The sequence below is a fragment of the Poromitra crassiceps genome (genome assembly GCF_964638095.1).
Source record: "Poromitra crassiceps genome assembly, chromosome: 3".
NCBI lineage: Eukaryota > Metazoa > Chordata > Actinopteri > Beryciformes > Melamphaidae > Poromitra > Poromitra crassiceps.
This window is the reverse complement of record NC_139625.1, coordinates 55,150,355-55,294,533: the sequence shown is the minus strand read 5'-3', so window position 1 is coordinate 55,294,533 and position 144,179 is coordinate 55,150,355. Positions and strand designations below refer to the sequence as shown.

At 43.5% G+C, this 144,179-nt stretch overlaps 1 protein-coding gene across 1 annotated transcript; it reads right to left on the bottom strand.

The window, feature by feature from the left end:
• Positions 1-33,958: 33,958 nt before the first annotated feature.
• LOC310773165 (1-phosphatidylinositol 4,5-bisphosphate phosphodiesterase gamma-2-like) lies at positions 33,959-132,709 on the bottom strand (the record flags this gene model as incomplete). Its single annotated transcript, XM_083633075.1, has 22 exons — positions 33,959-35,252; positions 36,378-36,548; positions 38,706-38,883; positions 41,909-42,045; positions 49,070-49,288; positions 61,675-61,831; positions 64,824-64,969; positions 65,612-65,669; positions 72,617-72,710; positions 87,291-87,418; positions 87,877-87,963; positions 99,653-99,708; positions 103,242-103,681; positions 104,001-104,017; positions 108,842-108,895; positions 111,850-112,016; positions 119,744-119,801; positions 120,019-120,112; positions 126,690-126,817; positions 127,788-127,874; positions 131,156-131,209; positions 132,623-132,709. 22 exons carry the CDS (start codon positions 132,707-132,709, stop codon positions 35,170-35,172), a joined length of 2,700 nt encoding a protein of 899 aa, XP_083489201.1. The 3' UTR covers positions 33,959-35,169.
• Positions 132,710-144,179: the final 11,470 nt, after the last annotated feature.

The window sequence follows — 144,179 nt, the reverse complement described above, 5'->3', positions numbered from 1 at the left end:
AAGACCAAGGAAGATTCACAGTTTGCTACTTGCATATATGCTAGTATAAGATGAGTTCAATCAAACTGAACATCATCATCATAAAGGCCTTACCTTCTAGTCTCGCAAACATTTAGTGCTTTAATGGAAACAGGCACAAATTAATTTTTGTACCTGTTTTTCCTAGCTAGGGGACACGGAGCCGGAGGCCGGATGGGAGTGGCTCATACTCTGAGCTCAGCGGATGGATGTCGTCTGAGCAGATGGCGCTAGCTTTTTTCAGCACCTGCTTGTTAAAAATATGGTCAAGGCCTACTTAGGTGAGGTCAGAAATGGGTAACTCGTAATTTGTAATTTGTATATTGCTGCACACATGTTTTACATAGCTTGAAAGCACTATGTTGTAATGTTTTTGTTTTTGTTTTTGTTTTTTTGGTCTCCTATTTTTTTTCTTTTCTTTTTTTCTTCTCTTCTCTGTCTCAGTTTGAATTCATTTACTTGCTTTTGTTTGGTTTTGTTTTGGTCTTTTGTTGTTTTGTTTTGTTTTTAATCATTTAAAACAAATATGTATCATAAACTGGATCTGTTGCATCTTGCATGCCTCTTTTCGCTCAATAAGCAAACTGAAAGGGCTCGAGCAGGCTTTCCGTTTTTATTAAGAGTTCTGCTTTTACCAACTTCTCAAACGGCTTCATAACCAGTGAGGTTAGGACAACTGGCCTGAAATCATTCAAGAGTCTTGGGGTTGATGCCCTTTGCAAAAGGAACCACAGTGGACTGTTTCCATAAAGATGGCACCCTCTGCTGGCGTAGTGATACATAACAAATTTAATAAAAAATTAATTGGTCAGCACAGACCTTTAGAAGGCGCCCACTTACATTGTCCGAGCCAGGACTTTTTTTGGGGGTTTGCACCCTTTGAAACCCAACAGAAAGCACTGTACAAGAATCAATGGTCATACTTCCTCACGTTTAGATTGCTCTACGGGGGTTCCCCAGGGTTCGGTCCTGGGTCCTGTCTTCTTCGGTATGTACATAAATGACCTCCCCCCCATCTGCGCAGATGTGAGAGTCCAAATGTACGCGGACGACACGGTCATATATGTACATGCTGACTCCAAGCAGGAAGCTGCATCTGTGCTCACAGTCGCTATGGAAAAGCTAGCTATGTGGCTGAATGACTCCTGCCTGACCTTGAATGTCGCTAAAACCGTGAACATAAGGCGTAATAACAACGCCCCCCCCCCCTCCCCCCCCCCCCCCCATGCATTCACAGTCAAAGCGGGCGGGCTGTGGAACACCCTGCCAGCAGTCATTAAAGGCTGCAGTACTTTCAAAGGTTTTAAGTCCTCTGTCAAGAAGTGGCTGAGAGAGGGTCAGTCCTGTGGCCACCTATAGGCATTAGTGTGGTCTCATGTTGTTGTGTTCTGACATTGTGTATTTATTTCTGATCATCTCCTCATTTACCACTATGTGATCTTAGGGGATTGCTATCTACCTATGTGTTATAGTTTACTGTGTTATATATTACTAATAGTAAGTATTATCATTTTTTGTACCATGTATATTGATTGTTTAGATACCAGGATTTTGTTTTATTTCTGTATTTTGAATGTACTGTGTGCACACAGGACTCTGTGCGCCCAGGGACTACAGATGCAAATGAGCTCTTAGCTATCTCTGGTGCAATATGTTTATTGTGTACTGTCCCTGCTTCAATAAACAATAAAGATAAAGATAAAGATAAACACTTCACAACGTCGTGCTCATCGAAGAAGGGATCCAGAGGGGGGGCCAGAAGAAGGCTGTCTCTGATCTCAGTGTTTCTCACTAAAATCGTGAACATCAAATCTGGCATAAAAATCATTGATCATCTCTGAGCCAACTGAACATCATTAAATCCATTCGACTGAATGTTACTCCTGTCACCCCCTTGACCCCAGTGATTATTTTCATGCTGTCCCAAGCAGATCCGAGCTGGGACTCAATTTTCTCCTTATATTTCTTTTTACCGTCCCAGATCTCATGTTTAATCTCCTTCTGCAGTCAACGCATGTCTAAAAGGTTACCTTCTCTAAAGGCTTTTTTCTTCCTGCTCAGGAGCAATTTGAGGGACTTAGACACCCAGGGTTTACTATTCGGAAACACTTGAACAGTTTTCACTGGGATTACAATACTTTCACAGTAAGATGACCAGCTACTAACAACATCAGTCAGTTCATCAATATCCGAGGAGGTTTCTTTAAAAATCTCCCAGTCTGTGGAATCTAAGCAGCCTTGGAGGGCCAGGCAGGCATCATCATTCCAGTCTTTAACTGAGATTTGCTGCACTTTTCCTCGTTTAAGTGCAGTACGATAAACAGGAATCAGATGTATGCAGTTGTGATCTGACATACCCAAGGGCGGGAGGGGAATGGATTTGTATGCACCTTTAATGGTGCCGTAGCATAAGTCCAGAATTTTGTTGTGCCTGGTTGGACATGTAATATATTGTTGAAAATCGCTCAATGTTGGGTTAGGGCGTACAGTGATTCATATCGCCTAGAATTATGTTTGGTGCATCTGGAAATATGGTTTGGAGCCTCTGTACAACTTGATGGATGTGCCCACAGGCGTTCCTCTCATTTGCCTTCGGGTGGATGTAAACAAAAGTCACGAATAACTGGGGAAACTCACGAGGCAAATATGGGGGGCGTAATGAGACAGATAGTAACTCAACATCAGCAGTACAGTCTTTCACGGACAATGCCAGATTTACACCACCGTTTGTTAATATACTGTACAAGCATACCCCACCGCCCGCTGACTTGCCTGTTATTTTGGCGTCTCTATCCAGCCGGATAGGCACCCCGAAACCCTCCATCTCCAGGTCCTTGTCTGAGTCCCTGTCTGACAACCATGTCTCAGTGAAAGCTAAAACACAGGCATCCCTAATGTCATGATTGTAGCAGGCTTGTGCTTGAAGTTCGTCAGTTTTGTTTCGAAGGGACTGGACGTAAGTAAGTAAAACTTTATTTATATAGCGCCCTTCACAGCACAAATGCACAGAGTGCTTTACATTGGTAAGAAAAGCAATACAATGCAATAAAACAATGTATTAAAAAACCAACAAAGTAAAATAAAAGCATGGGATAAAACAACAAATATGACAAGTAAAAAGTAAAAGCAGTGATTGTTTAACGATTGCCAAAGGCCTGTCTGTAAAAATGTGTTTTGAGCTGTTTTTTAAAATGGCTTTCTGATGGGACGGTTCGCAGGGCCAGGGGGAGGGCATTCCAGACCCTGGGGGCCGTTACCCCAAAAGCTCGGTCCCCTTTTATTTTTAGTTTGGTCCTGGGGACCGCCAGGAGCACCTGGTCAGATGACCTCAGTGACCGGCTGGAGGAGTATGGGAGGATGAGGTCTGAGATGTAGGAGGGGGCGTGACCGTGGAGGGCTCTGTGAGTGAAAATAAGGACTTTGAAGTCTATTCTGACAGGGAGCCAGTGCAGGGCGGCAAGGATGGGGGTAATGTGGCATGATTTTTTTTGACTTAGTGAGCAGTCTAGCAGCGGCGTTTTGGATTAACTGGAGTTGGTTGACAGATGATTTGTTGAGGCAGGTGAACAGTGAGTTACAGTAATTGAGTCTGGATGAGATGAAGGCATGTACAGACATTTCCAGTTCGGTATGTGATATGATGGACCAGAGTTTTGCAATATTTCGGAGGTGAAAGAAACAGGTGTGGGTGAGGGATTTGACATGCTTGTCCAGGTGCATTGATTGGTCACGTTTTCCTTAAAAGCCCCCAGGGGACGTTGGACAGAATGATAGACGGCAGCGGGATGCGAGAGAGCGGCTGGTTTTTCAACTTCAAACGTGCGCCGCCTCTTCTTCCCCGCTTTCTAATCCCGCCACCATGTCGTCCCCTGGGAAGGTCCCGATGGCCAGTTGTCTGAAATCCATCGAGGTTGGGGGGAATGAGATCAGTTGGTGGATCATCTTGTGTGTTCCACTGTAGAAGTAGCTCCCTGCTGTACTGCAGTCGCACGGGTCGGTCGGTAGGAGCGTGTGGCCCAGACTCCAGGCCAGATGGAACGCCATCCACGCTAGCCACGTAGCACAAAGATCCATGGTTGCCCAGCGTGTATCAGCACAAGAGGGTTCTCCGGGTCCAGGCTCTTTAGAGGAGGGTTCCTGAATCACAGAAGCTCTGTGGAGAGTTCAGCGACCCGCTGGGCACCTCGGTGCAGGAGTGAGGCCTTGAGGATTGGCTGCTAGTGTCGCTAGCATCAGCATGAAGATAGCTTGTATGCTAACTTGGGACACCAAGCACAGCCAGAGGTTTCTCAGATCAGCAGGCTCTTAAAAGAGGGTTCCTGGATAGCTGAGCTCTGTACAGGGGGGTATCGTTAGCCGGAAAGTAATCACAGAGGAATCCTTGGCTAATCTGTGCGGCGAGGAAGCCGTGGCTATGGCTAACTAGCACAGGCTAGCATGGGATACAGGATACCAAGAACCTCGAAATGAGCGTCGCAGCTCGATCTGACGACTCGTAGCCTAAGCCAGTTGTAAAAGAAAACACTTATAAAAGCACTTATGCTCGCAGCGAATAAATAAACTGCCAATAAAAACAAAAACAGTAAAGGACGTAAAAACATCAGACGGACGGACACCGTTTACGTTTGCTGCTGGTCGCTGTACGAGCATGCGCCCTCTGTCTGTATCTCCGCAGGCAGGCAGGCAGCAGCAGCTCCTTCTCTGACTGAAGGAATCTCAACTGATTAGTGCTGCTCCATGAGCCTCCTCTCTGTATGGCTTGGGGGCGTGGCTGAGACAGCCAGCCAGGCAGGGAGAAACTAGTGTCCTCTAGAGAGAGAGTGGCGTCAGCGGAGGACCAAAATGCGAGACTCATTAGCCAATGAACAGCCAGGAATGGGTCTCGCGCTACTTTTGCTTGAGAGCACGTATCACATTAGTTGGGTTTCCGCTGAAAAACCGACCCGAGTCATAGAAATGAGCCCACACACAGGTCTCTCTTTTTTTTGTTACAGTACATCCATTCACTCATTGGCATAATAGAAAACTGCATAATACATGTAAATTGCTTCGCAATCCATACAGGTATCTCTAAGTGTTCCTAGGTGGATTTTGCTTTAAGAATCAGCAGTACAAGTCTTTCCCTTTCACATCCAAGCTTTGACCTTGGCGGTTTGACTGTTTACCTTGATGTTAATGAGCAGCTCCTGCAGCTCTGTGGGTGGCATGAGTGGGGTGATGTAGCATTTGTCCAGGGTTAAATCCAGGTAGGCAGTCAGGCTCTGGGGTTAAAACACAAGTGAAGTTAAAAACATCTAGGTTTTTAACTAGCTGTAGTGTTGGAACAAGCAGATACAGATTATGGATGTGAGGTCATACAGAATGGGAATTTAAGGAGAAAATCAGGTTAATGAGAGCATCCCAACATTGAGCCAATTAGTGGCATCTGCTCCCCTCACCTTGTTGAAGTCGTGGACGATGTTGGCGGGGTCGCTGTCCGAGGAGTCGGGAATGCGCTCCACGTCCTCTTCAGCGGTCAGATCGGCGAGGATGTGCACAACCACTTTGGCCTGTAAATTGCAATGAACGATTAGTCATTTAGTTGATTAGTCCAGTGTTTCTCAACCCAGTCCTGTTTTTTGCTCCAGTTCTACTCTTGCATGTCTGAAGCACTTAGAGTAAGGGGGAATTTAAGGGTAAAGTCAGGGTGCAAGAGGTTAAGGTGTCATGTGTTCCCCGGATCTGGATCGACAAACACTGGATTAGTCAATGATAAAAGATTTATAGATTATAATTTTGATAATCCATTAATCACTTGTCACTTGCCATCCATCCATCCATCTTCAACCGATCAGGTTGTGGAGGTACCAGTTCCAGCAGGGGAAGCCAAACTTCCCTTTCCCTGGCCACATTAGCCAGCTCTGACTGGACAATCCTGAGGCATTCACAGGCCAGTGTGGAGATCCTATCTTTGTACGGCGCTATCGTTTGCGCTGCCGTTTGCGTGCCTCTTATTGCTATCTTCCCTGCATCTTAAAGGATGGCTTTCCCGTGGGGAATATGAATATATATTAAATCTCACGCCCCTAAGGTTTTCGAATCCGTTGAAATTTTTGAAATTGGTTGTTTACAGCCAGAGATATCAATCAAAATCCACTCTTTGTGGGGGGGGGGGGGGGGGGGGGGGGGGGCCTGGTGGGGGGGAAGGGCGGGTGCGGGGAGCCGAAATCCTACAGTTCCCACAATGCACTGGGTTCGCGTGGCCTTAGATTCCACGCCCACCCCTCAGGCATTTGGCTGATATCAAACTCCAGTAGGTGGCGGTAATGCACATATATGTTTGCCAACCGCCATAAAACTCAAAGAAGAAGAAGAAGAAGGCTTCGACATAAAAAAATTATGAGAAGAAGAAAAAATCAAAAATAAAATTGCCTCCAAATTGCACCAACTTTAAACCGAAGTATATATGTCGGGAGATGTCTTCATAATTTTTTTTTCATGCATTTTAAGGCATTTTCCAAGGAGTTACGCGCATCTGATGTTGTAACTATTTAATGTAAAAATGTGTAAAAACGGGTACATTGCTCAGTGTTGATTTCGTTACTTCAACGCTGATACAACCGAGATATGGTCTCTTTGCAAGGAGCTATGGAAAGCTAACATTAGCTACCGTAGGCTAGGTGGTTGAAAAAGATGGCTGCCTTTTGTTTTTCTTCAGACCTCTGAAGGGGCGTGGAGGACCTCTAGAGGTGGGACCATGGCCCACAGGCCCACAAGTAGTGTAGTTCATAGGTGCTCGACTTCCGCAAGGCTGGACATGTCGCCCCGACGCGTTTTGCGTCAGAGTGTCATGGAAATAATGTGAGAGATGGTTGATATCTCTGGCTGTAAACAACCAATTTCAAAAATTTCAACGGATTCGAAAACCTTAGGGGCGTGAGATTTAATATATATTCATATTCCCCACAGGAAAGCCATCCTTTAAGCTATCGTCTGCCCCCACCATCCAGTTTTGAGCTGGGATCTAAGCGCAGACAGAGGTGTAGGCGTGTCCGTGGGCCTCTAGCCTATCATCTGTCATTTCAAATGTAGACAACTATAGTGATTGTTGTCTACATTTGAATAGTCTATTTTCCTGTCATACCATCCAATTAATAGAACCTTTTGTATTTACCAATTATTTTCTAGTTCTTAATTGATGGGATAGCCTATTTTTTAACTTTTATGGCATTTCTTCTTTTGTGTGCCTATTTGATGTATGTGCATGTTCCTGCCCTGTGTCCTTGTTTGGTACTGCATATGGGCTGAGCCCTCTGATTAGCTGACTACACACAGTCTGGGGGAGTGTTTTGCCTGACAGCTCAATGTCTCTGATTGGCCTCATCTGACAAGGTGTAGGCTATAAGACCTGTGGTGTTCCCTTGCTCTGTATTTTAACCTGATGAAGGTCGATAGACCGAAACGTTGTTAATTAAAGTTTGTTGCAAGTAATTGACAGTGTGCGGGAATCCTCTTTATTTCTCTCATATGTACTGCATCTCCGACGCACCTGCCTTTAAGAGACTGAAGGTGTGTATCAGCTCCTTCTGATGTTTTGTTATTAACAATTTGTTTTTAATTACATATGGGGACCACTATGGAAATAAGCCCTAGGGCTTTATTGTGTTTTTATCCTCAGTGATGTCCTGTGATGTTTGTTCTTAACTTATGTTTGATATTTGGTGCTTGTCCTCTTCTTTGTTCTTTTTATCTTATCATCAAATAAATTCATTCATTCATTCATTCAAGCATAATGTTAGATTTCTGGCTCTGAGCCAAATGGTTCTTAGGCTATAGGTTGAGGCGATGTCTCGTCATAGACGCTGGGTTAGCTGGCTCAGCCTGGCTGGGGCATGGTCAGAGTGGGGTAAATCCCCCGTTCTATCCATTCAGCAAAGTTAGAATTTAGCTGCTAGCCCAGCCCAGGCAGACATGATCAGGGACTTAACCACCGCAGTAAACGCACATCTGAACAGACGTCTTGTGTTGTGCTCTAGAATCCCCAAGCCTGTAGTTTAGAGCCGCAGCACCAACCTTTGGTGAGTCAGCCCATTGAGATATATGGGCGGTTTTACCCCACTCGCGCCGCCAGCCGTATAAGATTTTGTGGGCATTCCCCCACATGCCGACTGTCTCTATTAGTCCAGGCATGTCCAAAGTCTGGCCCGGGGGCCAATTGAGGCCCGCGGACCGATTTTAAGTGGCCCTTGGCTTGTCTCTCAAAATATCCTATATGTGGCCCTCCACACTGAATCTCATGATGTACAGACAGACTGACTCATGAGATGCACAGACACACTGACTCTCATGATGTACAGACAGACTGACTCTCATGATGTACAGACAGACTGACTCTCATGATGTACAGACAGACTGACTCTCATGATGTACAGACAGACTGACTCTCATGATGTACAGCCAGACTGACTCTCATGATGTACAGACAGACTGACTCTCATGATGTACAGACAGACTGACTCTCATGATGTACAGACAGACTGACTCTCATGATGTACAGACAGACTGACTCTCATGATGTACAGACTGAATCTCATGATGTACAAACTCTCATGAGATGTACAGACAGACTTGACTCTCATGATGTACAGACAGACTGACTCTCATGATGTAACAGACTGAATCTCATGATGTACAGACAGACTGACTCATGATGTAGAGACAGACACTCATGATGTACAGACAGACTGACTCTCATGATGTACAGACAGACCGACTCTCATGATGTACAGACAGACTGACTCATGATGTACAGACAGACACTCTCATGAAGTACAGACATACTGACTCTCATGATGTACAGACAGACTCCGCTCACCACCACCAGCATCAGGACGACCAGCAGACACACATGCCGCCATCGACACCACGACCTGCACGGCCGCCTCCCAGTCTCCTGATCCTGGTCCTGCAAAACACAGACACACACGCACCCACACACACACACACACACACACACACACACACACACACACACACACACACACACACACACACACACACACACACACACACACACACACACACACACACACACACACACACACACACACACACACACACACAGGTGTGAAACAATGCACATACCCGGTATTACAGGCAGTGGCTTTCTCACACCTTGTCAGACACTTTCAAAGGCTTTGACGCTTTCAGATTCACTTTCATTATTGCCCGAAAACAGGAACTGGAACTGATGACAGTTCCTAGTAAGTCTTTGAGAAAACTGGCCAGGATGAGGATAAGGGCATCATCCTCCACTGCATTAACTCAGGAGAACAAAATTACATCTGGGAAGTGACAAATCCACACAAAAGGAGGGGAGTGAGATCACCGTTACGTCTGAGCTTTTCAACAGAAAAACAAACTAAATGAAAATGCCTGCACAATATTTCGCAATCAATAGTAGAAACAAAAGTAACAGAGGGAACTCTACTGACAAGGTGATCAATAGTGGAGATTATACAACAGGTAGTTCCAACCAAGAAATCTGATTGGTCAACTAGATATTTAGAACATGATCAAATCAGTGGCTGTCGTGCAGAATGTGTAAAAATATATATATATATAAATAAATACAAATACAAAATAAGGGGAAATTCAATGAGAACATCAGGGAGCTAAGGGGTTAATGAGAGTGCCCCAAAACATTTTTTATCAAGTTTTTTCACCGGATTTCACACAAGTTTTCTCCCCAAGTGTACTGGCCCCTGCTAGGCTGTCCCGTTGCTCCACCCCCTCTGCCGATCTGGGGAGAGTCGTGCTTCCTCTGATACATGTGCAGTCGCCAGCCGCTTCTTTTGACCTGGCAGCGAGAAGTTTCACTGGCAGGACGTAGCGTGTGGGAGGATCACGCTATTCCCCCCAGTTCAAACATGTGGCCCTCATGTTGGTAGGCAGGGAATTATACCGCTGCACTACCCGTATGCCCAGAGCACCCAACATTGAGCCAATCAGTGCCATGTGCTCCACTCACCTTGTTGAGGTCATGGTCGATGTTGGCGGAGGGGTAGCTGTCGGAGAACTCAGGCACATTGATGGCCACCCCCTCCTCCTCCACCACCGGGATGCTCTCCTGGCCGAGCCGCATGGCAGCCTCCTCCTCCAACCTGTAGTGGTCCAGGTTGCCCACTCCGCTGAACGCCACTCTGGCCTGTAAATTGCACTGAAACTATTAGTCATCATCTAATTGATTAGTCCAGTGTTTTTCAACCTATTCCAGTTTTTGCTCCAGCTCTAGTCTTCGCACACATGATTAACACAGCAGCTAACCCATACAGTCTGTGGTGGTGAAGTTGAGCATAGTGTATGTGATGGAGTTGACAGTTCAGCATGCCAAGAAGCCACCAGAAGCTATACTACACAAAAAGGTATCAAATGAAGTAAGCTACTCTATTGGTATATTGATGAGTTTAAGGGTACTGTTAGGTATCGTAATTTTTTTAAACGATACCCAGCCCTAGGCATCATGCAGTTAAGGGGAAATGTAAGGGTAAGTGAGGGTGAAAGGGGTTTAAGGTGTCATGATGAGCCCAAACACATGGATCCCCGGGCGATTCACTGCAGCTGCCCAACGCACCTGCAGCCCGTGGAGAAGGATGAGGATGGGGAAAATGACAAATTTTACAGTGGCTCTAAGCGTGTGTGTGTGTGTGTGTGTGTGTAATGCATGCACTGATGCATTGTGACAAATAAAGACAGGGTTTGTCCATCCTGTACCTCAACCTTTATCTACACTATAATGACAGGAGTGTCTGTCTCGTCTCTCTCTCTGTCCTTCGCGTATCTCAAGAACCGTTGGTTGAATTGACTTCAAACTTTGGGAGTGCGCTAAGGGGTACCTGGCGGAGTGCAGTGCCCTATTTACGTGCAATTCGGCATAGCACCACCTACTGGCAACAAAAAATGCGGTTTATCTCAAGAACCGTTCGTCCGATCGACTTCAAATTTGAGGACTGAGCTGATGGGAACTCGACAGTGCAGTGCCGAATTTCGTGAAATTTGGCACAGTGCCACCTACTGGCAACACAAAAAGTTGTTTATCTTGAGAACCGTTCATCTGATCGACTTCAAACTCGGGGAGTACGCTTAGGGGGACACAACGGAGTGCAGGGAGCTGAATTCCATGCAATTCGGCATAGCGCCACCTACTGGCAACACAAAAAGCGGTTTATCTAGATAGCCATTCATCTGATCGAAGTCAAACTTGGGGAGTGCGCTGCTGGGAACCCGACAGAGCAGTGCTGAATTTTGTGCAATTCACCACAGCACCACCAACTGGCAACAGAAAAAGCAGGTTTATCTTGAGAACCGTTCATCCGATTGACTTCAAACTTGGGGAGTGTGCTGCTGGGAACTCGGTGTAGTGCATTGCTGAATTTTTTGCAATTGTACATAGCGCCACCTACTGGCAATACAAAAAACAGTTTATCTCGAGAAACATTTGTCCGATTGACTGGAGTGCGGTGCCGCATTTCATGCAATTTGGACTTATGCATAGTCATAGTGCCACCTACTGGCAACAAAAAACTGTTTATCTCGAGAACCATTTGTCCGATCGACTTGGCGGGTGCGTTGCTGGGAAGTGGGAACCCAAGAAATTCCAGTCATAAACTTTGTGCAATTAAACCAATAAGATCACAGCTTTCACGTATCTCCAGGGCTGTCCGTCCGATCTACTTCTGTATGTCTGTCCTTCGCATATCTCGAGAACCATTTGTTGGATCGACTTCAAACTTGGGGAGTGTGCTTAGGGGGACCTGACGGAGTGCCCTGTGGTGGGAAGCGTCCACAGGGTGGTGCCTGGGGGGAACGGGCACTGCACTAGTTAGTCAAATGACAGAAAATGGTAACACTTTATAATAACGTTCAGTAGTAAGTCATTTATAAGCCGTTAGTTAATGATGAACTAACCATTTACAAAACATGAATACACATTTGTAGATTATTAATACATATTATGTTAACAAGTCATCTACAAACTTTTAGTAAATTAAGTGTTCCTCACCTATTATAAATAATGTGTAAATCATTTATAATTCATTTACAAGGCTTTCTGCATCCCCTAATCTAAAGTGTAAACCATTCATCACACATAAATGTGTTGCATACGCATTTGTGATATGTTAACATGTTAGCATGTATGTTAGCATTTATTAATAATCTACAAATGTATATTCATGTTTTGTAAGTGATTAGTTCATCATTAACTAAGGCTTATAAATGACTTATGAGTGAACATTATTATAAAGTGTTACCCAGAAAATGTATTGCTTATAATTTTGATAATGCATGCTATAGAATACATTTTGATTATATATCTTTATTTTGTTGATAACCATTCTATCATTTAGATTACACGAGAGGGTGAGCTTTACCATCATTGGCACTTCAGTGATGATTATATGGTCCCCAGCGCAAAACCTTGAAGTAATACTGTAAGCCACTCTCACAGGCTTGATCGTATAAAGAACTTTACAAATCTTTCATATGCAGAACATGAAACTGCAGCCGAGACTGTCCACCTGCACTCAGCCTTATATACTGTATATTTTCCTTTCAATTTGGGAATTTCCTAATTTCTAGAGATTTACAGATTTACGAAAGTGATAGTAGGCCTGATCTTAATGGGAGCAATATTGTCCAAGGTGGCTGAACATAAATTGTTAAAAACAGCTTGCCAAATCATTTACATGAGTGTGTGAGGTTTACAGTACACTCACCTTGAAGAGGGTGGTGCTCTGCAGGACGCTGGAGGTGCAGCACATTTCCCTGATGGAGTGAATGGAGAGCTGAGGAGCTCCGACATCCAGGATCGGGATTCCCAGCCGGGCCGCCAGGATCGGGTCGATGGCGTTTCCACAGGGGCTGTCGTTACGCACCATCACATCCTGGAGGGGCATGGGGTCAGACTTACTGAAAAACTATTTTGGTCTATACTCAAACTTTGCATTACACTTACATCTCACCTCTCCATTGACTTTAGTGATTTCATTCCTGAATTACGAACATGATTAAGGATATTGACATGTGTCAAAAAGCCAAATTAAAGATAGAAAAGGTTGTAACCAAGTCAGAACAAATCAAGGGTCCAGTATCAATTTAATATCGTAAAGAAAACAAAATAATATGTAGGACTTTTCAAAGCAATATTATGGTTTTAATGGAATACAAAATTAGTGAGAGCCTCATGAGTTTGATTTCTCCAGGCTTCAAATTAATCAACTCAACTAATCATAATTCAACTTCAATAAATTCAATCATTCCATACAAATTCAGATAACATAATTTAAATTCAGTGGTATGCTGGAAAAAAATCTCACCACTTTGAATCTGTCATTTACAAAAACAAGCACAAGATCTCAAGTCAAGACTTTAGAAAGCTTTTCAAGCCATCAAAGTAAGTCAAAGTTGAGTGAGTCCCAAGAAGTCTCCAGTCAAGTCAAATATTCTCTTCATGCATTAAGTCAAGTCTCAAGTGTTTAGAATTGGGCCTCAAGTCTGATCATGCCCAAAACATGAAAAAACGACAAGTAGCCAGTAACCTAATAGGCTATACTGACTGTTTGCTACAGTTTTCTTCTCATCAGTTTTTCTTCTCTGAAACATATTCCATAAAACTCTCAATTGAAACTGACTGACCGAAATTCTTACTCTCAATGGCTGATACAGTATATTACACATAGATATTTATACACTTTAATATTGTTGTTGTTATTATATTATTATTATAAGTTTATTAAACAGGTTTTAATGAACTCACCGTCTCTTCTGGAGCCTCATCTGTATGGGGTTTGTTGGGCTCCTTTAGGGCCAAAGCGGAGTTGTATGTGATTTTAACCATGTTATAGCCAACGCCTGCCTCGTTGCCTCGCCCGTTCCCTCTCTGTTCTCAAGGAAACTTGATTTGGTTTTCAGCTTCATTTAATTCATTCATTTATAGGTTTCCTTGCCAGTCCTGCTCGTGTCTCACTCTTCCCAGTGGTGATTCTAGAGTCTGTTGGGGCCCTAGGCAAACATTCCAAGGAACCCCTTCCAACCAGCATTCTTTCATTTTCAATTCAAGAGAAAGTACAGTACATGAAACATGCAAGTTTGACAGGAATGATTCACATACAGTATGTTCTCTTGAATTGAAAGTGAAAGTGAATGACTGAATCATTCCCGTCAAACAGGCATGATTCACATACATTCTCTTGAATGTATGTTTCACTTTCAATTCAAGAGAATGTACATGAATCATACGAGTATGACGGGAATGACATGGGGCCTCTTTAGGGAGGTTTCAATAGGCTCGTCGTTTGAGTTGACTGCCGCCTCGCCTGGAAAGCAGGCGAGTGCAGTCAGGCGAGGCATCAACAAGTCGAACACCGCCGACGGCATACTCACTGCTGCGTTTCTTTTTCTACAGTTTTGTTTAACAGCGGTTTGTAAACAAATTAAAACATGCATTAGCGCCACCCACACTCACTGCTCAAATGACACAGCCCTTCAGATTCCTTATTTTTTATTTTTATGTAGGCATTACAGGTGGTATTTATGTAAAATATGGAGTGACAGCTTGGAATAGATATAAAATTGAAGTTTCTACACTTCACTGTGGGTTTGTGATGCACCTGTGTTGAACCAATGGGCGCTCAGCTTGATGCGTTTCGGGCAGGCGGAGCAAGTCGGACAACTTTTCTAACCATCATGCAACGGGGCAAGCAAGGCGCTGGTCGAATCTGCGCAGAATTTGCTCATCTCAAACGAGCCTAATGTCATTGCAAATTGTCCATTGGTTGTTTATGGGGAGGGAGTTGCGGTCACTGCTGTGGAGTAAAGTTTCTCAGCCATCGGGGGCCCCCTAATGGGCTGGGGCCCCAAGCAATTGCCTGCATTGCCTGTTCACCAGCTGCGCCTCTGTCTCTTCCACCAACCAGACTAGACTGGTGTTGGTGACGTGACGCACACACGTAAACAACAAAGGCCATGTGCTGAGTGTTGCTTTCAGGAGCTGTCAGAAATGTAAGAATTATATTACTATAACGCACACGAACGCACAGTCGCACATGCTTAACTTCGTGATAAATGTGGGGAAAGGCTGAAAGACTAAAAGGCTAAATAAGGACGCAGGAAAATGCAATTTCATGTTGAGTTGCATACCATTAGGCTACTATTATCATTAAATGGGTAAAACATGTTTACAGTTCAACCTCAGATGCAGGAGCATCTGATCTGAGGCAAAACAGGACACTCTGCGTCTATCCGGGAGATTTCTCAGTAGAAAATTAGTGCAGTGAAGAAAAACTGAAAAAGCAACATTATGTGTAGGTATATATATACTTCAATCATGAGAGACTCTTAATATAATTTTAACAAACTTTATTGAATCAGAATAGACGGTTTGAGTATGGCGTATGACTCCATGATGTGACGCTCCTCTTGCTTATGAGAGAGGGCGTCGGTGCTGTATGAGATAGGACATCCCCCCTAGGTATATATATACATGTATATATAGTTACGGTCTCCACACTCAAAAATCAAACAAGGCTCAAATGAAGACCATAACATAAGAAAAAGACGCCACACAGAAAGTCAAAATGATGGGGTTTCATTTATTTTACCCAAAATATAAAAACTGCCCGAAATCATAAAACAAAATGACCTGACAGCTTGGCCAAAATAAGCAAAAGGGAGAGGGGTCTGGGCTGACCCCTATAGGATCGTCGAAGCCAGCCCCTCTCCTTAAACTAACAATTGAAAAGTTCAAAGCATAAATTTAGGAAACTAAACTAAACGGAAGAAAGAACGGAAAAAGTAGCTACCATAGCTGCCAGGTCAAACTAAAACAATAAAGCTTGGCACCTATTGTGCCAGGGCCTAACAAAGGAAAGAATGGGCAAAAGTTCAAACCAAAGTTGCAGGTGCTGATGGGCTGGTGTCAGATGAGTGAACTCGGGCTGCGTTCCAATCTGCTAGTAGTTCCCCTTCGAAGTGGACTGCACAGGGTATTCAGCCATGTTAAGTAATATGGCTGAATACCCTGTGCAGTCCACTTCACAGGGAACTACTAGCAGATCGGAACGCAGCTATGTCTGCCAGCAGCAAACCAGCTTTAAGCTCAGGCAGAGCTGCAGCAGCACATCTGCAGGTGTGTCAGCCTGAGACAATGAGGAGCAGAGAAAATCAATTAAGAAAAGCAGCACAAGCATATGTAAACGCACTGAATGTGCAAAATGAAACATAGCATGTGTGAAGTGTGTATGTCCATGGCCACACGCAACACCCCCACCCTATGATGGCGAATACCGGGAGTGCAACGTGAGGTCAATTAAATCAACCGAAGTTAACTGAATGTCGACCAGAAGTCAACCGAATGTCGAACAAAGTCAACCAAAGTTCACTAAATGTCGACCAAAGTCAACCAAATGTTGAACAACGTGAACCAAAGTGTTAAACAAAGTTAACAGACATTTTTAACCCAGGGGTGGGCAATTATTTTTCATGGGGGGCCACATGAGAAACCCAGATTGTTGCCGGGGGCCGAACAAATATTGTCATGCCATAACCCAGGAACTTTGATGATAGAGAGGGCCACACAAAAATGTCCTCGCTACCAGAGGGCCAGATTTTGCTGAGGGCTGGGGGCCAAACAGCGCCGGTGCGAAAAAATTTGGGGCATTTGAAGTCTGGTTTAGAGGAATAACTCATTTTAAATTAACAGTTGTGATGTCATTATTCAGTCTTAAACACCATAAACACCAATATTTGAAACTTTTCTCACTCACCTTACCTTCTATGTCACCACTTGCTCTCCCTGCAAGGCTTGAAGTTAACTTTTTTGACCACCTGCCAATATGGCTGCTAGATTTTAAAGGTCCCATTCCGTGCAAAAGCTGTTTTTACTTGTAAATGCATATATACTGCTGTCAGCCCCCCCTATAATGAGTGGTCACAAGCTCAGAACTGCCACAGTTGGATTTGTCCCTATCCACCTTCCCCCTGCAGTCTCCTCCAAGCCACACCCCCAAACGCTTCGTTTGCCCAGAGGGGGATTGGGACGTCACAAGCTTCCTCACGCATACTGCGCGGGTCTCTCTCACACAAGCTACCTGCACCATTTTGTCTATAGCCACAAAATTAACACTTCTAGCTGGAGCTACGCCAACTGTACGTGATCCAGCAACTGCAGAGGTGCATTCGGTAAGTCTAGGCATTTTGAGATGTCCTCTTTAGTGTAGCAACGTTAAGTTAGCGATAGCGTTAGTTGTGGACACCACCTAGGTGCTGGTCCACAGACGCTAATCTGATTGGCCGCTGGGAGCCTGGGGCGGGCTCTCCCTCAGCGGCCAATGGGAACTGTTAGTTCTGAATATATTATAGAAACAGACCATTCTTGGGACGCAACGAGATGAGGAAGTGACAACAAACGGGGTTGCTATATTTTTGACAAATTAATCCAGAATCATGTTTTATGGACCAGAGACACACGTTTTTAAAAGGTTACAGCTGCACAAATTGGGACCTTTAAAGTTACCAGCTAATTAGAATTTCCACTAGCCAAGATGTTTTTCTTGAAATAAACCAGAATATGAGTGGGTTAATTTAAGCACAAGTATCAGTAAGTGGCCCGGGATTCTCAAAGTCTGTGTTGAGGGTTACACACAAATGCAATTGTAACCCACATTAGTTTTACCACTTAAACTAACTTGCATTACACTACACTTACAACCTGAGCGTTCCCATTCTCACCAGTAGAGGTGCTATGCGCGCCGCAGCTTCTTTAGACGCCCATTCTTCTTCTCTCGCATTCCAGAGAACATTCCAGAATGCAGAGACGCGCTGAATTTAACGTCACGCAGCTGAAAGATATATCCTCTATCTAAACTCCTAACTTTCTTTAAGTGGATCAGAAAGCATAATCCTTTGGATCTTTTTGTTTTAAGGACGATTCAGACTCCCACCAGCATTTTCTTTTCACTAGTGAGCGATTCTTCGGTTGGTTTTTTTGATTGCCTTAAAAGACCAGAGCCATAGATGGCGAGCCAAATCCCAGCAAGCATCGTGGAGTGGAGTGTGGGCCAGCACTCGTGGAGGGTGTGACGTCCTGCTGCTTCTTTCTCCATCGTGTCCAGTGAAAGGGAGCAACTCAACTGTCCATCATCTGTTCTCTCACACAGCTAAGATCTTCTCCCCCCCCCTTTCCAAAGACACAAAATCATACTACCCGGGTAGATGGACACTGACTAAAACAAAACACTGAACACTGACTGGAAACAAAGACAGACAAACTTTATATTTTCTTATTGGCCAAAGTTTATTTTGTTATTTACATGTTACAAGTGCACTTTACTTTATTCTAAGGAAAAATATGTTTACCTGAATACTTACCTGAATACTTACCTGAATACTTACCTGTTGGGAAAATAATAATCCTATGCACTGAAAATAATTCTATACCTTGAAGAGTTCTACATTTATTACATTTATTATGTAATAAACCTGTGTTTACATTTTTTCTTAAACCTTTGTCCTTGTTCATTCAATTTATCCTCCCTGAGCGTACCTAACGTTACCATTGCCAATAGATATAGCCTAATCAGAATTTGCATTTCTTGATATTATATTGTGCTATCCTAAGCTACAGTATAACGGCCCATAAGTGTTACATCCTATTTTGTGGCGAGCCCAGCCAGGAGGATTTAAAGTGACCACGGACAAGGTTTTAAATCAATTTTTTTGATGTTTACAAACAGAAACTGTAATTTTGCATCTTTTCTTGTATTCCAGTCAAAGTGAAACTCTTCTTATATTCCGGTCAAATTGAAACCCTGAAACAGAAAAAAATACAGATTATTACAGATAATAATAATAAAAAAACAACAAATAGATTATTATTACATATAGTTCAAATAAATCCAGAACACCATACAAAATACAATATGGATTACATTGAACAGACGTACGGTATTAATGCAAAGCGGTCCATTTGCGTAGCCGGTTTGACAAAAACAGATACTAATGACGATATCATAGCTTCTCTACAGTCGTATGGAATTGTAGCTAAAGTAGTGCGGCTTCCAAGCACAGAACAAGAGGATGACAGTACAGTCATCGTAGAGTTTGCTTCAGAAATGCCGTTGGAAGTGCTTGAGTTAAACCTTCCCTTTGAGCTCCCAAACACAAACGATACCACAGTCACATGGTACGTAGACAGTCTTAAAGTACTTGCACATACTTTAGCTCGTCCCCAAGATAATTCCTCTGACTCAAGCAATAGCAGTGACTCCTCTGATGACAGTGCTGCTCACTCTGACCATAGCACTACGCCTCTCATACGAAGTTCCAAGAATAAGAAGCTTGACCTAGCGAAGCCCATCCCACTTCAGCTAAGTCCTGAAACAGACAACAGGGCTCAAGTACCAAACAAGAAAAAGGGCCAATCCGCAGTACGGAGGAAAACGATCAAAGCTAAAACATTGAAACTGGGAAATGATTACTTGAACCCACCTGAAGTGCAACGCATTGTGGTTGAGCACATCATCAAAAATGACACCTCCACGTCCCAAAGCCAATCCAAATGGCTACGCTCCTTCTCCGGCAAGATGCCAAAACCTCCAGGTGAGGCTGACTTTGAAACATGGTGCCTCCATGTTGACCTGATGTTTCAAGATGGAGTCCCAGTGGATGTTCAGCGTAGGAAAATATTGGAGAGTCTGCTTCCTCCAGCTTCGGACGTCGTCAAGCAGCTAGGCTTTTCCGCCCACCCCAGAGCATATGTGAAGCTGTTGGATTCCGCTTATGGTCTCGTGGAGGATGGTGATGAAATCTTCGCAAGGTTCCTGAACACCAATCAAAACTCAGGAGAGAGGGCATCGGATTTTCTACAGAGGCTCCAGGTGCTGTTGAGCATTGCTGTGAAGAGGAATGGAGTCAGTCAGTCTGCTGCAAGCAATCACCTACTAAAACAGTTCAAACGCGGCTGTTGGGACCACACACTCATACTGCAGTTGGAGCTGAAACATGAGGCATCTCTTGACTTTGCAGAACTGCTGTTACAATTGCGGACAGAAGAGGATAGGAGGGCGACTAAACTGGATCGGATGCACCGCCATTTTGGAACCTCCAAACCAAAGGCTGCTATGAATGTGCACTCTGTACCTGACATGTCTCCTTACACTGATCCCAATGCAAGTGTGTTACAGGCATATATCTCCGAGACAGAGACCTTGAAGAAGCAGCTCGCCGAATTGCAGCTGCAACTTAACACCAAGACGTCTAAGAAACTGAGAAAACGCGAGACCGAGGCAGCAGAAGGCCAAGAACCGCCCACACATCGAGCCGAGGCACAAGCTCACCAGGTGCCACCCAAACCTCAACCTAGGGCTTGGTTCTGCTTCAGGTGTGGTGATGATGGCCACATAGCTAGGACATGTGAGAACCCTATCAACAAAGCAGCTGTTGACCAAAAGTACAAAGAATTAAAAGCAAAACAAGATGAATGGAAAGCCAAACAAAGTCTGCCTTTAAACTGGACCGGCTTCCACTAGAGGGACATATTGGAGCCACAAACAGAAATGAGAGTCCCAAGATAAAACAGAAACAAAGAAAAGCCAAATGTGCACAGATAGAGTCCACTGAAGACAAGCTCCTCAGCAGCTTAGTTGGCCCAAAAACCACTGCTGTCGTCACCATTGAAGGAATCCAGTGTAATTCACTTCTTGATTCAGGCTCACAAGTCACTACAATTTCCAAGTCATTTCATGATACTCACCTGTCCACTCTGCCGATCCTGCCTCTCAATGACATCCTTGAAGTGGAGGGCGCTGGAGGTCAAGTTGTGCCATACCTAGGCTACGTCGAGGTCAACATGCTGTTCCCAGAGAACATTGCAGGCAAATCTGAGCTTGTCAGCACCTTAGCCCTCATCGTTCCAGATTGCAGGTCCAACACAGAGGTTCCTGTCCTCATAGGCACCAATGTACCCCTTGTCCGAAACCTGTGCAACATAAATAACATCGAACAAAACAAAGGCAAGGTGAGGAAAGTCAAGCTGCAATGCAAGAAAGCCATCGTAATCCCAGCTGGTGAGAAGATGGTGTTGAATGGCTACACCAGAAAGGTGCCCACGGGTACAGGAGTCCCTCTCTTAGTGGAGCCTCCCACTCAATCAAGGCTACCCAGTGGTCTGTTCTTCTGTAGCTACGTCATGTCAAGCCCTCGACAGACATCCTTCAAAGTCCCTGTCCTGCTCAAGAATGAAACCACACATAACATAACGGTGCCAGCGAACCGCAGTATAGCAGAGCTCTCCATTCCACTCACTCTCTCCCCACTGCCGACCTCATCAAACAAAGCCAATGAACAAAAAGTGTCACAACCGCCTGCTGAATGTATGGCTACCAGCACAACAAGCCATGAAAACGCAATCACTTTTGACTTCAGTGATTCCCCTCTCCCAGAGGAGTGGAAAGAGCGGATCACAACAAAGCTGAATTCCATCCCTGAAGTATTTGCAATGGGTGACCTCGACTACGGTCACACAACTGCAGTCAAGCATAAGATCCGCCTCTCTGATCCAACACCTTTCAAGCAGAGGGCGAGGCCCATTCACCCATCAGATTATGAAGCTGTAAGACTCCACCTGAAAGAGCTGTTGGATGCTGACATCATAAGAGAATCAGAAAGTCCCTTCGCTTCACCGATAGTGGTCGTCAAGAAGAAGAACGGCGCCATCCGCCTATGTATCGACTACAGGAAGTTGAACAACCAGACCATAAAGGATGCGTACGCTTTACCCAACATCGAGGAAACATTTGCTTCTCTCACAGGATCCAAGTGGTTCTCCGTCATGGATTTAAAGTCAGGCTACTACCAGGTGGAAATGGCTGAAGAGGACAAACACAAAACAGCTTTCGTCACACCCATGGGGTTCTGGGAATTCAACAGGATGCCCCAGGGGGTCACAAACGCTCCATCAACCTTCCAGCGAGTCATGGAGAAATGCATGGGCTCTCTCAACCTCAAAGAAGTCCTTGTGTTCCTCGATGATCTCATCGTATTTTCCGACACACTTGAAGAACATGAACAGCGCCTTATGCATGTTCTCGACAGGCTTAAGGAGTTCGGTCTCAAGTTATCACCTGAAAAATGTCACTTCTTCAAGAAGTCAGTCAAATACTTGGGCCATATAGTCTCGGAGAACGGAGTGGAAACGGACCCTGAGAAAATCACCCCTCTGACAACCTGGCCCAGGCCAAACAACATCAGTGAGCTGAAATCCTTCTTAGGATTCACCGGATATTACAGGAGGTTCGTCAAGGATTACTCAAAAATTGCCAAACCTCTCAACGCTCTAACCGCTGGTTACCTTCCACCCCGGAAGAAGTCAAAAACTTCCAAATTCTTCTCAAACTCTGACCTGAAACGGCCATTTGATGGAAAATGGACTTCAGAATGTGAACACTCATTCAAAACACTCATAGAGAAGTTGACAACCGCTCCAGTCCTTGGCTTTGCCAACCCCAGGCAGCCATATGTCTTACATACTGATGCCAGTCTGCATGGGCTCGGGGCAGCTCTCTATCAAGAACAAGACGGCGAAATGAGAGTCATCGCCTATGCGAGTAGAGGCCTCTCCAACTGTGAGCGACGTTACCCCACCCACAAGCTTGAATTCCTAGCGCTCAAGTGGGCTGTAACAGACAAATTCCTCGATTACCTCTACGGCGCTGAGTTCACCATCATGACGGACAACAATCCACTGACTTACGTCTTGACGTCTGCCAAGCTCGACGCTGCAGGGCACCGGTGGCTTGCTGCCCTGTCAACCTTCAACTTCAACATACAGTACAGAGCTGGCAAGAGAAATGCTGATGCCGATGGGTTATCCAGACGTCCCCATGATAGGGCTGAACCTGATCAGAGCACCCAAGTCGAAGACGACAGAGTGAAACAATTCATTTCAAAGTTCATGAATGAAGGAGGTGAACCCATTTTCCCTAAAGAGGCTGTCAAAGCGGTTTGCCAAAGACATGAGCTAGACATAGCTCCAGACACTGAAGAGGGCAGCCACTCGCCTGTCATCATCGAGTGTCTTGCCATTGATGTGAGTGCTATCCCAGCAGAGTTCTCTCAAGCTGACCTACTGCCTGGATCCAGCACCCTGCCTAGGATGTCGCAGCAAGACTGGGCTGCAGAGCAACAAAACGATCCCCTGATCAGCAGAGTCATGGACATTGTCAACACGGGGAGACGTCTCACCTACCGTGTTCGCCAACAGGAAGCCAGAGAAGTCCAACTCATGCTTCGAGTGATGGATCAGCTTGTACTAAACAATGGCGTTCTGTACAGGAAACGCATGAACAGAGGAGAGCCTTTCTACCAGCTCGTTCTTCCCTCGAAGTACAGAGAAATGGCACTTGAAGGTCTTCACGACACAGTCGGTCACATGGGAATGGACAGAACATTGGATCTTGTTCGCACCCGCTTCTATTGGCCAAGGATGTTCATGGATGTTGAAAAGAAAGTCAGAACCTGTGAGAGATGTATCCGCCGTAAGGCCAAAGCTGAGAAAACTGCCCGTCTTGTGAACATCCAGACCAGTCGACCACTCGAGTTAGTCTGCATAGACTACTTGTCTTTGGAACCTGATGGACGTGGAACGAAAAACATCTTGGTCATAACCGACCATTTCACCAAGTATGCCGTCGCTGTCCCCACCGCTGATCAGAAGGCAAAGACAGTAGCCAAGACCCTGTGGAACAATTTCTTTGTCCACTACGGCCTGCCTGAACGACTTCACAGCGATCAGGGTCGTGATTTTGAGTCCACCCTCATCAAAGACCTTTGCCAGCTGTTGGGGATAAAGAAAACAAGGACAACCCCCTACCACCCACGTGGTAACCCCGTTGAAAGGTTCAACCGGACACTTCTGGAGATGCTGGGGACTCTCCAGGAGGAAGACAAGGTCAAGTGGCGTGATTTCGTGCAGCCGTTAGTTCACTCATACAACTGCACTAAAAATGACACGACTGGATTCTCTCCTTACCAGTTAATGTTTGGGAGACAGCCAAACCTCCCCATTGACGTGGCGTTTGGACTCAATCCAGAAGGGCAGAAGAAAGTCACTCACACCGACTATGTGAAGAAACTGAGAGAAAATCTGCAAGAAAACTACAGGCTTGCAATTGAACACAGTGAAAAGTCTGCTCAACGCAACAAGCAGAGGTATGACCTCAAAGTCAGAGAGTCTATCCTTGAAGAAGGAGACTGTGTCCTCGTCAAAAATGTCTCAATACGAGGTAAACACAAGATCGCAGACAGATGGAGCAGTACTGTGTACAAAGTTGTAAAGCACATAGCAGATTCCCCAGTCTACGTTGTAGCTCCAGTAAAGTCAGACGGTCCAGAGAGGACACTGCACCGAGACTTGCTGTTGCCCTGCGGGTTTCTATCTCCCTCCATTCAAGATGAAGTGGAACAAGTAAAGGAAAAGAGAGGAAAAGCTCAAACTCCTCAGGAAAGCAAATCACCTCAAGAGGAAGGGGAACCAGAGCAACAGTGTGAAACTGAAGCGGAAGTGGAGCACTACTATCCACACACCACTCAGGAGAATATCACAATTCCAACAGTAACCATTGTCCATGAAATCCCTCAAGCACAAGTAAACTCAAATAGAGGGGATAACCAAGATGGAATGAGCATTGAAAAGTCAAATCTGAACCCAGAGGCCGATGCATTCCAGCCCATGGGAAACCTGGAAAGGGAAAATCTGGAAGAGGAAAAAGACATAGCTGTTGAAAAAAACTCACCTGTTGAAAGAAACTCACCTGTTGAAAGAAGCTCATCTGTTGAAGATGGTCCAGGAGTCAAAGGTGACATAGTCCAAGATGAATCTGAAAGAGAAAACACGGTTGACACAAATGAAGGAAATATCGAGGAAAATGATGATATGGGAGAAGTGGAACTTGAAGAGGAATCTGGAATGGAGGAACGGGATGCAAATCAGTCTTCAGCTGTCGAAGAGGATCCTGTTCGGGAAGAAACAGAAAATTCAGAGGTCAGAAGATCAACAAGACAAAGAGCAGAGCCTAACAGACTAAAATACACCACACTAGGCAATCCCTTCGTCTTAGTTATGCACTCTCTTCTTAACAGCCTAGACCAAGTCTTTACACAAGCTCTGGATTTTACTCCTACCCCTGACATTAGTCAACTTACGCCTATGTAAATGTCAACATGCAGAGACGCATGTAGATTCAGGAGGGGAGGATGTAACCCACATTAGTTTTACCACTTAAACTAACTTGCATTACACTACACTTACAACCTGAGCGTTCCCATTCTCACCAGTAGAGGTGCTATGCGCGCCGCAGCTTCTTTAGACGCCCATTCTTCTTCTCTCGCATTCCAGAGAACATTCCAGAATGCAGAGACGCGCTGAATTTAACGTCACGCAGCTGAAAGATATATCCTCTATCTAAACTCCTAACTTTCTTTAAGTGGATCAGAAAGCATAATCCTTTGGATCTTTTTGTTTTAAGGACGATTCAGACTCCCACCAGCATTTTCTTTTCACTAGTGAGCGATTCTTCGGTTGGTTTTTTTGATTGCCTTAAAAGACCAGAGCCATAGATGGCGAGCCAAATCCCAGCAAGCATCGTGGAGTGGAGTGTGGGCCAGCACTCGTGGAGGGTGTGACGTCCTGCTGCTTCTTTCTCCATCGTGTCCAGTGAAAGGGAGCAACTCAACTGTCCATCATCTGTTCTCTCACACAGCTAAGATCTTCTCCCCCCCCCTTTCCAAAGACACAAAATCATACTACCCGGGTAGATGGACACTGACTAAAACAAAACACTGAACACTGACTGGAAACAAAGACAGACAAACTTTATATTTTCTTATTGGCCAAAGTTTATTTTGTTATTTACATGTTACAAGTGCACTTTACTTTATTCTAAGGAAAAATATGTTTACCTGAATACTTACCTGAATACTTACCTGAATACTTACCTGTTGGGAAAATAATAATCCTATGCACTGAAAATAATTCTATACCTTGAAGAGTTCTACATTTATTACATTTATTATGTACCGTAAATTCCGGACTATAAGCCGCGGCTTTTTTCCCGTTTTTTGGCCCCTGCGGCTTATATAACGGTGCGTCTTATCTATGGATTTTTTCAGAAAAAAAAAAAAAAAAAAAAAAAAAATCTCTCTTTTTTAGCACTCTTTCTAACTATAAATCCACTTCTGTTTTAATTTCCTCTCTTGCCCTCTTTTCACCACACCGCGGACACTGTGTGCACTGTAAAAATAAACAACGGTGGTGTTGTGTTATGTTGTTTTGTTGAAATGTTACGGTAATACGGTAAATGGGAGCTTCCTCAAACAGCCATCTCTTTCCCGACAATCCCCTCTGTGCGTGACCACTTACATATGGTAATTACGGTAAGCAAACGGCCACAAGCCCATCAACTCCCTCCCCCGACTACCAGGAGAAAATCACAAACTTCGGCGAATTCACACAAAGGAAGATCAAGGAATATTCCATCGAACCGGAGCAGATCATAAATATGGATGAAGTGCCTTTGACGTTCGACCTGCCACTCACTCGGACTGTTAACAAGAAGCGCCCTGGAGGATTCTTTCACCAAAAAAAAGCTTTGCTCGTTCTCGACAGCATGAGAACGAGCAGTAGATGATCATGAGGTGGTTTTTCAGACGTGTCGATATAGCAGTTTATCGCAAAAGTGTAATGGAAACACATTTTTCGCATTTGCACGTCATGTGACCCATATTATCCCTTGGAAAAGGAGCGGAAAATAAGTTTGGTAAGTAAGGTTCGATAGCCGTGTCAAAACCTCCGCAGCAAGTGGAAAACTTTGAAGCAACGCTACCTAGCAGAAAGACGAGTGTTGCGCAAAAGCGTAGCCGGGCAAATTAGATAATGTTTAATGGCAGAAATCGGTCCATGGTGACAGCAGGCTGCCTGTGTGCGCGCATTTGGCACAGCGGCGAGATGAGAGGATGAAAAGCACACACTGGTGCTGTCTGAAGTGAATACAGTGACTGTGAGTAGGCTAATACATTGCACACGTTTCAGGTGCAATTATAGAACCAAATCAGCCTTTTCCCCCCTCCATCTCTAAATCGGACCAGTTGTAGGCTATTAGGCTACCTTTTTTCCTCTGCCTGTCGCGCTGACTGCATTCACGCAGCCAGCAACATTTTGCGACTCATTTTCTTTTGAATTGATAATCAGGCTCGTTTATATGCATTGTAACTTCATGTTGGGATTTCCATTGACCATTGGTTGGATTTGAGCATGCAGGGGACGGGATATGGGGCAGATCCCCGTGCGTAATCACTGTGGCAGCTGCTGCAACGGGGAATCACTCAAACGCAACTTCAATGGAAACGCCTACAAGTCGCAATTGTACATTGTCGAAGTTGTAGAAATATCGCAATTCTTTTGCGAAAAACTGTAATGGAAACACAGCTATAGATGAAGAGGAGTTCGTTGGTTTTGAGTGACAATGAAGGAGAGAGGAGAGTGGTTGACGAAGCCACCCTGAACCTGTTCGTTTCCGACACTGAAGATGAGGACTTTGGTGGTTTCAGTACGCAGGAAGAAGAGGAAGACGAGGATTAGTGACTTGACTTCTCTGGTTACAGGTTTGCTGCACATATAGCCTATTGTTGTGTGATTTTGTCTGGGGATTAGTGACCTGACTTTTGTTTTGTTTTGTTGAAATGTTAATAAATGGGAGCTTCCCCAAACAGCCATCGCTTTCCCGACATTCCTCTCTGTGCACGAACCCTTTCATATGGTAATTAAACATCAAAACACCCGCGGCTTATAGACCGGTGCGGCTTATAGAAGAAAAAAATAGTCAATTTTGGTCCCGCGGCTTATACACCGGTGCGTCTTATAGTCCGGAATTTACGGTAATAAACCTGTGTTTACATTTTTTCTTAAACCTTTGTCCTTGTTCATTCAATTTATCCTCCCTGAGCGTACCTAACGTTACCATTGCCAATAGATATAGCCTAATCAGAATTTGCATTTCTTGATATTATATTGTGCTATCCTAAGCTACAGTATAACGGCCCATAAGTGTTACACACTCTTGAAGCTAAATAAATCCAAAACCAACAAGTTAATTATTTAAATTTTTACTTCAATGTAGAACAGTCATTTCTTACACACGAGATTACTTTTATCCTTTTATCCATTAAGATTATTGAAAGATATTCCATATATTCCAGACTGAAATGTTATAACAGAAGTGGAGTATTGGCCAGAATGATATGAACATTTGGACACTTATTCAGTGGGTATCTTGCATGTTGCGTTCAGGTGCACTGTTAATTATTTTTATTTTTTTCAATTCCAGCGTGGGCCACACAGGAGGCGCTCGCGCGCCGCATGTGGTCCGCGGGCCGCCAGTTGCCCAGGTCTGTTTTAACCCAACCTAAACCATCCTAATGTTAGCCACTGCTAACCTTTCAATGTTAACCACTGTTAACCCATCATGTGGAAAAACCCACTCCTAACGTCAACCAGAGTTAACCTCTTCCTAATGTCAAAATGTCAAAAGAGTAACATCAAGGCCATCCAATGTTTACTGCACAGGTAACTGAATGACAGGACTCACTCAAGAGAACTTAATACAGGTATAGAAAGGGTGTTGCAACCACATAAAAGTTGCTGCAAACATTCCTGTAATCTCCATCAAACGTCTGAGCCCACGGCGACTGACAGGAGTGGGAAACGACAGGACAGCTTCTACTTTAGAATTTTTCAGCTGCCCTAAAGCAGCAAGCTTCTGGTACAATGCCAAAGTGGAAACAATGAGAGCTGTAGTAATCATATTCTGAGGTAATGCAGCTATATGGTAAAACAGGCGTGATCATCAAAATATCTTTGTTTCTCTTTCGGTTCACACCAAATAACATGAATTCTGAGGAACAAAATGCTCCCATGCATGCATAACATAAATACTGCTTCTCTTGTGATACGAAATTGAAATTAATTGTATTCAATTAAATAACATTTACTGAATGGAGGGGGGGGGGGGGGGGGGGGGGCATGTGAAGCAGTGATGTTTTTGATGATGCTTTGGTTGGTGGGATGAAGGATGAACAGAACTTAAGAAAACAACAAATGCAAATATTGCTGTTATATTGAATAGAAACACGAGAAAGTCTTGCTTCTTCATCTGCCCATTCATCCAGAGAGGCTTATGTAAGGCATTTTGCAAGCAATTTGTTTTAGTTAATGAAAGGCTATATATCAGGGTGACCAGGGTCAGAAATTAGCGGGGGCTCGGGGCATTTTGCCCTTAAAACCCCCGAAATTGCCCTTGGAATTGGGATGACAGGCGCTTTCCCCCCCCCCCCCCGTAAAATAAAGTTGAAATGGCCAAACCATCATGTAAATGCTTAAAGGGGGACTGACCCCCCCCAGTTTTCTTGCAAAACGGTATTCTACTTGATTTGAAAACTCTGCAGACAAGATGGCCGCCTATAGACCCCTTATACAGCTTGTCAACATGGAGCTGCGCGCGCATCGTGTAGGCAAAAAGCCCGGAGCCGCTCATTGACACAGACAGAGCTGTGTGAAAGACGTCGCTGTCAGGACTGCTCTGTGCTCATCTGCGACACACAGTTAGATTTTAGTTTTAAAATGCAGTTCTCGGCTTACTACCACAGCTTATCGCCTAGTGATAAGCAATGTTATGCATCGAAATTAACGTTGGTTAATGGGATACGTCTTACAGACCCATACCATACGCACTGGCGCTGTCAATTCGCCAAGCCTAGAGTGGCCAGCAATACATATATCGTGCATTCCTTTATAACTGGGGATAGCGTAGATAATTATTCTGTAACTTGCAAAGATATATTGTTATGTTGATAATGCACACAACTCAATAATGACATTATGTAACGTTACTTGGTCGTTCTGACCGAGTGATGTGGCTGAGCAGCCTACAGTTTCAGGCAGCTTACCTGATTATTTAGAGCACTACATTTCGTGCATTTTTAATGATGTCCTCGTTCCAATCAGTTCAACTCAATAATGACATTTGATTTAACGTTACTTGGTTGTTAACTAACCGAGCGATGTGGCTGTCACTAGCAGCCTACTACAGCATACCTGATATGAAATGAGCGAGCACTGCAAAGTCGGGCATTTTTAACGATTTCCTCTTTGGGCTTGCAACCAAAGACACCTACGGTTAGCATTAAAAGCAGTATGAGTTGACGGGATTCAGTAAAACTTTAGTCCTTGCTTTGTTGATAGTGTAACAGACTGTTCAGTGTTGTGTTGTGTTCTATTGCGTGTGTGCGAGGCTGTGTATGTTCCCTCCGGTTGCCGTAGAACAGGATATGTGGGGAGAATAAAGGTGAAGCTGGTTATAACGTTACAGCCTGGCTCTATCGTTTATTATTTTATTAACCAAGTGTGAATAGGCGGACCCGAATACTCTGCTACAATAGCTTTCCGATTCTGGCATCCCACTGTACAACACGAAGACATGTCTTGCTCGAATAGTTTTCGGACCACTGGAAAACTACTTGACAGGGCTGCGCGGAGTCTGTCTTTCTGCCTCCGTCTTGCGCATCTGACGCTGTTTGTTGTCATTGTGACGTAGGCGTATAATTGGTCTATACTCCCTTCTGTACCCTGGCAGAATAAACTATCATAACTTGGCCAATAAGTATGTAAGATACAAAATAAAACAAATTGTAATGTCTTTATGTAACCTGTAGGTTAGGTCACGCCCTGGCACGCCCATAGGTTATTACCCTTGCGACACAACCAATCCAGTTAGATCCCACATCAGCCCCCGGAAATAAATACCGGTAACGTAGGTGCCTCCACCTTTCATTCCCCCGGTTGGAGCGTTGCTGTCTGGGCTGCTGAGCGTGTCCTCACACTCCCTGGTTGAGGTAGGCTGAAGTGATTGCTTGTGTGTGCGCACATTTGGCCACTTGTTCAAATGGCTCGCTAAAGCCGTAACTGTCTTTTAGACGTATCCGTGTGCGGCTGCTGCTGGTCTGGAGACTTGTGTCCCGTCCGACGGGTTGGTACAGCAAGCAAGGGAGGGAATGCACCGACGCCACGCCCCCTCCCGAACACGCCCCCTCAGCCGGACTGAGCAGCACTGAGTGTCAAATTTCCAAAACAAACGTGGCTTCTGCCAGGGGTAGTAGCGAAACCACGGCTAATATAAACGATTATCTGCTTAAAATAAAGGCAGTTGGACTCGAATGTGACCCTTACAGCTTGCCAAAGAACCAGTGGTCCATGGACGTAGACATGTGGCCAGGAATAGGGTTTCCTGACATTTATATGTAGGCTACTTAATATCGACGCCGGGGAAATACACAAACCAAAGCATGAAAGCATACAAGAGCCTGGACGCGTGGTCATACTTCAAGGCTGGATTTGTTGGCGACATTAAAGTAACGAGGACAGCAATGGATATTCTGGTTGTATGTGGAGAGGTACATATTTATTTTATTACAACTTTTATTAAGAAAAATATAGCATACGCTGTCCCTAGCTTTGTTCATAGTGAACACTATCACTCATGTAACGTTATATCTGTGCAGGTAGAACACAGCCAGAGAATGAATGAGCCCTCATTGAAACCCTGGATAGCTGCAGAGAAGACCGGGGCCGTTTCATTAGCTTTCGGCACCCTGTAAAAAGATACCTCCGACGCCTTGTTTAATCTATTTTTACAGTCAATGGCACAACAGCACTTTACCATTTTCGTTGTTTTCTCGCGGAAGCTGAACGCTAAACACCCTGACCCGGCGGCGCCACCTGGCTTGTTTAGACGTTTTGACACTCACTGCAGCTGAGTGGGCGTACCCGCACTGACTGTCGCGTCCGTGAGGTCACGTGCATTCCCTCTATTGACACTGATCTTCTACCTCACTTGTAACCAATTGATATCCAAACTAATGCATGCGTGTATCCTTGTGCTCTGTGATCAGAAGACGGCGTGTGAAACCCAGCGTGTGTGTGGCCACAAAACGGCATGTGAAACCCAGCGTGTGTGTGTGTCCAGCGTGTGGTATCATTCACAGCCAATTAAGGTACAATGTTTGGTAATGGTTACTGTAGTGCATTCGAGGTGTAATTATCATTCATGTATTAATGCTTGTTTTTGTATTTCCTTGTACAGCAGAGACTGCCGCTGCTGTTTTGCCTATAGCAAAGCCTTTGTAAAACAAGCCACTTGAGGTGTCCTTTTATTTCTTGTTTTTATTCTCCCAGCGTTTTAAATAGAAAGGTAATTTAATTTAACTTCTTACCAAACCTTGTTGAGGATAGATACATTCTATCGAGGTGCCCGGCCACCTTTATAGGAGGGCAGCATAGTGGTCCTTTTGGTTTTCAATGTGCATTTGTTTGACAGTGTGCTTTTGTCATATTTTATTGTAGTGTTTGGTGTGGTTTAAACCACGACTGCGACTCCTCTTATACTGTAGGTGGGTTAAGTTCCCTCGTAGTATCATCGATATATCCTCCATTCCTAATAACTTGTGTTTGGTTAGTTAGTATTGGTCATTCTACCTACTGAACATTTCTTATGCTGTTCACATCTTTTTATCAGATTTATTTTATTGCGTAAAATAAATCTATTTTGTATCTGGTATCTCTCTCACGTCTCTGATTTAATTTGTGGATTCCTGTGTGGGGTGAAACCATATTTGTGGTTACTCTGGTCTGATACCAGTCTCGATTTCATACAAGGTATTCTTTGGGTGAAAGTCCTAAGGTGGCGTTGTCGAAATTTTAATACAATTGGCCGAGTTACACTCTGGCTCGGTTACATTTATTTGCTGTAGAATGCAGAGGACATGTAACTGTTTAGTTGAACTCGCATTCCAGGAATATTGTATTTACTGCGCTGCTCTAAAGATAACGTAAGTGGCTCGAGACTGTTTCGTCCTGAAACCCACTCACTTTGCGCTGGAACACAATCGATTTGGGGGATTGGCCAACGCCAACGCCAGTGCCCAGAACTGTCAAATCAAATCATCGACAGAGACGCTATGGCCCGCCTCCCAGTATTTTCAGTGATAAATAATACGATAAATGATCAATACAGCCACGTTATAAACAACTAACCGACGCTGATGGATCCGTATGGAAACGGTTTTGCCCGAAATGGTTAAAAGTTACATCAATTTGGTCATTCAGTGGCGTTTTACTGCCATGTAACATAACTAACTAGCAGCTAACATTAGCCACAGTAGGCGATTCCCCATGATGCATCGCGCTGTTAAAGGGCTTGCGCTAAAAATGGGTCCATTGGAGTGAATGGAGATGTTGCAACTCTCCTGGCATGAGTGGGAAAGGGGGGAGTACGCCGTGACGTCAGGTTGGACCGTTTTGGAGGGCAAAAAAAGCTGGTTTGAAGGACACTTATGCTGTTGAAAATGATAAAGATTGTAGAATATTATAAATTTGGTCTCAAATGTGGAAATTCTGACCAGAATTCTTTACACACCACCCCAAAAGCCATAATTGGAAGGTGGAAAAAAAGTGTTTTGGGGTAAGTTCTGCCTAAAGGCATGTTTCAAGATGTGTTTAAAATATTATATTTTAAATAATAATTTGTGTCTGATTTTCCCCACAAAAAAGGTTAAATTATGTTGTTAAAATCCTTAAAATGACTTCCCCTTGTTCTCCCTCATTAAAAAATCAAAAGCAACCAAATGGGATGAATTTCGTTTGAGGCTTTTGTTCAAAGCACAGCAGAAAGATGTAAACGATGATAGTATCAAAGAGAGGAAATATCTGCACAACCGTGTGCGTCAGGTGCGTCGGAGAAGCAGGATCAGTTGAAGAGGAAGACTCCCGCACACTGACTTCACTTAGAGAAGACTTTTATTCAGTACAATGCAATGTTTCAGTCATGCGACCTTCATCTGGCATATGGTATGACAAAGACTGGAACCTGTTTAAATAGGAACCAGGAAAACAGCCAAAGTCAGCCAATGGGGGCAAGGCAATTATGTAGTAGGCGCATGGTGCAAATCAGTGCAAATCACACAATTACAATTACAATAAATTGACAAAAATATCCAAACATGTAAACGATGATAGAAAAAAGACATCCAGGAGTGTGACTTTTACCGCTTCAAGAACATTTCAACCTTGCTTCTGATTCTCGCTGGTGCCGAACTACGATGAGGGCTGGTGTACCAGGCTACTACATTTGAGCCATTGGTTTGCAGCATTTACTTCACTTGTGGTCAAATGATAATTTCTGTGCATACAATTGATCATTTTACGAGATCTGACTGACAGTGAACCCACCCTCAAGATAAATATAATTTATTTTATCTTTAAAAAAAAGGAAAAGGAAAAAATGGCTTTGAACTCAAACCTCCTCCATTGCCATGTGCACAATACTCTATATCGGCAAGATGGTTCTTTGTCACCTTTATGATAATGACTTTAACAGGCCTGGTTCAGAAAATTTTAGACAATTTGAATATAAAAATGTATATAAAAAATATATACAATAATAATATATAATTTATATAAAAAAGATTTCTACAAATTTGAATATAAAAATGATCCAGAAATGTACACTGTGTACAACACTATAGTTTTTTTTAAAGTCAAAATTTTCAATGGTCCAATCAGACTCCTCAAACCTCTGTGTTCCACCTCTCCAGCCTGTTGTCCAATCAAATTTGACATGGGAGCTTCAGTGCCCAGGGGCCACTGTGGGTGCTAATCTGGCCTTGAGAATAGTATACTTCATAACTTGCTGCATACAACCATTGCTGGGATGTGCCGGTAATGCTGGCTGGATGGGAACCGTTGTTAAACAAAAAGAAGAAGAAGACGAAGAAGAAGACGAAGATGAGGAAGAAGATGAAGACGAAGACATGCTGGGATGAATTTCATCATCAAACAGGGAGGCAGGACGCGGCGAAGCGAGGCTCCAGTGAGTGAGTGAGAACTTGCTGCTGTTTATTTTCTTCTCTTTTGTTCTAAAGCACAGCAGAAAGATGGCGTGTAGCCTAAATGATGAGAGATTAAAGACGTCCAGGAGTGTAACATTGACCGCTTCAAGAACACGTTTTCGGTCACTTCTTCTTGATGTGGACCAACAGAGAGGCTAGTTCTAAGTTTTCACTGTAGCAGTTCATAAGGGGTACTGAGCGGTAACCTGTCAAAACACAAAAAACATGCATCCTCCTTAGTGACTGTGTTAAACAATAATATTACTTGTCCTAGTGACGGAGTAACAAATTACCATTTTAATTGCAGTAAAAATATGTTTTATATTTTTCCTTAGTATTGTGATGTCAAAGAGCATAATATAGTAATTATTTTTTATTTGAGAAATGCATATTGTATCTCTGGATTCTGAGACTATATGCACAGTGGGAGTTTATTTTTATAAGTAATATAACGAGTAGTGTAATGAATTGAACTCCAAACCCATCCAAATTCCAAAATGAGCTGTCTGCCATTTGGAAAAATTGACAATCTTACAAAATGACTACAAATGATACTTTTTAGCAAACAGAAGGTAGGGTGCTTGGTAGGGGTGTCACGATACACTCAGTTCACGATACGATACGTATCACGATAACGATACGATACGATACGATTTTAACAATATTTTTTTAAACTTGAATAATGACAATATATGACTGGAAAAGTAGTATTTTATTTGAAATGCACAAATACAAAACATGCTATTGTGGGAAATTGTTATTACAATAACAACTAGAAAAAACATGAGATTGGAGATAAGGCTTATCTTGAAATAGAATGAGTTACACCGTCACTTAGATTTACTTTGAACTAAAAGGTTTCTCAGCAGTATAAATTCTCATTATGCATCTTCAGTTTTTCTTCAAACTCAAACAACAAGACTTTTCTTAATCTATTTTTTATGCATCTTCAGTTTTTCCTGTCAAGTAAACAGTTTTGCCAGAAACTCAATTGAATGGTTTCTCTCCTGTATAACTTCTCATGTGTCTCTTCAGAGACTTGTCCAACTGAACTACTTTCCACACATTGAACTTCAACAAACAAAGACGTTTCTTAGTCTATTTTTTGGAGAAAAAAAAGAAAGAAAAAAAAAAGATTTTTTTCGCGATGAGATTTCATCTCAACGATACATATCGTGACGTTTTACCATCGCGAAATTTCGTGGGACGATATATTGTGACACCCCTAGTGCTTGGATGACAAAATGGCAGCACTACAGACTGACTCTATACAGACTGATACACTATCAACACTGGTGTACTGGACGTGTTGTACATGGGCGTGTTCCCACCTGAGCGGATGCCTCTGACAGGAAATGTGGCCTGAGCTACGAAGTTGGGGTCTGAGAACATGTCCTCCTCGTTGACCACGAAGCGCAGGAAGGTGAGCTCTGGCTCGTACACCTTGAACACCATTGGTGTTGGTGCTTGGTCATTCCACACCGGGTTCAGACCGTTATCACCTAGGGAGACAAGCCACCAACCAAGGTTGAATTAACATGGGCAAGCAGCCAACCAAGGTTGAATTAACATGGGCAAGCTGCCAACCAAGGTTGGATTAAAGTAACATGGGCAAGCAGCCAACCAAGGTCAGATTAAAGTCACATGGGCAAGCCCCCAACCACGGTCAGATTAAAGTAACATGGGCAAGCCGCCAACCAAGGTCAGATTAAAGTAACATGGGCAAGCTGCCAACCAAGGTCAGATTAAAGTCACATGGGCAAGCCCCCAACCAAGGTCAGATTAAAGTAACATGGGCAAGCTGCCAACCAAGGTCAGATTAAAGTCACATGGGCAAGCCCCCAACCAAGGTCAGATTAAAGTAACATGGGCAAGCCCCCAACCAAGGTCAGATTAAAGTAACATGGGCAAGCCGCCAACCAAGGTCAGATTAAAGTAACATGGGCAAGCCGCCAACCAAGGTCAGATTAAAGTAACAAAGTAACATGGGCAAGCCGCCAACCAAGGTCAGATTAAAGTAACATGGGCAAGCCGCCAACCAAGGTCAGATTAACTCATTGAGTGCCAATGACGTCTAAAGACGTCAATTCAAATAGTAACGTAGAGTGCCAATGACGTCTAAAGACGTCAATTGCGTTTTTTGACGGTGGGACGTGGATCAAAGCCTGATGCATCTCCTGTAAAAATATGGGGGATGTTGAACGTGTATAAGCTATTTTACGGACCCATTAGTGGCGACAGTGCTCTCCAGATTAGAGAAAGGTGAGGAAAAAAACAGAGAAGAAGCCGTGGGCACTGGGCACACGGAAACCGATGCATGCTGTAACGTTAGCTGTGCCAATCTGCTCCCACACGCGATAGCCCCTCCACATGATTAGTTGCCAGAAAAGGAGCACCCGACACGAGCGTCTTTCTGAAAAGATTAATTATTCTCAGCTGGAAGCGCTGGGAGCCGGCGACAAAAACGGCGGAGTGCTGTGAAAATAGGCTGGGTGCAGCGCACTTTGAAACGTGCAGTGGAAAATTCAGAGCAGAGAGCCACCAGAGACACTCCCACGGAGGAGGAGTGTGCAGTTGAGGGGGGTGGGGCACACAGGGCACCATACAACACCGACCCAGACAGCAGGCTTGATGGACAGACAGATTGGCAAACACAAGCTAGAATATCTGATGCCCACCAGCAGTAAATCAAGACCACACAGGGGCCAGCGCTGCTGGTTGCAGCTAAAAAATATTATTTTGCCATCAAAATTCCTTTGTTTTTGCTCTTTTATTGAAGGAAATTATTTTTGAGGTGTCACTACATCAGAAAATATTAGCTTCAGAGTCAGTGATGTGCTTGAAATGCTTCATTTCACAAAAGGCTCATTATCTCAGCTTCTAGTTTGAAACGTCTGTTTTTGGTGAAATCAACCTATCTTCTCCGGCTGATAACTAAAGAACGGAAAATGATATCAATAAACCTTTTTTTGCTGATGATACAAGAGAGTCTCATCGTTCTTTGGGCATGTTCGGTGTTTACATAGTAATATCACACAATATTCTGTGGGTCTTCAGTTATCACTGAAAACGCTCTGAAAGGGCTGGCACTGGGAGCATCCGTTTTCCAAAAGTGGCTGGCACTCAATGAGTTATAGTAACATGGGCATGGTGGTGCAGGGGTAGAGTCTTGAAGAATTATACTCAAGTAAAAGTACAATTACTCCCATAAAAAAATGACTCAGGTAAAAGTGAAAATTGACGATTGAGAAACCTACTCAAGTAAAAAAAAAAAAAATCTGACTCAGTGTGCAAGGTTCCTGTGCATAACGATTATTGGATGACTAATTAAAAAACACATACTAAACAAACAGACTGTGTGTGCAAAGACCTTTACTCATGTGTATTGTAATGCGTTCTACCTACTACTAAGTTGGCATGTTGGCTGGCCCAAAGACCAGCCAATAGCAGATGGTCAGTTCAGTACCCTACTTTTCACCACTAGATGTCAGTTTTCCTCACATATCTGGGGTTTAGTTACTCTTTAATCAATTTTGGGGCAGTGGTTGTCTGTCACATCGACAGGATCCTCCACTCTCATTCCTCCCTTCCCCCTCTTTCCTTGCCCATACCTTTAACTTTGTCTTCTCCCTCCACTAGCCCCCTCAGCCCCTCCTTACGTTGGACACTGGTCTTGAATTTGCGGGATTTGCTCTTCTCCTCGTTGTCGGGGGATCCACTGGTCTTGGATTTGCGGGATTTGCTCTTCTCCTCGTTGTCGGGGTATCCACACAGCTCGACCTCTACAAACGGACTGACGATGCGGTTGAGCTTAGGGAGGTGCCTGGCGGCGATCACCTGCATGGGGTCCAACACAGACATGGATATGATGCAGTTTTATGGATTTCTTTTATTGATGGATTACATAATGTATGTATTGTACAATTTATTGTATGTATGCATTAATATTTTATTATCATAGGTTTCAACGGCAAGTTTTAATGTCCCATGATCTGATGATCAATTTGCCGGAAACAAATGCTTTTGGGGTTGATTTGTGGAAATCCCATTAGTCATAATGACGCAACTGATCCCTAGTCACTGAAGTCATGCCAGGTGAAATGGGAAAATGTCAGGATGCAGCAGTATTTTTTCTTGTTTTCTCTATCCTCTTGTGTCCCCCATTCCCTGTGTGTGTGTGTGTGCATGTGTCTGTCTGTCTGTCTGTCTGTCTGTCTGCCTGTCTGTATCTGTGTGTCTGCTTTCACACCGGCCTTGAAAGCGGTAAATGTTACGGAATATGTAATCCGCATCTCCGATGTGAAAGTGATGAAAGTGGAGTCATGGATAATTGTGTTACGCCTTTCGTTCCGCCAGTGGAGGTAGTCATAGCGCCGGATCAGGCTCCATCCCGCCTCCACCTGGGAGCGGCGTCACGGAACGGTGCGAATGGTCAGCTCATTTATAAAAAAAAATACAGGGAAACCACCTCACACAGCAAGAAAGGCTGCCCTCCAGGCTGGTAAGCAAGCTCAAGGATCTGGGACTAAACACAGCAATGTGTGACTGGATCCTGGACTTCCTGACAGACCGCCGCCAGGTTGTGAGAGTGGGCAACCTCACCTCCTCCCCACTGACCATCAGCATAGGAGCGCCCCAGCGATGCGTCTCCAGCCCCTTCTGGTACGACCTCTACACCCACGACTGCGTGGCGACTCAAACCTCGAACACCATTATGAAGTTTGCAGACGACACAGCGGTCGTGGGGCTGATCTCCAGGAGCGATGAGACGGCCTACAGAGAGGAGGTGGAGGCCCTGGAACAATGGTGCCAGGACAACCACCTCTCTCTAAACGTCTCCAAGACCAAGGAGATAATTGTAGACTACAGGAAAGGGGGAGGGGCACACACCCCCCAATCACCATCAATGGCACAGTGGTGGAAAGGGTGGACAGCTTCAAGTACCTGGGAGTCAACATCCACCAGGACCTGACATGGGCCAGCCACACTGCCACTGTTGTCAAAAAGGCCCAACAGCGACTACACGGACTCAGACGCCTGAAGAAATTTGGGCTAAGGCCAAAAATCCTCAGGGACTTCTACAGAGGCACCATTGAAAGCCTGCTGACTGGCTGCTTCACCACCTGGTATGGGAACTGTACCACCATGGACCGCAGGGCGCTAAGAAGAGTGAGGCGCGTGGCCCAGCACGTAACAGGATGTGAGCTACCAGAACTGCAGGAACTGTACAACCAGCGGTGCCTCAGGAGGTCCCTGAAGATCATCAAGGACACAAACCACCCCCACAACAGCATGTTCTCCCCGTTACCCTCAGGGAGGAGATACAGGGTCCCAAAAGCCTGTACAGGGGGCTGCGTGAGATGAGTGCACTTCAGACGTTCCTAGCTCACGCAAGCAACGACCAATCTTAACTTGCAGCATATCAAAATGACGGGGAGAAACTCAGCTAAAATAATCTATCAAGCATTGCCACCCAAACAAAACACAATTCAACCCCCAAGAGATTATATTGCCATGTAACAAAAACACGAAATCAGAGTATGTCCACTTTAGTGCTTCTGCTAATTTCACCACTTCAAGCAACCCACACAAACAAGTGGTAATTTGAAAGCAGAGACTCCGCTGATTTCAGATATGTCTGCCTCATCTCTGTGCAAAGAAAACTCAGCGAACTAGCAGCCAAAACGTAGCAAATATAAAACTTATCAAAATCATATAAAGTATGTCTTACCTTTGCTGTTTTGTGGTCAAAAGTTATATTCCAGCTCGAAAGCACGCTGCATAGTATACTTCAATGACTCTGTGTTAGTTTGATATGAGTCACGGAGGTCCTGGTTGTTGACATAATGATAAAAGGGTTTTTAGAGTGGAGTGTGCTATCTTGCTACAATATACTATCTTTGGGGTTACTTCTTTTGCTTCGTTCTGGATCGTCATTGGTGTTTCTAGGGTGAATTTGGGTGCCACCCCTCAATTCTCCTGACTCTGACTGGTCGATAGAGGTTTCGATCATAACATTCGGCCAATGGGTTGCCGAGTTATCCATGTGCGTAACGCGTCAGTCTCAGCTGCGGTGAATTCACCATAGACCCATTTCACGGGGGCCATTTTGTGCCGAAAAGGCAGGGTAAACACAGGTGCAAGCAACACCACATTCTAATCATTGGAAGTTGGAAACCCTCATTAGTGTTTTGCTTGCACCTGTGTTTTTTCGGCACAAAATGGCCCCCGTGAAATGGGTCTATTGGGAACAATGGGACATTTGGTGAGTCTGCCTGGACATGCCTGTGGTAAAACATCTGTACAAACTGCTCAGGTTCACTTTTTTAGCATCTACTTTTGCACAGTTACTCATCAGATATTACTTTACTAATTCCTATATGAATTGGGCTACTATCCCATGATTCAAAGGTGGTTTTCACTCAAAATAATGTGTTTTTTTTAGGCGGAGATAAAAAATAATTTTCTGCTGTGTTCCAGATGAATTGACTCTGACACAGTAACACATATCTTGATTCTGACACTTATGTAGTAATCTCATGGGTCTTGGCTTTCTTTTGAGGGCAAGATTATTCATACAGCCCTTGTAGTTGTGAAGATATACTCTATTTTGGGTAAGTCATTTCGGATAGGAGGCAGAAGAAATAGGCCTTGTGATGAATACTGGCAACTTTTGCTCTGCCTCCGACTCTGCTTCTGGGTTAAAACTCTTCAACTGTGACAAAAAAAGAAGGGGAAAAAAGATGATGATGATGATGGTGTGTGTGTGTGTGTGTGTGTGTGTGTGTGTGTGTGTGTGTGTGTGTGTGTGCGTGCATGTGCGTGCGTGCGTGCGTGCGTGTGTGCGCACACATAAACGTACCTTGATCTCAAGGGTGTACTTTTCTTTCTTCTTCTGGTGAGGGTTGTAGCCGTCAGTGAGCATCATGTCTGGCTTCAGCACGTAACCCGTGCGTCCGTTCAGACTGAAGAGGGAGCTGTTCAGCTGGGTGTATCTATCTGTGTGGGCACACAAACACTATGGCTGCGTTCCAATACCCATACTTGTACTTCTTTCTTGTAGTATGTACTGCCGCTGCCCTCACAAAGTATGGATTGTAGTGTGTAGCATGCATGCAAAATGCATACTATTGGGACACACTACATCTGTCGTCACATGAGCTTCCTGAACCCCGACCTCTTGCTCACTTCCGCCGACGTCCGCAGCGCCACATTTTTTTTTTTTTTTTTAAATTCAATAAACAAAGTCTGGCAATAACAAACAGTACATTATACAAAAAATTCAGACTAAGCATTTACAAAATTGGAACAATCAAATAAACAAATTGCTGTTATGTTGTAATGTATGTTGTTGTTTCTAATAAACTGATGTGATGATACTTACATGCAGTCTCATTCTTAACAGTATAATAACGTGCATATTTCTGTCAGTGTTTTTATCATAGTTATTGACGTGTTCACGGCGTCATGGAGGTGAGCGTGGATTATACACGCAGCTCAGTCAGTGCGACGTAACTCCAGTAGGTGGCGGTAATGCACAAAAAGTTGTTTGCCAATCGCCATAAAACATTAGAAGAAGAAGAACTTCCGCTGCGCAATGGATTGTGGGGAAGTTTGGCTGACGCAGCATGCATCGATGCATACTCCGAAATAGGAGCTGATGTAGTACAACATCCTGGTACTCTTGGCATACTGCATCTGACATACTATGTATTGGGACATACTAATTCTTTTTTTGCCTACTAAATAGTATGGAAGTATGGGTATTGGAACGGGGCCTATGCTTCTTAGAACAAAAAGGGGATATGCGCGGATTCCCCGCTTCAGCTGACAAACCTTGGAAAACCGGTGCCTCTCAGAAAAGGGACCAAATAATCAAAAATCTAAAATGATTTCTAGAGCACACACGGTCAATTTGAGCAATTTAATGCGCAAACAGACTGACTTCGACAAAACCAAATCTTCGTCAGAGACTTCCTCATTGACTCCGAGGAAGAAATGTGTTTGTTGAAACATCGGTCTGTTTGCACAATAAATTGCTAAAATCCACCATGTCCTCCAGAATTCATCTTTTATTTTTGATCACTTGTTACAGTTTGTATGTAGCCTACACACAGCAACACACAGCTCTGTGTTAGCCCAATTCACAAAGTAACAGCTAGTGCAACTTAAAATTGTATATTAAAGTCCCTGGAAAACAAAATCCACAAAAACGTTCTAACTATGTTATTTAGGGTGTTATGTTAGTAATTTTGTGCCTCCGAAATTATTATACATTACTTTCAACCCAAAGCCTTAAAATCGACACTTTTCTACAAGATTCTACAAAGTACTTTCTCATTGAAGACAGCAGTGCGCGAGGTGCTAAAACGCAGGAGCTTATGACGTCATAAGCTCTATATAACCTTTGTACACGCGCGCAATCCGCACCCCCCCTCCTTTTGTCCGTTCTTTGCCCCCAGTGACAGCGCTCCCTCGCTGTCCGTCTCCCTCCCACTCTGTGTGCCGTCGTGCCAAGCGCTATGCTTCTCTCTCTCTCTCTCTCTCTCTCTCTCTCTCTCTCTCTCTCTCTCTCTCTCTCTCTCTCTCTCTCTCTCTCTCTCTCTCTCTCTCTCTCGGGACTAGTGAGAGAGAGAGCACAGAGAGAGACACACAGGCTGGTGACGCGAGGTTACTCTCTCTCACACATTTTAAATACTTTATTTGGTTCCACAAATTACATTTCATAAACAGGGAAACAAATATATCAGGGTCAATTAATACTGAGCACTTATGGATACACATAGCACCTCCTTCTCCACACTGCTAGACTGCCAATAATTGCTGCGACAGAGCAATATTTGACAGTTTGTTTGGCTCTTGCTTTTGTCAGGCCAGCAATCTGCAGGCCTCTCATGGTGCATTTTTGTACATGTCCCAGGCTTCCAAATATAACCACACTGTATCTACAGGTATAACCTAGGCTCGTGATGGTCTCGAGTAGTGGTTGGTATTTTATATATTTGTCTTGGAATGCCTGGTCCATGTACAGGTCAAAGACACAGCCTACCTCTAGCATCAGCACCTGCTTATGGCTGGTGTCAACAAAAACAGCGTCGGGTGTATTGGGGATATTAGCAAAGACATCACAGGCAGACCCAAACCACTCTGGTACCACTCTACTGTGCTTATACAGTACTGCACTAGCAGGCATGATGTTATGGACTGCATCAGACACAATATTTACAATACGGTCATGGCGAGCTATGTACAGTTGTTTGTATGCATGACATCCATTCTTTATGTGTGCTGTGGATTCTAGATGGTACTGTGAATCTGGATGGTTCAAACAAAATGGATTGTGAGTGTGGGGGTACCAGGTAGACAGATTATATTTCGTGGGTAGCACTTGCAGTCTCGCTTTGATGGCAAACTTTAGAATGTCCTCACCAACCGCAGCGTTCTTAAGAACTGAGTGTGAGACTGAATGGTCAGCAAATCCTAGACACGCTAGTTTCCCCTGCAGTCTAAGTCCACACCAGTGCTGCCTGACCTCAGCCTGCTTTGCATTAATCAGGACTCTCCTAGCTGACTCTGTGGTCAGTCTGCTGTGACCAGTTCATCGGAGACAGGGACTTCAGTTGCTCATTCATTCCCTGTCTACTGATGTAGGCCTTCTGGTGGGGGGAGATAATTCCTGTGTCCACCAGCCAGGGCAGGATGCGGCTGAGAAGGCACTTCATAAAAACTTCATAAATAGTGGGGAGTAATGAGATGTCACGCCAAGTGGAAGGGTCATCAGGAATATTGTCTTTTTTTGGTATTCTGTGAATGAGGGCACCTTTCCAGGAGTCAGGCACTTTCTCATTGATCAGGCAGGCATTGAAAATATCAGTAAGAGTTTGTGTTGACCATAGGTGTAGTGCTAATGTAACGCGGGGGAACGGCGTTCCCACACTTCTCCAAGGGGTGTTTTGTGCATTATTATTTACGACAGCATGAAGAAGAGTGCTACTGCGATGCGTTATTATGGGACCCACCACGGTTCTTCCCAAGGAAGAAAAACAACAAACACCTGAATAATGTCATGGGCAAACTGGAGGAGTGCAGAAACGCCCGTTGAGCCGTGGGTGGCGGCAGTACAAATCAATTGGCAACTTTGATGATATTTCATCTGCGCATTGAAACCGTGGTCTCCCCCTGTGCGTAATTGGGCAGTGCCAGCTCACCTGATCCAGCCGCTTTGATCTCTGTTACAGCTCCCGATTCGTAGCTACAAGCTGATATGAACTTATATTGCTACAATTAACGCATTAACAGTGTGTAACAGAATACATTCAGTGTGCAACAGAATAGCCTACATTCTGACTGTGTGTTATGGAACGCATCTACCAGCGCCCACAACGCCAACTGGGCCAATTTAGAGAAAGCGTGTTAAAGCAGAATACGGGACTATCTGGAGAAAACAAAACAAATGAACAATCTGAGCTGGCAATGTTCTTTTGTTGTGGAATGCGCAGTGCATGGAGACTTGCACGGCTGCCTTAATCGAATAGAGGTGAGCATTGCTTCTTTGTGAAGAAGGAATGGAAAATGATCTCAATTTGGCCATACCAGTGATAATTATAATAATTTTGAGCATATTATGCATCATAATGTATTATTTTATTTCATGGCCAGATGTGGCCTTTCTTATCTCATATAGCCTATAGTGCAAGTCGAGCTGTTTATGTGCTTTTGTCCCATGCGTGATGCCCTCACGCTGCCTATGATTTTGACACTGAACATTTGTTTCACAAGCGAAAATAATTTTTTTCGGGGCACCGTTAATGAAATCGCCGGGCTGGGCGCAGTGTTTGTGATGTGGGAGATCCGAGCTGTCAAGAGGCAGAGCTGTCAAAAGGGAATAAAATACTCGCTCCTGGCCAATCCCGGAGCTTGACTGCCACGTAGGCGGGCACAGGGCATGGTTTTGCCGGAACCGCGGTGTGGGTTCCATAATAACGCGTATTTGCGTGCGGGGGGGGAGGGGGGGGGGGGTTGTTGGGACCTGTGCGTGTGCCAGGGGAGGGGAGTGTTCCCCATAGTGCGTTCCCCCACTTCTCCAGATAGCACTACACCTCTGGTGTTGACGTGGGCCTGGTGGCTCTCAACGTCTCATAAATTACTCCATCAGATCCACTTGCCTTGTTATTGGGTAGGGAGGACAGAATTGAATCCACCTCATCTGTTGTAAACGGATGGGTGTTTGGGAAATAGCCTGGCTCTATTTTGTCAATGAAGTTGTACCAGGGGGGCGTGGCCAGATTTGGAGTGGCAGCTCTCGGTACACTTTGACATTTAGCTTTGTAATAGTTATACACTTTGGATGTGTCACTAACCGTGGGGGGAGTTTCAGGAAAGCAGCTATTGTTCAGAATGATATCGATTGCCTTTGATTTGTGATGTTGCCAGAGGTATGTCAGCTTATTCCTGGAAACTTTCTTTTCTTGTCGAGTTGTCTCAGTTCCAGAGGAGCGCAGCGCCGGTTGTATTCTCTCTCGGATGAAGCAGAGTTGTGTTTCTATCCAAGTGGTCACCGAGTCAGATGTAATCTTCTCCGGAAAATCGACAAGGATGGGAAACTTCTTCAAGATCCTGGCGACATATTTCAGCATCTGGAATCCATACAGACGTCCATTGCGCTGAGTCGCGGAAAATATTCCATTCTTGAAGAACGCGCTGATCAGAATGGACACCAGCCTGCCCCACTTCTCTGCGCCACCGGGGGTGACAGCAAAGGTAGATCTTGCTTGGAGCAGTTTTGTATCCAGTGTCTTTCTGTACGCTCTCTCATCGCTTTGGAAAGTAATCCATTCATAATCCGACATGGGCCGCACATACTGCTGGAAGTCGACAGTTGCGCCTCCCGTCTCAGCCACTGGGGCTGGATCGTGGACGTTCAGCTGTTGTCTGTAGACTCTGCCGGTAGTCAGGGCTTGTTTAAAAGCCAATCTTAGCGTGGTAACAAGGCACATATTGCACCAGAAGCACCCAGTACATCTTAGGGCGGGTTCACACCAGCCTTGTTTAGTCCGGTCTATCGGACCTTTCCCCTTTAGTACGGTCCATAGGGTCGGTGTGAACGCTCCTACTCGAACTCTGGTGCAGACTAAAAACCGCGCTCTGGTTCGCCTGTGAGAGGTGGTCTCGGTCCGCTCTCAAGCGAACTCTGGAGCGGCCCATTTCTGGTGTGAACCCCACCCAGACTAGTCGGAGGAAGCACGTGGTTTTTTGTGTTGATTTTTTTGGTTATTTCCTGTTTTGGAAGCTCCCACTGAAGAAGAAGCTGCTTGCTAGCTGTAGCAGTTAGCTAGCTTATCTCGTCTCGTTACCAGCGACATCACAAACAGACACAAATGACTAGTGGCAGGGTTTGTTTACTTTTGCCCAGACAAATTGTATGGCCAATCCACCTTATTTTTGGCGGCCATGATGCACCATGATGCTTCCTTCTGCTGTCCTCTTCCCCCGTTACGTCTAGCTTGACACAACCATAGACTGTAAAAAGGGACACAACACAGCGCGTCTATGTACCCATCTGTAAACGTTGCAGCTGAGCTGATAAATGCCGACTTGTTCAACGAGCAACAGGTTAGCGGATGTGATAGAAAACATTATTAGGCTACATTCCCAAAACTAGTGTTATTTTGTAACGAGCAAACTTTTAACGTCGGAGTTCAACAAGGAAATGCGATGCGAGGAGGCACCGGGAGGCACGCGCTGCAGTGCAGATTACCCCGCTAGCCAGGTGCTTCTCGCTCATACAGTGCAGAGTACTATCCAGGCAGCGTCAAGCCAACAAGCGTAAACACACAGCTGCTCACGTTCTAGTCCAGATATTGCTTCCAGAATTATTTTACAGCGGAGCCTCACAAAAATAGTGTGGATAATAGAACGAGATTTCTGCCCACGTGACTTTGGTTCGTGTGGGCAGAACTAGTGGATTTTGGCCTTGTGAACGCAAACCGAACCAGCTGAAAAACGAAACAATGTATCATCCTCTTCTCTGGCCCGAACCAAGGACCCAGACTTTCTGGTGTGAACCCGACCTTAGATCCCTACTACATTAACGATGGCAGTTACAACGGGCGTGTGTGTGCTTAAATGTTAGAAATGATGAGCGCCGGCGTCTCACCCCTCACTGACAGCGGCCATGCACACACACACACACACACAGACACAGTAGCGATGTGCAGTCGCAGCAAGTCTCTCTCTCTCCCTCTCCGAGCAACGAACACACACACACACACACACACACACACACACTCGTGCACGAGTGCTGTGTTCGACACACAGCACTCGATCTCTTTCTCCGTTTCCCTCCCCCCCTCTGTCTCGCGCTCTCTCTCTCTCTCGGAAAACCTGCTGCAGACGGGACACGCCCACACAGTCCGCGGGAGAAAATACACTCTAAAAAATAATTGATTCTCATGAGTTTTGCCATGACTGTCAAACCTAAACTTTGCGACGTTCATCATCGTTCAAATTTGGCTGGTGGCTTATTAACATAGGGTCCTGTGATGTGATGAACTCAAAATGCTAAATAATAAAGAAATATTTCTGGTTTCCAGGGACTTTAAGTAATTATTTAGCACTAGTCTTTATGTGAATTGTGCTAAATACTGGTGTAAATAGAGGTCTTTTGGGCTGAAAGGGCTTCAGAACATTATGCTCCCCAATCTGTTTGGAGTCATTTTATGGTACTTCTGCCCCTCCACACACACGTTTGGGAACTCTAAAGAATAATTTACCATTCACTTCAGTTGTGTTGGAGAAGGCTGACATGGAGCTGCGCTACATAGCCTACCTGCGTGTTATGTGGACATACAATCTTCACCAATGTTCACTTCTCGACTGACATGAGGAGTAAATGACAACAGTTTTATTTTTGGATGAACTATTCCTTTAAGGTCGGCTAGACCTAAAATAAGCATGGAATCAGTTGTTAAAGATTTTTTTCCCGTTTGGTCATGTAGGCTACTTCATGACCTCATCGACTTACCTCCTGTCTGGAAGTTGAGCGCCACCATGTGGCAGCCACTGGCCCACGGGGGGTAAGGGTCATAGTTGGACGAATCCACACGATCATGGCCTTTAGGGTAGACTCGACTCAAGGCCTTACGGTTGTACTGCAGGATGTAATGGATGAACAGGTTCTCTTCCCTACTCTTCCCTCGCAACTTATCCTCCCCAAAGGAGCGGACCTCTTCGTATGTGTAGTCTGCACAAAGATAGGTGAAGGGATTGATCATAATATCTAACACTTGGATTTATATGGCAAGTGTGTATAGAGCTCAACAGTCACGTGACATTTCTTGCCCCGGAAGTAAGTTTTCCATTCATTTCTCCATAGACATAAAAAAAAATCCTTATATAAAATATTAAATATAACGAGTTTTAAGGGTGGAACCAAGCAAAACCGTGACCTACTGAATCGTGAGTGACATTTCATTTGGAGCAAAAACAAAAAATAAAGAAAAAAAATTAAATTTTCTCCCCGTTATTTTTTTTTAAGTACTGGACGGACAAACCCGTCTTTATTTGGACGGCTGTGGCTCCGGAGGTAGAGCGGGTCGTCCACTAATCAGAAGGCAGGTGGTTCGATCCCCGGCTCCTCCAGTTCGCATGTCGAAGTGTCTTTGGGCAAGACACTGAACCCCAAATTGCTCCCGATGGCAGCACCCTGCGTGGCAGCTGGCCGCCTTCGGTGTGTGAATGGGTGAATGTAGGCACATTGTAAAGCGTTTTGGCATAAAAGCGCTATATAAATGCAGTCCATTTATTTGTCACACCACAACACATGCATGTGGCCATGCCACACACACACACACACACACACACACTCATGCCGATGGTGGCCGGTGAAATAGAGAGGCAAAGTGAACGTCACTTCCTGCTTCAGCACTGTACCAGAGATTTTCTTCCGCAATTTATTTTCCCATAGACATTTCGTAAAATGCTTATAAAAAGAGTTTTACTTGGTCAAACCAAACGGTTCAGCTATATTTAGAATCGGGAGAGACCATAGAACTCGGACCAAAACGTAAAAAAGCAACATAAAACAATGATTTTCTTTAAACACGCAATTGTTTACGTTTTGTCAGAGTTACATTTTATGCGATCTCTCCTGTTTCTAAATCTATCTGTACCGTACCTGGTACAAATGACGTATTAATACATCATTAAAAAGTCGTATTTGGAAAAGGAACTTCAAAAACATCCATTAAACAGTCTATTTCAAAATGGAATTACGAATATGGATTCATGGATTCACGATTGACACTGTTTGGCTGGGGACAAAGAGCAAAAAGTGTCATGTTAAAACGAAATGGTTTTCCAAACGGTTTTTTGAATTAGTTTTGAAATAGTGACTTCAAATACAATTACAAATGGTTATTTCGAATAGGAATAAGGAAATTATGTATTAAATGATGTTTTAAATGATGTATTCGTAATTCCATTTTGAAATACACTGTTTAAATGATGTTTTAAATGATGTATTCGTAATTCCATTTTGAAATACACTCTTTAATGGATGTTTTTGAAGTTCCTTTTCCAAATACGACTTTTTAATGATGTATTAATACGTCATTTGTGAATTCTTTTTGAAATTACTCTTTTTAATTGTACGATTAGATAATTATTAAAGGAACACTCTATTCATTAGCTTAAGACTCTCCAGGGCCTACAAGGTATGTCAAATTTAAAATTAAAGTACATGTCTAATTTGCATTGTTTTACAGTTTTTCTAGGCTAAGGCCAAAAGTGTCATGCAATGGGTAAATGGCATTTCCAATCGTTATTTCGAATCAGGGATTTAATATAGTGACTTCAAATACAATTCCAAATGGTTATTTCGAATAGGAATAAGGAAACAATGTATTAAATGATGTTTTAAATGATGTATTCGTAATTCCATTTTGAAATACACTGTTTAATGGATGTTTTTGAAGTTCCTTTTCCAAATACGACTTTTTAATGGTGTAATAATACGTCATTTGTGAATCCTTTTTGAAATTACTCTTTTTAATTGTATGATTGGATAATTATTAAGGGGACACTCTATTCATTAGCGTAAGACTCTCCTGGTCCTCCATAGCGCACTTCCCTAGTACGGTGTCCCTAACGTTCACCCGTGAACGCGAACAGTCATTCACTGGAATGATCTACATCCCCTTCCTTTAGTTTGTGCCTCCTCTATAAAACAAAGAACATGGGTTAGCCATTAACATGTGGCAAAAGCAAAACAGTTGTGTTATAATTCGGGCAGCATTCGTTACTGAGGAATTAAAGTATGTGGCAGTTTGAAAGACAAAATTGCTATTGACAATAACAATTAATGGTACTTTCAGTGAGCACAATAAAGCAATTTATAAGGTGAACTCAGTGCATACAAACAACGCTTATCTGCTTTTTCTTTTCATCCCTTTTTTTTTTTAACTAGCATTCTTTCAGACCAAAAACAGTAGAGTCCAGTGCAAATGTCTTTTTCTTCATTTTTTTTTTTTTTTAGTCCCCGGCCTATGAAAAGTCACTGCTCATATCTCGGATTTGGCCTGCAAGTGCAACCCGAGCGTGTTACATACGGCACATTACCGACCTCGGTAGGAGAGGGAGAGTGCCCCGTGGGCCTCGGCTGCCCGCTGGTCATCATCGTCGTCGTCGGCTGCGGCGTGGCGGGGAGACTGTCTGGCGCGGCTGGGCTGGAATGTTGACGGTCGAGGTCGCCAGGGTTGACCTGCGGTGGCGGTGGCTCGGCAACTGGGAGGATGTGGCGGCGGTTTCTCCTGTATGTCCCCCCGTCGGACTGGATGATGTAGGATCGCGGTTCCTTGCATACCTCCTTCACGGTGCCCAGGCGGTCGTGCCCCTTGGTGGTTTGCATCCTGATCACCTGTCCCTCTGTAAGCGGCCGTAGTGGGTGACTTGACGCATCGTAGTAGCGCTTCTGGGTGAGTCTCTTGTTCGTGAGTTGGGCAGCGATCTGTTGGGCGTTTTTTAAGGCTGGCTCCAACAGTTTGGTGCTGACAGGGAGAGCTGAGCGTGTCTGACGGGACATCAGGCGCTGGGCAGGTGAGCCCAATGTTTGATCGCGGGGATGTTCCTCATGTTCAGGAGATTGAGGAACACATCAGTCCCGTCTCGGTGAGATTTTTCCATAAGCTGTTTGGCGCTGCAGACTGCCCTCTCTGCCAGCCCGTTCGACTGTGGATACTCAGGGCTGCTGGTGACATGGATGAAGTCCCACTGGTCGGCAAAGTCCCTGAAGCGCTGGCTTGTATACTGTCGGCCATTATCAGAGATGAGGGTGTGCGGCGCACCGTGAACAGAGAAATGTCTTTTCAGCTTGGTGATCACAGCCGCTGATGTTGCGGAGGAGATCACTTTCATACCACCCTGAGTACGAGTCCACCAGCACCTGGTACTGTTGACCATGCCACTCAAACAGGTCTGTGGCCACGGTAGACCACGGCAAGGCTGGAACTGGGTGTGGCTGAAGAGGTTCCTTTTGCTGGTGCGATCTGGTGCTATTGCAGACTGCACATGAGAGCAGTTCCTCCATGATGTCATTGTTCATCGTGGGCCAAAAAAACGTACTCTTGGCCCTGCGCCTGGTTGAGTCGGAACCTGGGTGGCCCCTGTGCATGATACTGATGTATTCTCGATGCAGAGAGTGCGGAATGACAGCTTTGTGGCCCTTGACGACTACTCCATCCTCAACTGCTAACTCGTCCCTGTGGGAGAAAAATGGACGAATAGCAGGGCAGACACCATGTGCTTTGGTGGGCCATCCACGTTGGATGACTGAGATGAGGACTTGTACCACCTCATCCTCTGCTGTGCGTGACCGGAGCTCGTCTAGCCGGGAGGTTGAGATGTAGCTGACAGACATAACCTCAAACATGTCCTTCTCAGATGGGTCTTGCGAGGTGGATGTGTTCGGGGCCCATGACAGGGTATCGGCCAGGTACATGTGTTTACCTTTCTTGTACACCAGAGTGATGTCATAACCAGAGTTGGGGGTAACGCGTTACGCGCTACTGTAGTGTAAGGCACTACTGTACCTAAGTGCAGTAATCACATTACAGTTACTAATCAAATGCTTACCTCGTTACATGCGTACTAGCAACATAAGTATAGAGAGAAAAGATCTCCGTTTTAATAGCAGATCCTGTGTCCCATCAGACGGGTCATTTAACTGCACAGCAGAATCAATCATGGTGCCAATATTTCAACTTTGTATTAGCATGCAGAACAGCACTATTAGTCGACAGATAGCTTATCAGATAACTAACATCATGCATATAGAACAAGAAATCATTTTAACCTCCAAAACACATTGACAAACAAACGACACAAAAACACAGTACCCCCAGGGCATGCTGGGAACTCCGCCCACTTTCCTCTTCCACAAGTTAAATTTCCCAGAAGGCTTTGCATAACTTTTTACACTCTGTTTTACAATTAAATCAGGCTAAAGAGTGTTAGATATAAATAATATGTATTTTAACACAACATGCAATTCTGGAATATCTGAATATTGGACAAAATTAAATTAAATGTAAACGTAAACCATAAGAGAAACCCACATACAGCGATGGGGTCTGTAAATACCCCTTGTAAATACAACGTGTTCTAGTGAAGTGGGCGCAGTGCGTATGTTCCGTAATAGTCTGCCAGCAATCTGCCAAAAAGCGCCGTCTTCTACAACAAGTTTTTGTTGCGCGGGAGGACAAGAATGTGACACTGCAAACGCCCTGGACAGAAGCAGCTAGCTACGGTAGCCTACGACATAAACCTCTCAAAGCATCTGCAGTGGAAACATGCTAACACAAAGCTGGTTGCAGACCCAAGCTGAGTCGCCTGCCTCGACCCCAAGCAAGCAGCAAAAGCTTTCTTTTCACCAGGTAACATCAAAATCAGAGATGGACAGGCGTGTTGCCTCCTTCTACATGGTAGAGGAAATGTTGCCAGTTTCAACAGTAGAATGAAATCGCCATTTTTCAGAAACATATTGAGCAAAATACAGATGGCAGGGAATGGACAGCCACCATCAGACAGGAAACGTTTTGAAACCTACCTTATTACCATAGAGATTTGTGCTAATATATGGGCATATATGTAAGGATTAATGTTGTATTGTTAACTGGCAAATTACGTGACAATGCATCTCAGGCGATGTTACGGAGTAACACAAAAGTAATGTAACGAGTAGTGTAACGAATTACTTTCTCCAGGGAGTAATCAAGTAAAGTAAGGCATTACTTTTTTTGAAAGTAATGTGTAATGTGTAATATATTACTTTTTTGAGTAACGGACCCCAACTCTGGTCGTAACTCTGCAACTGTAGTAGCATCCTCTGTAGTCGGGCAGGAGCTGTGTGAATCGGCTTTTTCATGATCGTGACGAGGGGCTGGTGGTCAGTCTCTACAACCGTGGGCTTCCCATATACATAGTCCTTGAACTTGGTGCATGCAAACACAACCGCCAAGAGCTCCTTTTCTATTTGGGCGTAGCGGGTCTCGGTGTCTGTGAGCGTGCGGGACGCATAAGCGACCGGTCCCTCCCCCTGCAAACACGCAGCACCAAGTCCATAACACGATGCGTCACAGGTCAGTGTGACTGGCTTCTTCACGTCATAATATGACAAAACTGGCGGGCTGGAGAGACATGACTTGAGATGGTCGAACGCCTGCTGGTGCTGTGGAAACCAACACCATGCAGTGTCTTTGTGTGTCAGCTGTCTCAGAGGTGTTGCCATCTCACTCAGGTTTGGGATGAACTTCCCAAGATAGGTCACCATGCCGAGGAAACGCTGCAGCGCTGTAACATCCTGAGGAACACGAATGTCGGTGATCGCCATCGTTTTGGCGGGGTCGGCCTTGAGGCCCTCCTTTGTGAAGATGTGACCCACGTAGCAGACCTGGTCCAGGCGAAACTTGCATTTGGCAGGGTTTAATTTGAGGTTTATCTCTCGTGCGCGGTCGAGCACCATCTTCAGGTTAGCATCGTGTTCTGCAACATCACGGCCCCCGATGAGGATGTCGTCCACAATGATTGCGCACGGATACCCTGCAAACAATTGTTCCATTGTGCGCTGGAACACCTCGCTCGCTGAGCTTATGCCGAAAGGCATGCGGAGAAACCTGTATCGCCCAAACGGCGTGCTGAACGTGGTCAATATTGATGATTTGTGATCAAGCCGTATCTGCCAGAATGAACTTTTTGCATCCAACACAGAAAACACTGTTGCGTCTGGCATCTGGGTTGCAACTTCCTCCACGCCTGCGCATAGGATAGTGGGGTCGTTTCAGGGCAGTGTTGAGGTCTTTCGGATTAATGCACAGCCTGATTTCTCGTTTGTCCTTTTTGTGTGTTGCCACCATGGATGAAACCCAGTCCGTGGGCTCAGAGACTGGCGTTCTGACAGCTTTGGCTTGCATGCTGTCGAGCTCGGCTTTGACCCATTCCTGCATCGCCACGGGGATACGGTGTGCCGGACGAACCACAGGTTGTATGTCCGGATCGAGTGTCATGGAGTATGTGGTTGGGAGCTCACCGAGTTCATCATTAAACACGTCTTCGTACTGTGTGAGGATTTGTTTGGTCAAGTCAGCACTGTTCTCGGTGCTGACCTGGTGAACGTGCAGGCTCATTGTGACTATTCCCATACGTACGCATGCACGAAATCCCAGTAGCGGCAGTACATCCCGGTCTACTAAGAAAAAAGGAAGCATGTGACACTGTCCATTTAGACAACAAGGCAGCGTGACTATGCCTATAGTCCCGATTTTGCTGCCTCCATATGCTACCAGGTTGATATCATTATGGCACGTCACTGGCTGCTCGCCACTAGCCAGCTGTTTGAAAGTGTTCTGTGACATCACATTACATTTAGCCCCCGTATCAACCTTCATTTCAATGGGATTTTCATGTACGTGCAGCGTGACAAATCTTTCATCTTGCCCCTCAGTGTGAGGATTTACACTGTCGAAAAATGATAGAGGTCCGCACACTGTATAATGCTCCCGAAGTGGATTTATTAAAAGCACAACGTTTCGGACGTCACGTCCTTCATCAAGGTGCAAATCATTGCACCTTGATGAAGGACGTGACGTCCCGAAACGTTGTGCTTTTAATAAATCCACTTCGGGAGCATTATACAGTGTGCGGACCTCTATCATTTTTCTTAAGTTATCTCATTTGGTCCAGCACCAGTCTACTAGGATGTGCGCGCATTCCACTTTTTTCAGGATTTACACTGTCAACACACCTGTCAGGCCCGACACCATCCACGTAGAAAGTGTCATCACTGCAGCCGGGCTGTTCTGGCTCCAACTGGTGCACCGACCTCCTGAAGTCCCTGTATTCACTGCCTTGGCCACTGGGTGCATCCCTCCTATATTCAGTGCCTTGGCCACTGGGCATGGACCTGCAACACTTAAGGTCCTTACACACCGAGCACGTTTTTTTCGTGTGATTAATTTGCACGTCAATAATATTTTCCGAACCTATATCAGTCAATGCAACCGTGCATACCGACGGTGAAGTTTCGCTGAGCGTTATTGCGGTGTTTATTTTTTCGAACCACGGTCGATTTTTCAGAAATTCGCTTCCGACGTGTACACATCTGTGGCTGTGATTGACAGGTGGGTCAAAACTGGCATCGTAATTTCGTGCCGTATATTCGCATCGCTCTTGATGTGTAAGGACCTTTACTGAAGTGATTCCATTTTTTACAGTTACGGCATTGTTGCCCAAAGGCAGGACATCTGTCTCTCTGTGCACCGTGATTGTTCCCACAGTTGCTGCAGTTGGCAATGGACTTTGTGTCATTTCTGTTCATTTGGGTCCTGTACCTTGAGCGCCCCCCACTGAAGCTTGGCTGAAGCACATCAACGTTGGTGGCTGTTTGAGGCTTGGCTAGAGCTTTGCTGTTCTCCTCAGTCATCTCATGTATGCGGCAGATTGAAACGGCTTTGGCCAGGGTTAAGTCACTGTCACGTAGTAGCGCCTTCCTTATGCTGTCATTGTTGATGCCACATACTATTCTGTCACAGACGAGTTCATCAGTTAACACTCCAAAATGACAGCTCTTAGCCTTGATCCTCAAATCACTGATGTACGACTCAATAGTCTCACCTTGTCTCTGATTCCTTGAGTGAAACTTGTGTCTCTCCAAGGTTTTGTTGTGTAGAGGGTTACACACTTCTCCAAATTTCCGTTTCAGGCACTCGGGGTCCTCCCTGGATTCAGCTTCAACGATGACCGCTCCACCATCGCCTGGCGCCCTCACCTCTGCTGCATAGACAAACGAACGCTCCCGTTCTATGGCCTCCGGTCCTGCAAGATTGAGGAGGATGTATGCCTTTGTCTTGGGAGGCTTGTCATAGTGCGCCGCTGCGATGAAGATATCGTATTCTTGTTCAAAAACTCGCCAATTTTCGGCGATATTCCCGTCGAATTCATTTTGTGTTTTCATGTACGCTATATGAGGAACCAAGATTGTCTCTATTTCAGTTAATGCAAAATAAGAAACCAGAACTATTTTGGTCAGGAGATGATGCGAAGTTGGAATGGTTGTTCAGAGATGAAGTCCTCAGTTTGGCCAGGTTTATTGGGAGGGCTTGGAAACTCAGAATGGAGAAGCTGTTCATCTGAATATATAACTCTGTCTTGTTTATGTTTGAGCGTTTTGTAGCTTGTTCGTTGATTTGTTTGTATTGTTGAACTTGAATGATTTGTGTCTTGTAAGCCCAGACGGGCTGGGCACCTTGAATATGGTGCATGACACAGAAATAAAAATCTATCTATCTATCTATCTATCTATCTATCTATCTATCTATCTATCTATCTATCTATCTATCTATCTATCTACAAGGGGTTCGGGTCTGCGAAACCCGTCCATCGTCGCCTTGCTAACGTGCTCTCGGCAAAAAAACAGCAATAAAAAATAGCGCACCGAATGAACTCACAGGCGAGAGATTCGTGCCGTCTTCTGACACCATGTTGAGAGCACAAATCACACCATTGCTTTAACTCCAGGGGTAGTTTATTTCAGTGCCGGTGGTGAACATGAAAACATACATACGGACTAGTCATCAGCTAATGCTAGCCTGTGTATCTGAGCAGGAGCTACATGTAACACTCACACCTACATACTGCCATGCAGCCCCGCGCACTTCCCTAGTACGGTGTCCCTAACGTTCACCCGTGAACGCGAACAGTCATTCACTAGAATGATCTACAGCTCTCTATCTGCATTTATCCCATCCAGGCTTGTCCTTCCTACGGGGGACAGCCAAGGGCAGTGGGCAGCTTTCTTAAGGTGTATTCACACCTATCTCGTTTGGAGCAGTTGAGAGAGCATTTTCCCCCTTGGTGCGGTTTGTTTGGGGGAGTGTGAACACAGCAATCGCACTCGGATGCGGGACAAAACAAGCGGACCGAGATCGCCAAGAAAGGGTGGTCTTGGTCCGCTTTAAACGAACTCTGCTGCGGTTCGTTTGTGGTGAGAACGTGATCCGACCTCGATCCGCCACAACTGCAGGAAACAGTGCGCATTTTTGGATAAACCAGCTGCCGTAGTCAGCTGCGCTGTGCGTAATGTCCTGAAGAACGAGCATTTTTATCGTTTAAAAACATTTTCATTCAGATCCTGTTTTGGCGACTTGTGACTTGCATGGATAAACTTTGGGGGATTTTTGGCTCATCACATCAGCAGTTTGAACTCAATCAACTTACCTCTGGTCTCCATTCAATAAATGAAAACAAGTCGTGGTAATCAGAGCCAGCCTTCTTTGTGATAAGATTGTCTGGTTCAATCAGACAATCAGACTGATTGCATGTCTTCCTCGAAATGTCCATTATTATTAAATTATTTATTAATATTTTATTCCTGACAGGACAGGTGTTCATATAGCCTATGTCTCGGCTAATCCTCGTCTCCGTGATAGTAGCCTAATAGCAGAATTTGCGAGGGGACCATCTTCACTGGCAGTAGCGGCTGGTGCATTTTTGTCCAGGGAGGGCAGGAGGGCTATACCAAATATAGGCCTGGACAATGGGGTTGAAATCAATATGATAATCATAAGGATTCTTCTCAATATCAATATCATATGTTTCACGTATGCAAAATCAGTGTTCATCTCATTGAACTGAATGGTGATGTCAAACAAACCTTATATTTTCAAATAATATTCCTGCCATACCTCATTTGATCAGTTTTTAAGTAACATTTGCTTGTCATCATCAATTTAGACAGCAAAAATGTCACCATTAAAATAACTTCATATCATCACGATGATTCCACTGAAAGACAACAATAATAGGCTATTGAATTATCGTCCACTCCAGCCCTAAATCAAGCAAGTAGTAACGGACGTTACTAGCTACTAGAAACGTCTGAAAAACACCGAGTGTATTTTCTTCCTCTGTCTGTAGCCTGTTGTTTAATGGCGAGCTCAGGGTGATCTGGTCCAAGCTCTTTCACTCGATGCTTCTCCTGTAAAGTCCGTCTCTCAAACATCGTCGTTTTGAGTGACTTCACAGAATTTTCTTTCTCCATTCTTGCAAAACGTCTTTTGTGTTTTATGGCAGTTGAAAACCAACTTCTTTGCTTCGCGCGCGTGCTGCAGGAAGACAACAAAGCCGTCTGTGTGGGACTGCTACTAGTGTTTATATATACTGCGTCGCTACCCATCTACATAGCCTAGCCTACGTCACGACACTCACTTTACCTGACCCCACCTCCACCTGGTCGCTAGATACACGCGCCCAGAGCCCTCCCAAATCCCTTTGTTTTTGAGAGTGAACAGTGCATGTGCAACTTCACAGATCCTGATACTCTAATGATCTGCACTGGTGTAAACCGGAAGTAAACCGGAAGTCCCCGGACGGCGTCTGTGGCAATTCGGTGCAAGAAAATATTGACCCAAAAACAGTACACATGTACATAATTATGAATCTACATATTTATTGCAGATTATATACTCACTATCTAATATTCACCTCGCTCATAATTTTTTTAAATATATATAACGTTTTATTTCCCATGTGGATACAGTAGGTGGGGCGGCGCCCTGGCGCCCTCTAGTGGCCGGCTGCCACTGTTCACTGGTCGTCACTGGTCAGATGATCTTCTGCATGCTTTTAGTGCTGGTCTATACTGATATTGTATGGAGGAACCCCACGGGAGCACGGGGAGAACATGCAAACTCCACACAGAAAGGCCCTTTTGACGATCGGTAGCCCACCAGTAGGCCACTGAAGACATGCATGACATAATTTTTTTGGTTTTGCTACAAATTAAATGTTTTATGGTCACTCACGAGGTGAGGTGATGGTCATGGGTTAGCTTGCTTCAAGTCTTAAATTATATAAGGATTTTTATGCCTCGGGTTAGGGTTGGGTTAGCGATAGCAAGGCCGGAGGCATTATGGATCCGGGTTGTCCGTCCGTCCGCCATTTTCAAGCTTGTTAACACGATATCTCAGGAATGCCTTGACGGAATTTCATCAGATTTGCCATAAACATCGACTTGGACTCAAGCATGAACTGATTAGATTTTGGTGGTCAAAGGTCAAAGGTCAAGGTCACTGTGACCTCTCGAACGCCATTTACAAGCTTGTTAACGCGATATCTCAGGAATGCCTTGACAGAATTTCATCAAATTTGCCTCAAACATCGACTTGGACTCAAGCATGAACTGACTAGATTTTGGTGGTCAAAGGTCAAGGTCACTGTGACCTCTCGAACGCCATTTTCAAGCTTGTTAACGCGATATCTCAGGAATGCCTTGACGGAGTTTTATCAAATTGGCCTCAAACATCGACTTAAGGATGAACTGATTCGATTTTCGTGGTCTAAGGTCAAGGTCACTGTGACCTCACAAATGCCATTCCCAAGTTCGTTAAAGCGTTATCTCAAGAACGGCTTCATGGAATTTCTTCCAATTTGGCTCAAACGTCGACTTGGGCGCAAGGATGAACGGATTACATTTTGGTGGTCAAAGGTCAAGGTCACTGTGACCTCACAAATGCCATTCCCAAGTTCGTTAAAGCGTTATCTCAAGAACGGCTTCATGGAATTTCTTCCAATTTGGCTCAAACGTCGACTTGGGCGCAAGGATGAACAGATTACATTTTGGTGGTCAAAGGTCAAGGTCACTGTGACCTCTCCAACGCCATTTTCAAGCTTGTTAACGCCATATCTCAGGAATGCCTTGACGGAATTTCTTCCAATTTGCCCTGAAATGGCGATTTGGACTCAAGAATGAACTAATGGCGGAGGCATAAGTCCGCGGTGCGGTCATTCTAGTTTGAAATGTCTATGGAGAAAATGAATGGGTCACGTGATTGTTGAGCTCTATAATAGACAGAAGCAAAAAATGGGAAAAAAAGGAAAAAGTATTCCACCAAAATATTACATTTTGTGCCTTTGGGTAACTAGAATGCCATCAGTATGTGTATGCTTGCACGCACACTTCTTGTGTGTCTGTGTGTGTGTGTGTGTGTGTGTGTGTGTGTGTGTGTGTGTGTGTGTGTGTGTGTGTGTGTGTGTGTGTGTGTGTGTGTGTATGTGTGCGCGCATGCGTGCACGCTGTACCATGGCAGTCCTGAGGCTTCCAGGTTTTGGACTGACAATAGACCACCAGCTTTGACATCTCCTCAGCAACCTTGTCATCCTCCTTGTCATCCTGATCGTTCTGCTGTTGCTTTCCCTTAGCAACTTCATCCTTCTCCTGATCCTTCTGCTGTTGCTTCTGTGATTGAATGGGGGAGAGGGGGCACACACACACTTCCTATTTGCATGGTAACACTTGTCACTTCTGAGTGACTCAGTGAGTCCACTGGGAGATCTGAGTCACACATGTGCACTTGCTGACTGTCAACCCAAACTCAGTCTCGTTTTACATGTTAGCTGGTAGCTAGCTTTGGTGAAACGAAGTAGTAGTATCCAGTTATGGACTTATATTCATCACCACTAGCTTTGGTCAACATATGATTGGAAATGAAGTAGTATCCAGCCAGGGAATTATATCTATGACCAGTTTATCCACATTATCATTACTTTATATCACCACTTTGGGTTGTTTGCTAATGGGTTTGTTTGCTACATGAGTTAGCTAGCGAACTCGCTATTATTAATCATTATTAATATAAAATGGCTATGGCAACATAAAAGCTGTAGCTGGCTAATGAGTCCGCATCAACTGTAGGCTAATGCTATTCAAGTGTGAAACGATTACATTTGTCTTTCCAATTGAAGATGCACATTCATTTGTGGTAGTGATCTAATGGCTAATAGCTACCGGTAAATGGAGGTCTGTGCTAGGAACCGCGACTCACATCTACAACTCGGGCAGTGACCGTGCACAAACTGCACATGCACGACTCAGATCTCTCAGCGACTCTGACAGTCTGCCGTCCTAAATCCTGATTTAGTTGCACTCTTTCCTGTAATTTTTTACGTTTTATTTATGGCCTATAGGCATTGTCTGCAAAAAGTGGCAAGAAGGCATGGTCGAGCCAAATCGGGGCATGTATCGAAGTGTTTGGAAGCTCACAGGACTTTCTAATATGGCTCCAGATTATCTGAGCAGGACAGGATTAAATGATCCTTTCTACAAGCAGACGGAGGCCTAGTAGATGAAAAGAGGAGAGCAGGGAGAGAAGTCTTAGAAATTAGGTTTTTTCAATGGCCACCCATGGGGGCATGTCAGACCCGTCCCCATAGAGAGGCAAAGTGAACATCACTTCCTGCTTCAGCACTGTACCAGAGATTTTCTTCCGCAATTTATTTTCATACAGACATTTCGTAAAATGCTTATACAAATTGTTTTACTTGGTCAAACCTGTTAACATAGTAGACTTATACCTTTTGTCTACTTGCGCAGCGGGAAGGTGAATATTCTCAAAGTTCATAAAGATCGCACAGATAGACGGTTGTCTTTCTTTAGCCAGCTCGGCGTGGTTTATTTTGGTGGAACAAATTGCTGCTGCTCTCTTCGGAGTCAGTCAGCCAAGAGAGAGAGGGGGCGTGGCTCGCCTCCCAATATTCAGGGTAGTGACATCACAATCATGCGACTGTACATTGACAATACCCAGCGCAACAGCGCTTCCTCCTGGATAAAGTGAGTAGTTGCAACTACTCCCATAAACACAGTTTAAGGTACACAGTGACACATGTAGTCATACAATATACATATCTGTCATATGTCAACAAAACCAAATGGTTCAACTATATTTAGAATTGGGAGAGACCCTAGAACATTTCACTCAGACCAAAACTAAAAAACAAACATAAAAAAAATATTTTCTTTAAACCCACATTTTACGTTTTGCTCAGAGTGAAATGTTATGCGATCTTTCCTGCTTCTAAATATATCTGTACTGTTTGGTTTAAACAAGTAACGCTATTTTTACAAGCATTTTACGAAATGTCTATGGGAAAATAAATGGCGGATGAAAATCTCTGGTACAATGCTGAAGCAGGAAGTCAAGATCCACTTTGGCTCTCTATTATCCATACTGCCAGTATACCATGACTCTGACATTAGCTGCCCAGTAGTAACTTCCTCCCTAGGTTTCTGGAGATGGCTTTTTGAAATTCTATGTGCCTTATATCCCCAGATGAAGGGCATGATGATAGAATCAATTAACTTAAACATTTAGCAAGGAAACCATTTTGACAGCATTCACACGGCCAATTAAAGAAAGAGGTAATGTTCTCCATTTCTCTATGTTCTTCTTCAGTTTGTCGAGCTTTTCCATGAAGTTGATTTTATAGGGGTCCACTGGTTTTTTCCATATTTTAATGCCCAGATATTTTATATAATCATAAGGTTATTTTGAACTGTGTACTGGCCAGGAATGTTGGGTCCAAATCAGCAGTTATTGATATGAGCTCACTTTTTTGCCAGTTAATGGTATAACCTGAGACTTCTCCAAAGAAGTTAATAAGCCGAAGTAGGTATGGGATTGATTGCTCTGGGTCAGATACAAAGAGGGCAATGTCATCGGGATATAGGGAAATCTTATGATCAACTCCACCCAGTGTTATCGGTCTAATGAGGCCGTGCTCTCTTATGCTGATTGCCAGGGGTTCGATGGCTAACGCAAAGAGAAGTGGCAAGAGAGGACATCCCTGCCGTGTTCCCCTTTTGGAGGGGGAGGGGAGGTGATCTATTCTGATTTGTGAGGATGGAGATAAATTCTATGCATTTATTTAATCTATTTGCCAGTATTTTAGTGGAAATCTTAAAATCTAAGTTAAGCATGGCCGGTATGAGGAGGGATTAGTTTAATCTCTATCCGGTTTCAGCATGAGAGAAATATTGGCATCATACCAGGTAGAGTTACCTGAGCCACACATTTCTTGTAGAACTCGATGCTAAAACCATCTGGACCAGGGTTTTTTCCATTTTGTATTGATCTAATAGGCTCCATGATTTCTGCTGAGGACAGTTCTGATTTCAGGGCCTCGCAAGAGGTGTTTTTCCTGTCAGTTTCTACTGTAAACTATCAAATAAAAACAAAAAATGCCACACAAGTTTTATTTAAGTGTAGCCAACGATGTAGTGGCTAAATAACAGGGTGAGTAAAGTATGACCTCCAATAGAAACAAACATCAATTCAGGAAAATATGAATTCATGCATTTTTTTCTTTTAAAAGATGTGACAGTTTAATATACATTATGAATCTGTCATGAAAATGTATAAAGGTGGGTTCACCCTCCACCATGAGATACTAGCCTCTTGTTTCCATGCGATGCCCAAGGCCACATGGTACCATGCCCACAGCTCCTTCTGAGAGTCTGCTGCCAAGTCAAGCTGCAGACTGTCGTCCTCCATGTCCTGCAGGTTCAACACGTAGTCCTTCCCATTTTTACCGTTCTTCACTGGAACCAGAGAAGAGAGGAAAGTAGGAACTGTGAGAGAAGGTGAAGAGCGGTGCGTGACTCAACTCTGCTGGCCCTAAAAGTATGACTGAATCACTACACAAAACCTATTTGTGCTGAAGCAGCATCATCATGGAGCCATATGCCAAACCACATACGCCAAAACACAAGTGTATTGTGAACTTTCATTCTAGTCTCTCATGATTGAATACTGGTAATGTGCTGCATGTGTGAAATGTATCGGGCGAAATAATTAAAAAGACAGCACATTTCAAAAGTAACGCAAATGTACTTTTACTTGAGTACTTTTAAATAGGCTACTTTTTACTCTTACTTGAGTAATTTCCTGGACTAGTACATTTACTTGTACTTATTCTTGACATAACTTTCACTAAAGTAACAATACTTGTACTTGATTTTTCTAGGATTTGTCAGTACCCTTTCTACCTCTGACTTGGTGGCTTTTTTCTTTCTTTCTTTTTTTTGTAATATTTATTATTTTTTTGTATTCAGATTACGTTGCCGAGCAGCTGAAGTAGATTATGATGAGAAGTCGAGTTTGAAATAAAGTAAAACCTGAAAGATATTTGAATGGATGCTGGATGTCAAACATACAATAGTATAAAACACAGATATACTCACATATTTTGATTTTGCACTTGGAGATGTCCACAATGCCCAGTGGGTTGCCTTTCATCTCCTGTGGCACAAACACATCATGAGAGGTCACTCTCTTCTAGTGTATATTGTGTTGTGTAAACTTGTGTTGTGTTGTAAGACTAAACAAGATGGGCAAAAATAATGTATTCCGCTCTTCTATTTAGGTTAGACTTTATCATTATTTTATTATTTTATTATTTTTTTAGGGGGACCAAATTTTAAGGGGGACAAAATGTCCCCATGTCCCCCTGCTTCCAGCGCCCCTGAAGGATGGATGAGGTTTGTGAAAGCGGGAGAGAAAATGAATGGCACAAAAATGTATGGTAACACTATACTGTATAGTGCAGATTATTACATCTGGAAAATTACATCCAATTTAATACCATGTTATTAAGCACTTTTTTTGCACATTGTGTTTATTTTATCAAACATCATTCACCACAAGTAAAGTGATCCCATGTTCATAAAGAGTCAACAAACATTCCTTTTGCTGTTCTACCTTCCTGGGATCTTCATCCTCCTCCTCGGATTTCTCTGCGTAGTACAGCTTGTCATCCTTGATCAGACAGTGGTGCTTGTACCACCGCTGGGGAGAAATTAAAATTCAGACATTTAACACATTCAAGTATGCATTAAAATTTGGTGCAGCTCCGCCTACATACATGGAGGTTTGTAGAAGGGTTCAGAAGGATAAAGTGTGATTGAAGGCAACTTGCTTTTTTTCTGATTTCTGATATTTTGCCAAATTCTACACACATCATACAGTAGGCTACATCTCTTGTAAAAGCAAAAACAATTTTTGCAAAACTCCGGGATGCGGAAAGGTTCATGGCACCTGTCGCAAGCGCAAATTAGAGCCATGCCAAAATCATCTGCGCCCCAAAATGCCTGTGCAAACGGGATTTGGGCGGTCTTAACTACCAGAATTATTCACAGGCGTGGCCAGGCAAGGCTGGGCATTACGTCAATCAAAACCAATCAGATTCCCGTCTCGCAATGGCTGTTTGCGCGAGGCTGCCTCGCCGAGGCATGCAATATGCTGTAATTCTCTCCATGCGTAATAGAGTGTACTTACTCGTGCGAGGACAGAGAGAGCTTATTGACAGATCGTCTGTGGTGCCAATGACCCTCCGGGTGGTTATGAAGGTAAATAGCCTATGTCCATTGTCCAACAAGTTTTCTCAATTCATTTCCCTCTTTGCGATGTGATAAAAGTTTCTCAGTGAGTTATAGTTGTTTGCCTCACTGAATTATCTGCTAATACCCAATTTTCGCAGCATAATTTGATGTCTAGGCTGTGCGTAATGACATCTCCAAAAGGAATTCTACTTTGCACTGCGCTTCGCGGAGATTACGGGTGCGCTCCGAAAGCGCGAGGTATTTGTGCGTAAAAGGTCATTTTCAAAGCTCTTAGCGCAAAGTAATTGCGCGCTGCTGACGATAGGGTAATGCCATCTATCAACACATTTTACCGCTGAAACGCCTGCTTTGGCTTGTGGCTGCCAATACCCAGTACAATTATCACAGGCATGCGCTTGTGTCCGCCCCCAATTTGCATTGCGCACAGCGTTAAACGAGCGCAAATGCTAAATTAGCCCTTTGGGAAGATAGAGGCCAGAGTCTGCTGTCCTCCAGCAATGGCTTCCAGAGTGATAGGGGAACAAGAATCCATAACCTTATGCATAAAGGATCATACACATTAAGGATCATAGTCACTGATGTAGATTTTTTTAAAGTGACATTAGCTTTATTTACATAATCAATAGCTATAAAGCAGATACACATAGTTATTAGTTATTAATACATAATTACACACACACACACACACACACACACACAGAGATGGGCGAAAATACATCATAAAGTATTTTGATACAAATTACAAATACTTGCTCAAAAAATGTATCACAATACAAATACAAAATACCTGTCTGAAAATGTATTTGAGATACAAATACGTATTTTGTATTTTGAAAATACATGAAAATACATTTTATAAAAACTTATAAAGAGCTGCAACGATTAGTCAATTCATAGATGAATTGCCAAATATTCAATTAATTGCCTATTTTGATGATCTATTAATCATTTAGAGACATTTCTTTAAGGAAAATGTCCTAATTCTCTGATTTCAGCTATTCAAAAGTGAAATTTTCTGGTTTCCTTAGACAGTAAATCCTCTCTTTAGTCCTCTGTCACAGTATGTGTACTCCCTAACACACTGCAGTTCTTCCATTTTAGTTTTAGTTGTTTTTCAGTAGAACTAATTTCTCCTTCAGCTCAGCTGTTAATCACCTTCTGTGAGGGCTTTTGACTTAAAGGCAGCATTTCTGCATGTTAACCTCAAGTTTTGGAACTTTGACTATGTTTAGCCATAGATATCTGACATCATAACACAATATATAAATAACTGAAATAGGTAAAAGGCATAGTAGGTCCCCTTTAAACAACTTCACATTCACCACCATATCAGTAACTTGTCGTCACAGTATTTATTTAACGTGCAAACATATTTATACAACTAGAAAATGTTACATTTCAGTAATTGAATGCCCTGATGCACATCCTGTCTAAGGTTGTGAAATTGTGAATCGGTGAGAGGAACGATGAGAAACTGCATCTCAAACAAAAAAGGCCTTCCATGAAATTGGACTCTTGTTCAAATCCTTACATCCTTAAAATGACTTCCCCTCCTTCTGCTTCATAAACAAAATCCAAAACAACCTGGCTATCTAGAACATAATTACTAAAGAACAATCACTCACTGAATACAACTTTCCACTATCAGCAGTGGTAACACCATTCTAGTGTCAAAATCTGCACAGCCATCATTATGCACAGTGAAGCTCAGACATCCTTGTAGCAACAGAAAGACATTTTTGATTTTCATTAGGGTACTTTGGTGTTCAGTTATAGTTTTTCAGTATAACTAATTTCTCCATCTATTCAAATCAGGTTTATGACAGTTAGTTGTTTTTCAGTACAACTAATTTCTCCTATTCAAATCAGGTTTCAGTTTAGTTCAGTTAGGTTTTTTTTCAGTACAACTTATTTCTCAATCTATTCATATCAGGTTTTAGTATAGTTCAGTTAGTTGTTTTTTTTCCAGTACAACTTATTTCTTCAGCTATTCACATCAGGTTTCAGTTTAGTTCAGTTAGTTAGTTTTTCAATACAACTTCTTTCTCAATCTATTCTGAATCTATCAGCTTTCAGTTTCAGATTTCAGATTTCAGATTTCAGATTTATTTTATTCAGTTTATTCAGTTTAGTTCAGTTAGTTGTTTTTCAGTACAACTTATTTCTCTATCTATTCTGAATCATATCAGGTTTCAGTTTAGTTCAGTTAGTTGTTTTTTTCAACTTATTTCTCCATCTATTCATATCAGGTTTCAGTTTAGTTCACTTAGTTGTTTTTAGGACAACTAATTTCTCCATCTTTTCACATCAGGTTTCAGTTCAGTTAGTTGTTTTTCAATACACCTTATTTCTCCATCTTTTCATATCAGGTTTCAGTTCAGTTTAGTTCACTTAGTTGTTTTTAGTACAACTAATTTCTCCTATTCAAATCAGGTTTCAGTTCAGTCCAGTTAGTTGTTTTTTAGTACAAGTAATTTCTCTGTTTATTCATATCAGGTTTCAGTTTAGTTCACTTAGTTGTTTTTAGTACAACTAATTTCTCCATCTTTAGTTTAAACCTGTGTCAATGTTTACATGTGTCAATTTGAGAATAAAAAGAAAAATGTATTTTATGTATTTGAAATACACAAAATACAAGATCTGAAAGTATCTTGATACAAATTACATCTCATTTTTCTCTGCCCAGCCAAATACAAATTACAAAATACAAAAAAGTAGTTGAAATACGTATTTCAAATACAAGTATTTCAAATACTGCCCACACACACACAGGCACACCATTCAGATAACATTTGCAGATGCTTTTCACTCTGGTACACTCAGCTGTGGCCTTCATCCCTGCTCTCCCTTCCTCTCTGCTCAACGGGGTTACATGTCCTCTGCTCCGAGCCAAAACATGCTGAGTGCATGTGTGCTCTCACTAGAAGATCTTTGACTTTCTCATCCCATGCACAACTCTTACAAGCACAAAAGCACCTTATGTGGCTGCTAGCACCAGGTTGTAACATTGGAATGTCGATATTATGTCTTCTCTTTCTTTTCTTTACCTGTGTCTGAGCTTGCTTGTTGGTGTGTGTGTGTGTGTGTGTGTGTGTGTGTGTGTGTGTGTGTGTGTGTGTGTGTGTGTGTGTGTGTGTGTGTGTGTGTGTGTGTGTGTGTGTGTGTGCGCGCACATGTGTTCTAAGGAAAAAAGAAGAAAGAAGCAGTGATGCTATAGTCCAGGACAGGAGGCTTCTTGCTTGGAAGCGGTGAGGAGGGTGTGTTTGTGTGTGTGTGCCAGGCGGGCACACACACAGTGTGTTATACAGTGTGTCTGTATAACCTAAAACTATACCTTTATTTAACTTTATAATCAAATTGTTTTTTTGTTTGCTTTTTATTAATATTTTTTCCCTGATTTTTTTATCCCATTTGTATACCCCATTAGTGCTAATTTGAATTTAATTATCCTGGTTGCTGCTCCACCCTCTGCCGATCTGGGGAGAGCCGAATCTGACTCCATCATGCTTCCTCCGAGACATGGGCAGTAGCCTCTTGTAATGATAAAAACAACAAATTGTGATTCATTCATTCTAAGGTATCTTGCCATACCCATTTGATGCCCATGACAGTACCTGGTCGATGGGATCCCAGATCTCCAGGTCTCCCGATTTATCCAACTTCAAGTCCTTGCTCCCGATTTCTCCTGATTTCTCCCCCTTCCTGAAGATTTTGCTGAAACCTCTTCCCTTGTGTCCTTGTTTCTCCCCCTTGTTGACTCCACCTCCCTGGTCTCCTTGTTTCTCCTCCTTGACATCCTTGCTGGTTTCTCCTTCGTCCACATCCTTCTTCTTGTGCTGGATGAAAACAGCGAGGAGAGCATGGTCATGGCCATCAGACACAAAGGAATGGAACACAATGGAATACAATACAAATTGCTTCTGTCTGGACTGGTCATATAGTAGACGCACCCAAGAGATGAAAGAGGGACCAAGGCCAAATTCCTCCAGGACCCTTAAAATATATCTCCACTCAACTTAGTGAAAAGCTTTCTCTGCATCGAGGCACAAAATAGCTTGCTTAGTGGACCTATCACTATTATGGTACATAATGTCCATTACCCTCCTAACATTGAAGAAGGAAATCCTATTAAAGCCGGTCTGGTCTGTATATGGATATGGATTCTATGCATTTATTTAGTATTTTAGTGGACATTTTTAAATCTAAGTTAAGCATGGAGATTGGCCAGTATGAGGAGGGATTAGTTTAATCTCCATCCGGTTTCAGCAGGAGAGAAATATTGGCATCATACAGAGTAGGTGGGAGCTATTCGGATTCAATGGCATGAGAGAGCATCCTACTGTATGTAGAATCGGAGTTACCTGAGCCAGACATTTATTGTTGAACTCGATGCTAAAACCATCTGGACCAGGGTTTTTGCCAGTTTGTATTGATCTAATAGACTCCATGATTTCTGCTGAGGACAGTTCTGAATTTAGGGCCTCGCAAGAGGTGTTTTTCCTGTCAGTTTCTACTGTAAACTATCAAATAAAAACAAAAAATGCCCCCACAAGTTTTATTTAAGTGTAGCCAACGATTAGTGGCTAAATAACAGGGTGAGTAAAGTATGACCTCCAATAGAAACAAACGTCAATTCAGGAAAATATTAATTCATGCTTTTTTTTCTTTTAAAAGATATGACAGTTTAATATACATTATGAATCTGTCATGAAAATGTATAAAGGTGGGTTCACCCTCCACCATGAGATACTAGCCTCTTGTTTCCATGTGATGCCCCAGGCCACCTGGTACCATGCACACAGCTCCTCCAGAGAGTCTGCTGCCAAGTCAAGCTGCAGACTGTTGTCCTCCATGTCCTGCAGGATCAACACGTAGTCCTTCCCATTTTTACCGTTCTTCACTGGAACCAGAGAAGAGAGGAAAGTAGGAACTGTGAGAGAAGGTGAAGAGCGGTTGGATGTGGATGGATGTGATCAACTCTGCTGGCCCTCATGGAAAAAGTATGACTGAATCACTACACAAAACCTATTTGTGCTGGAACAGCATCATCATGGAGCCATACGCCAAACCACATACGCCAAAACACAAGTGTATTGTGAACTTTCATTCTAGTCTCTCATGATTGAATACTGGTAATGTGCTGGATGTGTGAAATGTATCGGGGTAAATAATTAAAAGAAAACACATTTTAAAAGTAACGCCAATGTACTTTTACTTGAGTACTTTTAAATACTTATTTACCTACTTTACTTTATACCTACTTTTTAGTCTTACTTGAGTAATTTCCTACATTTACTTGTACTTGTTCTTGACATAATTTTCACTAAAGTAACAATACTTGTACTTGATTTGTCTAGGATTTGTCAGTACTCTTTCTACCTCTGACTTGGTGGCTTTTTTCTTTCTTTCTTTTTAAATTTCTTGTAATATTTATTATTTTTTTGTATTCAGATTCCGTTGCCGAGCAGCTGAAGTAGATTATGATGAGAAGTCAAGTTTGAAATGAAGTAAAACCTGAAAGATATTTGAATGGATGCTGGATGTCAAACAAAACACAGATATACTCACATGTTTTGATTTTGCACTTGGAGATGTCCACAATGCCCAGTGGGTTGCCTTTTATCTCCTGTGGCACAAACACACACATCATGAGAGGTCACTCTCTTCTAGTGTATAATGTATTGTGTTGTGTAACTTGTGTTGTGTTGTGTTGTATTTAAGACTAAACAAGATGGACAAAAACAATGTATTCCGCTCTTCTATTTAGGTTAGACTTTATCACTGTGTGGCATTGAGTTTCTAAGCTGATGAAACTCCAGTCAAACTGTAATAAGCTCTCATCTTTACCTGTTCTTTGGCCTCAGGCTTGGCGTTGGACACCTGCTCTACACAGCTGGCTGGGAAGTACAGCTGCTTCTTTCCATGATAGTCCCCTCTCCACCTGTAGCAGGAAGCATGTGTAGCACAAAGATATGACATGAGTATTTGCTCATGCAAAGGTGAGTGCAGGCGGGCGTCAATTCACTAAACCCTAAAATTTTTTCATAAATGCCTCAATTTATTTTGCGATTCAGCCTTGGAACAACCACACATGCAATAGAGCTCGACAGTCACGTGACTTTTCGTGATGTTTTCCGCCCCAAAAATAAGTTCCCCATTCATTTTCTCCATAGACATTTAGAAAAATCTTTATACAAGTTTTAAGGGTGGAACAAAGCCGACCCGTGACCTACTGAATCGTGAGTGACCATAAACATTCGGTTTGAGCAAAAACAAAAAATAACAACGGGGAAAAAAATTCTAATTACGCTCGGTTTTTGAAGTCCACCCGTTGTTTTAAATGGCCGAACGCGCACCAAGAGCGTTCTGACACGCGTCAAACTGCCTTGACGCCCGTACTCCGAATCTGTTTCGATTTTGGAGCATCAAATGAGGACCCAGCAGCAGTGATCAAAGCGCTCCCTCTTTCTCGCTCTCTCTTTCTCGCTCTCTCTCTGCATGTGTGTGTCTCTCTCTGTGCAGCCACTTTCATCCCCGCGTCCTGTCTCATGCTCTCATACTGTATGCTCCCCAAACATATTTCACGGCAGTTTAAAATATAGCAATCAAAATATAATGCTACACTACAGCAAGACTGTCTGAACAAAGTGAGAATGTTCTTCTAAACACATCATTGGATAGCAAAATATAGCCTATCCCTGGATGTCATGATGAGATTAGGCCATGTTCAGACTAGGAGGCCAAATCTTATTTGTGAACTTTAGTGACCTATTCATGACTTTATCCAGATTGGTTTTATGAGTCTGGATGCTCCAAGTCTGATTTGTGTCACTTGTAACAAACCACATATGGAGGTAGTTTCCAATCTGCTTCAAATGTGCTTTTGACTGATGTGTCTTCAGTGCGGACGCGCAGATCCACCAAATCTGATTTGAACGTCACTCGGAACTCGTCAACAAATACTGCGCAGGAAAAGCACATCACGACGTACGTATTCACTGACGGCCACGACGTTACCATAGCAAGCCATGCAGATAGGCTGTTTAGGTCTGGACACAGATCCGACTTGAAAATCAGATTTGTGGCAGTGCTGACACAAGTTTAGAGGGGATGACCTCTAAACTTTCTAAAGCATATAAACTTGTGCCTGCCTACATAGCGACCTTTTCGGGTGAAATACTGCTGGTTCTGTACTGTTGGTATTTGGTAGGCCATCTGATGCCTGCAGTGCGCTATCAGAGCATCAACTGACGGGTCAAATGAGGGGCGTCAATTATTGCTTTCTGTGCATTTGGGGTTTTAGTCACTAACCGTGACCTGATCAGTGTTGTAGTAACGCGTTACTAAGTAACGCATCCGTTACTAAGTAACGCGTTACTGTAATTACAATTTCCAAAACAGTCATTATATTACAGTTACTAATCCAAGTAACACTACGTTACTGCGTTACATAATTGCCCAGCCAGAATGCAGTGTTTTCTATGTAAAAAGAGAAGAAAATAAAAAATTGTATCCTCACGGTCTCAGGTAGACCTGTCGCACACACATATACCTCATCTATGACGTGTATGTGGGCACGACAGCGTCAGAGCGTGGTTCTGCACACGGCACGCCAGCTAACCCAAAACAAACCGAAGCATGATGGAGTCTGAAGAGGGAGAAGAGCAAGAGAAATATGCACTCAAAAGCTGGAAGTAAAGCCATTATTTTGAGTTTGTCTCCGTCAAAGATGCAAAGAACATTGCTGTCCGTTGTAAACTATGTGCTGCGAGCAGCAAAACGTTTTCAACCGCGAAAAATACTACGTCTAACTTGATGAAACATCCTCAAGGGCAGCACAGCACTGTGAAACTGGTTGGGGGAAAAAAAACAGACGGTGAAGTGACTGCTGATAGAAAACATCATTTCAAATTGAGAAATAAAATGTTTCTTCATTGGAGGTCACAGGGGGGGAGTGAGAACTTCCTCTCTGCGAGGGGACAAAAGGCCGTGAAAAGGTGAAAAGTTCCTCCGGTCCAGATGGACAAGCACGTCACAGTAAATGATTTCACCAGATGGTTAAATTGTCCGGGTTATCAGTCATTTAGGACATGGTCAGTTAACTGTAGAGCAAAGGTCACGGAGACCTAATGGATATATGCCTCTGCGCAGTCACTTTGGGGACAAGTCTGGAAAACATTACAGGTTTATAGCGTTTTTCTAAGACAAATGGCTACGAGAACATCAACAGAAGTGGGGGGGGGGGACATTCCACCAAGTGCCCGCAGCAGGCAGAATCTATGTGAGAAGGTTCACAGTACTATATATTTTTAAGAAACTAGTGAGTGATGTTTTTCTTTAATGCTTGATTATTATTGCTCATTATTCAATCTCCTTGTTGCTGTTTGATATTACGTTTATAGTATTCACTTAATTGCAAGTATTTATCATTTAACTTGTATTAGAATACTATTCAGTTTACTTATAGAATAGTACTAATTTTTACTAATTACTTTTTATATTGTATGTGCATTGATGCATATTGTGACTATATATCCTACAGATTGACTGAGTGGATTTGATGTTTTATGAAATAAAGTGGGGAGCATGCACTCGATGCGCTGACCTCTCCCCCAGAGAAGGAGAGGACTTACTTTAAGTCACACCACATTCGAATCTCATTGGGCCAAGGCTTTGGTCTCGGGGAAAGAACACATTAAAATTTTGATTAATGAACTAACCAAATATATGTATAATTAAAAACTTCTTTTTCAGGTCAGTAGAAAGGATTTCTTAGCTATTTTCTTTTCATTTTCATTTTAAATCCAGCTATTTAATAAACTGCTATGCTTGACTGCTTGCTTGTAAAAATTAAGAAACCATTTGGATTGCATCCGTGGATTTCTGATCCAAATTGGGTTGTACCTAGACGGGCCCATAATGGGGTGAGATTAGCTCATGACAGCGTTTTTACTTAACCCCTATGGCTAAGAAATTTCCGTCTGCTCACCGATTCTGTGACAATTGGATCTTTATTGCAATGTTGTAAGCTTTTGCTATGTATAACGCTGTGTATGGAATTTAAATGTATCAAAGCTGGTAAATATTAGCAAATGTATTGACAGTTGTTTTATTATAAAGGAAAGTTAATAGATGACTATTAGTGCATGTGTACTCCTGCTAAAGTGCCATGACATGTGATGAGGGTCCCAGAGGAAGAGAAAACACGCCTACCAAGGAAGAGGGGGACGGCTAAGGAAGGCACGCCTACATACCAAGATCCTCCCAGCAGGGAAGTGTTTAAAAACCAGAGTGAGAGGAGAACACAGGGTGCTTTTTCCATCTTTTGATCTCTGCTCTCTACAACTGGTTCTGGTTGTGGCCCACGGGAGAAAGAAGGTTGAAACTGGACCCAGAAATTTCTGTTTGGTGGTATGAATATTGTTAATTGATTACTTGATTCTGCTCTGTATACTGCAATTATTTCTATATAAAAGAACATTTTAATATCAGAAAATCATTTTGTCATTCTGGTTTTGTCATACGTTGAAATCAATTGGACACGTGGGAAAAGTATTAACAACCTTTAAATTACCTTCTGATCGGAGGCCAGGTGCTGTCCTTGGGGACAGGGGCCGGACTGGAATCCAACTTTTCCCAAACACTGCTAGTGGCAGTGATACTACTCCGGCAAACAAAAACTGGATTTCAGCCGAGTAAAACCAGCCAAAGTGGAGAAGGGCTTAAGAAGCTCGTCGCTGGGTATATCGTGGACTCGCCCTCCACTGTTGACTCGCCCTCATTTCGATGCATCATAGTAAGGGTGAATACCTGTTTTTGCAAGTGGGGGGGACGCAAAAAAAATGTGGAGCGGCAACCCTCTTGGGGGTCTGGGGGCATCCCCCCCCGTAAGATTTTTTTTTACATTTTAAAGTAAAATGCATCAATTTGGTGCACTCTGAGGGGAAAATTAAAGGGGGACTAACCCCCCAGATATGTATCAGAACAGTGATTTGAAAATACCTATGGAAAAAACCAAGAAATGACATATACTCTTGTCTATACTAGACTCTTTGGCTGTGTTCAAGTCAAGATTTTTTTTCGGAAAACGGCGCCATTACAGTTTGCCTACCGCCTCAAAAATAATTTATTTGAGAGGGGCAATATCTTTATAAATATCAACAACTAGCCAACGCTGGTGGTCTGTATGGAAACAGCGTTGCTTAAAATGGTTGAAAGTTATATAAATTTGGTAATTCAGTGGCGAACTAGAAATTGTATTATTTTTTCCATGTGTGTGTATGTGGGCGTCTTATCGATAAGAGCAAAGTGATGTGCGGCTCGTTACCGCAGCACACCGCACAATACGACAAACCCCCCGTTCTGGGGTAACACAATGCGAGATTTCTCTACGTCATTCCCTCGTCCAACTTGCCATATAGTCCCTTTTTCATTTTAGTTTGGGGGCTTTTCGTGATTCTTGTTAAAAGTTGTGCAAAAGTTTTCCTCTCAGCGCAGTGCAGGCTGCGCCTCCTCCCTCCTGCCAGACCCCGGCTGGCGAAACAGCCTGCTGCATGCATGGGGCGCTCTGTAACCTCACGGAGCAACAAACAAACACTGACAGAAATAGCTGGTGTGCGATTTTTCTGCTCAATACAGTCTGAGATTGGGTACAGGATTGAGGGAATCCCGTATCTGTTTGCGAAGGTGCGACTGGACAGGACGCTTTTCACAGACGGGCACAGCGTCAGTAGCTGAGTAGCCTGCTATAGTCGGAGCGAGGTGTCTCTCAGGGCACAGCTGCAGATCTCTCCTCCTCCTCCTCCGCGCATTCAGTCTGTCCAAAATCACAATGGGGTAACACAATGCAAGATTTCTCCACGTAATTCCCTCGTCTAACTAGAGATAAACCGCGCAATGAAATCCGTTTTTAATTTGCGTTTTGGGGCTTTTCGTGATTCTTGTTAAAAGTTACAGCACCTCTGATTTTTCCTCTCAGGGCGCAGGAGGCAGCGCAGGGCAGAGCTCTTCTCCTCGTCAGCCCATTCAGTCTGTCTAAACTCAATACCGATATAATATCAGTAGGAGGGATGCAGGGAAATATATGATAGTAGCCGATGTGTTTAGAGAAACTTTGTCACGTTGTCACGTCGTCGTATAGCGTTATATTTTACATGTGCGAAAATGTCAGACTGTTCCCATGCAAATCCCCCCGAGGAGCACACACACAGACAGAGAGTGTGCTGCTCCAGTCCCCAGTCGCCAGTCGCTCTGCTCTGCTGACTTCATTTCCTGAAAAGTTGGCGTTGCTTGTACACAGTGATATATAGTATATATAGTAGCCGATGTGTTTAGACCAGCTTTGTCACGTTGTCACGTCGTAGTATAGCGTTATATTTTACATGTGCGCTAAACTGCGACGATGTTTGCGGAAATGTCAGACTGTTCCCATGCAAAAGCCCCCGCCTCTCATGACTGAGGCTCAGCACTGCTGCGTACTACTGCTGCTGCTGCGCGCGCCCCCCCGCGGGTGCATGAGAGCAGACTCTCTCCTGGCCGGGAGAAAGTGCTTCCAAGTCGGACTGATAATATAAACATCATCATTCGAGCTTATCCAGGTAAGATATTAATAAAGTAATGACACATTCAGCGGGAAACTAACTATAATTAAGACATGTGCCAACTTCGACGACGTTTGATTCAGTATTTTAAGAGCAAACTTCCTGAAAAGTTGCTGTTTTGGAGATTTATAAAAGGTTGGGAATGATTTTACAGCAACACAATGTCATGTCCTTCCTTTTATGATTATAGTGGTGTTTATTGATAGTATTGTGTTACATAGGAGTTGGTAGGAAAATAACAGGCGATTGTAATAAATTAACAGGTCAAGTGACATCATGGGAATAGGCTTGGAGTTCTGAGGAGCCGAAAGGGTACAGGGGGGGTAGGGGAGTAATTATCTTGAAATCCCATAGTCTTTGGGGACAACCTGACGTCAGGTTGTACCAAATCTCCCATTCATTTGAGAAAAAAAAAAAAGCAGTGTTCCACCCTTAGAGGGCGCTTATGCCAGGTATGCTGCTGAAAAATTATACAAATGGTAAAATGGCAACAGTTTGGTGTCAAATGTGGAAATTCTGACCAGAATTCTTCACACATCACCCTCAAAGTCATATTGGTTAAAAGCTGAAAAAAAGTGTTTTGGGGGTTAGTTACACTTTAAGAGGCTAGATCTATGATGAACTACACACATCACTCAATACATGCCTTTTAGACACCACCTCCTCCAACTCATCAGAGCTCTAATATGAAAGCAGGTGACATGAACAACAATACTGATGTGAAAGCCAGAGCCATAATGAAATCACGTTGGTTGTATTATTATTATTATTATTATTATTATTATTATTATTATTATTATTATTATTAGTGTGCTTTATTTTAAATTCAACCATGTTCACTGCAGTGCTTACCATGTTCACTTCCTCTCATCACCTAACCCTTTATACAGCAGCAGGGACGTGCAGAGAATGTTAGAGGGGCAGGGGCTGGCAAAAAAGTTTTAAAGTTTTTAGCCAGATTTAGAGGAATAGCTTATTTTAAATTAACATTTGGATGATACTAGTCTTAAGCATCAATATGTGCTCCTTTTTGCACTCACTTTCACGTCACCACATGCTCTTTAGGTCATTTTACACTACAACAGACAGATAGCAACACAGGCTTAAACATTGAAGCTCCTCCTTCCTATCAGCTGCCTGTCAGACTGTCACATGGGGGGGGGGGGGCTCTGCAGTATGGCTGCTGTCACTGATGATCTATGAGCTATTCAGCATTAATGTTACAACACTGAGTGACAACAACCTTACCCTATCAGGAGACACATTGACCAAAAAAAATCTTTCCAAGAGCCACACTCCCCCCAAAATTGCCTTTGTTCCCTTTATTTTGATTTTATTTATTTAGTTAGGCTATGTATTCATTCATTTATTTATTTAAGTGTGACTTGAAAGAGCCAGCACTACCCATAAAGGAGCCTTATGTGGCTTTTGAGCCTCGGGTGTATATCACCGCCCTACAAGTAGCCTACAACAATCCAGTATAGGCTAGATGAATGGTTATCAAAGCCAAATTGTGCAGTTGCAATTATTTAGTCAGTTTTATCATGTAATGCATTGCCTGATTGCCTAGAAGACCCTTGTCAGTCATCATGTGTGATGATCAAAATTCAATTAGCAAATTGTGAAATTACATTGGACTGAGAGAGTTAGAAATGTTGCATTCAGGGTCAGGAGAGCTCGGAAAAGCCATACTATTTGAGTGCTGCCTTCGGGGACGGCTTGGAAAGGGGAATTTCCATACAGAGTGCCATGGTCTGGAGAGGGCACTTTTTACAGATGAGGAAATCCGTGGCAATCTTTTGGAGTAGCCTATAGCTTATAATCAGCAACTCAATTCACATTCTCAGCCAGAATATGATGGCTGGTCAAACAGTAGCATATTAATTAACTCATTGAGTGCCAGCCACTTTTGGAGAACGGACGCTCCCAGTGCCAGAGTTTCAGAGCGTTTTCAGTGATTTCTCGAGGCCCACAGAATATTGTGTGATATTACTATGTAAACACCGAACACGCACAAAGAACGAGCTGACTCTATTGTATCATCAGCAAAAAAAGTTTATTGATACCATTTTCCGTTCTTTAGTTATGAGCCGGAGAAGATAGGTCGTTTTGAGCAAATAGGCGTTTCAAATTAGAAGCTGAGTTATTCCGCCTTTTGTGAAATTAAGCATTTCAAGCACATTCACTGACTCTGAAGATAATATTTTCTGATGTAGTGACGTGGTGTAGTTGTGTGGTGCCTGCGTGCCCCACCCCCCTCTCCCCCCCCTCAGCTGCAAACTCCTCCCCACACTAACACATAGCCTAACACGCACCCAGTCTATTTTCGGAGCCTCCGTTTTTGTGCGCCGGCTCCCAGCGCGACACGGAAGAGCCAAACCGGACTGCTGAGAATGCTTTGGCCCTTCGGCGTCGGGTGCTGCTTTTCTGGCGGCTAATCGTGTGGAGAAACTATGCAGACAGACAGACAGAGGCAGAGAGGCTCAGTGTGTGGGCGTGGATTGACTGCTGTTCGCAGCCAACGTCAGCTCCAGACAGAGCAATCTATATGGCTCTGGCTGCAGCATGAGCGGTTTCTTTTTCATCACGGGGCTTTTTCCTGCTGTTTTCCGGACCTTTCTCTAATCTGGAGAGCACTGTCGCCACCTAATGAGTCCGTAAAATAGGTTATACACCTTCACTAGCTACAATATTTGTACAGGAGATGCCTGAGGCTTTGATCCACGTCCCACCGTCAAAAAATGCAGCTGATGCTGGATGAGGTAGACTTTGTTTCCATGACAGCTGACATCTGGAGAGCTAACAACAGAAGCTATATGGGTGTAACAGTTCATTGGATTAGCAGATCCGCTTTGGAGCGCAGCAAAGCCGCCTTAGTATTGTAGCGAATCAGTGTTACACATACAGTGGTGAGCAATGGTAGTGTCTCAACTACAGATAGGAACTGATGTGTGGGGGTGTTACTGGGGAACACTATGCTGGTGGGAGACTTCCGGGGGAGACTGAGCATGCGCGGGCAGTCTCCAGATACCGCCTAGAGGGAATGCTGCTAGCTATGAGCGTGACAACCGCCAAGAGTTGTAAATATGACTAACTGATAATAAAGAACCCTGTACCAGCAAGAAGCCTCTGCCTCATGAATACCAGGAACGTTACACTGGCGTCAGAAGTTTAAACGGTGAATATTGCCTCCAGAATCGGCGAGATGGTTAACAAGTTCCTGAAGAAAGAGCGAAAAAGACTCAAACGAGAGGCGGGAAAAGAGAGAGCCGGGGCAGACAACCAGGCATCCGAAGAGGAGGATGACTGGGTAGACGCAGCCGCTACCACAGAGACCCAAGCGGGGAAACTAGCAGAAAGCCAGGGGTTGGTGATGATAAAATCCGAGCTAGACAACGCTATCACCGTAGCCACGGAAGCTATCCAGCGGCTCAAGGAAGCTAGCCAGCAGGCTAGCGAAGCGGGAGAAGGAGCGGAAAAACCGGGGCCGGTGAGAGTGAAGACCGAGCCTGTTGACATTGCCGCTGTAGCCATGGAGGCTGTGCCACAGCCCAGCGGAGCTAGCCTGCGAGCCGGGGACAAAGACGGGACACGGATCGAGGCGACAAAGGACGGCGGGCACCGGGGAAAGAAGGAAATCACCCCGCCAAAATACAACGGTAAAGGCGAGTGGGAGCCATATTGCACAATGTTTAACGTAGCAGCGGACATGAATGGCTGGTCGAGAGAGGAGAGAGCCAGTCACCTGGTGATGTCACTCGAGGGCGAAGCTATAACATGTGTGGCAGCAATGGCAGATACAAAAGACTTAGACGTTGTGATGGCGGCCCTGAGGAGGCGTTTCGGACAGTGCAAAGAAGAAGGCATCGTGGTCGCGGAACTGTGTAACAGGCGTAGACGACCAGGGGAGTCGCTGCGGCCGCTGGCTACAGACATTGAGATCCTCAGCCGGCGCATATACAGCCGGATGCCGCCAGAAGCACTGGACGAGCTAGCCCGAAATTACTTCATCCAGGCTATCGCGCCGCAAGGCCTAAGAGATCAAGTAATGCTGCAACGGCCAAAGACACTAGAAGTAGCGCTGGAGCTGGCGTTTAAAAGAGAGACAGTAGAGGGCTGGGCCATGAACAGCGACGAGGGGAGAGCTGTCCCCGTGGCGAGAATGGCAGCAGAAAGCCCGCTACAAGAAGAGCCAGCGTGGAAGATGGCGTTGACAGAGCAAGGCAACATGGTGAAAGAACTGTCCGAGTCAGTACAGCAGCTAAAAGAACAACTGCTCCGCAGAGCGACCCTGCAGCCCAACCCCGCTCGGCAGACCACCCCGCGGAACAACAGCTGGCCCAGAGGGAGCATGATCTGCTGGGGATGTGGGCGCCCTGGACATCGGGAAGCAGACTGCCGCCGGAGAACGTGGAACCAGGGAAACGGCACAGGGCCTGTCCAGATGGGGCGAGACGGGTCTACGATGTCACAGTCCCCGTAGCCACGTCGTCGCAGGAAGGAGCCCACCGACAGCAACGGGGAGGTGGGGCTCCGTCGTTCCCCGAAGTAGACGACATCGCCGGAGCTGTCAACATGCAGAGCGGGCCGCGCACGATGAACGGCTGCCATGTTCCAGTCTACCTACAGGGGAGATACTGCGTCGCCCTGGTGGACACGGGGTGTACGGCAACGCTGGTGAACGTCAACATGATGCCCGAGGGGACGCGTCTGGAGCAGCCAGTGGCACAGCTGCTAAGAACAGTATCCGGTGAGTTGATGCCAATGAGGGGGAGCGGACACGTAATGATAACAGTGAGGGGACAGACAGTGGACTTTCCCGTGTGGGTGGTAGAAATGGCGGGGCCCTGCATCCTGGGGGAAGACTACTTAACGCTGAACCGATGCACAGTAGACCTAGGAAAAAGCACATTGACATTTGCAGGGGGGCCAGTAGTCCAGATGGGCCACCCTCCCACCGTTCCAGGGGAGCGGCCTAACGTTAACAACATCACCGTATACCGCGTCACCGTAGAGCATGAGCCCCACCCAGCAGACCAAGCCCCTCCACAAAACCACGCCCCTAGCCCACCTCCGAACACTTGCCCTCAGCCAGCGCAACAGGCAGAGGGGGAGACCGAGAGGTTAGAGATGCTCAGGGGATTACACCAACGCCAGAGCGAAGGGTTAGAACCCCAGCAGAGCGATGAACTGTGGAGAGTACTAGAGGAATATAAAGACATTTTCGCGATGTCGGACGATGAGCTAGGCTGTACCCACCTGGTGGAACACCAAATAGACACTGAAGGGGCGCGGCCCATCAGGTCGTATCCCCGTCGAGTCCCCGCAGCAAGGAGGGATATAGCGAACGAAGCTGTAGAGAACATGCTGAGGGCGGGGATCATCGAGCCGTCAGCCCATGGGCGTCGGGGGTAGTGTTGGTGAAGAAGAAAAATAGCGCGAATATGCGATTCTGCGTAGACTATAGAGGGCTGAACAAAGTGACAAAAAAAGACGCATACCCGCTGCCCGTCATCGAGGAGCTGTTAGACATAGTGGGGGAGTCATCCTGGTTCTCATCCCTAGACCTCCGCAGCGGGTACTGGCAGGTGCCCCTCTGCGACGACGCCAAACCAAAGACCGCCTTCTGCACCGAGAGAGGACTGTGGCAGTTTCGAGTACTCAGTTTCGGACTGTGCAACGCACCCGCAACATTCGAGAGGTTAATGGAGAAATTGCTGGGAGACATTCCCCAAACCGAATGCGTCGTATACTTAGATGACATCTTGACACACGGGGGCTCGTTTCAGGCAGCGGTGGGGGCATTACGAAAGGTCCTACAGAAGATAGCAGAGGCGGGTCTAAAGTTACACCCAGATAAGTGCCACTTCCTGAAGAGGAGGGTGGAGTTCTTGGGACATGGCATCAGCGCGGGGGGCATTCGCACTCTGGAGGAAAAAACACGGGCACTCGTGGAGTGGCCCACCCCCAGAGACAAAAGAGAACTCGAGAGCTTCGTAGGGTTAGCATCCTACTATAGGAAATTCGTGAAAGGATTTTCTGACATCGCAGAGCCACTGTTCCGGCTAAAAGAAAAGAACGCAGACTTCCACTGGACAACAGAATGCCACCTAGCGTTCGAAGCCCTCAAGAAAGCGCTGACCGAGTCCCCGGTGCTTAGAGCACCAGACCCCGCACTGCCGTTCCTATTAGACACTGATGCCAGCAATGGGGGTATGGGGGCCATGCTGTCCCAGGCGGGACCTGAAGGGGAGCGGGTGGTGGCGTACTTCAGCAAGACATTTGATAAGACAGAACGAAACGACTGCGTCACACGCCGGGAGCTCCTAGCCGTCGTAGAAGCACTAAGACACTTTAGATACTACCTCCTGGGACAGCCTCGGTTCACCATACGGGCCGATCACTCGGCGCTGCAGTGGTTATGGTCCTTCCGGGAGCCGGAGGGACAGGTGTGCCGCTGGTTAGAGAGAATGGCGGACTACAACTTCACCATAGAGCACAGAGCAGGGACACACCACGTCAATGCAGACGCCCTGTCACGACGACCCTGCGCAGAAAGGGGGTGTGTGTACTGCGAGAAGAGAGAGGGAAGAGAGAGAGAGCTCGAAGAGGAAGCAAGGATATGCCCTAACCACACAGGGGATGGACCAGTGTGCAAGGCGCTGCGGATGGCAGAGGCAGCAGATTGGAGGGCCCATCAAGAAAACGACAGGGAGCTGTCGCCAGTACTGCAATGGGCAGAAGAGGGCCAGAAGCCGCCATGGGAAGAGGTGGCAGGGGCCACCGACACAACCAAAGGGCTGTGGGCAGGGTTCGACACCCTGAGATTGAGCAGTGATTGAGCAGCGATTGAGGAGCCAGCGACGGGAGAGAACAAGTGGCGGAAAGTAGTGCCGACGACGCTGAGGGAGGAGGTGTGCAGGAGCGGCCATGGAACTGTAGGGGCCAAGCACTTTGGGGTAAGCAAAACCCTCCGTCGCATCAGACAAGGCTTTTATTGGGGGAGGATGAGGAGAGACGTGCAGGATTTCTGTCGACGCTGCGACCTCTGCGCAGCGTACAAAGGTCCGTTAGACCAGTCTCGCGCCCCGCTCCAACAGCTAGCAGCAGGAGCCCCCATGGAGAGGGTGGCAGTGGACGTGATGGGACCGTTCCCACGCACAGACAGTGGAAATTTCACAAAATGGCCAGAGGCATACGCACTGCCCGACCAGGAGGCAGGAACGGTGGTCGACGCACTGGTGACAGGCATGTTCAGTAGGTTCGGAGCACCAGAGACCCTACACAGTGACCAAGGAAGAAACTTTGAGTCACGAGTGTTCGCCACCATGTGCGAGAAACTGAACATTAAAAAGACACGGACCACAGCATTGCACCCCCAGAGCGATGGCCTGGTGGAAAGATTCAATCGGACGCTGAAAAAGCAGTTGGCCATCCTCACTGAGGAGCACCAGAAAGACTGGGACACGCACCTGCCTCTCATCCTCATGGCGTACAGATCTGCCACACAAGAGTCCACCTCCTGCACACCCGCCCTGCTCATGTTGGGCCGAGAACTGCGGACGCCAGCAGAAATGGCGTTCGGCAAACCACCAGATGCACTGGATGCGCCCCCGGGGCGAGAGTATGCCAGGAGGCTACAAGATCGATTAGAGTCCGCTCACAACTTCGCTCGGGACCAGCTGGAGAAAGCGGGCATGAAACAGAAAAGGAACTATGACGTGAGGGCAAAGGGAAACCATTTCCAGGGGGGGGAGTTGGTCTGGGTGTACACACCCCGGAGAAAAAAAGGGCGTAGCCCTAAACTGGACTGTCACTGGACAGGCCCATGCAGGGTCATGGAGAGAATGGGGGAGGTGGTGTACCGAGTGCAGATGCCACTTGGTGGCAAGAAGGTACTCCACCGAGACAGGTTGGCCCCATACCGGGGGGGGGGTGCACCCTTCCCCCAGATCTCGGCCGCCCAGCGGTTTCACCTAGACATGCTGGAAGAAGGAATATGTTTCCACAGAGAGGGGCGTCCGGCCATGACCGGGCGGCCACCACTCAGGGACTTGAAGTCCCAGAGACACTGCAGGTGGGATCAGCCCCACAGGCAGATTCACAGAGAATAACATGGCCACGGAGAGAGCCAAGGGCTCCAGGACACTTGGAGAACTTTGAACTGTATTAAAAAAAAAAAAAAAAAAAAAAAAAAAGGAGGAGATGGTGGTTGGAAATGTTGTAACAGAAAGTAAATGATGGGCATGGCATGAGATATTGTGGGGGAGGAAAGATGTGAAAGAAGCCTGAGATGGAAACATAAAATGTGGTAACATAAAATGTGGTTAAAAAACAAAGAAGCTGCTAAAAAGAAAGAAAAGATGTTGGGTGTGTTTTGGTACAGGGGGATGTGTGATGTGGTATCAACGTGGGCGTTGACCTTATTGTTGGGCAGGGAGTATGTAGCGAATCAGTGTTACACATACAGTGGTGAGCAATGGTAGTGTCTCGACTACAGATAGGAACTGATGTGTGGGAGTGTTACTGGGGAACACTATGCTGGTGGGAGACTTCCGGGGGAGACTGAGCATGCGCGGGCAGTCTCCAGATACCGCCTAGAGGGAATGCTGCTAGCTATGAGCGTGACAACCGCCAAGAGTTGTAAATATGACTAACTGATAATAAAGAACCCTGTACCAGCAAGAAGCCTCTGCCTCATGAATACCAGGAACGTTACAGTATGTAAGAGATTCAGAGGCAGGCACACAAAAAAGTAACTAGTAACGTAACTAGTAATGTAACCAATTACTTTTGAAAAAAGTAATCAGTGAAGTAACGTTCATTACTTTTTAAGGAGTAATCAGTAATCAGTAACTAATTGCTTTTCCAGAGTAACTTGCCCAACACTGGACCTGATATCAGGGAGCAGGACGTCGTACCAGTACAAGAGGGTGAAATCGGTGTCGACGTTATCACTCGTCTCTCGGACAAGGAAGGTACCGTCTCTTACGCCAGACTCGGCACAAAACTCCTTGAGAAGCTGTTTGGCCATCTGCTTGCCCAGGTCCTGTGAGAAGAGATACACATTAAAATGGACAATGAAGAAGGTGGAAGAGGGAAGGATTAATGGAGGGACAAAGGGAGAGAGAGAGAATTGCAGGAAAAGTGGAAAAAGAAAAGTAAAGTAGAGCAAAATAAAGTAGAAGAGAAGGAGGGCAGCAAATAAGAGAAGCAGAGAGAAAAACGATGGAGGGGAAGAAAGGAAGAGGGAAGAAGAGAGCGAGCGAGAGGGAAGGATGGATGAGGTTTGTGAAAGCGGGAGAGAAAATGAATGGCACAAAAATGTATGGTAACACTTTACTGTATAGTGCAGATTATTACATCTGGAAAATTACATCCAATTTAATACCATGTTATTAACCACTTTTTTTGCACATTGTGTTTATTTTATCAAACATCATTCACCACAAGTAAAGTGATCCCATGTTCATAAAGAGTCAACAAACATTCCTTTTGCTGTTCTACCTTCCTGGGATCTTCATCCTCCTCCTCGGATTTCTCTGCATAGTACAGCTTGTCATCCTTGATCAGACAGTGGTGCTTGTACCACCACTGGGGAGAAATTAAAATTCAGACATTTAACACATTCAAGTATGCATTCAAATGTGGTGCAGCTCCGCCTACATACATGGAGGTTTGTAGAAGGTTTCAGAAGGATAAAGTGTGATTGAAGGCAACTTACTTTTTTTCTGATTTCTGATCTTTTGCCAAATTCTACACAATAACCACATAACCTTACACCAAACCAGCAAAACATCATACAGTAGGCTACATCTCTTGCAAAAGCAAAAACAATTCTTGCAAAACTCTTCAAACTCTTTTTAAAAAGCGTGTTTTTGCCTCAGACAGTACATACAAACCATCATTTGAATAAACACACAACGCACCGACTACTGTAAGCACCGATAGTATAAATGAAAAACACTCATGGCTTTTGCTTTAATGTGTGCAGGCCATAGCAGTTTGCAATATTTTTGCCATACATGTAATAGCCTACTACACACACATACACATTTTTCTTATAAACCTCTATGGTGTGTAGAAATGATAAACATGTGATATGTAGCCTAGGCCCTATAGCAAATGATTGATTTGAATGTAATCAGTTATATTGATATGAGAGCTCTGCAGCAGCTATACAGTAGCTACTGTAGGATATGTGGCACACTTGGTGCTTCTGCTTTAAGTAAAAAAAAAGTTGTCTAATAGGAAAGTACAGTCCTAAATGAATAAAGGACAAATAATATGAAAATGAATAAACATGAACATGAAAAAAGGCAAATTTTAAATGTAGTTTTAAATAGCATTTTGCAAATCAAATCATCAGTCTTTCATTTGTCCATTATTTAATTAACTGTTTTTATTAAACTAGGGTCGGCCCCGAAACCCTAGTCCAACCAATCTGGTGCATGAAAAGAAGCGGCTGGCAACTGCGCATGTGTCGGAGGAAGCATGGTGCTAGTCTCGGCTCTCCCCAGATCGGCAGAGGGTGGAGCAGCGACCAGGGCATTGGCCAAACACAATTGGGGAGAAAATGCGGGAAATCAGAAAAATAATAATAAATATAGCCGCAAGCTGCGATGCGGGGTCCAAGCTTCCGGTGACTTGGGGGGTAGTAGTTATATAGGGTTAGTACTATATAGAAAAACAAAAAAAGCACATTTTTTAGGTGGGCGTGTTTTGGGCACCTTACGTCATCAAAGGGGGCGTGGCTTCTTTTTTGTGAAAAGTCAATTTTTCACTTGTTCCTCAAAGGGCACTTCTATATTTATTTATTTTTGCCTTGTGCTTAAAAAGCCATTATGTGTAAAAGGCTTTAATTCACTACTCTCCAAAAGGGCACTTCTCCATTTCGCCCTATGCTTAAAAAGCCATTATGTGTAAAAGGCTTTAATTCACTACTCTCCAAAAGGGCACTTCTGCATTTCCCCCCCATATCAGCAGCTCGCAGCAGCAGCGTTTTTTTATCTCGGCCAAAATACAATTTGGACCATTTAGCAACTACTAAACTAGCCTAATATTTCTTCACACCGGAGCCCATTTTCACAATCTCAATCAATCTCTGACTCACCCATATGATGTTTGCATCATATCAACTAGTTGCTTGCGAGTTTAATTTCCACCTAGCAACAGCCAAAGCGACTTCCGCATCACGCATCTATGACACGAAGGAGAGATGCGCGTCCCTCCGTGATGCAATGACAGGAAACCCCTCCCCTTTATAAGCCAGTAGGCTAGTCAGCTGAGCACAATCACAAGGCCTCGCTGTCAGTTTCTTTTGGAGGCACCACCAGCTATCAGCAGAAACAACGCCAGTCAGTCCAGCGACTCAACTATTTTCGCTAAGAGCAGCGGCGCTAGCGGTTTTTGACCATGGCTTCAAATGCAGGTAACGCAAACAATTTTACCTGTCCCATGGCCCCTGTGCGCAGGCGCACTGTGCAGCTCGAGGCATTATTTCAATTTGATGGCGTGCGTGGCTACGGATACAAAATCGAGTATGTGCATGAAAAGTTAATGCTAAAGGCTAGTCATGATATTGCTAGAAAGGACGGTGAGTGTTTCAGTGCGTGTTCACAAATGACACCTGAAGCATGGAACGAGCAAGCGTCAAGATATTTTGATGATGAAGCTGTTCTATGTAGAACGCCTTGTCCATTTCGGGCTCAAGCCCATGGGGAAATAACCCCAACAGATTGGCGTACATTCATGTTTCTAATGGGAGCAGAGGTGTGCCCTGCAATTAAAGCAGAGCACGGGAAAAAATCTAAGAGTAGACCTGTCTGGATGTGGCGTGCCTCTCACGGGTTTGGTGGGTTTAGAATCGAGGTGCGTAGCTGGTGCTCCGGACCTTGTGACATCCTCGACGGTTTTGTTTATCTCGGAGTATGTCATAATTTTAAAGGCAACGATCTGTGTGAAGGCCTGCCGAAAACAGGCTTTTTTAGGCCCGGGCCTAAGGAGATCCCAGCTGAGGATTTTGTAGAAACAATTTTTTTCATGCAGCTTGGCGACTGGAACAAAATGCACAGCATAGGCCATAAAATTAACGCAGTTATTACGAGAGACGCGAGACATGCCGCTCTGAGCTCTATTAGAAAGAGACTGGCTTTTAATGTGGAGAGCAACAGCGACGCCAGTGACGAGGAGGCTGAGGACAGCAAAACAACCAACTGAACCCCACAAATGGTATGATACGGCTAGTGTGTGTATGGGTGTGTGTGTGTGTGTGTGTGTGTGTGTGTGTGTGTGTGTGGGGGGGGGGGGTGTGTGTGTGTTACAGTGTATGTGTAGGAGGAGGAGGAACAACCCCACTAATTCATCTATTGTCTCTTTATGTTTTTACAGATCATAACACCGATGACCTCATCCAATATCGACCCCTATACACCCACAAACCCCCGCCTCGCACATTCATCACAACCCAGGTCCAGGTGCACGCCAATGAGGCTTCAGACCAACACATCGGACTACCCTGCCAGACAACCCCCACAGGCGCAAAGCACACACCACCTCCAAAACGCATTGACATATCTGCTGTGCGGGGAATCAGGGCCCTTCTTGTGCGGTGCATCCGCGCAGCAGCATGGACGAAAGCGAGACTTTTATGCAACGGTTGCATTATTGATCACCCCAGTCAACTTCAACATTCATGTGTGTTTGCATACGATGATGACATATTTGGGCTTTACGGCAGCGAAATATTTGATTTAGTGTTTTCTCCTCAGCTTGTTTCAGCCATTGCTAGAGTCGTTTGGCTAATTACAGGGGACACTCATTCGAATGAACGATTAATGGCAGCAGCGGAGGTCATAATTGCGGACATGTGCGACCCCCCCACGGCGCTCAGATGGAAATGTGATGAATTTGATCCAATTAATACATCCCTCCCACATGATAATTTTGTGGGCGAGGGTTTTATGGTGTGGGCACAGTCTAACCCCTGATTTTTTTTTTCTTTTTCCCACTTATAGGCTATTATAGGCTATAATAGGCTATATCTTTTTAGACTAACCATGTGGTGGTTAGTCAGTATGTTAACGGATATATTTTACCCTAATACTGTTTGTTTTGTTAGAAATAGATTAAAGGATATCATCCATACCTGTGATGATGATACTTTTAAAAATCATATGGATTTTATACGTTCTAATGTTTGCTGGGGTGAGATGCTTTTACTATGTAATAACACAAACGTGTCCCCTAATATCATTTTTGATTCGTTTTTCTCTGAGCATGCAATGTTTGGAATAGGTAATTGTGATATTTGCATTCATGCACGATGTATGTATTAGACATAACATAGATTTGGTTTTGGATTATTTGTGTGATAAACATTTACATGTATGTATGGCTTATTTGAGATTGATTGATGAGAAAAGAATGTTTACAATGCCTATGTAATAAAAAACATTTTTAGATAAAAAACGGTTGTTTGTTGGTGTTATAGGTTCATCATGCTATATAGGTGTATATATAGTCATAGTCAACATTGCGGGACTTCCGCTAGGAACGAATCTGATACATGTGTTTCACCCCGGGTTGTTTTTTGAGTACGGACTGTGCGTCTGAGACATGTAGCCCCCTGTGACATCCGGTTTAGCTGGTTGACTATAACCACACATGACACACTCTAATATAAGATATATAACTGTTTGACATAATGTCAGATCATGATGGAGCAGCGATTAGACAAGGTCTATTTAGACCCAGCTAACCCCGCGGGTTTCTCTAGTATTGCTAAACTTTGTGAGGCAGTCAGAAATGACGATGAGGGCCCGGTGAATGAGAGCATCGTCAAAGATTATCTATTAAAACAAGATGCATACACCCTACATACTCCGGTTTTTAGAAATTTCAAACGCAATAGAGTATTTGTCTCGGGAATCGATAAACAGTTTCAGATAGACTTAGTAGATATGTCTGAATATTCGATGGAGAATGATGGCATTAAATATTTACTAACGTGTATAGATGTATTCAGTAAATTTGCATGGGTCCAACCTCTGAAAAATAAAACGGGTCTAGCTGTCACAGAGGCATTCAGAGGTATCCTCATACACGGTCGTATTCCCATCAAATTACAGTCGGATAAAGGAACAGAATTCTTCAACCGTAATTTCAAAAAGTTAACCCAGGAATACAACATTAAACATTTTACGACATTTAATGAGACTAAGGCCAGCGTTGTCGAGAGGCTGAATAGATCGATAAAATCCCGGATGTGGCGATATTTGACAGCTGTCAACTCGAGAAGATACATTGATATTCTAAGTGATTTAGTCTACGCCTACAATAATGCCAAACACCGCTCGATCGGTATGACACCCTGCCAAGTAAATAAAGCAAATGAACGCATAGTTTTTAATAGACTATACAAGAAACACACCGTGCCGACCCCATCGTTCAAGTTTAATATCGGAGATAACGTGCAGATCTCAAAACAAAGAGGCATATTCGATAAAGCCTACAGAGGTGGGTATACCGAAGAATATTTCATAATATATGAGCGAGTCGCTAGACATCCGGTGGTCTATCGCATCAGAGATTTATCCGGTGAATCGTTAAAAGGGTGTTTTTATGAACCAGAACTTCAAAGGGTCATTATTGATGAAACCAAACCGTTTAAAATAGAGAGAATAATTAAACGGAGGAAATCAAAAGGCGTAAGACAGGTCTATGTCAGCTGGCGCGGTTATCCAGAATCTTTTAATTCCTGGATTAATGAGCGTGATATGATTGACATATAATATTTATAGTGGTGGATGACAGCTAGGAGGCTACTCTGCCCGTGACAGCCAACGCGTTACGTCATGCACAACATGGCCACCACGGAAGCGGCGGGCTTCTACGTTACGTTGCCTAGCAACGCCTGTATCGCTATATATCCGAACAATAAAATTTGGAGTTATCGGACAAAGCTGGCGAAACCATTAGTGTTTAGAGAAGCCTTTGAAGTAGGCCTGGTAGAAATTCAATACCCAAAGTCTTGGCCTACCTTCCCATTAGAGGACGCAGACATAATGGTTTTTGATGTTAGAAGCAAAAAGAAGATTTTCAGAACCGTTTCTATGCAAATAGGAACTTATGGGTCAATCCCTAGTATTTTATCACGCTTCAACCACACATGTATGACTGTGTTCAATAACCCTAACCCCCCTATAGTACTAACCTATAATGAAGTCACAAATTATGTCCAAATCGGTGGGGTCGCAGGATCAAAAATAATATGTACTGGAAGGCTGGCGACCATCCTGGGGATGAGACCAAATGTGGAACACCTCTGCATTCCTAAGCCGGCGACCGCTGAATATCAAGCCGATATTGACGCGGGTGTTTATAATATATTCGTCTACTCAGACATATGCCAGCATCAACTCGTGGGTGATGAATATGTACAGCTGCTCAGAACGATTAATATATCAGACACGGACCGACGCGTGACCACTTTATCATTGGACCCCGTCCATTACACACCTATCTCAAAGGACGTTATCGATGACATTGAACTGGTGTTGAAAAACGATCAAAACAAGCATATTCCATTTGCATACGGAAAAGTCCTTATCAAATTACATTTCAGACCAGTTGGACATAAACGCTGACGCATGATGATGACGCCGTATGAAAACGCCGGGTCGGATTACTATTTTGATTACTATGTTAAACAGGCGGGCGGGGATTTAGCGGGGTTTTCCGGAAGCGCTACACAGTATGGAGCGGGACTAGGTGGCCTGTTTAGAAGTCTATTCAGAATGGCAGTTCCGTTATTTAAACGTGGATTTACTATTGCTAAACCGTATATTAAAACTGCTGCATCAGGCATAGCTGGAGACATAGTTCAGAATATCGTCAGAAAAGCAACAGGAAGACCTGACCCCCAAACCGGAAATGGTTTTATGGCATACCCCCATCGGAGACCACCATCTAGTGGTCGGAGGGGGTATCGCCCCGTTAAAAAAGGAGTAGAATACATAAGCGAAGACGTTGCACAGCTCCTCGCAGACCAAAGACAGCAACCAAACCACGTAGACGTGCTAAAACTCACACCAGAGACATCTTCTAAATAATAATAATAATAATAATGTCACTCCTTCACAACCAATCGGTAGAGTGTATGAAGAGTGAGCTTGATATTTTTCGTCTACCGGCAACTCAGACATGCATAGAGCGTGCTGCATGGATTGAAATCCCACCTGTTTCTGCAATCACCGCTGGAGCACCAATCGAATTCGCAATTACTGGGTCAAACGATCAATATATCGATTTTAATGACAGCTATTTATATATCCGACTGAAACTCACCAAGCCTGGCGGCGTAGCCCTGGCTGATGATGATATAGCTACCCTGATCAATTATCCAGGTGGTAGCCTATTCTCACAGCTAGACATTCAACTTGGTGATAGACTTATTACTCAAGCTAGTAACACATATCCCTATAGAGCCTTGTTGGAATGTCTTATTAATTATGGGCAGGAGACATTGGATACACAATTCAGCACAGCCCTTTTCATCAAAGATTCGGCTGTTGCTATGGATGGGACAGCTCTTAACTCGGGTAATGCTGGTCTGGTTAAGAGACACGCCTACACTGCAGAAAGTAAAACTTTGGAGCTTATCTGTCCTATACACGCCAATTTATTTATGCAGGAAAAACTGATGATAAATGGCATTGATGTGGGGCTAAAATTTATCCGCTCTAAAGATGAATTCTGTCTCATGTCACCCACTCCTGATAAACAAATCGGGGTGAATATACTTAGCGCAAGTCTCTATGTGAAGAAAGTTAGCATTTCCCCAGCTGTCAGGCTTGCCCACATGAGGGCGCTAACGCACGCTAATGCACGCTACGCCATGGATCGTGTTTCACTGAAGACGGTGACAGTCGGGAGAGGCCTCAGAATGACAAATCATGAAAACTTATACACTGGACAGATACCTAAATTCATAATAATTGCCTTTGTCGATAACGAGGCACATAGCGGGAATTATGCAAGAAATCCCTTTAATTTCCTTAATCTCAACACTGAATTTATGGCATTATATTGTGATGGGCACTCATACCCTGCGCGACCATTTACGCCTAATTTCACCACCGGGGAGTATGTCAGGGAATATTATGAGCTATTCCAAGCCACCGGTCGTCATTTGAAGGACCGCCCTCTCGCTATCACACGCGAAGAATATGGTAGCGGCTATACACTGTTTTGCTTTAACCTGGAAGCAGATGGTGCGAACACAGGAAACGTCAGCTTGATTAGAACAGGCAATGTGAAACTTGATGTCCGATTCAGACAGCCTCTGGCTCGCACCATCAACATAATCTGCTACAGTGTCTTTGACAGCATCTTAGAAATTTCAGGGAAAAGACAGGTCTTATTGGACTATTACTAGACCTGGACACTATGAACACAATGGAGATTGATCGGATTCTCAGGAAGAAACTTGCAAAAGGCGTGCAACTGTTGGGTGTACTACCCGCCGACGCACTTCCGCGACATGTACGGTCACTTCCTGCTATGGTTATTGTTAACACCGACTATAGTGACAGGCCGGGACAACACTGGCTCGGAATATATATAACTGCAGCCCGAGAAGCTATGTTTTTTGACAGTTATGGCAATCCTCCTGATTACACGGGATTCCCACCGGAAATAGCATGTTTTATAGACCGGAATAGCCGACATGTCACATATTCAGCTGTGCAGGTCCAGAACAGCGCCTCTGTCAGCTGTGGGCAACATTGCATATTCTTTTTAATCAACATCCAAAAAGGTCTATCGTATCAAAGTGTTATGAAAAAATATACTAGTGATACTCTGTGTAACGATAATATGGTATGTACCTTTGTAAGTAGAATACAGCCTGGATCATGTAAAAGTTATCATTTAAAATGTATACAATGTGCAACACCACAGACCTGTATGTGACATTTTCAATCAAATAAATCATATGAGACTGGAAACAATGTTGGTTGTGACTTTTTATTTTTTCAATATGTACATAGGATATTTTGAGCATTATGAAAACAACATCAATATGACCATACATCATGATATGATAAAAATAGGATGAGAAACAATAGCATGTAACAAAAAATGCTGAGGTTGTAAAAGCCTCACCCTGAATGATAGGATAAAAAATAGATTTTGAATGCTCTGTTTTCAATTAGAATCATTTGAATAAAAATAGAGTAAAAATAATAATAATAATAATAATAATAATAATAATAATAATAATAATAATAATAATAAAAGAAAATTCTAATAGAAAATAAAATGAAAAAAAAAAAAAAGCATAATAATAATAAAGTAAATAGAATTTGAATGTTCTGTTTTCAATTAGAATCATTTGAATAAAAATAGAGTAAAAATAAAGTATAATAGAAAATAATAGAAAATAAAAATGGAAATAAAGCATAATAATAATAATAATAATAATAATAATAGAAAATAATGGAAAATAATAGAGTAAAATAAAGTATAATAATGTAGAGTATAAAAGAAAATTCTAATAGGTACTCCATGAGTTATTAGTGGGGCTAAACATCACCCCATCAACCACCCTATCATCATCATCATCATCATCTGCACCATGCATTGTCTTGCTATACTCAAACAGACGACGGAGACTCCTATTTGTCACGGTAGAGGAGGGGACATTTATCTCTGCTAGTGTCTTAAGAAACTCTCGCCATCCTAATGGGCGAGCCGACTCCTTAACCAACTGTGAACCTGTCATAAACTTGACTAAATCAAATATGTGTGATCCCCTGAGGGGCTGGTCGTCAATAACTAGCTGTCCATTAGCAGTCCATCTGATCCTATCCGATGCATTGGAGATAGCGTTCAGAACGTGTGAGGCCTTGTTTTTGCTGTGTGCTGGTATGTGTTGTAATACATCAGTTATGGCAGCCAGTGTCGCATTGTTATCATTCACATGCGGTAATGTCTCAGCTGGCTCAGAATTTGGCATCAATAGTGTTAGCGTGTTCTTTTCGTTATCGGCCTGTTTCGCCAGAGTCAAATATCTATGTAAAATGTTTGAATATTTCACCGCTTTGCTATGTATATCAACACTGGGTTCATCTAGGACCTCTGCCATCAAACGATCTAGATCACACTGAGCCTTTGTTCTGATGTCAGGGGGGGCGCTGGGAGTAGCAGGTGGGCGTGTCTGAAGAGCCTTGAGTTGATTGTGTGGTACAAGAAACATTTTGGTGGTGTGCTCCATGATCAGCCTCGATTAAAAAGACCACTAATAATAGGAATAGCCGCAGCGAGTAAAGGGAATATAAAGCCACCGCGTTGGTTAATCTTTTTCTTTTTTTTCAATAGTGTAACTTTTTTACTGGCAAACCATCTAAGCAACGCTTTTCTTTTCTTTAATCTCTTGTGAAGTTTAGGAGAAAGTGGAATATTGCCTCTTAATAGGTTCAATGCAAGCTCACATAGTGCATTAATTAGATCATTGCTGGCTGTGGCAAGAATGGTCTTGCGTCCTTTGGGGGTCGCCTTATAAAGATGCTGAAGAAGTTCAAAATTCCTATGTACACGAGCAGACATTTCTAAAAGAGCCTAGCTTCTTCCCCCTCTGGGTAGATAGACAACCTGTCGCTCGGGGGTTAACTCAGTTCTGAGTCTTAACAGGTCAGGTGTCGTTGGTTTATAGTCTATGAGAATATATCCATAATTACTCGATGTGGCATCTTGAAAGGCTTCCATAAAATGTTTTGAATTTTTGGAGTACATTTGACGTGCTATGATGCTTATTTGTTGTTTATCGCGAGGGTTTTTAAATAACACAAGATAATTAGTGTTGAGACTTATAGTGCGGCTTGCTTTGCCTTGGGCGAAAAGATTCTGGACCAGATAGATGCAGCTTAAATTTCTGTGATGGCAGTATTTAGTAAATACATTTTGAACCTCTGAATTATTTACTGCAGAAGACATCTGATCATCAATAATTAATAAGTTGCTCTTATCGGGGGGAAAAAGACTGTCGTCTGCTAATGAGGCCGGAATCCCCTCAATAAAAGTAATTGGTCTAATCAGTAATAAATCATCGTATACTTTTTGCCAGCAGCCATATAAAAAGACGATATTGTCCAACGCTTGTGTGATCAGTTGTGGTGCGTTTTGAATAATGGCTTTCACAAAAAAAGTTTTTCCAGAACCAGACGGGCCAGAAATAATCATAGTAAAAGGGTGCAGCAAGCGTGCATCAAAGCCCCCCTGCGTGTTGATGACATTATTAATATCCATGTGGGAGTGTAGAGAAGTCGTTCAGAACGCGGCGTTTATCATAGACGACCTGAAGGCGTTTAACTAATGACTGATTGCTTAGCTGTAACGTTAATTTATGCCGCCTGATTCGATCAGAGGTTGTTCTAATAACATTAACTTCAGCATCCAACACATACGCTTCCACCAGGCGTAAAAGGGAATCATATGTGACAGCATTTTTATTTACACTAGTATTTAGCGTGACACCTTTACATTTCACTGACGACCGACCTGTATTTGTGATAAATGCATACGATTTTGGACCCGTGGATACAAAGTGTGTAATGTACTCGGCAGGTTCAAGCTCGCTTGTCAATTGTCCTAAATGCTTGCCGAGTTGTGGGGTCCACTCCCCCTCCCGCGCTGTGAAAATTATTGAATCGGTATCATTATATAACACACGGGGGCCAAGTTTATCCATAATTCCATACAGCTCCAAACGAGCATATGCTGTGGTCATAGCTCCTAGAAAGACATTAATATCTTTTCCCTTCGGACCTTGACCGGTTGCATGTTTCCATTGCACAATAGCAACCTCATCGGTGAGGAAGCGGAATTGACTCACAATGAACTGATCACTGAACATTAGCTGTAGAAAACGATCCTGGTTATTAATTATTTCACATGTACATTGTTCATCTTTTAGAGCAAACCTCCCCCATAAAGTATTCAAAAGGAGTTTAGATGATGCACGTAATGCTGGATTGTACACAATTTTTGGTTTGTCTAAAACCACACCTTCGACTTTTTGGTATTCGGCAATGTACGCGTCTTTCTCGGCATCCGTAGTGACGTCGGCTGGGAATCCACTCGCTTCCTGTTTACGTTTGAGAAAAGCTTTTACGTACCCTTGGAATAATTCCTTTGTGCGATGTTCAAAATGCCAGACTTCAGAAATTGAAATAATACGATAACCACACTCGATCGCTTTATGTAACTCAAACGAAACCCATACGCCGCTGAGGGCTCTCTCGCTCTCGTTGTGGTTGCACTCACCCATAGAGAGCGCTTCTGCGCATGTGCGACAAAGAGGGAACATCAGTTTCCCGTGTGCTCTGAAAGGGAGGACGGGATGGAACAAAGCCCTAGGGGGTGCTATTACGCACTTGATGAGTCCGAAATAGGTTGAGATATCATCAAAATCCCTCGTAATAACTTTAGGATGTCCAAGAGGGTACTCTTTTGTGCTCTGTACATATGGATATAGAGAACAAAAGTCCACATAATGTATCGCTTCGTCGTTTTCAACCTTATGGTGTAATTTTAAGGCGTTTGTTCGCCCCCCATATAGGGCATGGCGTGGGTTCAAACGCTCGGGTTGTGTGTAAGACCTCATGAACGCCACCACGGAAGCATCCGTGTGTTTCATACGGGTCCAGTCGCACTCCCATAAAACGATTACGTTCATACCATGGATAGATTCTAACGTATTTATTTTGTCAGCGAAAGCATGGTACAAATCCCCAAACGTTGCGTTTTTGTAGGGGTGTGTGTCATTTGAAATATGACAACGATCACACCCATGGAAGAAACAGCCGGCAAATTCATATGCAGTATTAGTCTCGGGGGAGAAGCCATCTAGATAATAACCCCCAACTCTATGTTCACCATGGTTGAGAGCATGTATAATGTTGATATTCTGGCTTTGTGTCAGATAAGATAACCACTGCATAGATGCATCGCTGAATGTTCGGTTCTGACCTGTATAACAGCCGTTATAGGTGTGCGCGACGGTGTCTGGTTTTAAGAATGTGGTTTTAAAAACACCCATGCATGCACCGGGGAGCGTGACATATCGGAAGGGGTCGACGTTGGTGCATTTGATGAACGCTTCCCTATAAAGAATACAGGCCTGACGTAAGACTCGAACATCTTGTGCACAATACTTGGCCTGTTGCTTAGCAAAGTTATACACCAGGGACTTACGACCATTATACCAGGTTAAGAACTTCTGTTTATCTGATTCGCGCATTGTAAAATACCCAAACATCTCCTTTGAGGGGGTGACTCCAATATAGTTTTCATTTTCTATTGTGTTAAATTTGTATGGGAAATAGCCTTTTAATTCAGCAAACCCTAAGGCTTTTGGGGTTTCAGCTAAACGCATGGGTAGAAAACTAGCAGAGTCTGTGAATCTCTGTTTTTTGTATGTGGAGAATATGGCTGTTAATCTGGACCCCTTAATAATGACAGAGGGAGTTAGTCCTTGAGACACCATGTGTTTTAATATTAAATATCCATCAAAACCACTAGCATTATGCGCTATAAACGTGTGCTCTGCATAGCGAGGGTTGGAATAGAACTTTAAAAAATCACCGATACAATCTTTACCATCGGCACCACTGAAATTTCTAGCCTTGTCATTTTTAAGAGTCATAGATGATACAAAACTTGCTTCATGCATACCTTCCCCGTTTATTCTTGTCTCGATGTCATAAAATATATAGTTTTCATCGGCTTCCTTAAATGGAGTAGGTTGTATGAAGCAGGCATGGTCAGACTCTTGCGCCCCTAGTGGGACGCCACAATGATTGCATCTTGTTGATCTGCATATGTGTGGTGTCTTGGGTCTATGAATGTGGATCATTTTACATTTTGGGCAATATCTCATTTTCTCGCAGGGGGAGATGTTATGCTTGTCCCGTCTCATGTGTGCATCATAGCAAGTCTGAGATTTGCATATACGCATACATACCTTACATTTAACAGCGGTGTGCGCCTGGGGTGGATCTATGTGTAGAGGTCCGTAACAGACTTTACAGAGGTGTCTACATACATGTGAATAAGGCTCCTGATACGTCTGGTAGCAGTAGTCGCAGACATAACTACCCCCAAAGAATGCTTTTTTATTCAGGATTAGATAATAATGTCCGTCATATAAATAAAGCCAAATTGTTTTTGGGTGGGGAACGTCTGTAGTCATAAATGGGTGTCTGCGTTTAGAAGCCTCTTTGTGGTGAAAGATAATTATCTTGCTGTCAAAATGACGTTCAAAAGTTCCAATGTCGGCAAATGATACTTTATGCATATGGTCAAAACCCAGCTCAGTGTATATTTCTCGAGCTCTCTCCAATAGACTAGCGTTGTTTAAATCAGGGTTAAAATGTCTGGCAATAGCCATGCGGAAAACAAAGATTATTTCCAGAACCATTATCAGGATTATAAAGGTAATTAATCTTTCGACCAATAATATCTTTATATTGTATATCCATCAACCTAAGCCTACCGCCCCCTTGCTGATTAATTGCAACTGAGATGGTGAGAGATAGGTCCCCAGAGATCATTGACTCATCATTGCTTTGAATTGCGTCTGAGACATGTTCCAGAAATTCCGGACCAGCATTGTCTCCGACTGTGGCGATAGTATGCACATCTGCCGCTAGGCTATCACCTGATAGCGTTACATCCATAATGCTGCCCGTAGGGACCTCGGCTGTAACTAGATCAATTAACCCTGTTAATCTCTGTCTGACCATACCAGGCACCAATTCGAGATTATCAGTGTTAATATCACGTAGGTCTATATTTTGACGGTATATCCTAGCGTTGAATGCATCTATGTGTCTAACGGTATAATCACTGGGAGAGATGGCAGCTGGGGGTTGAATCATAGAGTCTACAGACGGTGTAGTGATACCGTCGTCGTCGCGGTCTGGTGACACGTCTATTTGTTGTGGGGATGTAACGACTGTCGCGGGTGGGGGTAGTGTGTCGGCATTTGATGACGTATCGTCGCGGTCTGGTGACACGTCTATTTGTTGTGGGGGCGTAAGCGTAACGATTGACGTTGATGACGTGGGTGGGGGCAGTGTGTCGGCATTTGATGACGTGTCGTCGCAGTCTGATAACGCATCTATTTGCAGGGGTGTCCCCCGTGGATCGACTGACTCTGATGACGTGCCAGCTGCGTCATTTTGGGGATCCACGTGTTGGTGTTGTTGTTGTGTTGGGTTAGGCATGGCTCCACCGGGCTGCTGTAAAATGCAGCTTCTCCGGGGGGATAAATCGGCTATGTAACGTTTGATTATCCGGGTCTGTGCGTTAGCCCAGGCGCTAATGTCGTAATTATTATCTAGCCCCGTAGGTAGGTCATTTTCTAAAGCATAAGCGACGCCCTGCTCACTCCAGTCTGTTCTAGGGGTTGGTGCTTTATCAGAGTTGAAATATCTAGTCAATTTAGAGGGAGGTGTTGGATTATCCTCATCTGCATGTCGCCTACGCTTAGCCATATTGGCTGTTTAATTGATCTCTGTATACATGGACTTTTTAAAATGATGGTGATGGTGATAGTGTCATTGTTCTACCTTACTGTACTTTTACAAAAAAAAAAAATTACACATTCCTCAATTTTTCAAGCATGGAACATTGTATATTCTGATGTATCAAAATTGTCTTCAAATTGGCATCAGCCGATGCCATCCACCGTGTGTGTGTGCGTCTGAGTGCTCTCAATGTACGTTCAAATCTCCTTTGAGAGCGTTGTACTATCCTATAACCATTTTTTAAACGTCTATACACAATTTGTTTATGTAAATCACATGTACCTGAAAGCTGGTGAGTCTTCTCGCGGGGTTGATGATGAGGCGAGGGTGGGGGTATCGCGTTCTCGCAGATTGACAGTGGTCTGTTGATGGAGAGGGGCGTGGGCGTGTCTGAAGGTTCTTCTCCTTCCTCCCCCTCGTACTCTGCAATCCAGGCTAGCAGTGATTGGTCGCTGGGCTGCACATCCGGTTCCACCCACGTGGTTTGATTGTTGATGGGGTCTTCAGCTGTGGTCTCATCAGCTGGGTCCTTATCAGCTGATGGATCCGTGGTTGTGTCTGAATCTTCTTCCTGCCCCCCGTACTGTGCAATCCAGGCTATCAGTGTCTGGTCGTTGGGCTGGATGGTCGCATTCAACGATGGTTCAGGTGATGTTGCTGGTGAAGGTTGATACAAGTCTGGCTCGGGGTTCAGCGCTGAGCTGTTGGGGGTTGTCTCCCGGCTGGAAAAAACAAGAGAAAAAATAGCGATGGATATAAGTCTATCTCAAAAATACATATAGCCTATATATATATATATATATATATATATATATATAATGATGGTTGTTATATCTGAATTATGTCCTTACATCTGGTCGATTAAATCTACAAAATCATTTGGATCCAGTCCGCAGTCATCAACTGTGACCTTATCAGATGGGTGTTGTTTGGGGACATCAGGGTTGTATCTATGGAAGTCGCGTGGTTTCCCTCTATGGCGACGGCTGTCTGTCTTCGTGGGGGGGCTCCCCAAAGATTGTTGATGAAATAACAATTCACCTGTGTGAGAACCCGTTCTGAGGGGATAAAAAAACAACATTTCAAAAACTGAAAGTATGTTTACCATACCCAATTTTTTTTTTTCTAAACAAACTCTTTATGTAAACAATGTTTCATTCTCACCCTCTAGGTCTGTTAGTGATATCTCCTAGCACAGATCCTCGATTTAGATTGATTCTGGTCTGATGATCACCGTCTGGAAATATACCATATTCATCTGAACGCCTGGTGTCCTCCAGTCTGGTCTCCGGGTTATATATATAAAAAGCTGTTTTATTAATGTTTTTGTTAATATAACATTGCATAAAAACAAGGCAAAGGATCTTAATTATAAATATATATATATATATATATATATATATATATATATATATATATATATATATATATATATATATATATATATATATTAAATGGATAGTCTAATTAAACAATATTAAAAACAAAAAAAAATCAATTCTTACCGTTGAAATCCATGGTCAAAAATGTATTTGATTGAGATCAAAAACCGCTAGCGCCGCTGCTCTTAGCGAAAATAGTTGAGTCGCTGGACTGACTGGCGTTGTTTCTGCTGATAGCTGGTGGTGCCTCCAAAAGAAACTGACAGCGAGGCCTTGTGATTGTGCTCAGCTGACTAGCCTACTGGCTTATAAAGGGGAGGGGTTTCCTGTCATTGCATCAGGGAGGGACGCGCATCTCTCCTTCGTGTCATAGATGCGTGATGCGGAAGTCGCATTGGCTGTTGCTAGGTGGAAATTAAACTCGCAAGCAACTAGTTGATATGATTCAAACATCATATGGGTGAGTCAGAGATTGATTGAGATTGTGAAAATGGGCTCCGGTGTGAAGAAATATTAGGCTAGTTTAGTAGTTGCTAAATGGTCCAAATTATATTTTGGCCGAGATAAAAAACGCTGCTGCTGCGAGCTGCTCATATGGGGGGGAAATGCAGAAGTGCCCTTTTGGAGAGTAGTGAATTAAAGCCTTTTACACATAATGGCTTTTTAAGCACAGGGCGAAATGGAGAAGTGCCCTTTTGGAGAGTAGTGAATTAAAGCCTTTTACACATAATGGCTTTTTAAGCACAAGGCAAAAAATATATATATAGAAGTGCCCTTTGAGGAACAAGTGAAAAATTGACTTTTCACAAAAAGAAGCCATGCCCCCTTTGATGACGTAAGGTGCCCAAAACACGCCCACCTAAAAAATGTGCTTTTTTTGTTTTTCTATATAGTACTAACCCTATATAACTACTGGGGGTATATGTCAGATAGTGCACATTTATTCAGACTTGGTATGTGCACAAGTAAACAAAGTTTGGTTGAGATCCGGTGACCTGACGGTTTCCAAGCAGTACTAGTAGTAGTAGTAGTAGCAGTAGTAGTAATAGTAGTAGTAGTAGTGTTGGTAGTAGTGGGAGTGGTAGCAATAGTAGCAGCAGAAGTACTAAGAATAGTAGTAGTAGTAGTAGCAGCAGCGGCAGTAGTAGTGGTGGTTGGCTGTTATAGCGCCACCATCTGGTGGATTGGTGTAATTTTTTCCTCTGAGTAGTGGGTGATGTCTTGAAACTATGTAGAAAGGTGGGTGATGTGGGGCGTATGGTTTCTGAGATCCACACACTTTTAGGGCAGGAAAAGAACAAAAGCAAATACACACAAGTTTAGACATTTATCATTTCAAAACGGTTTCACATATCCAAAATCCTTTAATAACTTTAGGTCGGGGTAGTCCATAGATAACCCAGAAAAAGTTTTGTGTGATTTGGCCAAACAGTCTAGGAGGAGCTCGCAAAAGTAGGTTTTTGATCAAATTCAAAATGGCGGAAAATCTACCACACAGAAATGGGCGTGGCCTAGTGGGTTAGATACATGATGCTCCAGGGAAACCAGTAGATGTGGAATTTTGATTCTACAGCTCGCAGTTCAGAAGTTATGGACCGACAAACGTGAAATTGGCTGTTATAGCGCCACCATCTGGTGGATTGGTGTAATTTTTTTACTCTGAGTAGTGGGTGATGTCGTGAACCTGTGTGGAAAGTTTGGGTGATGGGGAGTGTATGGTTTCTGAGATCCACACACTTTTAGGGCAGGAAAAGAACAAAAGTAAATACACAAAAGTTTAAACATTTATCATTTCAAGACGGTTTCACGTATCCAAATTCTTTGTAAGACTTTTGGTCAGGTAAGTCCAGAGATGCCACAGAAAAAGTTTGGGCTCATTCAGGCAAATGGCCTGGGAGGAGATAGCAAAAATAGGTTATTGAGAATGTCCAAGATGGCGGAACATCTAGGCACACGCAAATAGGCGTGGCCTATATGGATAGATGCGTATTGATCCAGGGAATACAGCCGAAGTGGAATTTTGATTCTACGCCTCACGGTTCAGAAGATATGGACCATAACGCGAAATGGTCTGTTATAGCGCCACCATCTGGCCGATATGGGTAATTTTTTGTTTCTGAGTAGTGAGGCACATTTACAATCTATGTGCCCAGTCTGGCTACGCTGAGCATTACAGTTTCTGCTGTACATACAGTTTTACCGGAGAAGAAGAATAAAAAAATAATCGGAACAGATACAATAGGGATCCACGCACTTCGTGCTTGGACCCCTAATAATAATGAAGACTATTCATCTCTACACCATTGATGAAACAATGGGGTGGGCAAAAGGAGTGTGCCCCTCCGCCTGGTATGGGGCGGCAGTGCCCCATATATGCCAACACCGGTGGGTGTGCCACTTCAGTTTTGACAAGACCTCATCTCGAGTCGCCCTGCAAGAAGGGTAGTCTGGTTCTTCTCACCTTTTTATAAAACCTGGATTATATTCATAACCTTTAGTTTTAACCAAAGGGTATCCAAGGGGGATATACTGTATTTCTCTCCCGTAGTGCCAGACCCTCTCATCAAACCCACCACAGGAGGAGGTGACAGGTTCCTTACTGGTGTCCCAAGACCGCCTGTGCCACGCACAGGGCTGAGACCTCCAGTCAGTAGAACCGAACAAATGAGAGGGGCGAGGGGCACCGCTCTGCAAATGTCCTGGGGAGACACTCTTCTAAAGAGGGCCCAGGATGAAGACATCCCATGAGTAGAGTGCACATCGCGGCCCACAGGGGGTTGTGCGCCCTGGCTCGTATAAATCAAGTTGATAGTCTCCACAATCCAATGTGAGAGGCATCACTTTGGGATGGGCTTGCCCAGACTAGGATTAACCCAGGAAACGAAGAGCTGATCGCCTTTCCTGATTTCCTTAGTTCTGTTCGTATAAGTGCATAGAGCACAGCAGGGCATAAACACTGAGTCTGCTGTCCTCCAGCAATGGCTTCCAGAGTGATAGGGGAACAAGAATCCATAACCTTATGCATAAAGGATCATACATTAAGGATCATAGTCACTGATGTAGATTTTTTTAAAGTTAAGTTAGCTTTATTTACATAATCAATAGCTATAAAGCAGATACACATAGTTATTAGTTATTAATGCATAATTACACACACACACACACACACACACACACACACACACACACACACAGGCAGCATTCAGATAACATTTGCAGATGCTTTTCACTCTGGCACACTCAGCTGTGGCCTTCATCCCTGCTCTCCCTTCCTCTCTGCTCAACGGGGTCACATGTCCTCTGCTCCTAGCCAAAACATGCTGAGTGCATGTGTGCTCTCACTAGAAGATCTTTGACTTTCTCATCCCATGCACAACATCTCTTATGGGACATTCACACCAAAAGTGTTTTTTTTCAGTCAGAACGCTATGAAAATCATGTTGAGAGCGCTTCCATTGTGCACAAAACACAGCGCACGGAGCATTTCTTTTGCGCTCCGTTTGTTTTCCCCTGTATTCGCGTGCAGTACAGATCCGAACACAACGACCACAAGGACGGTAGCCAGCTATATTTTGTCTGTTTGATGTTTGTTCACCTTCAACATGAATGCCACAATTATTGCCAATTCTGGCAGCAGCGGAGGTTGATAATCCCTCGGGAGGAGAAAAGGTAGGATGAGTGAAAAAGACGAGCAGGCCGCTTTTCCTCTAATGTTCAACTTTTTTCAGCCTTAAAACACCCACAGCGCTCCTCCAAAAACAACAGACGCCACCAGCGCTGAAACGCCAGTATGTTCATTAAAAGAGGAGCACATCGAGCGCGTCCTTACATAGAGAATGAATTGCAGAAAGACGCTAGCAGCTCCAAAAACGCTTTTGGATTGAATGTCCCCTTACAAGCACAAAAGCACCTTATGCGGCTGGTACCACGTTGTAACATTGGAATGTCGATAGTATGTCTTCTCTTCCTTTTCTTTACCTGTGTCTGAGCTTGTTCATTGTGTGTGTGTGTGTGTGTGTGTGTGTGTGTGTGTGTGTGTGTGTGTGTGTGTGTGTGTGTGTGTGTGTGTGTGTGCGCGTGCGCGTGCGTGTGTTCTAAAGAAAAAAGAAGAAAGAAGCAGTGACGCTATAGTCCAGGACAGGAGGCTTCTTGCTTGGAAGCGGTGAGGAGGGTGTGTTTGTGTGTGTGCCAGGCGGGCAGACAGACAGTGTGTCTGTATAACCTAAAACTATACCTTTATTTCATTTCATAATCAATTTCTTTTTTTTTTAATTAATATTTTTCCCCCGATTTTTTATCCCATTTGTATCCCCCATTAGTGCTAATTTTAATTTAATTATCCTGGTTGCTGCTCCACCCTCTGCCAATCTGGGGAGAGCCGAAACTGGCTCCATGCTTCCTCCGAGACATGGGCAGTCTCTTGTAATGATAAAAACAACAAATTGTGATTCATTCATTCTAAGGTATCTTGCCATACCCATTTGATGCCCATGACAGTACCTGATCAATGGGATCCCAGATCTCCAGGTCTCCTGATTTATCCAACTTCTTGTGCTGGATGAAAACAGCGAGGAGAGCATGGTCATGGCCATCAGACACAAAGGAATGGAACACAATAGAATACAATACAAAAGCTTCTGTCTGGACTGGTCATATAGTAGCAAGGCCGGATTAACCATAGGGCAACCGGGGCAGGTGCCCCGGGGCCCTCGGGGTGAAGGGGCCCTCCAGATTTTTTTTTTTTTTTTTTTTTTTTTTGTCGGGCTCATGTTGGGCTCCACAGAACTATGACACAAATCTAAGACCAATCAGGACAAAATAAAATGTGTTTCCAAGAAGATTAACTCTGATGATTTAGTCTCATTGGATGCCTGTGGGCAAGTGGTGACCAGGGGCGCGGGAAGTGGGGGTGCTTGTGGTGCTGCGGCACCCTCTGCTGTTTTGTACTGGAAATGTAATGTCAATTATTTTTTCATCATTGTAAAGCCACAGCACAGTGAAGAGGATATTAATGTGAAGATTAGCCTCTTCCTTTTGCTCTCAGAGTGCATCAGATTCATGCATTTTACTTTAAAATGTACAAAATGTCTTTGTCCAGGGGGGGCACAGACCCCCCTAGAAACCCCCCAGTCAGACTAATATTTTTATCCTGCTGGTGCTACCTCTTTGCAAAGCCTACAATCGCCTATGAGTGAGTGAGAAACTGAATCTCAGAAACGGAATAATAACCAGGGGCGGTTCTAGGCCTTTTTTGGGTGGGCTTTAGCCCACCCAAAAATAGTCTCAGCCCACCCAAAAAAATAGAGGCAAAAAAAAACTTTTTTTTTTTTTTTTTTTTCTCCAAATCTATGGTGGTCATTAGTAGCAGTTTCTGACTACACTCAATGCGCTGTGTGCGTGTTTCCCCCCCCCTCTATGTTCTTAGGGTGGGCTGAGACAAAAATTTAGGGGGGTTCAGCCCACCCGAAAAGTTTCTAGAACCGCGGCTGCGCAGGCGCTCCCTCCTCCATCTATCTGCCTAATCCCACATCACTTCACACAAGTCACACTCACAGTACAGCAGCGAAGTGGTCCTCCACAGTCCACACAATTGTTCTCCCCACTCATGATCAATGAAACTGTGAGGTGAGCATTGAGCAGTCAGAGTCGTTAGTAGTTACTTAATTAGCGCATATTGATATGCAAATTAGCGCGTAACATTAGTTACTAACGATGTTAGTTCAGTATCTCAATAAAAGTTCTTACAGGCTTGTTATTTCCCTCTAAGGGAGTGCAAGGCAGATATTTAAACAGCCTTGTTTGTGTACAGTACCAGTGGCATGGTAGTAATAAAAAGAGATTAAGGACCAGGACTCCTGGTTGTCAGTAAGATGGGCTGGTTAAGCCAATGTTAAAATGATCTTTATTTATTATTAATTTTTGCTTTAAAACTATTTTTTAATTTTCTGCTTAAAGTTCATGAAAAAAAGTGGCATTCTTGTTTTTTCCCACAATACTTTCATAATACCATTTGTAATGCCACCGTTGTAGTGCTGTTGTTCAAAATTAAAGTAAATTTTCTCAGATTTATTGGTGTCTTTCTAGTCACACAATTTAATAGTCAGTGTTTCCCATACAGTGATCTATTTGTGGTGGTACACCCTACATAGATTTTGACCCCCACAAATACTGCCACATATTAATTTCAACTAGTTGACTGCAAACTCCTGCTTTAGTGCTTACATTATATTATTATCTTGTCGGAATATTATTCCAGCCAATAAGTTAGGAAGTTCCCTTTTGATTTAATTTTACTTTTGTTTTGCCTACAAAGCAAAATGTTACTTTACTTGAAACTCCCCTGAAGTGATTTTGGTATTATTTATGCAAGCATAATTCTACCATATAGTAACCTGTATGCAGAATATATATAGTATAGGGAAACAATTATTTTTTCATCGCTGTAAAACCACAGAACGGTAAAGAAGATATTGATGTGTGTAGTTCTTCATAGATCTAGTCTCTTCATTTTGATCTCAAAGTGCGCCAGTTTGATCCATTTTTACTTGAAACTGTACAAAATTTTCTTCCGGGGGGGCATGCCCCCGGACCCCCCTAGGGGTTCAGTGGTCAATGACCTTTGGGTGGGCTGAGCCCACCCAAAGCTCTGATGCTAAAACCGCCCCTGATAATAACATAACAGTATAATACTAATGTTAATTTAAAATGAGATATTCCTCTAAATATGGCAAAAAAACATCAAAACATCCGGACGATGGGTAGGGGGGCCCCTGGGAGCTTCAGTGCCCCGGGGCCCCTGGGGGTGTTAATCTGGCTCTGTATAGTAGACCTATCAAGTGGGCCTATCAAATGTATGGTACATAATGTCCATTACCCTCCTAACATTGAAGAAGGAAAAGATATTAAAGCCGGTCTGGTCTGTATGGATTCTATGCATTTTTTTTTGTATATTTGCCAGTATTTTAGTGGAAATCTTAAAATCTAAGTTAAGCATGGAGATTGGCCGGTATGAGGAGCGATTAGTTTAATCTCTATCCGGTTTCAGCAGGAGAGAAATATTGGCATCATACAGAGTAGGTGGGAGCTATTCGGATTCAATGGAATGAGAGAGCATCCTATGTAGAATCGGAGTTACCTGAGCCACACATTTCTTGTAGAACTCGATGCTAAAAGCATCTGGACCAGGGTTTTTGCCAGTTTGTATTGATCTAATAGGCTCCATGATTTCTGCTGAGGACAGTTCTGAATTTAGGGCCTCGCAAGAGGTGTTTTTCCTGTCAGTTTCTACTGTAAACTATCAAATAAAATCAGAAAATGCCCCCACAAGTTTTATTTAAGTGTAGGCAACGATGTAGTGGCTAAATAACAGGGTGAGTAAAGTATGACCTCCAATAGAAACAAACATCAATTCAGGAAAATATTAATTCATGCTTTTTTTTCTTTTAAAAGATATGACAGTTTAATATACATTATGAATCTGTCATGAAAATGTATAAAGGTGGGTTCACCCTCCACCATGAGATACTAGCCTCTTGTTTCCATGCGATGCCCCAGGCCACCTGGTACCATCCACACAGCTCCTCCAGAGAGTCTGCTGCCAAGTCAAGCTGCAGACTGTCGTCCTCCATGTCCTGCAGGTTCAACACGTAGTCCTTCCCATTTTTACCGTTCTTCACTGGAACCAGAGAAGAGAGGAAAGTAGGAACTGTGAGAGAAAGTGAAGAGCGGTGCGCAACTCCCACATGGATGTGATCAACTCTGCTGGCACTCATGAAAAAGTACGACTGAATCACTACACAAAACCTATTTGTGCTGGAACAGCATCATCATGGAGCCATATGCCAAACCTTAATCTTGTTTTATTGTATCATTAAAGTGTATTGTGAACTTTCATTCTAGTCTCTCATGATTGAATACTGGTAATGTGCTGGATGTGTGAAATGTATCGGGGTAAATAATTAAAAGAAAACACATTTTAAAAGTAACGCAAATGTACTTTTACTTGAGTACTTTTAAATAGGCTACTTTTTACTCTTACTTGAGTAATTTCCTGGACTAGTACATTTACTTGTACTTGTTCTTGACATAACTTTCACAAAAGTAACAATACTTGCTTTGTCTAGGATTTGTCAGTACTCTTTCTACCTCTGACTTGGTGGCTTTTTTCTTTCTTTCTTTTTAAATTTTTTGTAGTGAGGTTTCATACCAAATTTCAATCAGAAGGCCGCCATATTCGCATAACCTGATCAGCCTGTGACGTCAGTCAAGTTTAAGTATGACATCAGTTATGACGTCAGTTCATCCTAGTACATATAGCGAGGGTTCTACCTCACCTCCCTCTCTGGCGGATCATAGCAGCAGCTGGCATCACGGCTGTTCATCATCTTCTCCGAAGCTGTCCTATGAAGCTGTCGTTTCGCTATTCTATTCTCCTATAATTTGCGGCTTTGATCCTGTTCTTAAGTCGCCATTAATTTGTGGGTTCACTCAGCATTGACTTTCACTCTCAGCTCAGAATGGAAGATTCGGGCAGGAGGAAATAGAGCATTTCCTGGACGGAGACGAGGATTTTTTGACGATGATAGCCTACTCTGTTCCTGCTTGGGGATGGTGGCATTCGTTCATTTCTGCGGCTGAGATGCTCTCTACCCGGCAGACCCGAGCGCAACGGCCCAGGCCGCGTCTCAGATCATCACGAGGAGACTGAAGAAGGGCCCAGAGACAGGAGGCGCGTCACTGCGAAGGCCGAGGGAGGCCCGAAAAGGAGGCCACCCACGGACGCGCAAGGGCCTGCGAGTTTAGGCAACCTTCCAGAATTCCTTTCGAGTGCAAAGGAAGCAAGCCGCACACCGCCCATTAATTTATTTATTAATATCGGTGTAACAGCAACAATACCACCTTGCGAGTCACAGCATACACGTGTTCAGTTGACTCCAAAGCCATTGATCTCAATTAACCACTGGAGATCAGATCTTCCTTTTACTGCGGTCAACTGAGCCGTCGTTTGCGAAACCACAGTCAAGCCAGCCGCCACTTGGTTTTTGATGCACGTCTATTCGTCCTGTAATGGTACTGCTGCTTCACTGGTGTTCGGAGCGGGCTGAAAAGTCGAGTGTCACAATTCAGCGATCCTTTCTCACATTTACTTTACCACACTAGATCGACATTACAACAAACACAGTGTATTGAATGACTGTTGTTGAATATGTCACAAAAGTCCTACTTTATTGACCGATCGTAGCAGGAGTTTCGCTTGGTACTAGCATGTTGATGCGTTCAACAAGATGGGGAAAAACAGACATTTCCGGGACTGGTTTTTCAAAATAAAAGCACGATTCGACTCCAGTCTAGACCACACAGATTTGGTGTTTTTTCCGACTTTCTAAATACTGTACAATCGCATAACTCCATAATCCCACACCATGACTGACATAGTTGTGTACACTACACCCCTGGGTATACACTGTCATGAAATTAGCCATTTTCACCGTTCCATTTTGGAGAAATTGATAGTCAAAGTCTCAATACTGAACTTGAAAAAGGTGTTTTTTCCGACTTTCTAAGTACTGTACAATCACATAACTCCATAATCCCACACCATGACTGACATATAGTTGTGTACACTACACCCCTGGGTATACACTGTCATGAAACTAGCCATTTTCACGGTGCCATTTTGGAGAAATTGACAAAGTCTCAATAATGACCTTGAAAAAGCTGTTTTTTTCGACTTTCTAAGTACTGTACAATCGCATAACTCCATAATCCCACACCATGACTGACATAGTTGTGTAAACTACACCCCTGGGTATACACGGTCATGAAATTAGCCCTTTTCAAGGTGCCATTTTGGAGAAATTGATAGTCAAAGTCTCAATACTGACCTTGAAAAAGGTGTTTTTTCCGCCTTTCTAAGTACTGTACAATCACATACCATGACTGACATATTTGTGTACACTACACCCCTGGGTATACACAGTCATGAAACTAGCCCTTTTCACGGTGCCATTTTGGAGAAATTGACAGTCAAAATCTCAATACTGAACTTGAAAAAGGTGTTTTTTCCGACTTTCTAAGTACTGTACATTCGCATAACTCCATAATCCCACACCATGACTGACATAGTTGTGTACACTACACCCCTGGGTATACACTGTCATGACATTTGCCATTTTCACGGTGCTATTTTGGAGAAATTGACAGTCAAAGTCTCAATACTGACCTTCAAAAAGCTGTTTTTTCCAACTTTCAAAGTACTGTACAATCGCATAACTCCATAATCCCACACCATGACTGACATAGTTGTGTACACTACACCCCTGGGTATACACTGTCATGAAACTAGCCCTTTTCACCGTGCCATTTTGGAGAAATTGATAGTCAAAGTCTCAATACTGACCTTGAAAAAGCTGTTTTTTCTGACTTTCTAAGTACTGTACAATCAGATAACTCCATAATCCCACACCATGACTGACATATTTGTGTACACTACACCCCTGGGTATACACTGTTATGAAACTAGCCATTTTCACGTTGCCATTTTGGAGAAATTGATAGTCAAAGTCTTAATACTGACCTTGAAAAAGGTGTTTTTTCCACCTTTCTAAGTACTGTACAATCACATAACTCCATAATCCAACACCATGACTGACATATTTGTGTACACTACACCCCTGGGTATACACTGTCATTAAACTAGTCGTTTTCACGGTGCCATTTTGGAGAAATTCATAGTCAAAGTCTCAATACTGACCTTGAAAAAGCTATTTTTTCCGACTTTCTAAGTACTGTACAATCGCATAACTCCATAATCCCACACCATGACTGACATAGTTGTGTACACTACACCCCTGGGTATACACTGTCATGAAATTAGCCATTTTCACAGTGCCATTTTGGAAAATTGATAGTCCTATAGGCCCAACCCCAATTCCAATCTTTATCTTAACCCTCAATCTTAACCCTCAGTCTCAAAAATGCGCGCTCCCGCAAAGTGCTAGTGCTGTCCCGATTCTCAGTGTGTTGAGTTAAGGGTGAAGTTTAAGGGCTGTATGTCCCTTACTTTTGAGATTTTCCAGGACCACCCTTGGCAGTGAGTGCGATCCCAGAATCCGTTGCGTGTCATCAGCTAGATCCATTCAGATGCAAGATGGCAGCGAAAGGAGGAAAAAAGCAGCCCTACAAATTTAAGTATTTCCTTGTTAATAGAGATGTAAAAATTACGATAACCATTGTATTATCTTAGTTTAATGTCATTTTATGGATTTCCGTTTTGCAGCCTAACAACAATTGTTGTTGCTAACTATCGATAGTCAGTAGCCGTGCTGGTGCGGTCAAGCCATATTATTATTATTATATTATATTATAACATTGTTAACGTTGTTACGAAATGCCATAATTCTCAGTGGTAATGTCGTTGTTGAGTTGTTTTGATCAAGATACAGCCTACGTGTAATGTTTGCACGGACATTTTTGTAAGATGACCGGGCTAGTGTTATCTCCCAGGCTTTTTATGTAACGATAGATTGTTAGATAAAAAGCATGGGAGATAACTGCAAACTATTATCACATGAACACGGTAGTCAGTAGTTACAACATCCAGCAGTGCCGATAACATGTTTCGGTTTAACTGGTGACCGTGTTAACTCGGCTACGTTGCAACGTTAGCAATGTTATAATATAATATAATAATAATAATATGGCTTGACCGCACCAGCACGGCTACTGACTATCGATAGTTAGCAACTGTGTTAGGCTCCAAAACGGAAATCCATAAAATGACATTTAAACTAAGATAATACAATGGTTATCGTAATTTCTACATCTATATTATTAAGGAAATACTTACATTTGTAGGAATGCTTTTTTGAATTGACAGACTGGACAGAGCTTTGGCGTATTGCTGCCCCCCACAGTCTGAAGACGTATCTGCCTTTAAGGGCTGTCCCATTTTAAAGTCGCAAGATAGCCCTTAACACTTAGTTTTGAGGGCTACTAAGATTGAGGGTTGAGTTTGAGGGTTAAGATTGAGAGTTAAGAAAAGAATTGGAATTGGGCCAAAGTCTCAATTTCGGGGGAAACGAGCTTGAAAATGGCGTTCAAGAGATCACAGTGACATTGACCCTTGACCTTCGATCATCAAAATGTAACCATTTCATCCTTACATCCAAGACGACGTTTTAACCAAATTGGAAGTAATTCCATCTAGCCATTTTTGACATATCGCGTTAACGAACTTGGGAATGACGTTTGTGAGGTCACAGTCAGTGACCTTTAAGTTTGACCTTTGAACACTAAAATCAGTTGTTAATCAGTGAGTCCATCAGTTTGAGGCAAATTTGATGAAATTCCATCTAGGCTTTACTCAGAACACATTAGGAGAGGAGAACACACAGACGCACACAAGCACACACACGGCCAAATACATGATCTCCTCCAGGCGATTCTCGCCTGGCGGAGATAATTATTAAACAATAACTATGGAGGTTTCACACAAGTTGTATTCACAGATTTGAATTAGGCTAATAAAGACGTAGCTCAGCCAGGTGGGTCCTGGGGCATTCACCCCCACAGTCGCTCCACTTGTCTGCTGCAAACCTCTCAGACCCCTCTACTTATGCATTTACAGATCCAGTGTGACAGCTGTCCTCGTTGGTACCATACTGAGTGCCTGGAGATGGATGAAGAAGAGCTCCAACGTGCAACGGATGATGCGTTCATCTGGAATTGTTGTGTATGCGAATGAACCCTCCCCTCATTGAACTCTAAGTGCTCCTTCATACTTAGGGCTTCAAGCCTCGCAGGTGCAGAACCCCTATTATTTTTTAGTGGCCGGGCCAGCGAAGCGGCCAGGCCACTTCTTGTATTTGCCTGTATTATTATTATTATTTTTCTTCCTCCCGGGAAGTTCGACTTCCCATGGATGAAAACTAACCAAACTTTGCACAAAGGTCCAGTCCCATGCCAAACGTCTTTGACACAAATTTGGGGCCAATAGTCCTAACGGTGGCACTACAGCGACCGTCTAAAGTTTAAAACTTAAAAAATTCATTAAAAATCAGGCATACGTGCTACGGCTTTGCAACTTTCACTGAAATGTGCGCCTAAATGAGGGGAAGCTTTTGTACAATGCAACCTATGGCCAATTATGAAGTCTAAAGACCGCAAAACTGCAAAAACTGCAAAAACGAATTAAACCCTACTCCTCCCACATTTTTTCTTCAAACGACACCAAACTTCAGTATCTGCATCGTTAGACTGTTCTACACAAAAGTATCAAACCAGATTTTCGATCGGTCAAAAATTGAGCCCACAGTGCATCAAAACGTTGAATTCTGGCCCCGTGTATAGCCTAATTACCTTAATTACCTTTGGCAATTAGGTTGTATTTGTGATGTCATCAGTCAGTCAAGCAATTGTGATGCCATCACTGATGTCACTCGAGCAATTGTGATGTCATAATATTTTTTTTCCCCATTGACTTGCATGGGGTTTCGAAAAATCTTGCAGTAAATTAGCTGTAATTCAGAAACCATAACAGCTACAGCTACGAAACTTGATAGGGAGGTGCACAGAGGGGCCTTTTATTCTACACGAAAGAATTACACAAATTGAGCAGATGGTGGAGCTATAACAGCCCTCTTTACATTCTGGTCCATAACTTCTGAACCGTATGGTCTATCATCAAACTTCTTTTTTCCCTGGATTCCTTGGGTCCTTCCGCATCTACTCATCTAGGCCACGCCCATTTCCGTCTGACTAGATTTTCCGCCATTTTGAATTTGGTCCAAAACAGTTTTTTTGCGATTCCCGCTTGAAATTTTGTCCAGTCTTCACCAAACCAAAGCACACATCATGTGATGAGTGTCCTGCACAACACTGTTTCGTGGTATTTGAAAAAAGCACACCGTTGCGATATAATCGACTTCCAAACTTCTGTGGGTGGGGCCAATTTCACCATAACTCTAGAACACAACGTGCGATACTAACCAACCTTGGTCCAGGGGTGGAAGGATGTACTCTGAGCCTATAGGATAAATATTGTGTCATTTCGCCTTTAGGAGGCGCTATAGCAGCATTCAGTACCTGTACCTTCTAAATTGTTTTATTTTGAAGGGCGGCAGGAAGTGCTGATTCATTGTCATTATGGCCAACCTTCCTTCTTGTATTGACACTTGACACTTCTGAGCTGATTTCAAGGCTCAAGGCTCAAAGCCTTGAGACTTGCCCGGCCACGACCCATTGCTGCGCAGCAGCTATAATTACTTTATTTACTTTCTTTGTTCCTCTTCCGCCACGATGCAAATTCCCGTGCGTTGGTACATCGCAGATACCTGAAATCTGGTCCAATGACAGATATTGGTGCTCACTAGATGCCCTAGATTTTTTTTTTCATTATTTGTGTTGATGTGCATATCTTTTCTTATCTGCATTTTTTTAATTCTCACTTTTTAAGCAGTGCAGCCCCTTCTCTGTGTGATTTTGCTCGTGTGCACGTGGAGGTCAGTAGTTGACCTTGGCAAATCCATCTAGTGTAAAAAAAAAGGATGTAAAGTGATGTCACTGAACTGGTAATCTCGTCCGAGGAGTCTGGTGCCGCAGAAACAGGCAACTGGGCTAAACCCTCCCCTGCTCTACAGCTGCTCTGTCATTAGAGCGACTGTTTCGGTGGCAGCCGGATGTCCGCTCCCGGCTTATTACAAACTCTGTCATTGGCTCCGACCATGTCAATCAGAGCGGCTTCCGCTCCCTCCTCCCTGTGTGTCGCTGTAAATAGTGCCCTGCCGACTCAGTGAAAACAACAATGCTAACTAGCTAGCAAGCTAACGGCAGAAACCTACACGCTAGCTCATTGCTACACGCTCAAAACGATAAGTTGTATTGTTGGAAACTATTTTCCAAGGGCACTGCCGCTAAGTGCCGCCCATCGAGAGGAGGCTGGCCAGCGAGACTACCCAACTGGAAATTATGTCATAGAAATTGTTCGTCTGTGATGTCATTTGAAGCTGTCCTCTGAAGCTGTTGTTTCACCCCAGCCACCTCCCCAGTCCACCACCAACGAGTCTTGACTCCCAAAGAATCCCCCACGGGGGGAAAACTCTCTATCCTAGCCTATTCAGATGCCCTCCTCTCACCTCAAGAGGAGCGCCACCTGGCAAGGGAGTCGTACGCCAAAGTAGTTGCCATGCTTGCCATTTGCTAAATAAAGCCGCTTGTTAAATCTTACCGACTGGCCTCTCATGATTGAAATATTTATTATTTTTTTGTATTCAGATTACGTTGCCGAGCAGCTGAAGTAGATTATGACGAGAAGTCAAGTTTGAAATTAAGTAAAACCTGAAAGATATTTGAATGGATGCTGGATGTCAAACATACAATAGTATAAAACACAGATATACTCACATTTTTTTATTTTGCACTTGGAGATGTCCACAATGCCCAGGGGGTTGCCTTTCATCTCCTGTGGCACAAACACATCATGAGAGGTCACTCTCTTCTAGTGTATATTGTATTGTGTTGTGTAACTTGTGTTGTGTTGTGTTGTATTTAAGACTAAACAAGATGGACAAAAACAATGTATTCCGCTCTTCTATTTAGGTTAGACTTTATCACTGTGTGGCATTGAGTTTCTAAGCTGATGAAACTCCAGTCAAACTGTAATAAGCTCTCATCTTTACCTGTTCTTTGGCCTCAGGCTTGGCGTTGGACACCTGCTCTACACAGCTGGCTGGTAAGTACAGCTGCTTCTTTCCATGATAGTCCCCTCTCCACCTGTAGCAGGAAGCATGTGTAGCACAAAGGTATGACTTATGAGTATTTGCTCATGCAAAGGTGAGTGCAGGCGGGCGTTAGTTCATGTTATGACCCGGGTCATGTGACTGTGTGGTTAACTGTATTCTTTTCCTCCCTGTGTGTATGTGACAGTCTTGAGTGTGGTGATGAGCTGCAGGTGTGTGCTGCCTGGGCTGTCGGGAGGGCTGGCTGCTGCAGCAGATATATTCCACCTGAGCCCTTCTGTCGGCCCTTCTGCTCTTCACAATCCCAAAGACAGCGCTGATGAACACCAACAACTGGGACTGTTTCTGTCTCTGTGAGATCCTGTGATGGGGAACGTAGTACTTAGTGTTGTTAAATGAATATGGGTAATATTGTAGCCCTCCTGTGAACATTTGTAAACAAATCTTTACTCATGCTGTAGCAGTCCCGTAGGAGGGAGAAACCCCTTTGCTTTATACTGCCCTGCAAAGCTAAAAGGGGGTAACTCAATTTTTGTCAAAAATGAGTTTTTGTCATTTTTGGAACATTGAAGATCTGCTTTATCATGTGGAAAAATATTTTGAGTCAATTGTGTTGTTTTTTGGAGAAAATAGGCGGTCATATTTACAGTAACTTCCAAAAGCCCTAGAAAAGCCAAGCAAGACTAAGGTAACATCAGTTACGGTTGTTTGGTTTGGTTTGACTGCACTCTGAATCCTTTGCCCTGCAATGCAAAAAGGGGGTAACTCACCAGAATGCACAGGTTGAGTTGAGGTATGAGTTACATTACTGGGCAGGCCTAATGTCATGATTGTGACATTGGACCAATACCACCCCCACCCACACAGACACCCACATTAACTCCCAAGGTTGCCAGCTCATACGGCATTAACCCCCTAACCCTTATAGACGGTTTTCACGGAATTGGGTTGCTATGGGAACAGTTTGATCTTATTTCCAGTCACCTATTGCATTAGCAAACATTGCAACAGGAAGTAAGCTAGGGGCAATTTTGAATGTTTATGTTGTAAAATTAAAAGCGTCTATACATTAACCCGTGAGGCACCTCATATGACATTAACCCCCGAGGCACCAGCTCATACCACATTTACCCCCGGGGCTCCAGCTCGTACAACATTAACCCCCGACGCGCCAGCTCATACCACATTTCTGAGGCACCGCTCATATGAAATTAACCCCGGAGGTGCCAGCTCATACAACATTAACCACCGAGGCGCCAGCTCATATGACATTAACCCCTGAGGTACCAATTCATACAACATTAACCCCCGAGGTGCCGCTCATATAAAATTAACCCCAGAGGTGCCAGCTCATACGGCATTATCCCCAGAGGTACCAGCTCATACAACATTAACCCCAGAGGCGCCGCACATATGAAATTAACCCCAGAGGTGCCAGCTCATACAACATTAACCCCAGAGGCGCCGCACATATGAAATTAACCCCAGAGGTGCCAGCTCATACAACATTAACCCCAGAGGTGCCGCAAATATGAAATTAACCCCCAAGGTGCCAGCTCATATGACATTAACCCCTGAGGTACCAGTTCATACAACATTAACCCCGAGGTGCCGCTCATATAAAATTAACCCCAGAGGTGCCAGCTCACACAACATTAACCCTCCAGGTACCAGCTCATACAACATTAACCCCAGAGGCGCCGCACATATGAAATTAACCCCAGAGGTGCCAGCTCATATGACATTAACCCCCGAGGCACCAGCTCATATGACATTAACCACTGAGCTACCAGGTCATACAACATTAACCCCCGAGGCGCCAGGCGCCAGCTCATATGACATTAACCCCTGAGGTACCAGCTCATACAACATTAACCCCCGAGGTGCCGCTCATATAAAATTAACCCCAGATGTGTCAGCTCATACGACATCAACCCCCGAGGAGCCAGCTCATATGACATTAACCCCCGAGGCGCCAACACACAGACACACAACGGGCCAACAAGAGTCCCACCAAACTAGGCTTGAAGGATGTGTAGCGGCCTGATAATCTAGTTATATTATATTTATATGTATATTATATTAAGCGTAATTGTGCCATGAAAATGAGACTTCATGTCTATGTTATCATTATTATCATATATAGTGGTTTTATATAGTGATAAGCAACCAAGTGAAGGATAAAATTGAAGTTACTGTCTTTTTGCTTGGTATCACCCCTTATTATTTTGCAGACAATGCAAAGCCAGAGTAAGGTAACTTCCAAATAAGGGTCAAAGGTCAAGTTTGAGCTAAAAAAAATTATGTAGATAAATAACTACATTAAATAAACAAATAATTAACACATTTCCAGTTTTCTTCCTACAATACATTTGGCTGGACAACAACAAAACTTTAAAGTCATTTTTCTCAGTTCTACACTCTGGCGAGTTACCCCCTTTTAGCTTTGCAGGGCAGTATACAGTACTTTAATTCTTGTTTTTGTTGTAGGAGGTAGGTAAGATTATTTTATTTATCCCCTTTTGTTTGGTTAGGAAAGTGAGGGGCGTGTTTAGTATGGTTTTGTTTATTGTTTTGGGTATTGCTCTACTCTGAACAAAAAATAAATAAAAACTGCTACACTGAGAACTACAGATCCTGTGCCAGCTGTCTTGTCTTTGGGAATGGGAAGAGTGGAGGCACCATCATGTCATGTCTTGGCTTCCCTTGTGCCAGAGGCATAAGTAAATAAACTATCCCTAAATATTAGTAAAACAAACTACATCATTTTTTGTCCCAATAAAACACAATATTTCGAAAACTTGAATTTCCAGATCAAAATTAATGGAGAGGAGCTAAAGAGAGTAAAGACAACAACATTCTTGGGGGTCCTCATTGATGACTGTCTAAATTTTAAACATCATATAGACTACCTGGTGAGACAGTTATCAAAATATGTTGGTTTGTTCTTCAGGCTGAGACACCTGCTTCCTCACGCAACACTTCTTATCCTTTATAAAACTTTATTTGAACCTCACCTAAATTACTGTAATGTACATGGTGTAACACCTACCCCAGTCATCTCACTAAGCTGGAGATTCTACAGAAGAAAATCATTCGTGCTATATCATGGTCTGATTTCAATGTTCCAACCCGTCCCATATTCGCAAGATATGGTCTTCTAAGACTTACTGAATATAACATCTATCACAATGCTTGTACCATGTACCAGGTGGTCTCTGGCCTGAATAGCAGACTATGTGAGCTCGTTCCAATCTGCTATCCCCAGCACACCCACCACACCAGAAACACACATCTTATCACGGGGAAAAAGCGGAGGCTAAAATGCACTAGCATGAGTGTGGTGTGCCGGGGACCGCAGATCTGGAACGAGCTCGATGAAAGTTTGAAAACCTCACGCTCCTTCTACACATTTAAACACAACCTCAGGAAACAACTGCTATGCTCTTACCTGTTTTCGTAATACTTTCATCTTGAATCCAATGCCAAGTAACAACTGTGGAGCCCATATTCATATTTGTATTTGAAATGTTTATACTCACCTTGAACTGCAACCTCAATTAACTCCATAATTATATTTGTACTCGAATGTGTAACCCCAAGTAATAATTGTTTTGTCCACAAATTGATCTGGGATCTCTTATCTGTAGTATGAATGAGATGTCTGTAATATATGTAGGCCACATCCCCTTCTTGTTTTTTGTTCCTTGTTTTTTGTTAAGGCCCCAACCATAAGCTTTAAATAGCTTCTATGGGGACCATGTTCACATATTATGCATTACTCATTAGTTCCAATGTTGTTATTTTATGCATATGTGTGAATAAAAAACTCAACTAAAAAAAATAAAAAAAAATAAAAAAATAACATTCACTAAACCCTAAAATCCAAAGTTTCTGCATCTATTTGTCTCAAAAATTGCCTCAATGCCTCAATTTATTTTGCGATTCAGCCTTGGAACAACCACACATGCAATATAGCTCTTCAGTCATGTGACTTTTCGTGATGTTTTCCGCCACGAAAGTAAGTTCCCCATTCATTTTCTCCATAGACATTTAGAAAAATCCTTACATAACGAGTTTTAAGGGTGGAACAAAGCCGACCCGTGACCTACTGAATCGTGAGTGACCATAAAACATTTGTTTTGAAGTCCACCCGTTGTTTTAAACAACCGAACACGCACCAAGAGCGTTCTGACGCATGTCAAACTGCCTTAACGCCCGTACTCCGAACCTGTTTCGATTTTGGAGCATCAAATGAGGACCCAGCAGTGACAAAAGCGCTATCTCTCTTTCTCTGTCTCGCTCTCTCTCTGCATGTGTGTCTCTCTCTGTGCAGCCACTTTCATCCCCGCGTCCTGTCTCATGCTTTCATATGCTCCCCAAACAAATTTCACAGCAGTTTAAAATATAGCAATCAAAATATAACGCTACACTATAGCAAGACTGTCTGAACAAAGTGAGAATGTTCTTCTAAACCAGGGGTGGCCAAACTTTTTTGGTTGTGGGCCGCATACAGAAAAATATAAGGAGTCGCGGGCCAAACAATATTAAGCTTGGCCGTTTTCGCGGCAAAAAAATTGGACCAGAAAACCCTTGTGCCATCAAAAATTGAATTTCTATCTAAATAAATATATGACATAGTTTATTGATGTGCTCGCCTATTACAATGGGTATTTCTGTATGTTATCAAATTTTCTTTTCCTGTGCCAACAGGTTAAGACAGAGATAATTTAATATAACATTAGTATTATACATTAATTCAGTATTTTTTTTTTTTTTTAATAAATAGACCATGTCAGGGTGCCCAAGTATAACCCATTTTCAATGGTTTTAAATTGAAAAAACGAAATGGGGGGAATCCGTTTTTTTGTTATTGTTTTTCAGTTTCTTTTTCTTTTTCTTAATGTTTCTGTTTTTCCGTTTTTTCCCCCGTTTTCGTTTTCGTTTTCCGTTTTAAACTTTGAAACAGAAAAACGGAAAAACGTTTTTAGGCCACCCCTAAACACATCATTAAATAGCAAAATATAGCCTATCGCTGGATGTAATGATGAGATTAGATTGGTGAAAGTTTGGACAGACTGGATTGCTTCATTTTCTACTGCAGTGCTGCGTTTTCCCCCCTCCTCTAGCTCTGCACGACAGACAGGTAGGCTACTGTAGGTCAACAGCCTCTGAATGACGGGCTCAAAACTATGGGATAACAACTTTTTTATTCATTAGTCATTTAAATGTGCCTCCACAAAAATATCTGAATTGAAATATAAGTATCAGCCAGAAGCCAAGTAAACACGGGATCAAATTAATGGGGGATGGGGGGGGGGGGGGGGGCTTACCTGTAAAGCATACAAACTTGTGCCTGCCTACATACTGTATATAGTGACCTTTCAATCGGGTGAAATACTGCTGGTTCTGTACTGTTAGTATTTGGTAGGCTATCTGATGCCTGCAGTGCGCTATCAGAGCATCAACTGACGGGTCAAATGAGGCGCGTCAATTATTGCTTTCTGTGCATTTGGGGCTTTAGTCACTAACCGTGACCTGATCAGTGTTGGGCAGTAACGCCTGTAATTAGTTACTTTTACAGTAACGAAGTAATACAAGGCGTTACAATTTCCAAGTAATTATATTACAGTTACTAATCCAAGTAACGCTGGGTTACTGCATTACATCATTGCCCGCCAGAATGCAGTGTTTTGTAAAAAGAGAAGAAAAGAAAACATTTTATCCTCACGGTCTCAGGTAGACCTGTCGCGCACACATATACGTCATCTACAACGTGTATGTGCGCACGACAGCGTAACAGTGTGGTTCTGCACACGGCACGCCGGCTAATTCAAAACAAACCGAAGCATGATGGAGTCTGAAGACTGAAGAGGGAGAAGAGCAAGAGAAATACGCATTCAAAAGCTGGAAGTATTGCCATTATTTTGAGTTTGTCTCGGTCAAAGATGCAAAGAACATTGCTGTCCGTTGTAAACCATGTGCTGCGAGCAGCAAAACGTTTTCAAATGCGAAAAATACTACGTCTAACTTGATGAAACCTCTTCAAGGGCAGCACAGCACTGTGAAACTGGTTGAAAAAAAAAACAGACGGTGAAGCGACTGCCAGTGGCAGTGATACTACTCCGGCTCCGGCAAACAAAAACTGGATTTCACCGAGTAAAACCAGCCCTAAGTGGAGAAGGGCTTAAGAAGCTCGTAGCTGGGTATATCGTGGAGAAGAACAATGTCAAGCTGCCAAAGACGTTTGCTGGCTGCCTTGAGAAAGAATATGCGGCGATGCAGGCGACGCTGGTGAGGTAGACTTTGTTTCCACTACAGCTGACATCTGGAGAGCTAACAACAGGAGCTATATGGGTGTAACAGTTCATTGGATTAGCAGATCCACTTTGGAGCGCAGCAAAGCCGCCTTAGCATGTAAGAGAATCAGAGGAAGGCACACAAATAAGTAACTAGTAACGTAACTAGTAATTACCGTACTTTTGAAAAAAGTAATCAGTAAAGTAACTTTTATTACTTTTTTAAGGAGTAATCAGTAATCAGTAACAAATTACTTTTCCAGAGTAACTTGCCCAACACTGGACCTGATATCAGGGAGCAGGACGTCATACCAGTACGAGAGGGTGAAATCGGTGTCGATGTTATCACTCGTCTCTCGGACAAGGAAGGTACCGTCTCTTCCGCCAGACTCGGCACAAAACTCCTTAAGAAGCTGTTTGGCCATCTGCTTGCCCAGGTCCTGAAAATGAGAAGAGATACACATTAAAATGGACAATGAAGGAGGTGGAAGAGGGAAGGATTAATGGAGGGACAAAGGGAGAGAGAGAGAATTGCAGGAAAAGTGGAAAAAGAAAAGTAAAGTAGAGCAAAATAAAGTAGAAGGGAAGGAGGGCAGCAAATAAGAGAAGCAGAGAGAAAAACCATGTAGGGGAAGAAAGGAAGAGGGAAGAGGAGAGCGAGCGAGAGGGAAGGATGGATGAGGTTTGTGAAAGTGGGAGAGAAAATGAATGGCACAAAAATGTATGGTAACACTTTACTGTGTAGTGCAGATTACAGGGCCGGTTCCAGAACAGGATGACTAGGGGTGCATCCTAGATAGGAAGGGGTGCAGATGCCCGGCCAAAGGCCGGGCCCACTCGAAAAATTTGACATGTTATTTCACTAAAAATAATGCATTTGACCATCATTTCAAGTAGAATGATACCACCCAAGCAAGAATATTTCAAGTGTTTCAAGTGCTTTACTGAAATATTTGGACCATATATATATATATATAATACAATTATCTCAACCTTAAAAGGTTACATATAGGTGCCAAAAAGCCATAAAATCACATCAAAGAACAAAGAAAAACAACAACTATAATTCAAGTTTAAACAGTAAGTGTGCAGCTGTAGCATTTATTAAAAAAAAAAAAAAAAAAAAAAATATATATATATATATATATATATATATATATATATATATATTTTTTTTTACTTTTCAACTGAGCATGCAGACAATTAAAATAAGGGTGCAATGCAGGCTTTTGCACCCCCGTAGAACCGGGCCTGGCAGATTATTACATCTGGAAAATTACATCCAATTTAATACCATGTTATTAACCACTTTTTTTGCACATTGTGTTTATTTTATCAAACATCATAAACCACAAGTAAAGTGATCCCATCTTCATAAAGAGTCAACAAACATTCCTTTTGCTGTTCTACCTTCCTGGGATCTTCATCCTCCTCCTCAGACTTCTCTGCATAGTACAGCTTGTCATCCTTGATCAGACAGTGGTGCTTGTACCACCGCTGGGGAGAAATTAAAATTCAGACATTTAACACATTCAAGTATGCATTACAATTTGGTGCAGCTCTGCATACATACATGGAGGTTTGTAGAAGGGTTCAGAAGGATAAAGTGTGATTGAAGGCAACTTGCTTTTTTTCCTGATTTCTGATCTTATGCCAAATTCTACAAAATAACCACATAACCTTACACCAAACCAGCAAAACATCATACAGTAGGCTACATCTCTTGCAAAAGCAAAAACAATTCTTGCAAAACTCTTCAAACTCCCTTTAAAAAGTGTGTTTTTGCCTCAGACAGTACATACAAACCATCATTTGAATAAACACACAACGCACCGACTACTGTAAGCACCGATAGTATAAATGAAAAACACTCATGGCTTTTGCTTTAATGTGTGCAGGGCATAGCAGTTTGCAATATTTTTGCCATACATGTAATAGCCTACTACACACACATATTTTTTTTTTATAAACCTCTATGGTGTGTAGAAATGAGAAACATGTGATATGTAGCCTAGCCCTATAGCAAATGATTGATTTAATTGTAATCAGTTATATTGATATGAGGCCTCTGCAGCAGCTATACAGTAGCTACTGTAGGATACGTGGCACACTTGGTGCTTGTGCTTTAAGTGGAAAAAGTTGTCTAATAGGAAAGTATGGTCCAAAATGAATAAAGGACAAATAATATGAAAATTAATAAACATGAATTATGAAAAAAGGCAAATTTTAAATGTAGTTTTAAATAGCATTTTGCAAATCAAATCATCAGTCTTTCATTTGTCCATTATTTAATGAACTGTTTTTATTAAACGAGGGTCTCGGCCCCGAAACCCTAGTCCAACCTCTCTGGTGGATGAAAAGAAGCGGCTGGCAACTGTGCATGTGTCGGAGGAAGCATGGTGCTAGTCTCGGCTCTCCCCAGATCGGCAGAGGGTGGAGCAGCGACCGGGGCATTGGCCAAATACAATTGGGAAGAAAATGCGGGAAATCAGAAAGAAAATTTAAAGAATTATAATAATGAAGACATTCATTCATTCATATTCATCTCTACACCATTGATGAAACAATGGGGTGGGCAAAAGGGGTGTGCCCCTCCGCCTGGCATGGGGCGGCAGTGCCCCATATATGCCAACACCGGTGGGTGTGCCACTTCAGTTTTGACAAGACCTCATCTCGAGTCGCCCTGCAAGAAGGGTAGTCTGGTTCTTCTCACCTTTTTATAAAACCTGGATTATATTCATAACCTTTAGTTTTAACCAAAGGGTATCCAAGGGGGATATACTGTATTTCTCTCCCGTAGTGCCAGACCCTCTCATTATCCCACCCCAGGAGGAGGTGACAGGTTCCTTACCGGTGTCCCAAGACCGCCTGTGCCACACACAGGGCTGAGACCTCCAGTCAGTAGAACCGAACAAATGAGAGGGGCGAGGGGCGCCGCTCTGCAAATGTCCTGGGGAGACACTCTTAAGAGGGCCCAGGATGAAGACATCCCATGAGTAGAGTGCACATGGCGGCCCACAGGGGGTTGTGCGCCCTGGCTCGTGTAAATCAAGTTGATAGTCTCCACAATCCATGTGAGAGGCATCACTTTGGGATGGGCTTGCCCAGACTAGGATTAACCCAGGAAACGAAGAGCTGATCGCCTTTCCTGATTTCCTTAGTTCTGTTCGTATAAGTGCATAGAGCACAGCAGGGCATAATCACTGAGTCTGCTGTCCTCCAGCAATGGCTTCCAGAGTGATAGGGGAACAAGAATCCATAACCTTATGCATAAAGGATCATACATTAAGGATCATAGTCACTGATGTAGATTTTTTTAAAGTTAAGTTAGCTTTATTTACATAATCAATAGCTATAAAGCAGATACACATAGTTATTAGTTATTAATGCATAATTACACACACACACACACACACACACACACACACACACACACACACACACACACACACACAGACACAGACACAGGCACAGCATTCAGATAACATTTGCAGATGCTTTTCACTCTGGCACACTCAGCTGTGGCCTTCATCCCTGCTCTCCCTTCCTCTCTGCTCAACGGGGTCACATGTCCTCTGCTCCTAGCCAAAACATGCTGAGTGCATGTGTGCTCTCACTAGAAGATCTTTGACTTTCTCATCCCATGCACAACATCTCTTATGGGACATTCACACCAAAAGTGTTTTTTTCAGTCAGAACGCTATGAAAATCATGTTGAGAGCGCTTCCATTGTGCACAAAACAGCGCACGGAGCATTTTTTTTGCGCTCCGTTTGTTTTCCCCTGTAGTCGCGTGCAGTACAGATCCGAACACAACGACCACAAGGACGGTAGCCAGCTATATTTTGTCTGTTTGATGTTTGTTCACCTTCAACATGAATGCCACAATCATTGCCAATTCTGGCGGCAGCGGAGGTTGAAAATCCCTCGGGAGGAGAAAAGGTAGGATGAGTGAAAAAGACGAGCAGGCCGCTTTTCCTCTAATGTTCAACTTTTTTCAGCCTTAAAACGCCCACAGTGCTCCTCCAAAAACTACAGACGCCACCAGCGCTGAAACGCCAGTACGTTCATTAAAAGAGGAGCACGTCGAGCGCGTCCTTACATAGAGAATGAATTGCAGAAAGATGCTGGCAGCTCCAAAAACGCTTTTGGATTGAATGTCCCCTTACAAGCACAAAAGCACCTTATGCGGCTGGTACCACGTTGTAACATTGGAATGTCGATAGTATGTCTTCTCTTCCTTTTCTTTACCTGTGTCTGAGCTTGTTCGTTTCTGTGTGTGTGTGTGTGTGTGTGTGTGTGTGTGTGTGTGTGTGTGTGTGTGTGTGTGTGTGTGTGTGTGTGTGTGCGTGCGTGCGCGTGTTCTAAGGAAAAAAGAAGAAAGAAGCAGTGACGCTATAGTCCAGGACAGGAGGCTTCTTGCTTGGAAGCGGTGAGGAGGGTGTGTTTGTGTGTGTGTGCCAGGCGGGCAGACAGACAGTGTGTCTGTATAACCTAAAACTATACCTTTATTTCATTTTATAATCAAACATTTTTTATTTATTTTTATTAATATTTTTCCCCCGATTTTTTATCCCATTTGTATCCCCCATTAGTGCTAATTTTAATTTAATTATCCTGGTTGCTGCTCCACCCTCTGCCGATCTGGGGAGAGCCGAAACTGGCTCCATGCTTCCTCCAAGACATGGGCAGTAGTCTCTTGTAATGATAAAAACAACAAATTGTGATTCATTCATTCTAAGGTATCTTGCCATACCCATTTGATGCCCATGACAGTACCTGGTCGATGGGATCCCAGATCTCCAGGTCTCCTGATTTATCCAACTTCTTGTGCTGGATGAAAACAGTGAGGAGAGCATGGTCATGGCCATCAGACACAAAGGAATGGAACACAATAGAATACTATACAAAAGCTTCTGTCTGGACTGGTCATATAGTAGATGCACCCAAGAGATGAAAGAGGGACCAAGGCCAAATTCCTCCAGGACCCTTAAAATATATCTCCACTCAACTTAGTGAAAAGCTTTCTCTGCAGACCCTACTTGTGACAGATGTCACTCGGCCCCTGCCACATACATTCATATGTTTTGGTTATGCCCCTCTTTGCACAAGTACTGGACAGAAATCTTTAATACTATCTCAGAAAGTGTCGGAGTGACACTTGAGCCTACCGCTCTAACAGCTCTTTACGGAGTCCCTCCCCCCACAGTATCATTATCAAAATACCAAGCAGCCTTTGTGGCCTATACAACGCTTTTAGCAAGGCGCCTAATTCTATTAAAATGGAAATCATCATCAAATCAAGTTAGCCCACCTTCTCATTCCTTATGGATCAGAGATATTCTTTATTTTATTAAATTGGAAAGAATTCGGTGTACGATGAGAGGCTCGTCAACTAGATTTTTGAAAACATGGGGATTATTTTTTAGGGTGGTGAAGGGTTTGCAGTTTCCTGAGATCCCAAAGGACTGATTTCTGTTTCTCTGTGATGTGTTTGGCCTGATGATGTCTGTCTGTTGTGCTGTCTTCTCTTCTTTTCTCTTGTGTGGGTGGGCTGTGTAGATTATGGATATTTGATCATGTACTTGTGCACTGTGTTTCTGATGGGTGGTCGGATCGGACTATGTCAATTATTGTTTTACTTTTGTTTTGTTTTTGTTAATAAGGAAAAGGAAGTATCTCAGGGTGAGAAGGTTACTTTTGTACTGTTGCTGTTAGGGAGGGTATGGTATAGGTATTGGTTTTTCCTCTTCTTTTCCAGTGAACCGTATATACACATATCTTCACCTTTTTTTTTTATCTCGTCTTTCCTGTCCTATAACAGGCAGTGAAATTGAAATACTGATGTGCTGTATCATCTATGCCCTGAAAACTTCAATAAACAGAAATGTGAAGAAAAAAAAAAGCTTTCTCTGCATCGAGGCACAAAATAGCTTGCTTAGTGGGCCTATCAAATGTATGGTACATAATGTCCATTACCCTCCTAACATTGAAGAAGGAAAACCTATTAAAGCCGGTCTGGTCTGTATGGATGATGGATTCTATGCATTTATTTTGTCTATTTGCCAGTATTTTAGTGGAAATCTTAAAATCTAAGTTAAGCATGGAGATTGGCCGGTATGAGGAGCAATTCGTTTAATCTCTATCCGGTTTCAGCAGGAGAGAAATATTGGCATCATACAGAGTAGGTGGGAGCTATTCAGATTCAATGGAATGAGAGAGCATCCTATGTAGAATCGGAGTTACCTGAGCCACACATTTCTTGTAGAACTCGATGCTAAAAGCATCTGGACCAGGGTTTTTACCAGTTTGTATTGATCTAATAGGCTCCATGATTTCTGCTGAGGACAGTTCTGAATTTAGGGCCTCGCAAGAGGTGTTTTTCCTGTCAGTTTCTACTGTAAACTATCAAATAAAATCAAAAAATGCCCCCACAAGTTTTATTTAAGTGTAGCCAACGATGTAGTGGCTAAATAACAGGGTGAGTAAAGTATGACCTCCAATAGAAACAAACATCAATTCAGGAAAATATTAATTCATGCTTTTTTTTCTTTTAAAAGATATGACAGTTTAATATACATTATGAATCTGTCATGAAAATGTATAAAGGTGGGTTCACCCTCCACCATGAGATACTAGCCTCTTGTTTCCATGCGATGCCCCAGGCCACCTGGTACCATCCACACAGCTCCTCCAGAGAGTCTGCTGCCAAGTCAAGCTGCAGACTGTCGTCCTCCATGTCCTGCAGGTTCAACACGTAGTCCTTCCCATTTTTACCATTCTTCACTGGAACCAGAGAAGAGAGGAAAGTAGGAACTGTGAGAGAAAGTGAAGAGCGGTGCACAACTCCCACATGGATGTGATCAACTCTGCTGGCCCTCATGAAAAAGTACGACTGAATCACTACACAAAACCTATTTGTGCTGGAACAGCATCATCATGGAGCCATATGCCAAACCACATATGCCAAACCTTAATCTTGTTTTATTGTATCATTAAAGTGTAACTTTGTGAACTTTCATTCTAGGCTCTCATGATTGAATACTGGTAATGTGCTGGATGTGTGAAATGTATCGGGGTAAATAATTAAAAGAAAATACATTTTAAAAGTAACGCAAATGTACTTTTAAATAGGCTACTTTTTACTCTTACTTGAGTAATTTCCTGGACTAGTACATTTACTTGTACTTGTTCTTGACATAACTTTAACAAAAGTAACAATACTTGTACTTGCTTTGTCTAGGATTTGTCAGTACTCTTTCTACCTCTGACTTGGTGGCTTTTTTCTTTCTTTCTTTTTAAATTTTTTGTAGTGAGGTTTCATACCAAATTTCAATCAGAAGGTCGCCATATTCACATAACCTGATCAGTCAAGTTTAAGTATGACATCAGTTATGACGTCAGTTCATCCTAGTACATATAGGGAGGGTTCTACCTCACCTCCCTCTCTGGCGGATCATAGCAGCAGCTGGCATCACGGCTGTTCATCATCTTCTCCGAAGCTGTCCTATGAAGCTGTCATTTCGCTATTCTATTCTCCTATAATTTGCGGCTTTGATCCTGTTCTTAAGTCGCCATTCATTCGTGGGTTCACTCAGCATTGACTTTCACTCTCAGCTCAGAATGGAAGATTCGGGCAGGAGGAAATAGAGCATTTCCTGGACGGAGACGAGGATTTTTTGACGATGATAGCCTACTCTGTTCCTGCTTGGGGATGGTGGCATTCGTTCATTTCTGCGGCTGAGATGCTCTCTACCCGGCAGACCCGAGCGCAACGGCCCAGGCCGCGTCTCAGATCATCACGAGGAGACTGAAGAAGGGCCCAGAGACAGGAGGCGCGTCACTGCGAAGGCCGAGGGAGGCCCGAAAAGGAGGCCACCCACAGAGGCGCAAGGGCCTGCGAGTTTAGGCAACCTTCCAGAATTCCTTTCGAGTGCAAAGGAAGCACGCCGCACACCGCCCATTAATTTATTTATTAATATCGGTGTAACAGCAACAATACCACCTTGCTAGTCACAGCATACATGTGTTCAGTTGATAGTTTTTAATCATCCACTCCAAAGTCATCGATCTCAATTAACCCCTGGAGATCAGATCTTCCTTTTGGGGGGAGGAGAAAGGAAGCAGAAGCAAGGAAGCGCCAAGGAAGCGCAAAGTTGAAAAGGTGAAGCCCAGTTGGGGTCAAGTTGGGAGGCACCAAGTTGGGGGCCAAGGAGGCCAAGTTGGGAAGCGCCGAATTAAGACGTTAACGCACCAAGGTCGAAGGCCAGGCCGAGTTGGGAAGCGTCCGCCGCAAGTCGCTGTAAGTCGCTAAAGGTCGAGGGCAAGTTGGGAAGCGCCGAGTTAAGACGTTAACGCACCAAGGTCGAAGGCCAGACCGAGTTGGGAACCGCCAGCCGCAAATTGCTGTAAGTCATTAAAGGTCGAGGGCCAGAAAAGTATAGTCAAATTATTGGTGCCTGCAAGTCAAAAGCCAGGCCAAGCTGGGAAGCACCAGCTGCGAGTCGTTGTCGTAAGCTGAAGGCCAGATCTTACTGTAAAATGATTCATCATTGCCTAGTCAAAGTAAGGCAAAGTAATGGATCGATTTCAATTAACCACCGGTAATTGGATCTTCCTTTTGGGGGGATTCTCTATCCTAGCCTATTCAGATGCCCTCCTCTCACCTCAAGAGCAGTGCCACCTGGCAAGGGAGTCATACGCCAAAGTAGTTGCCATGCTTGCCATTTGCTAAATAAGGCCGGTTGTTAAATCTTACCGACTGGCCTCTCATGAGGCCGACTGGCCTCTCATGATTGAAGTGAGGTTTCATACCAAATTTCAATCAGAAGGCCGCCATATTCGCATAACCTGATCAGCCCGTGACGTCAGTCATATTTAAGTATGACATCAGTTATGACGTCAGTTCATCCTAGTACATATAGCGAGGGTTCTACCTCATATCCCTCTCTGGCGGATCATAGCAGCAGCTGGCATCACGGCTGTTCATCATCTCCTCTGAAGCTGTCCTCTGAAGCTGTCGTTTCACCTCAGCCACCTCCCCAGTCCACCACCAACGAGTCTTGACTCCCAAAGAATCCCCCACGGGGGCTATTCTCTATCCTAGCCTATTCAGATGCCCTCCTCTCACCTCAAGAGGAGTGCCACCTGGCAAGGGAGTCGTACGCCAAAGTAGTTGCCATGCTTGCCATTTGCTAAATAAAGCCGCTTGTTAAATCTTACCGACTGGCCTCTCATGATTGAAATATTTATTATTTTGTTGTATTCAGATTACGTTGCCGAGCAGCTGGAGTAGATTATGACGAGAAGTCAAGTTTGAAATGAAGTAAAACCTGAAAGATATTTGAATGGATGCTGGATGTCAAACATACAATAGTATAAAACACAGATATACTCACATTTTTTTATTTTGCACTTGGAGATGTCCACAATGCCCAGGGGGTTGCCTTTCATCTGCTGTGGCACAAACACATCATGAGAGGTCACTCTCTTCTAGTGTATATTGTATTGTGTTGTGTAACTTGTGTTGTGTTGTATTTAAGACTAAACAAGATGGACAAAAACAATGTATTCCGCTCTTCTATTTAGGTTAGACTTTATCACTGTGTGGCATTGAGTTTCTAAGCTGATGAAACTCCAGTCAAACTGTAATAAGCTCTCATCTTTACCTGTTCTTTGGCCTCAGGCTTGGCGTTGGACACCTGCTCTACACAGCTGGCTGGGAAGTACTTCTTTCCATGATAGTCCCCTCTCCACCTGTAGCAGGAAGCATGTGTAGCACAAAGGTATGACTTATGAGTATTTGCTCATGCAAAGGTGAGTGCAGGTGGGCGTTAGTTCATGTTATGACCCGGGTCATGTGACTGTGTGGTTAACTGTATTCTTTTCCTCCCTGTGTGTATGTGACAGTCTTGAGTGTGGTGATGAGCTGCAGGTGTGTGCTGCCTGGGCTGGCGGGAGGGCTGGCTGCTGATTGGCTGCTGCAGCAGATATATTCCACCTGAGCCCTTCTGTCGGCCCTTCTGCTCTTCACAATCCCAAAGACAGCGCTGATGAACACCAACAACTGGGACTGTTTCTGTCTCTGTGAGATCCTGTGATGGGGAACGTAGTACTTAGTGTTGTTAAATTAATATGGGTAATATTGTAGCCCTCCTGTGAACATTTGTAAACAAATCTTTACTCATGCTGTAGCAGTCCCGTAGGAGGGAGAAACCCCTTTGCTTTATACTTTAATTCTTGTTTTTGTTGTAGGAGGTAGGTAAGATTATTGTATTTTATTTATCCCCTTTTGTTTGGTTAGGAAAGTGAGGGGTGGGTTTACTATGGTTTTGTTTATTGTTTTGGGTATTGCTCTACTCTGAAGAAAAAATAAATAAAAACTGCTACACTGAGAACTACAGATCCTGTGCCAGCTGTCTTGTCTTTGGGAATGGGAAGAGTGGGGGCACCATCATGTCATGTCTTGGCTTCCCTTGTGCCACAGGCATAACATGTTTTGGGGGCTCGTCCGCTTTTCTTTAATTTGACAACGCATCGTTTGGTGAGTATTGATTTGTTTTTTTCGGTTTGTTTGGTTGGCAGCCTTTTTGTATCTATGGTGCTAAAAGATGAGTGAATTTAAGTTGGAGGATTTCACCTCTGATCCTTCTCTGGAGCAGTTGGACAAATGTAAGAGAGCTGAATTAGTGGAAATTGCTAATTTCTATGGTGTGCAGAGATTCCACCAAATACAAAAGTAAAGGATGTGAAGGACCTGATACAGACGGAGCTGAGTGGAAGGGGTTTGTTGGGTGTGGCTTCATCTGCAGGTGCAGAGGGGCTGCCTCTGGAATCCGTATTATAACCTGCTCCTAGCCGGTTGGCCTGCATGTTAAACAACAATTAGCCGGCCTATGCGCACTCCCGCGACTCCGTATCTTATCTACCTCGACCACCGGTATAAGATCCGCTTCAACGCAATCGCAGCTCATGTTTAACAGTGGCAGGTTATTATCCGCATCTGAGTGGGCGGGTGGCTCTTCGTGACTCATTTCGCGTTCACTAGTTTATTAATTAATGAATCGTTCGGGCAATCGCTTATATCAACGAGCAAACTCACGGTTTCCTCAAGTGCTGCTGATAAAAATCGCAAGTTTGCTTTGCACATGCGGAGTGCTGATCATGAAGAAACTGCCGCAAGCGTCGCAGCGACAGAGAAGTCCTCTGCAGGTTGTAAAGCTTATTATTATGTCCCTTAATTTAGCCACTAATATCAACATCATTTCAGCATAAATAACCTACTAGAACCTCAATTGATTTGCCATGGAGTATTTAATGGGCAGCTTTCATTTATTTGTCTGAACACTTTATGGAGCGCATCATCTCAAAGCTCACAACACGCAACAAGGGATTTCGTTCTCAGATGTAGGCTACAGGTAACACAATATTCTTACCTTTTGCCCTTCAGTTGAAAGTAAAGCAAATATTCTCATGTTGTGAAGTAGGCTATAAGTCAGACCGCACCGCAGTGAATAGTTAGAAAATTATTTGGAAATCAAAAAATTATTTAAAATTTTGATTTCGTTTGCTAAGAATTATACAATAATGTGTTATGTATTTATGAAATGATCAGGCTACATCTATCTTTTTTCAATAGGCTACATTTTGACTGGGCCGGTAATTATTCTATAAGGCCAGAATTCTGGAATGTTGCGGCTCAATTGGCCGGCCAGAAAAAATGCTAGTGGAATGAATCCTTGGTTTGGTTACAAATTTGCTAAAGCTGTTTCCTATCACAGCCGACCCCCCCCCCCCCCCCCCCCCCGCCCACTGGCAGAAAAAACGTCTCATATCCAGTTGTTTCTTAACAAAGACCCCTCATGTTTAGAAAGGCAAAACCTGAAAATATCCTGCTCTGTCTAGCCTGACATGATCCAGATAACATGTTTAAAAGGCACTTATGTGTGCAGGATTTGACCCAGGAACTCCCTATGCAAGGTATGTCTGCAGAACAGCTGAAGCTGACTCTGCATATAAGGGAGGTAGAGTTGGAGGCTATGCACCTACGGGTGAGAGCGCTGGAGATCCAGCAGAGGTCCTCGGAGGCCAATGTCTCACATGGGTCAGCACACCTACCCACACCCTGAGCTGGCTTCGATGTTGGCAAACACATCACATTGGTTCCACCATTTAGGGAGGCAGAGGTGGATGCCTTCTTTAATGCGTTCGAACGCATAGCAGTGGCTCTAGAGTGGCCAAGAAGTGTGTGGCCTCTACTGCTTCAGTGCAAGTTTGTGGGGAAGGCCCAAGAAGTATGCACCTGTCTGTCTTTAGAAGAAAGTTTAGATTATGATAAAGTAAAATCTGCAGTACTGCTTGCTTATGAGCTTGTGCCTGAGGCCTATAGGCAACGTTTCAGAAGGTGTGAGACTGCCACCCAAACTTGCGTGGAATTTGCAAGAGTAAAAGGGGCGCTGTTCGATAAATGGTGCCGGGCTAGTAAGGTAAGCACTTTAGAAAATATGCGGGAACTTATATTGTTGGAGGAGTTTAAAAATGGCCTCCCAGAGTGAGTGGTGACTTATTTAAATGAGGAGAACGTTACATCTCTCAGTGGTGCTGCCATATTGGCAGATGAATTTGTGCTGAGTCACAAGAGCGTTTTTGTGCCCCCCTATGCGCCGAGAGCCGGCTCCTTTTGATAAGAGGGAGTAGATCCCCAAAAGGTGGTCGGCATAATCCCAGTATGGTGCCCGAAGACTGGGTGTGCTATAATTGCCGTCAGCCGGGACACCTAATAGCGACCTGCCCCAAGTTAATAATTCTAATACACCATCAGGGGTGGGGTTGGTTCAATCGAGGTTGGACGCAGATGGAAGTGCAAAGAGTTTGGTGGAGGCGCAGAGAGAAGAAATTGATGAGGATTTTCTTCCTTTTGTGTCTCACTGCGGTGAAGCCAGCCTACTCTCGCTGTTGCCTCGTCAAGCCAGCCGCTCCTACATTTCGAGGGCGCCCTTATTGCAGACCTTACGGTAAATACACCGCGCGTTGACCAACTTCAGGGTTTCAAAATAAAATGTCAGGTTTTTGAAAGGCAATAACAGAGATGTGTCGAATTGTCGATGATTTTACCAGCCAGCCAGTGTATTCTACACTGATTTTGAGTCATTAGGTCACATGACCTGGAAGGTATTCAGCCGAAAATGCTTATTTTTCGATAAAGAAAATAATATGAAATATATGGAGTAGCCTATTAAACTCCAATAAAAATAGGTGTGTCCTAACCAGGCTGTGCAGTAATGCCATTCTACATTGATTTTGAGTCATTAGGTCATATGACCTGGGAGTTATTGTGCCGAAAAGGCAAATTTTTCCATAAAGAAATTAATTATGAAATTTGGGGAGTATTAAACTCCAATAAAAAAAGGTGTGTCCTAACCAGGCAGTGTAGTAATATGATTCTACATTGATTTTGAGTCATTAGGTCACATGACCTGGGAGTTATTGAGCCGAAAAGGCAAATTTTTCAGAAAATGCATGTTTCAATAAAGAAATTAATCGTGAAATATGGGGAGTATTAAACTCCAATAAAAAAGGTGTGTCCTAACCAGGCAGTGTAGTAATGTCATTCTACATTGACTTTGAGTCATTAGGTTATATGACCTGGGAGTTATTGAGCCGAAAAAGTGAATTTTTCAGAAAATGCATGTTTCCATAAATAAATTAATTATGAAATATGGGGAGTATTAAACTCCAATGAAAAAAGGTGTGTCCTAACCAGGCAGTGTAGTAATGTCATTCTACACTGATTTTGAGTCATTAGGTCATATGACCTGGGAGTTATTGAGCCGAAAAGGCACATTTTTCAGAAAATGCATGTTTCCATAAAGAAATTAATCATGAAATATGGGGAGTATTAAACTCCAATGAAAAAAGGTGTGTCCTAACCAGGCAGTGTAGTAATGTCATTCTACATTGACTTTGAGTCATTAGGTCATATGACCTAGGAGTTATTGAGCCGAAAAGCCACATTTTTCCATAAAAAAATGAATTATGAAATTTGGGGAGTATTAAACTCCAATAAAAAAAGGTGTGTCCTAACCAGGCAGTGTAGTAATGTCATTCTACATTGACTTTGAGTCATTAGGTCATATGACCTGGGAGTTATTGAGCCGAAAATGCTAATTTCTCCATAAAAAAATCCATATAAAATATAGGAAGTATTAAACTCCAATAAAAATAGCTGTGTCCTAACCAGGCAGTGTAGTAATGTGACTCTACACTGATTTCAATCATGAGAGGCCAGTTGGTAGGATTTAACGAACTTTATTTAGCAATCGGCATGCATGGCAAATACTTTGGCGCATGACTCCATTAGCCAGTGGCGCTGCTCTTGAGGCAAGAGGAGGGCATCTGCATAGGCTAGGAGATCCCCCCCCCCCCCTCAGGAGTCACGACTCGGACTGGGGAGGTGGGTGGGGCGAAACAACGCTTCGGAGGACGGCTTCAGGGGAGATGGACTGCCGTGAAGCTAGCTGCTGCTATGATCGGCCAGAGAGAGAGAGGTCACGTAGGACCCTTGCTATATATATGAGAATTAACTGACGTCATATCTGACGTCATTACAGACGTCATACTAAGACTTTGACTGACCACGTCATACTAGAACTTGACTGACGTCAGGGGGTGATCGGATTAGATTATGCACGAATGGCCTTCTGCTTGAAATATGGTCTAGAGACCTCACTTCAATCATGAGAGGCCAGTTGGTAGGATTTAACGAACTTTATTTAGCAATCGGCATTAGGGGTGTCACAATATATCGTCCCACGAAATTTCGCGATAGTAAAACGTCACGATATGTATCGTTGAGATGAAATCTCATATCGTGATTTTTTTTTTTTTTTTTCTCTCCAAAAAATAGACTAAGAAACGTCTTTGTTTGTTGAAGTTCAATGTGTGGAAAGTAGTTCAGTTGGACAAGTCTCTGAAGAGACACATGAGAAGTTATACAGGAGAGAAACCATTCAATTGAGTTTCTGGCAAAACTGTTTACTTGACAGGAAAAACTGAAGATGCATAAAAAATAGATTAAGAAAAGTCTTGTTGTTTGAGTTTGAAGAAAAACTGAAGATGCATAATGAGAATTTATACTGCTGAGAAAACTTTTAGTTCAAAGTAAATCTAAGTGACCGTGTAACTCATTCTATTTCAAGATAAGCCTTATCTCCAATCTCATGTTTTTTCTAGTTGTTATTGTAATAACAATTTCCCACAACAGCATGTTTTGTATTTGTGCATTTCAAATAAAATACTACTTTTCCAGTCATATATTGTCATTATTCAAGTTTAAAAAAATATTGTTAAAATCGTATCGTATCGTATCGTATCGTTATCGTGAACCCAGTATCGTGATACGTATCGTATCGTGAACTGAGTGTATCGTGACACCCCTAATCGGCATGCATGGCAAATACTTTGGCGCATGACTCCATTAGCCAGTGGCGCTGCTCTTGAGGCAAGAGGAGGGCATCTGCATAGGCTAGGAGATCCCCCAAAAGGAAGATCTGATTACCGGAGGTTAATTGAGATCTGCGGGCACCGGTAGTTGATTGTACCTTTCTGGCCTTCGACCTTTTAGCGACTTACAGCTATTTGCGGCTGGCGCTCCCAACTCGGTCGGGCCTTCGATCTTGGTACATTAGTAGTTGATTGTACGTTTCCGGCCTTCGACCTTTTTAACGACTTACAGCTACTTGGGGCTGGCGCTTCCCAACTCGGTCGGGCCTTCGATCTTTTATTTTTATTTTTATTATCTTTAAGAAAGAACATGAGGTATAACATACATGGACCATCATACCCCACATCCCACATCCCCCACAAAGAACATCAAAACACAACAAAACAAAACAAGAAAACTGCATAAAATACACAATAATCCATGAACAAACAAAACCACTGGACAAACAACACAAACAAAAACAATGCATTCACCTCCTATCCTAATAAGCCTAATGACACTGGGGTAAAAAGTTCTTAAAGTCAAACTCTTCATGTGATTGCCATATTTTGGAGATGTCTAAGAATCTGCCTTTGCTCTTGTAGTAAATATTATCCAACGTATGGTAGCTTGAGAGTTCATTCCACCAGTGAACTACAGCTGGGGGATTGGATGCTTTCCAATTTAAAGCTATGCATTTCCTAGCTGCCAACAGGGCAAGATCTATGTATTTGCTTTCATATGTATCCCAACTATCAGACCTACAAGTTCCCAAAAGACATAAGCGAGGTGAAAGGGGAATAGATACATGTAAACAATGTGATATTATCTTGGTTACAGATTTCCAAAATAAACAAAGTGAATCACATGACCAAAACATATGAAAAAATGTTCCTTTTTGTTTTTTACAACGCCAGCAAAGAAATGACATCTCATTGTTCATTTTGTTGAGTTTTTCTGGAGTATAATACACCCTATGTACCATCTTAAATAAAGCTAACTTATGTCTTAGGTTGTAGGAACATTTATGAACTTTCGTACAAATATACGACCAATCCTCCTGCTGTATTTCAATATGGAGATCTTGTTCCCACTTCTGTCTTACATTGTTTGTATTTACCGTTAGACTTCCAATAAGAGCGTTGTAGATCCTTGATATAACTTTTTTCTTGTTCTTTTCCTTATTATTTAATATAACATCAATTTCTGATGGTTTGGGTTCTTGGAGAGAACCCTGCTCTGTATTTACTACATTTCTTATTTGAAAAAATCGAAATAAATGGGAAGAAGGAACTCCATATTTATGTTGGATTTGAGAGAATGAAAGGAAAGTCCCATTTTCAAACAGATGAAGAATTTCCCTTATACCTTTATCAAACCAAGGTTTGAACGTATCATCTTTACAACACAAGAGGCTTGGATTTTTCCAGAGTGGAGAAAAGGGAGAAAGAGGATTGGTGTTACCTAACAACTTATGGGACACTTTCCAAATACGTAAACTATTTAATATAACAGGATTCTTAGTGATTTTGGCCACATCTCTGAAATCAATGTATGGTAGGTGTTCCAAATTGTATGGACTAATATTTAAGGATTCTATTCTTTTCCATGAACATGTAGGCCCCTATTCTCCCACAGGCCTTCGGCGCTAAAACGGGCCTTAAATGCAAAAAAAACGTGCCTTGCGCCTGTTTTGGGACGATATCAATATGGCTTTACGCTGCCAAATGCGCTTTAGGCCGAATGGGCGTGGCGCAGTCCCAGAATGGGCCAAAGTGGGCGTGTCGGCGCTAAATACCGGCCTACTGATATCTTCCGACCTGGCGTAAATTTAGCGCCTTGCGCCTTTGAAAAGCAGGCCTATTCAGTGGGCCAGTTGCGCGGAGCGCTCCCCTCTGGCTCTCTCCCTCCCCTCTGGCTCTCTCCTCTGTCACCCTTCTCTGTGTCACTCTCTCCCTCTCTCCTACTGACAGGAGCAGGCATTGGTGTGCGTTTACCAGTTTATTGTGAAATAAATCCTTCCGCGTTGAGTTACTGTCACAAGCCTGTGTGACAACGCGTCCAGCCTGGGTAAAACAACTCCGTGTACCGCTTTGAGGCTGCAGGCAGTCTGACAGGCACAATACGACTGTCTCTCTCTGACTGCCTGTGAATGTCCCAGCATGCAATTGGGTACTCCATTTCGCTACTAAATAGCAACCAAATGAGGCGAAATAGATATAAAAGGTCGATCTAAAATAATGTGTAATGGTAACACAGCCTGCAATTGTAGAACATTTCAATATTGGACCAAATAAATCATCGAAATTAAAACACCACCCT